At 39.6% G+C, this 144,179-nt stretch overlaps 2 protein-coding genes across 2 annotated transcripts; both read left to right on the forward strand.

The window, feature by feature from the left end:
• The first annotated feature begins 4,407 nt into the window (after positions 1-4,407).
• MYO9B (myosin IXB) lies at positions 4,408-114,715 on the forward strand. The gene is made up of 40 exons (XM_044671653.1): positions 4,408-5,256; positions 39,978-40,072; positions 52,485-52,547; positions 52,968-53,067; positions 53,340-53,440; positions 54,272-54,401; positions 56,079-56,168; positions 56,782-56,898; positions 57,194-57,328; positions 57,887-58,008; positions 59,758-59,899; positions 60,616-60,820; positions 64,041-64,116; positions 67,785-67,898; positions 71,879-71,918; positions 73,391-73,513; positions 78,240-78,320; positions 79,221-79,331; positions 80,873-80,995; positions 81,742-81,891; positions 81,995-82,161; positions 82,517-83,464; positions 86,005-86,071; positions 86,310-86,437; positions 88,922-89,055; positions 89,738-89,937; positions 91,145-91,243; positions 91,983-92,156; positions 95,914-95,955; positions 96,284-96,395; positions 98,728-98,798; positions 105,455-105,647; positions 105,940-106,068; positions 106,164-106,269; positions 108,251-108,382; positions 110,068-110,191; positions 111,454-111,501; positions 111,900-112,036; positions 112,529-112,656; positions 112,797-114,715. Exons 1-40 carry the CDS (start codon positions 4,420-4,422, stop codon positions 113,234-113,236), a joined length of 6,534 nt encoding a protein of 2,177 aa, XP_044527588.1. The 5' UTR covers positions 4,408-4,419; the 3' UTR covers positions 113,237-114,715.
• An 11,180-nt stretch (positions 114,716-125,895) lies between these two features.
• Positions 125,896-140,712, forward strand: USE1 (unconventional SNARE in the ER 1). The gene is made up of 8 exons (XM_044658580.1): positions 125,896-126,499; positions 128,784-128,833; positions 130,166-130,244; positions 134,963-135,115; positions 136,909-136,927; positions 138,928-138,958; positions 139,676-139,838; positions 140,365-140,712. Exons 1-8 carry the CDS (start codon positions 126,323-126,325, stop codon positions 140,545-140,547), a joined length of 855 nt encoding a protein of 284 aa, XP_044514515.1. The 5' UTR covers positions 125,896-126,322; the 3' UTR covers positions 140,548-140,712.
• The last annotated feature ends 3,467 nt before the right edge of the window (positions 140,713-144,179 follow it).

A 144,179-nucleotide genomic window follows, 5' to 3' on the forward strand; every position in this document is an offset into this window, starting at 1 on the left:
TTCAGTGGTTCCCCTATTAGTTACAGAATAAAGGTTGACTTTCTTAGCATAGCATACAAAGTGTCTTACTATATGGCATCAGCCTAATCCCTACAATCATTCTTGTTACTCTTTCCAATAGTCAGTTTATTATTCCTTGAAAGCCTTTCATAAAACCACTTCCATGTTTTTATTTATACTGTTCCCTCCACCTTTCATTCTTTTTCTCTACTCAGACTTTTGAAATTCTACCCAATATCTTTTAAGCTAAGTTGCCCGTATTGCTTAAAAAAAAACCTTCCAAGTTCCATTAGCCAGAAATCATCTTTCCCTTTTCTTCTTTCATTTTCTTCTTCTCCTAAACCACTTTCATTCTGCCTTGCACTACAGTTATTTGTGCCCATGTCTTATCTCCTCTGCTAAATTGTAAACTCACTAAGGTTATATACATCTTGGTATTTCTCTATCCCCTACACAGAGCCTGACATGGTGCCTTTTTCATAATAACCTAGCAGGTTTTTGTTGACTACTAAATGGCCTTGCTTTATTACTTGCCTGAGAGAGTTCTATCAGGAATAATTCTATTGAAGCAAGTGCCTGGAAGGGTAGAAGAGACATAGGAATAAATCATCTTGATGCCTTCCTTTAATTTGTGCAGGTTGGAAATAGCTAGATTTAGATGGTTTTCTGACAAGTGACACTTGGTATTGGTAAACACTGCCAGTCTTTGGAGTTGGAATATAGATAGTCTTGTAAATCTAAGTGTAAGAAACAGTAGGAATTAGATTTCATGAAGCTTAGATTTGGCCAAAGGCTATACAGAATCTCTGGCCAGGTCTCTGTATTCAACATCAGTGATAATTGAAGTACCCTGAGACACTGTACATAGCATCCTAAAGTGACTTCTGAGTCATCAGAATTCAGATATAGTTAGTGTTGTTTTAGAGTTAAGTGCGCTTTATAGTATGTTCTTTCTAAAATTTATAATCTGTATTATATACTGTAACTGTACTAACCAGCATATTTTATTGCTAATAGTGTCTTTCCCAAGAATAGCTTATAATATTTGGTGTATTGTATGCGACTGTTAAAACAGTACTCATGAGACATGAATAGGGGTATGGTAGAAAGACCACAAGGGCTTGGAAACTTTAAGTTTAAATCCTAAGTCTTTAAATTTTTTAGCTTTGGACTGTGAGCAAATCCTATAATCTCTCCGAGCTTCAACTACATCACTTGTAGAATGCAGATAATAGTATTTGCCCTGCCTATATCATAAAGTCATTGTAGATTAAATGCTTTTTAACCTCTATATGGAGAGAGAGAGAGAGAGAGAGAGAGAGAGAAAGAGAGAGAGAGAGAGAGAGAGAACGAGAACACGTATACATGTATACAAGACTGGGTTTAAGCCAGAGATGGGACTTCCCTTACTAACTGACATTGATCTTCTATCTACTATCCCAGTCTGACTCTCATTTATTATGCTTTAGGAAACATGTTTGCTGGGTTTTTATTTTTAAGAAAATATTTCTATTTTCTGTCAATGTTACCTCTTGGTGGAGGGGAGTATTATCACGGATACCTTGATACTTTTGTGGATCAGTGGTCTCATTGGGGGACATCTTCCACCAGGATGACTCACAACCCTTCCATGTCTACTCATCCATGTTCTCTTATATACCCTTCATAGGATGTCTATTGCCAAGCATTCCAGAAACCTTTGTCAAAAACTATTAAAATCTCTAGGTTACCAGTGTAGCCCTTGGCCTCTGTATATGTCATGTTTTGTTCCTACTGGGTGCTTGATCCACCTTCTTTTCCAATTATATGTGTCTTTAATTCTGTCTTTCACCATTCTTGAGTGCATATGACTAATGACAACGTATAATCACCTACACCTACCATGCATCTCTCTATTTTCCTTTGCATCACCTGTAATTTTGATTCTTCTGAGATCATGTTGTTTGATGACTTTTAACCATATAGCATCATTGGGAGAATTACCCTACTACATAAAAACAACTTACATTTTTTCAGTGCTTTACATACAGTTCACTAACACTATTTAGAAAACATTTTTCTATTCCCTGATTCAGTCAACAAGCATTTAATTAACATACTTACGATAATAGCTATCATTTACGGAGTGCTTTACAAATGCTTTATTGTCACAGCAACCCTGGGAAGTAGGTGCTACTGTTAAACCGCCATTTTGTAGAAAAGGAAATAGGCTGAGAAGTGGAATGATTTGCTCAGTTACACCCACTAAAGGTCTGAAGATGGATTTGAACTTGGATACAACACTCTTTCCACTGCACAATCTGACTCTTTTTGTGCTTTCTATGTGCCAAGCCTGGTGCTATGTGCTAGAAATAAAAATAAAAGCAAAAATAGTTCCTGCCCTCAAGTTGCTTGTTATAGTCTAATGGGGGAGATGACATGCAAATAACTATATATAAACAAAATCTGTATCTATAATATGATAACTGTAGATAATCTCAGGAAAAGCACTAAGATTAAGGAGGACCAGAAAATACTTTTTACAAGAAGATGAAACTTAACTGAGGCTTGAAGAAAGTAAAGAGGTGGAGAAGGGGAAGGAAAAAGTTCCAGACATGAATGAAAATGCTTGGAGATGGGGTGTCTTGTTAGTTCCAAGGCCAGTGTCACTGGATTGTAAAGTTTGTGAAGGGTAAGATGTAAGAATATGGGAAAGATAAGGAGGAGCCAGGTTATTATGCAGGGTTAAAAGCCAAATAGAGGATTTTCTGTTTGATCCTAGAGGTTCTCAGCCTCCAGAGTTTATTGATTAGTAGGGAGAGTTGCAAGGTCAAAGTTGCACTTTGGGAATGTTCTTTATTAGCCATTGTCAAAGAGGTCAGAGTGTAAGAGAAGATGTAAGGCATCTTCTGATGATGTGAGGAGAGAAGAAAAGGATCTGTTTGGTGAGTGACTTCCTTTTTTTTTTTTTTTCCCAGCGAAATGTGGGGCATAGTTCTCACCCAAAAAAGTGAGAGGAATCAAAAAATTTGGAAAGGTCTGGTGAATGGAATAGTAAACTAAGGAGAAGTAAAAAGATTGCCTTGCCCCAGTGAGGACCCCATTGAGATTATATAACAAATTTGTGGTGGACCTCATTAGCAATGGTTTTATAATTTATCTAGCTTTATTAAGCATGTGGCCCAGGAACAAAAAGCAGAAGTAATGATAGGAATAATTCAAGGCCGAACTTGAAGGGCAAAACTGTCAATATAAAAGGAAAAGAGACTCAAAGAGTTGAACTGGCTTGTTAGGGAGTCAGGATGGGGAAGGGAGAAGAATGTAGCCAATATGTGGATTGATGACCTGGGAAAACTAAGAGGTGGAGGAATTGTATGGTGCGATGAGGTAGATGTCATAAGGCAGAAGGAAAGAGAGTGATTAAACATGAAAGAATTTCAGATTTCATGAACATAATATTTGAGAATGATAACAAAATCAAGAGTTTGACTATATCTAGAGTAAGGTAGAGGAATATGTCCTGGGAAGTGTGTAAGTTAAGGAAGTGGGAAGTTAATGTTTCAGGGAGTATGTTGAAGTCTCCTGGTATGAGGACAAGAATTGGGAAGGGGAGAAACAAAGAAAGAGACATTAAATTCTTTGAGAAAGGAAGAGATGTCCTGAGTCAGGAGTGGGGAGAGGAGGGGAGTGTGTTGGTGGTAGATAATGTCTACCAGAACTTTGATAGGGTGAATGAACCTTTAAAGAAGAGTTTGCTAAGTGATTTACAGAGAGTTAACCTGGAAGTGCCAGGGGGAGCAAGAAATATTCCAGCTGTTCTACTATAGCAGGCTTAGTAGGGTGGGAGTCAAGGGACATAGAAGTCTAGCAGCCAGTACTAGAAAAGGTGGAATGAGAAGCTATGTCATGAGGAGTCAGGTCTCATTGAATGCCAAAAGATGAAGTAGGAAAAGAAAAATTTTAAGATGAAAGCAAGTTTTGTCTGTGTAAGGAAAACATTCCATCTGTTTCACAGGTAAAGAACCTGAAGTATAAAGAAGCAGGACTAGGATTTGCATCCTAGACTCATGACTTGAAGCATTTTGCTACCATGATTTGTCTCTTTATGAATGAATGTTCAAATTTAAATCTGCATAGTGAATCTGATCTGTCATTAATTGGGGATGCCATGGTGAATTTAACTTTGTAGAAATTAGACTGTTCCTTGAGAGGTTTATTGTCTTTGGTCTTGTGCCCAATGCTTTGTTTTCCAAAATAGAGTTTGTAGTTAGCTCAGGTTGTTACTCAGATTGTTAATTTTAGTGACTTGGGCCAAAGTCAAAACTTGCTGTGATATATATACATCCTGCTCTTTTTAAGTTGTAACTTTTGAAATTTTTTTAGATACACAACACCATACACCAAGCCAGGGAGGCATGCTGAAGTCTGGCATTGGGCAGAATGAGTTTAAAAGATGCTGGCGGTGCTGTTTGCCAAGAGAAGGCAGCCTACCATCTTCATATATATCCTCAGCTGACTACAGAAAGTGCAGCTTTCTGCAGAGTAACAGCCACTAAAGATACCACCACTTCGGATGTCATCAAGGATGTGATAACAAACTTGAACTTAGATGTTACTAAGTGTTATGTTCTTGTGGAAGTAAAAGAAACAGGAGGTGAAGAATGGGTACTAGATGCAAATGATTCACCTGTACATCGAGTATTACTCTGGCCTCGGAGGGCCCAAGATGAGCATCCTCAAAAGGATGGGTATTATTTCCTTTTGCAAGAGAGAAACACAGATGGGACCATAAAATATGTTCACATGCAGCTGATCTCTAAAGTGAAGGAAGCTCGAAGTCTGGTTGAAAGGGGCTTTCTTCCTTGGCAACAGGAAGACTTTGATGATCTTTGTAATCTTCCTAATTTAACAGAGACAAATCTTTTGAAGAATCTAAAGCATCGTTTTTTACAACAGAAAATATATACATATGCAGGGAGTATCCTTGTTGCAATTAACCCCTTTAAATTCCTGCCAATTTACAACCCTAAATATGTCAAGATGTATGAAAATCAGCAGCTTGGAAAGTTGGAACCCCATATCTTTGCCATTGCGGATGTGGCCTACTATACCATGCTCAAGAAACATATCAACCAATGTATAGTTATTTCAGGTGAAAGTGGTTCTGGGAAAACACAAAGTACAAACTTTTTAATTCACTGTCTCACTGCATTGAGTCAGAAAGGGTACGCAAGTGGAGTAGAGAGGACGATTCTGGGTGCTGGCCCTGTATTAGAGGTACGTTTTTTTTTCTTTTTAATACTGTGGTTTTTATGTATGTCTTACACTTTAGAATTCAAACTTTAATACCTTTTGGGCTTTCAGTTATGATGCATTTGTAATTCTTATTAAAAAAAAAAGACTAATACTTTTCTGGAAATAGCAAAAACAAGTATTAAGCCCCATTTTTGTGTGTGTAACACTAGGATAATCCTTAGATCATGTTTTTCTTTTTCTACACCACCAGAGTAAATATTGGTCTATACCATTTTCTATTGAGGATTTCCTGTATACCACATGTTTGAAATATACAATTTAAATGGACTCTATGATGGGTTAATAATCTTTCCCAGGCAAATCAGTCATTCTTCATTAAAACTGGTTTCATCTTCAAGAGGTATGGTATTCAGACAGAGTAAGACCAAATATTGGGTCGTTAGCTATTGAAATTAGTTAATATAGATAGCCAGTGAGTATTTCAAGCACAGAGTTTCACAGCCCATATAGTTTTGGCTCACTATCATCAGTCTCTTGACTAGTTTTTAGAAACTCGGCCACAGCATTGCCTCTGTGGTGTTAAATGTACAAGATGTAACATTAAGTAATGTGACTTTTTTTTTTTAACATACCTATACTTAGATGTCCAAATGAGTGTTGTCCCTATCCCAGTAGTCAATCTTCAAGACTATAGATAATGATGCCATTTCTCAAAACTTTTTTTGTTTTCTCTTTTGGTATTGCCTTTAAAGGCTGCAAATATGTCCTCAGTGGTAAAAAACAAATAAACTTTATCCTTTGGGGACAAATTTGATTTTGGGGAACAGCTTTGGAAACATCTGGTAAATAAACTGGGTTTTTTGGGTTATGCCACTTTTAGTCTCATATTAGGTAGAATGATGATACATTTTCTTTCTTACTTTGTAAACAGGCTTAAGTCAATTCCAAACATGTTTTGAGTTAGGGCATCATTGTTGAAATAAGTGGACAGCTTCCCAAGATGACTGCTGTGAAAGACAGTGTTAATGTGCATGTATTAGTTCTGCTCAACTTGTTTAAAAACTTTCATTATTTTAATAACCTGATGTATAATCCTTCAACAACGAATATTTATTGCCTTTTATTAGTACACCTCAAAAATGTTTGTTTTTAACTTAGCAACAAAATAGTTATAAATTTTGGATCATTTGATGATTTGTTCAAAGGATTCTCTTGAAGAATGAAAAGATACATAAAACAGGAAAGATTTTTTGATTTTTTTTCAACTTGTTTTCTGCTCCTTGAAAGGAGAAGTTGACTTGTTTTGAGGTTTGCTTGATAGCTGGATCTTACAGAGCTTCTTGCAGTTTAACTGTGCAATTTTCACCAAAAAACAGGAAGGGGTCACTGTGGAAAGCTTGGTTCAATCAGCTGATCCTGCCAGGTTTGAGCAAGTTAACTGTTTACTGTCCCTGGGCAGTAGGCAGGGATGCAGCAGAATCAAATGATTGGCCTCATCTTGGGCCATAAGGGAAAAATGAAACTAATACAATTTACATTTCAACAATTTGTTCTTTAGACTATGTAGTATAAATTAAAACAATTTGTTCAAATAGTGCTTTAATTAATATTTAACTTATTTTATGATGCATGTTTAGACAACAGAATTAATTTATATCTGTTCTGTGTATTTTTGGAAATGTTACCCTTCACAAACACAATTTAATAAAAGTTAGTTTTTTTTACTCTGGGATGTTACTATCAGCCCTAGTGGCTAGGTTATGAAGACTGTGTAGACTAGTTCTACAATCTCTATGATAGGAATGGCTAATCTTGTTTTGGGGGAGTTTTTTGGTTTTGTTTTGTTTTGTATTATAAACCACTGTGGCAGATAGTATAATGAAGCCTCTGAACTCCTTCTCAGAGTATTATGTTAAATGAATAAAATAGCACATGTAGGCTTACAAAGGACACCAATTACACTGAAATACAATGGTCAAAATATTTTTTAAAAACCAAATTCATGGATCTCAGGTTAGGAACCCCTGCTCTCCAGTTAGCTAGCTTCTAGCATTCTTTTTCCTCCTTTAAAGTTAAAGAATGTGAGTTATGTTCAATTCAGCAAACATTTATTAAGCTCCTTTTATACTCATTGTCCAGTGCGAGCTGCTATCTTCAGTCTTTTCCCTACTATATTATAGTTTGCAGGGGGAGAGGGGCAAGGAGGCTGATTTTTCTCTCACTTTTTTGATATTCTTTTATAAAGGTGTTTCCCTGTGAGGGGATAGGAAATGGATATTGGGAGAAATTTAGGCAGTGTAAAAAAAAGATAATAAATGTATTTTTTTCAAATAACATATAAAAAGAAAGTTAAAGGAGAGATCTTATTTTAAGTGGAGAAAAATCAGGAAAGAGGTTATGACCCTTATAAAGGAGGTAGCACTATGAAGAAAGAGAATTTCAACAGAGATGTAATGGGAATGTATGTTAGGGAGACCAGTTAGAAAGCTGTTAGAATAGAAGAAGTGATGGTAACCTGAAATAAGTTAGTAGCAAAGGGAACAAATAGAAATGGGGAGGTGGAAGTAGGAAATGGTAGAATTTTCAGGACTTGTCAAATGACTACATGTCAAGATTGAATGGGGGGGAATAGTCAAAGATGACTAGAAGGATAATGATGACAACTAAAGTTTGAGTACAGGCCAAGTTTTGGAAAGAAGATTCTTAAATTCAGTTTTAGCCATGTTGAGTTTGAGTTGTTGATCAGATATACTGTTGGAGATGACCAACAAGAAGAATGCACCCTGCTGTTCTAAGTACCTGAAGATACTAATACAAAAGCATAATGGGTTTGAAGTTTACTGTGGCCTTACAAGTAGAAATGGGCAAATCAGAGGAGAGGTGATAAGGAAAGGGAGGTACTAAAAGTTGATGGGTTTGTCAGAACTCATTATCTTTCCACCAGAGTAGTACTAGTTTCTCAGGCTCCAACTTATGTGTTGTCCTTGACTTTTCAGTATATTTCCCCCTCCATCTCCAGTCAGTTGCCAAGGCCCATAAATTTCACTTTTGCAACATCCCTCCAATACAACTGCCTTCTCACATAACAGTTCTACCACCCTGGTGCAGGCCTTCATAACCTTATTGTAGTACTTTTTCAGTAGCCCTGCCTCAAATCTCTCCTTCACTTTGTCCTCCATTTAGACCTTAGAATGATTTTCCTAAAACACAAGTCCATTTATGTCACCTCCCTACTCACTAACTCCAGGATCTCCCTATAGCCTCTAGGATCAGATACAAAATCTTCTATTTGGCTTTTGGAATCCTTCATAATGTAGGCTCTCCCCCACCTCCAGCCTTTTCAGTCTTCTTACACCTTACTCCCCACCATCCATACTATCCAGATATTCCTCAGGGCAGTGACACTGGGTACTTTGCTGTTCCTTAAACTCTTTCCCTCCTCATCTCTGTCTGCTGGGTTCCCTGGCTTCCTCAAAATCACAAGTAAAATCTCATCTTCTATAGAAAACTTTTCCCATTTAACCCCCCCTTAATTCCAGTGACTTCCTTTTAATTCTTTTTCTCATTTATCCTATATCTAACTCGTTTGTATATATTTGTTTGCTTCTTTTACTTTCTCCATTAGATTATGAGCTACTTGAGCATAAGGACTATATTTTATTTTGTTTCTTTTTTTAGTTCCAAATTCTCTCTCCTCTCTTCTACCCATTAAGAAGGCAAAAAATAGAAAATTCATTATAATATAAAGTAAGGTAAAGTAAATTGCTGATCAGTTATGTTCCAAAAATAAAGCAAGAAAGAGAAAGAAAAATGCAGTTCAGTCTATCAGATCTGTATCTGGAGATGGATAGCATATTTTATGAGTCCTTTGGAATTGTGGCAGGCCATTTTTGTTGACCAGAGCTACTAAATCTTTCACAGTTGATTGTTTTTACTGTTGCTGTAACTATGCAAATTCTTTTCTTGGTTCTGCTCACTTCATGTAAATCTTCCCAGGTTTTTCTGAAACCATCCCCATCATCATTCTTACAGCCCAGTAGTGTTTCATCACATTCACATGCCAAATTTTGTTCACCCATTTCCCATTTGATGGACTCTGTTTCCAATTTTTTGCCACCACAAAAGGAATGATTATAATTATTTTTTTACATATAAATTCTTTTCCTCTTTCTTTGATCTCTTTGGAGTATAATACACCTAGTAAAACCTAGTATGGTATTGCTGGATCAAAAGATATGTATGTACCATTTAATATCTTTCTGTGCATGGTTCCAAATTGCTTTTCAGAATGATTAGACCAGTTCCCAATTCCATGAAGAATTCACTAAAAAAACGTGTTTTCCTACATCACTTATAGTATTTGTCATTTTTCTTTTCTACTCTTATCCAGTCTGATAGGTATAAGTTTCAATTCTCTAATAATGTAGCATTTTTTCATATGACTATTGATGGATAGCTTTGACCATTTATCAACTGGGGACTGGCTCTTATAAATTTGCATGGTTCCCTATCTGTTTCAAAAATAAGTCTTTTATCTGAGAAACTTACAAAATTTCTCCCCAGTTTTGTACTTTTTAAAAATTTCAGCTGCATTGATTTTTTTATGCAAAACCATTTTGATTTTATGTATTCAAAATGATCTATTTTGCCTCATTTGATCATGAACCTCCTTGTCACTTATCCATAAATCTTAACAGGTCATTTCTTCCATGCTCAGCTAATTTGCTTATGATATCATCTTTTATGTCTAAACCCATTTGGAGCTTATTTTGGCATACAGTGTGAGATGTTGGTCCTTACCTAGTTCTGTCAGACTACTTTCCAGTTTTCCCAACAGTTTTTGTTAAAAAGTGAGATTTTACTATGGTAAAATTGAATGTAATGGACCTCTGTACCAGCAGCAATACAATGACCCAGGACAATTCTGAGGGATTTATGGTAAAGAACGCTACCCACATTCAGAGGAAGGACTGCAGGAGAGGAAACATATAAGAAAAACAACTGCTTGAACACATGGGTCGGGGTGGACATGATTGAGGGTGTGGACTCGAAACTACCACACCAACGCAACTACCAACAATTTGGAAATTGGTCTTGATCAAGGACACGTGACAAAACTAGTGGAAATGTGCATCGGCCATGGGTGGGGGGAGTGTGGGGGGCGAAGGGGAAAGGAGGAGCATGAATCATGTAACCATGTTAAAAATGAATATTAATAAATGTTTAAAAAAAAAGTGAGATTTTAGAGAAGGGACTATCTTTTGCCTTTTTATATCTCCAGCATTTAGTTCAGTATCTGGCACATAATATGCACTTAATAATTGTTTGTTGCCTAACTGATTAACCCTTTCAGTTTTCTTTTGTTCTCCTGTATTTCTGATTCCTATAGTTTTTCCAGTGGCACCTCTTTCTCTTCTTACTCCATTCCTATGTATTGCCCAAGATTCAGTTTCAGGTCTCTTTATTTTCTTTCTAATACTGTGACTAACACAAAGTAAGAGGTTGGCCCAGTACTGTTTAACATTTTTATCAATGACTTGGGTAGAGGCAAATATGATTTGTTCATCAATTTTGCAGATAACCTCAATCTGGTAGGGTTAATAAACACAGGGCATTACATAGTCAAGATCCAAAAGGATCTCAACCTTTTAGAGCCTTGAGCTAAATATAATACAATGAAATCCAATAGGGATAAATGTAAACTTTTTACACTTGCTTACTAAAAATCAGTTTTGAAGGTTTGGGATATAGAGAAAGCATGTTTAGAAAACATTTATTCTGAAAAAGTCCTGGGATTTTTACTGAGCTGCAGACTCATTATGAGTCAGCAATGTGACTACCAACCAAAAGAAACTATTGCAGTCTGACTGCATTACTATGGGCATAGCTTCCAGAAATATTAAAAGGATAATCCTATTGTATTCTGCCTTTATAAGACCTTATTTGGAATATTATGTTCAATATTCCATGGATATTGAGAAGCTAGAGAGTCTCTGAAAGAAGGCTATCAGGTTGGGGAGGGACTTTGAGTTCATGACGTAATAGAATTGGTTGAAGGAACTGGACATAGTTTTTTTAGTCTGGAGAAAAAGGATTATTGGGTGGGCTAATATTTACCAGTATTTAAAGGATTTTCATATGAAGGAAGGATTAGACTTGTTCTGTTTGACTCGAGAAGACCAAATCAAGAACCGTGGGTAGAAGTTGTAAGAATGCACATTTAGGCATACTTTAAGGAAAAAATCCTAACAATTCAAGCTAGCCAAAAATGGAATGGTCTGCTTTAGGAAGTGGTGGATTGGCCTCCTTCAAGGTCTTCAGACAGAAGCCAGATGACATTTCTCTGGTATGTTATAGTGAGGATTCCTTTAGTATATGGGATGGACTACATGGACTCTGAAATCCTTTCCAACTTTGAAATCATGTAGTTCTTTGAACCATTCTTAGCATCCCATCTATCCAAATCAAGAGCCTAGCTTTTAGTTATCTTTTGACCCCATCATAGTATAAAAAGTCCCTTCTTTGTTTGCCTTAGCATTGATAGTTAACCTCAGCATATTCTAGACTTTAGTCTTCCTAACATTCTTGGAGAGTTGTGCTATTTTTTTGGTATTTATCCTCAATTACCTTCTAATCTAAAATCTAAATTGTTCTGTCTAATCCCTATGCTCCAACATTGGTAGTTTTAGACCATTCTCTCTCCCTTTTTTTTTTTTTTGCCCCACTGGGATAATTTCTTTTCCTTTCCATAATTTAATTCACAAGGATTCTTCCATACCTATTGAATTGACTTTTCTTATAGAATCTTGAGCCACAGAATCATATCTATCCTTTCTCTGAAATCTTGAATTTCTTGAAATCTCTACATTTAAACTACACATCATCTCTATGTGTGTGCCTATTATTCCTTTCCTTACCTTTCATAAACTCTTATGATGGTATGATTACTTACTCCTAAGATTCCTATCTTTTCTATTTACTCTACTTACTCTTTATGGATCAGAATCTAGATCAAAAACAAATTTCCCTCATTGCTTCCTCTCTCATCTTCTAAAGAATAAAATTAACATTCAGGCAGGAAGAAAGTCAGCAGAGAATTGAATTCTCCCACCACTACCATATTTCTATCTGCAGAGAGTTGAATTCTCCCACCACTACTATATTTCTAGCTGTCAGTTCCATCATCTACTTTAGAACTCCTGGTTCATTTCTTTCTTCTGACTGAAAATAAATTCTGTAATTTATTTTCACTTTAGTATTACTTCTCTTTCTCTCCCCTTTTATTTCATTCAAATAGTCTCTACATTATTTCCCTCTCTTCTTCTCTATCTTCTTGATAGTAGTATTCTAACATTTTGAAGGCTCTGTTCCTTTTTAATATACTCATCCATTGTTTTATTCATCATGACATAAAATTCCAACAAGTTTCACTGCTAGCTTTAAGATTGCATTTGCTTCCTTGCAATAAGAATTCTTATAATACAAAAAAAAACACATTTTAAGTGCTTCCTGTGTGAGGTGCACTACTAGGTACTGAAAGAGATAAAAAGCTTATTTTAAGACACTCATCTATTCTCAATGAGATTAGGGTGATAAAACATCAACAAAGATAGCTATAGTATATAATATTACGTAAATGCATTGAAGAGTTGTGAAATGAAGTAATATGTAACGAAGAAATGTACCAAAAGGTTGGAGCAGCTTTTGAGTGAATTGGGCTTTTAAGAATGGTAAAAATGGATGGGAATTCAGACAGAGGGAAATCATTTAGGTTTTTGGAACAATTTGTTAAAAGGAAACTACAACGTAGAATGAATAGAAAGCAGAACTGAGAAAATAAAATGGCACAGGCAGAGGGATTTGAGCCTTGCTAGGTAAGCAATAATAGGAAGCTACTTTTAACAGATGAGCCCCATGAACAAGTTTGTGTGTAAGAATTTATTTCAGAAGTGATCCAAAAATAAGATGATAGCCATGAGAATAGAAGATAGGACAGATTCAAAAAAATGTTTTGGGGATAAAATTGATAGGACCTTGTAACTAATTAGAAATAAAAGGGTGATCCTAGATTCAAACCCGGCCTCAGCCACTTCCCAGCTGTGTGACCCTGGGCAAGTCACTTGACCCCCATTGCCCACCCTCACCACTCTTCCACCTATGAGACAATACACCAAAGTACAAGGGTTAAAAAAAAAAAAAGAAATAAAAGGGTGAAAGGAAAAATTACCTTGAAGTTAAAAACATAGGAGACCATGTGAATCATGGTATCACAGATAGAAAGGAGGAATAGGTGTAACAATAAAAAATGAGGAACTTGGTTTTGGACATGTTGAGTCCGAAGTGATAGTGGAATATCCAAGTAGAAATGTGGGTCTAGAACTCAAGAGGAAAGTCGGGGATATTAATTTAGATTCGGAAGCCATCTACAAAACAAGTATCAACTGGTACCTTAGATGTGATTTTTATCACCTATACACTTGTGTATTTGTATAAAGACTGTTTGAGGCTATGAAATATTCATGCTAACATCTTCTTGGTTATATTTTATGAAGTGCAGTGAACCTCTGTAAATGTTAGTCTTCCATTTCATACATGCAATTTATTATAGTAACTAGCTTAGTAGGGTTTTTTTCTTCCTCCATTTTTATCTCTTGATTTTAAAAGATTTTCTAGCCCTTATTTGCATGCATTCCATCCCTGACCTAGAGTTCTTTATTCTTATCTCTCAAATATTTGTCTGGAAATTGATATCATTCTCTAAAAGTTGGAAGGACTCAGTTCAGCATGTATACGATTATGAAGTCCTAGGCAAGAAATAAAAGATTTTAGGAGCATGGCCAGTTAAGAATCTGGAGTCTGAAAGTGGGATTTGGATTTCTGGGCTGCAGTTCAAAATATAAAAATGACATTGAGTTAAGGAACAGGGCTAGTAAGAATATATTTAGAGTCTTGCAAATAAAATTAAAAAGACTTTAAAATGAAAAAAGAGTGAGAGAAAAAGGCCTATTTATATTTACCAAATTAAGGTACCATGTAGAGGTGCTGCAGAAGGATTAGTAGAAAGTAGCCTTAGTTTAGTAGATTAGTAGAAGTTCACAGAATACAAAATCCAAGAAAGTAGTTATCAGTAAAATCAGTGGCCTCAAGTATCTCCAGTACAAGGAATCTGGCCTTAAACCCTGAGATTGAACAGGACCCATGTTCTAATATTGGTTGAAGTTTTTTATTCAAGAGCAAAAACTCTGGATAAAAGGGGAGACTCAAGAGTCACATTAAGAATATGCATGAATGTGAAGAAATCTAGGAACTATAGTAGAGGTAGTATGATAAAGGGCATTTTGGTGAAAACCAATAAAGGCCATAAACAGAAGCAATATTGTTACTAGATTATTCCATATAGAACCTGGACAGAAGGAGGAATTCAGATGTATTGGAAACAGATCGCAAGCCTAGCAAGGAAGCAAGATAAATTTAATAATTGGGAATTATAGCTCCATAGATATGATAGAACTCTCTCAATCCAGAGGAGTGAAGTTTATCATTTTTTGACTTGCTTTAGAATGGTTTCATCTTTCAAAGATGGAAGAAGCAGTGAGGAAAACCTTTCTCCTGAATCTGATTCTTAATAGCCCAGAGCCAGCATAACTTCATTAGGATCAGATCTTGCCAGAATGAGAAATGATTGAATGACCATACCTAAAAAGCTTAATAACAGCTTAAAAGGAGGTCTTTTGTTCTGAGACTTATCTCCAGTTTTATCAGTGACTGAGATAAAAGGTCTATAGATGAGATGCTTCTAAAATTTACAAATGATACAGATCTGGAAGGTGACAGCTTCAAAAATATCTCTGATTGAAACATTGGGCTGATTTAACAAAATTAAATGTTACAGGAATAAATATACAGTCTGATCCTTAAATTTTTAAAAATCAGTTTTATAAGCGTGTGATATATAATGTAGTATAGCTGTTTAGTGATTTGTCAAAATATCTATGATTTTTTGTGAAATCCTAGCTAGATATGGCTCACCAACAATAAATGGCAGCACCCAAAAAAAAAATGCACTTTTAGGCTGCATTAAAAAGGCATAGTGAGAGCAACTAAGTAGCACCAGGCTTGGAGTTGAGAGGCCCTGGGTTCAAATCTAGCCTGAGACACTTCCCTCTTCATATTAGTACATTATATTAATTCAGCATGTTTATTAAAAGTGATTCAAAGAAATTGAGGTCGTTCACTTAATAATTTCTTCATCTCCCACCTCACCTCATGTCATATCACTTAAATGCCTTTTCTCACTATCTCTTACCACACTCTCATTTCAGACAAACAGGTTGCCCATTTTCTTGTCAAGGACCCCCCTCCCCTATTCATCTTTTACATTTTGTCACCACTAACATCCCCACTCTCTTCTAATCTTCAGTCTCTCTATTAATTAGTTCCTTTTGTGCTTTCTACAAAGATATCCATATTTCCCCCTTAAAAGTTATCTCAATTAAATCAACAATTCTTGCTAACTGTATTCCTCTTTCACTCCATTTCTTGACTAAACTCTTTGAGAATGTTGTCTACTTTAAATAGTTTCTCTCATTCACTTTTTTTTTTTTTTTTTTAATTTTAAACCCTTAACTTCTGTGTATTGACTTATAGGTGGAAGAGTGGTAAGGGTAGGCAATGGGGGTCAAGTGACTTGCCCAGGGTCACACAGCTGGGAAGTGGCTGAGGCCGAGTTTGAACCTAGGACCTCCTGTCTCTAGGCCTGACTCTCACTCCACTGAGCTACCCAGCTGCCCCTTCTCATTCACTTTTAAACCTTTTGGAGTCTAGTTTCAGACCTCATCACTTAACTGAAAATGTCCTCTCCAGTTACCATTGATATTTTAGTTTCCATATCTAATGGTTTTTTCTCAGTCTTTATCCTTCTTGATTTCTCTACTATTGATCACCCACTCCTCAGGAATACATGCCTAAGTTTTTGTCTCACCATTATCTTCCAGTTCTCCTATCTGTCCAACTGAAGAATCTTTGCTTGTTCTTCATCCTTGTCATTCCTGCTAACAATGGATATCCTCCTAAGGTTCTGTTGTGAGGTCTCTTTCTCTTTTTACTCTATAGTATCTTGCTTTGTGATCTTATTCAACTCCCAAGGACTTGATTATCTTTTTCTACAGATGATTCACAGATAAATGTGTCCAACCCTAGGCTTCCTTCTGAGTTTTTCATTACCAACTATCTCTATGACTAAATATCCTATAAACACTTCAAACTTAACACGTCCTCCAAAATCCTCCCCTCTTTTCACCTTCCTATTACTATTGATGGTAAATCATCTTTCTAGCCACATAGGCTCACAACCTTGTTGTCATTTTTAATTACTCTCACCCCAACCAGTGGCCAAATCTTGTCTTTTCTACCTTCCCACTTACTTTCCTATATGTATCCTTTTCTCTGCTCATACAGCAGCCAACCATATTCGACCTTCTCACTAACATATTCATCACCTCTCACTGACATTATTGTAATAACCTTCTGATTGTTCTCCCTGTCTCTTTTCCCTCTCCTCTACAATCCATCCCCTCTACTCAACTACCAAAGTAAACTTCCTAAAGTACAGATCTTAACTATGTAACCTCCAACTTAATAAAGTCTTCTGGATCCCTGTTACCTCTAGAACCAAACATAAAGTAATTTTGGCATTTAAAGCCCTTTTGGTTCCTTCCTACCTTTCTAGCTGCCCCCCCCCCCTTAAACTCTTACCTTTTGTCTCAATATCTACTCTTAAAAGAGAAGAATGACAATCAGGATGACTTGCCCAGGGTCACAAAGCCAGGAAGTATTTGAGGCTAAGTTTTGAATCCAGGTCCTCCTAACTCTAGGCCTGGCACTCTGTCCACTGTGCTATCTTGCTGCCTCTCCTTTGTAGCATTTTTATGATTTACTCTTCCTCCACATATTGTGTGACCCGGTGACACTGGCTTCCTTGTAGTTCCTTGGACAAGACTTGCCATCTCTAGTCTTTCAGTTTGTATCGGCAGTCTGCCATATTGGAATGTTTTTCCTCCTCACTTCTATGTCCTAGTTTCTCTGGTTTCCTTCAACACTCAGTTCAAATCCACCTTTTCTTCAGGAAGCTTTTCTTGGTCTACTTCTCCCTTCCCTCTCACCTCACAGTTGTTCTCAGATTACCTTCTTATCTTCTCTATGTGTGTACATGTACCTGCATACACACACCTCTTATATACATAATTATTTACATGTTGTCTTCTCCATTAGAATGTGTACTACTAAAGGGCATGGTGTTTTTACCTTTGGATCCTCAATGCTTATTAGCAAAGTACCTGGAATATAGACATTAATAAATGTATGTGAACTATGTATACTTTACTGTGAAGAGGTACAAATAAGGTGAAGGAGGTAGTCCTGATGAACTTATAATGAGAATATTACAGCCTAATTGAAAATATACACCCAAAAGGGGCAACTGGGGGGCTCATGGATTGAGAGCCAGGCCTAGAGATGGGAGGTCCTAGGTTAAAATCTGACCTCAGACACTTCCTAGCTGTGTGACCCTGGGCAAGTCACTTGACCCCCATTGCCTAGCCCTCACCACTCTTCTGCCTTGGAGCTAATACACAGTATTGACTACAAGACAGAAGGTAAGGTTTTAAAAACACACACACACACACACACACACACACACACACACACACACACACACACAAAAAGACAGTTATAGTATATAATCAGTTGTGTGCAATATTACAACAGAAATAGTGAAGTTGAGAATGTCTAAGAAGAATTCACTCTAACCTAGTCATCTAAAATATTTTTTCCCTTCAAAGAACTATACTATCCTAAAATAGAATATTAAGTAGCCCCCATGATCAATGTTGACAGTGCTTGGTGTGGAAAATTGTGTGAAACAATTTTCCCCTTCTTTCTTCCAGCTAGCAGATAAGTTAGAGCTGAAATTTTAGGATGAATTTAGTCGCTCAAATAAGGAAGTATTTTTGGTCAGAAAATTCCCCTGTAGGTGGCTAGGATGAAAGTCATCTGCTGTTTCTGCTTATTCCACAAAAACATAGTCTTGTAATTTGTGACAAATGATTTGGGACTTTTTTTAGTCAATGAAAAATAATCATATTTTGGGGAAATAACATTGAAGAGAAGGGTGAAATTATAGTATTTTTTTAAGGATTAAAAATATCTCTGTGTAGTTTTGAAGTAGTTGATTAAAAGCTACACACAGACTTAGAATGATAGACTTTTACAGATATAAGAGACCTCTGAAATAGTCTAGTCCATCCATCCTCCTTATTTTTCCAGTGAATAGACTGGTGTCCGAAGTGAGCTTCCCCACAGTCCTACATGCTAGAATGCAAGTCTCCTAGCTCCCAATCCAGGGTTCTTTCCATTACACCAAACTGCCAAACTCCTCATGATATTTTATATTAGAAAACTAGATGATTAACTGCTGGCCTTTTTAGAATATTCTAGGCATTTACATTCCACAAAAGCCACTTTCTGTGTCCATTTTTGAGAGTAGAGGTAGCCTTAAAGGGAAAGAATAGTAATGACATTAGAATCATTCATATAGTTAAAACTTAAAAGACCTTTTGGAACATGTAAGCCATTTATTTTGTTGATGGTGTAATATGGATGAGAAAACTGCAAAGACTGCTTTTTTTTCTTAGCAGAATTCATTCTTGGTTAACTGTTTACACAATGTTAGTTTAGAGGTTCTCTCTGAAATTTACTTTTGGATGACTCAACAGCTAAACCAAAGCCAGCTCCCCAAATCAGACCTCAACCATCTGAAATCTAAACTCACAAGATGGTTTAATAGAAGCAGCTATAAAGGTTTATACTTGGTTTCCAAAAGTCAGCAATACATTTATAGAATGTTGAAGCTCTGATTTATTATAGCATTTCGTTTAAAGAAGACCCAGTAGTTTTAGTTAGCTTATGAATCAGTAGATGTCAAGACAGCCAATCTTGAGCTGCATAAATGTCTCTAATGAAAGCGATGATACTCCCATTGTCCTCTGCTCTGGTCAGACTGCCATATTGTAGAGTTTCTAGATGAGACAATCATAAGACAGTCATAAAGCATACAGGGCAAAGATTTCTTCAAGCCCTTTGAACATGCCAGATGGCTTAATAAATAGTTGATATAGTTGAATAAATGAATGACTATTAACATTCAAAAAATGCTGTCTTAAGTAAAAACCTGACCACACTAATAAATTTTATTGTGATGAACTGTATTTTGCAGTACTTGACTATAAATAATTATCTGTGTTAAGCACTTACTCTTCAATAAATTGTCATGTCTTTTTCTTGCTTGTATCCATAATTCTAGCAATGAGCTCAGAGGAAGAAGGGGAAAAGGAGAGACACTGTCGGTTGCCAGTCCTTCCTTTTCTTTCTTATATACCAGCCGTCCTTGTGGTCTGAGTTGAAGCTCTTGGCATAGATTTAATGATACCTCATCTCTGGTTTCCATTCACCATGTTACCAATCACACATAATATACTTAGTGGGCGTTAGCAGCAGTCTATTTCAAGTAGAAAGTTACTTTGGTACACTTTCCAAACAAGCCTGGAAAAAAAATAAATTCCATGCCAGAAAGTAGAATTGGCGTTCCAATTTTAGTTAAGTTCTCAGAGGTGCCTAAATTATGAATGCTTGTTAGCAACTTTTACTCATCTTATGCTGTTTTCCCAATCCCCTTTCACACAGCTGTATACCCTAGAGAATGTTGTTTCAAGTCTGAAAATGATATGATACTCCAGAATTATGAAAAATGCTTTCTAATATGACTGGCTCATATTTTTAAATAACTTTTCTCATAGCAGCCTCATGAAGTGGGGAGTACAAGTATTTTGTTTACTTTACACATAAGTAAACTGAACTTTAGATAGTTAAGGGACTCCACTGTAGTCAGTGGCTTATCGAGGGTATATGACAGAATCCAAACCAGACCTTCAAGCATTAAGATCCAGACTATTATACCATGTTTATAGTGCTTCTGGTCATCTTCATTCCTTTTTTCCTCTTCCCTTCATAAAAGTATTTTAACACCCTGAAATGTTTATGGTAGTTATTTCACTAATCTTAAAAGAATTGTGAGCAAAAGTAAATCAAGACTGTGAAATTCTTAAAGCTATTTTGATTTATTACTATGTCATCTTTATAGTAAAAGGTACTACATTATCTAGAAGTATAACAAAGCAGTAAAAAGTCTTTGTTTTCATAAAAGCAACCTTTGCATTAGTAAAGCTGAGAAGTAATTTTATTGACAAATCAAGGAATTTCTATAAGAACTTATAAGGAGAAGGAACCATTTATTCTGCATGGAATGATGAAGTACCTGGGCTATTATTGGGCAAGAGATAAGCCAGTCAGGGTCAGAGGAAGAAGAAACAAATGGTAAGAACTGGTAATTCCCTGTGGAAAGTTAATAAGGCAGATTTTTTTGTCCATTTGATAATAATAGAGGTGATCTATGTCTTTCTGAAACGTGTATCCAGGACTTGATAAAGAATCTCCCAAGATTCCTTAAACCAGATAATTTCTACCTACTTGTGCATCACATTGGCTCAAATGATACTGCTAGCAGGACTCAAGATTATAGAGTGTTGGGGGGGGAGGGGCAGAAGATCTTAGAGGTCATGGATGGTATTTTCATAATTTCTGCCATTTTTTCATCACTTCAAATAGTTTTTGAGAATTTAATTTAAATTTTTGGTAGGTGGCAAACTCTTGGCCTGGTACTAACTGTTCCTAACAGTAAGAGCTACAAAGAATGCTGTGGCCTGGATTCTTACAAATCTAATCAAAAGTGCTTTAAACTAAAAATGGAAGGAAGGGAAGGGGAAAATATTGCTTCGTAAACTAGATACCACAGAGAAAACTAAAATGTAGAATGAGAAGCAGAGATAGCTCAATGTTCACAGGAGACAAAATCCAAGAAAGGAATAAAATTCATGAACTCAGAAATGCACAGAGTCCTAATGAGTCATTGATGGGATGGATGGAAGAATGGATGAATGAATGAATTTTTTAAAGCATTTATTATATGTTTGCCAGGTATCAAGCACTGTATTAAATACTGGGCACACAAATAAAATAAATTTAAAAAGTAAGACAGTCTCTACCCTTAAGGAAATTACATTCTCATAGAGAAAGAAAACATATGTAGGAGGATTGTGGGAGAGGTATTTTGGTCTGGGAAGTCATAGAGATGGTGAGTAGAGCCCTAGGAAGGTATTGATTTAATTACTGTATCTAGAGCAAGGGGTAGAAAGTGTATATGTTGGGGAGGTGGGACTGAGGGTGGATTATGAGCCATCATATCCCCAGAAGATGGCCAAGTGACAGCATTTAGTTCTGGAACGGGTTAAATGTAATCCACTAATCTGGAGCGCTCTGGACCCTCATCTCCCCAAATAGAAACCTTTTTTTTTTTTTAAACGCTTACCTTCTTTCTTAGAATTAATACTAAGTATCAATTCCAAGGCAGAAGAGCAGTTGGGATTAAAGTGACTTGCCCTGGATCACACCAGTGTCTGAGGTCCAATTTGAACCCAGGACTTCCTGTCTCTAGGTCAGGCTCTATCTGCTGCCTCTGTAGAAGCTTTTAAAAGTCTAAGAAGCATTAATGGTAGGAAGATATCTGGGTAAGAGCATTGTTGAGCCTGGGATTGGCTAAATATGAGGTCCTATAATTGTGAACCCCATGCCAGGAATATGGCTCCAGAAAGGGATAACTTATTCAAAATAAAGGTTAGGAGGGGTAGTTAAGCAGTAAACACACGTATTAAACACCAACTGTGTGTCAGTTACTGAGCCTTAGCACTGAGGATACAGAAAAATCCCCTGATCCCAAGGAGTTCACATTCTGATGAGAGAGATAATATTCAAAACAACTATTAACCAATAAGATATCTACAAGATATGTTGGAGATAATCTTAAGGGAGAAGACACTAGCATTAAGGAGAACAAAGAAAAAAGCTGCTTGCAGAAGGTAGGACTTTAGTTGAGGCTTTAAGCCAGGTGGCAGAAGTGAGGAGAAAGAATATTCTAAGCAGGAGGAAATGCCCAAAGTCAGGAGATAAAGGGTCTTGTGCAAGATGCATCGGGAAAGTCAGTATCACTGGATTTTAGAGTATGTGAAGGGAAGTAAAATGTTAAGAAGACTGCTGAGATAGGGAGGGACCAGTTTAAGAAAGGTTTCAAAAATCATTTTGGTTGCTGTGTGGAAGATGGACTAGAGTGGGGGAAATTTGAGGCAGAGAGCCTGATCACCAGCCTGTGGCAGTATTCCAGGAGTGAGGAATGAGGGCCTGTACTAGGGGGATATTAATGACTGGGAGAGGAGATGTATATGCAAAGTGTTACAAAGATAGAAGTGACAGGACTTGACAACAAATTCATTATTGGCAGGGGAGGGAGGCGAGTCAGAGGGAAGAATGAAGAATAGCACTTAGATTGCCAACCTGGGTGACTGGAGCCCGGTAGTACCTTCAACAATAATAGAGAATTTTGGAAGCTCTTAGGAGAAAAAATGAAGAGTTCCGTTTTAGACATGTTGAATTTTGGAGATCTGCGAGACATCCATTTTGAGCTATGGAAGAGTTACGTTTTCAGAAGCTATATTTGTATGAATTTTTTATAAGAATGGATAAGCATATAGCTATAGATATAATTTTTATGAAAATACACACATAGAGAAACAACATGGTTTAACAGAAAGATTGTTGACTTCAGAATCAGAAAAAGCTAAATCCTGAAGAATGTCACTTTCAGTGACTCAGGCAGCTGACTCTGTGACTATTAGGCACAAGTTTACTTTTTTTCATGTTTTTACTTATTTTTTATTTTATTGTCATGCAAAACACACTTCCATATTGGTCATTGTTGTAAGAGCACACTCATATATAACCAAAACCCCCAAATAAAACCATAAATATACTGCTATGAAAGACAACTCCAACAGTTCTTTCTCTGGAGGTAGATGGCATTCCCCATCATAAGTCTTTCAGGATTGTCCCATATCATTACATTGCTGAGAGTAACCAAGTTTTCACAAATAATCTTCAGATGATATTGCTGTTACTATGTACAATGTTCTCTCAATTTTGCTTATTTCACTCTGCATCAATTCCTGCAGCTATTTCTAGCTTTTTCTAAATCATCTTGCTTCTCATTTCTTATCAATTTATTTTGAATAGAACAAATTTCTTATATAGAACTCCAGAAATCCAAAGTTCAGTTTGATACACATACATAGACTCTCCATGACATCCTTGATACAGGCATAGGAAGGGGCAGGCCTTTGCAAGCATTGTTCCCTAATAGACCACATCTTTGCCATCATTCAGTTGACTTAAAGATATAGAGCAGGGGTTGGCAACGTATGGCTCTCGAGCCACATCTGGCTCTTTCTGCAGGAGCCATAAAGTCAATTTTTTTTTCAGGCGCTGTTACAGGAGCCACACTGTGAGCACTGTACGGCTCTCATGAAATTACATTTAAAAAAATGTGCCGTTTATGGCTCTCACGGCCAAAAAGGTTGCCGACCCCTGATGTAGAGCATATAAGATCTCATTGTAGTTATACGTTAATCTTATAGCACCATAAGATCTTTGAAAGCAGGGATTCTTTTCAGGTTTTCTTTTGTGTCCCCACAAGTTAGCATAGCATCTGGCACATAGAAATAAAATGAATTATTGAATCAGTGAATGAAAAGGCATTTATTAAGCACTTACTATGTGCCTACAAATACAGAGAAGGAAACTAAGATAGCTCTTGCTCTCAAGAAGCTTACGTTCTAAGAAGAAAACTGCACACACAAGGTAGTGATGATCAGAGAGGAGCACTTTGTTTCCAAAGTTAAAGGGACCGTGATAAATGTTTTTTGATTTCTTTAAAAAAGCACTTAGTTTGGTAGAGCACAGTGCTGTCTTAAAGGCTTTCCTCCAACAAGGTATTTTTTATTTGTAAAAGTTACACAAGATCCCTTTAGTCACTAAGTGTTTACCAAGCTCCTGCTACATGCTAAAAATTTGTATGAGAAGACAAATCACCCCCCATCCCTAACAAGTTTACATTCTTTTGAGACAAAGTAACCAGTACACAGATCAGTAAATACAAAATACTTAACAGGTGAATTAAAAGTTCCTTCTGTCAGAGAGTACTCTAACAAATGGGGGGAGGGGAGATTTTTGGCACTTGAACTAGACTTAAAACCAGGAATCCCAGAAGGTTATGATGAGAAGAGTATGGATTGGATTCCATTTGCTGAAGAAACAACCCATATAAAGGCATAAAGATAGGAGATGGAATGTCAGATCTACCAAATAAACAGGCTAATTTGATTGTAATGCAGAGTACCAGAAGGAGATTAAGGTGTGATGATCCTAGAAAGATAGCCAAGAGCCAGATTATCAAGAGTTCTCAGTAACTAGAAGATGAGTTTGTATTTTGTCTGAGGCGAGTTGAAGTCTCTGAAGCCTCTTGAGTTTAAGAGTGACATGGGCCTGTATTTAGAAATATCTCTCTGACATCCGTGTGAAGGATAATCTAGAGAGGAAAAGGTCTAGAGGCAAGGAAACCAACAAGGAAACTCTTGCAATAGTGTAGACAAAAGATGATGAGGGCAAGAACTGAGGTTGTGGCCTTATGAGTTGAGAGGAAAGGAGGGATCTGAGAGATACGGAGGTAAAATTGATAGGAATTACCAACTAACTGTATTTGGGTCTGATGAGAAAAAGGGAAAAGTTTACTAGGATTTGGAACCTGAGTGACTAAAAAGTTTAGTGGTGCTTTCAACAGAAATAGGGAAGTCTGAAAGGGGGGAGGGTGTGGAAGTGTAATAGGTTCTGCTTTTGACATTGCAACTTTGAAATATCTAATCAATAACTAATCCAGTTGGAAATGTCTGATAGGTAATTGTTGAATGACATATGGGAGCTTAGAAGAGACACCAAAGCTGGATATTTAGGCCTGAGAATTATCTATGTAGAGACTATAGTTGAATCCATGGGTGCCAGTAAGATTATCAAGAGAGCATAAAAAGAAAAAGAGGGAAGTCCCAGGACAGAGCTTCACCCATACATGGGAGCAGGTCATGGAGAATAACAGATGAAAAGATACTGAGAAGGAATCAGTAGACAGGAATGAAGGGAGGTGTTTTCCATTGATGTCAAATGCTAGAGAGATCAAAATGGATGAGAACTAAGAGAAAAGACTATCTGCTTCAGCTGTTAAATAGCCCATTAACCAACCACCCTAGAATACAATTTGAAATTAAGCTTTTTTAAAAGTACATATTGGGGCAGCTACTTAGCTCAGTGGATTGAGAGTCAGGTCTAGAGACAGAAAGTCCTGGGTTCAGATGTGTCCTCAAGATACTTCCTAGCTGTGTGACCTTGGGCAAGTCCCTTAACCCCCTATCCCTAGTCCTTATTCTTCTGCCTTGGAACCATATATAGTATTGATTCCCAGATGGAAGGTAAGGAGTTTTGTTTTTGTTTTTTTGTTTTTAAGCATATAAAATGTCCTTATATCTTTTGACCCAGAGAACCTACTACTAGTCATACCCAAGGAGGTCAAAGTCAGAAATGTTCTATGTTTGTTGAACTATACAAAGCAACAATTTTTCTCTAGGAAGGAACTGTGGGTACCCACTAATTAGAGAATATCTAATCAACTTTTAGTACATGAATTATAGAATATTACTATATCATAAAAATGACAAATAAGAGTGATTCAGAGAAGTATGGGAAGATTTAACCTGTACTAATAGCCAGTGAAGTGAGCAGATCCAGGAAAACAATATACATGGTGGCTATAAGAAAGAACAATAGATAAAACTGAACACTGTAATTATAATGACAAGGTTTGACCTTGGAAAAGAGTTGAGGAAATATACTACCACTCTTTTCAAAGGTAGGGAGCTATGAGTGTGGAATATTGAATATAGTATTAGATATAATGTAATACTAGTTGATTTTTCTGAACTGCCTCCCCTTTTTTTCCTTTTATAATCTTTATTATAAGAGATAGATAGCTTTGGGGGGCACAGTTTAAGGAGACATATATTTGGAAACAAATGTGATGGAGAAGTAAAAGGCAAACAGTTTTTTAAAAAGAAAGTTTAAAAATCATTTTTAGCAGTTTGTTTAGCAATGAAACTGGAAGACAGGTTGCAAGAGGAATGTGTGGGAATTGAGAAAGCAGAGGCAACAAATGTGGACATTTTCCCCCTAGGAATTTTTCTGTGAGAGGGAGACATATAAAATAGTAGCTTGACGGTAAAAACAAATCAACGTTTTATTTCATTTTTTAAAGATAGTTTGCTTGAGCATATTTGTTGGCAGCTAAGAAGGATTTAGAAAATCTTATTCAGTAACCCTCTTATCACTCAGTATACATCTAAAAATACATATAGATGTAGATATCTCTCCAAGATGTTTATAGGTATTTCCATGAAAGACATTTAATACAGAGTTCAATTCAAGTAGGAATTTCTTGTATATGACAAAGACCACTAGATGCTCCTATTTGTGCTTGACATTGTGATGATTGCATCAAGTCCCAGACATTACAGAACCTCTTTATTGAGCTCCATAATCACTCAAGAATTTTACCAAACTATCCACACAGGGAAAATCAGATGGATTAAAAGTGTTTATTGTCCAGACTGTAATATTTAGTTAAATAGTCAGATAGTGCAAATAAATGATCATTTGGGACCAGAATTATAGGAAGAGAGAGAACTTGGCTTTGAAAATCGCAAAGTTCCTTTAGTGATTCCAGATTATACCCTGAATCAAACACAACTTTTATAGTTCTTCTTCCTATAATTTATAACTTTGAATCATGACATATTAGAATCTCCAAAGAACTAAAATTGGGGATTACTCAAAGGACAGAAGCATGTGATGAGCTTGAGCAGGTTGCAACATATTAACAACAAGGAATTATAGACAGGAAACCATGTAAAAGATGTCTCAAAGAAATATGTGAAAGGAATGAGGATAAGCTTGACACATGGCAGAACTGACAGATTAGTGAACAGCCTACATATTCCATTGAGATCCTTGAAGTATCAGAAGAACTCAAAAAAAGACCCCCTAGATGTGACAAAGTTGGGAGCCTAATGCATTGCTGGTGGAGTTGTTATTTGATCTGGCCATTCTGGAGGGCAATTTGGAATCATGCCAAAAGAGCCTTAAAAGAATACATGCCCTTTGATCCAGCAATACTACCACTGGGCTTATATCCCAAAGAGATAAAAAAAAATCTGGGCAAGGATCTGTTTGTACAAAAATATTTATAAATGCACTTTTCATGGTAGCAAAAAATTGGAAAATGAAGGGATATCCCTCAATTGGGGAATGGCTGAACAAATTATAGTATATATCAGCGATGGAATATTATTGTGCTATGAGGAATGATAAGTTGATGGATTTCTATAAAAACTGGAAAGACCTACATGATCTGATGCAGAATGAAATAAGCAGAACCAGGAGATCATTATACACAGAAACTGTAACATTGTGGGACGATCAAAGGTAATTGATTTCATTCCTAATAACAATGCAATGATCCAGGACAATTCTGTGAACTTATGAGAAAGAATGCTATCCACATCTAGAAAAAGAACTGTGGGAGTAGAAATCCAGAAGAAAACTTATGATTTATCACTCGTTTATTTGGGTATGTGATTTGGAGTTTTGATTTTAAAGGATTTCTCTTTTACAAAAATGAATAATATGGAAATGGGTTTGAATGATAATATATGTATGTATAACCCAGCAGAATTGCTTGTCAACTCCAAGAAGGGGATGAAAGGATGAGGGGAGAGAAAACATGAATCATGGAATCTTTCATAAAATGAAAATTTTAATAGGAAAAAAAAAGGCCCCCTAGGACATTGGGTGAGCCACCTGTAATGAAATTCTGAAAGAACATTGACAAGAGACATACACTATGGATGGACATCATGAATGGGTTGCAGTCTTCATCACTGGAGGGAGTGTGCACATCAGTGAGGGTATAGATCCATTTGAATACTCCACACACATTGACCAACATATAGTAAATGTGAATTAAATGTTTGCTGATTGATGAGTTTATTCAGGTAAGGAAATTGAGGGTCCAGAGGTAAGAAGACATTTAGATAGAGTTGTGATGAGAGGAAGAGGCAAGAAATAGAAGCAATAACATTTGATTATACTATAGAATACTTGGATAGAAAGAGGAAATGGATGAGTTTGGGAAACATAAAATAAGCCTAGCATGGAGACATGATAGTAACTGATAGAGAACTTTCAGTTAAAGGAGTACAATCTCTGCCAAAACTACAGTGGCTAAAAATTTCTTGATGTGCTTTAATGATAATTTCATCATCCTTCAAAGGGTATGAGGAGGCAGTACCAAGATGGCAGAGTGGTAGGAAGCAATATGGCTGAGCTCCCTTCCACAAAACTCCTCCAAACAGATCTATAAAATAGAACTAAATCCTGCTGGAGGAATTCAGAAAAAGTCACAAGGATTTGTTTGTCCAGCCCAACTCAGCATAAGGAGACAGAGAGAAAGGTCTTCAGATATTGGGTAGCATGTCAGGTGCAATCTTGCATTCCAGCACCCAGGGAGAGCTATGGACCAGGGCAAAAGAAGATCCAAGACCTTTAGCAGGGCATTATGAGGAAGGCAATGTACCAAGAAAAGAGCAAGTCCAGAAGCAGAGCAGCAGTTTAGCTCAGACACCAAGTACAAAGCAAAGTCAAGAAGTAGACTGGAAGAATGAGCAATCAAAAGAGAATTCCCTTTGCCCCACAGAGAACCATTACAGTATCAGGGGCACTCAAGATAAATCTAGAAGGTAATTGACTCCAAACATGCACAAGCAAAGAAAGCCTCAAAGAAAAACACAGCTTGGGCAAAATATTCAACTAGAATTCCTAGAAGTGATGGAGCAAGACTTTTAAACTTTTTTTAATAAATGAAATGAGAATGCTGTGGGAGGTTTTTCTAAAAGAAATGAGTGTCACGGAAGAAAGAATTGGAAAGGGAATTAACAGCTTAGCAGAAGAGATACAGAGGGCAAGGTAGGTGGTACAGTGGATAGAGGATCAGGCCTACACTCAGGAAGACTTAAGTTCAAATGTGGCCTCAGATACTAGCTGTATGATCCTGGGCAAGTCACTTAATCTCTTGTCTGCTCTCAATTTCCTTATCTGTAAAAAATGAGATCATAATAGCACCTGCCTGCCAGGGTCATTGTGAGGATAATATAAGTGCTTTGCAAATCTTGTTACTGTTCTTCATTTTTGAAGACTGATGACATCATAGAGCAATGTCTTGACTTGTTGGGAAATTGGATTTAAGTGAAATGGAGTTGCACAAAGCCCTTGTCCTTACTCTCTCTTCCAAAATCATCAAAGTCTAGTGGCATGACAATGATTTGCAAACTTTGAAGTGCTACCTAATTAACTATTAATTAATACTGTTATTATTAGTAGGGGCAGATATTTTAAAAGCACATACAGATTATAGAAGCAAAGATACAAGATGGATAATATAAAATTATGGTAAAGTCTTTTAAATAGCATGGAATGCCTAAAGCTTAAAGTAAGTTATCGTTAGTGAGAAAAGTGAAAACAATACTATGGCTAATTTTTTTTTCTTAGCTACCTTCAGGGAGAAGGGATCAATTAAGGAATAAAACAACCTTCAGAGTGGATAGGATGATGGATGACCAATGAGGGAAGAGAGGACAACGCCTATTTTGCTTATATTTTCTCTGCCAAAGAGAATAATGTTTGGATTGAAAAAGAGAGAACAAAATTGAAGATACTTTAAGAAAGCACCTAGCTGCTCTTGATGAATTTTTTAGCAGGCTCTGATGAATTAGATGCTATCATACTTAATTGTCATATGTGACCAAGCCATTGTCAGTGAGCTTTAAAAGATCCTGAGAAATTGAACAGGGCCCACAGTGTTGGAGGGGAACAGATATCCTAGTTTCAAAAAGAAGAGAATAAAGGCTGAAAACTCCACCAAAGTAATCTTGACTTTGTTGCCTGGTAAACTGAAAAGTATTATTAAAGGGACCATTAGTGTATATCTAGAAAAGTAACAGAAAATCAAAAATAGTCAACAGGACCCCATCAGGCACAGGGCATAGCAGATTAACTTTGAGACTTGGGGTTCATGGGCTAGTAGTACAGAATATTTCTTGCTCTTATTGTGGACAGGAAAGGAACTGGCTTGATAACAGTACAATTGGATGGATTCAGAAGTGATTGGGTGGTTGGGTCCAAAAAGAATCATTAATGATTCCAAGCTTGGAAGAAGATCTCTAGAGCAGTGATGGACAAACTACAGCCCAAGGGCCAGAAGTGGCCCCCTGAATGTTCTATCAGGCTGAGGGACATTATTCCTAATCTGACAAATACAATGAGTAGGATACAATACAATGAAACTTTGAAAGAGTTGCCTTAGAAGCAGAATGACAGATGAGCATTTCCTTTCCTTTGGCCCCCTCTTTAAAAAGGGGGTATTGTAATAATTAGATTAAGTCTACACTGCCCATCTTTAGATTTAATCACCAAAGGTAAGAACACCTCTGATTCTGGGAGGTTCGTAACCCACATGTGCTAGAGTAAGGGACGAATCAGAATCAACTGGCCTACCCCCCCCCAGGTGGTCTATGAGAATTGTCTATTGTGATTGGACATGCAAATTAGGAGGGAGGAACAGGAAGTGACGCATAAGTGACCCCTTTAAAAGGAGAAGGTCCTCAGTCAGCTGAGGTCTTCAGTAGAAGACAGCATCTGGTGAGGACCTCTTCTAGTTCATGGAGGAGTGTTGGAATGCTGAGACTCTTGTGGGACCTCTGACTGCTTCTTTGAATTGTTACGTGGGCAAGTTAGGCTGACTCTCTCTCTTCCCTTGGCATTTCTGGAGGCTCTACCCTCAGGAAGGCCTCTCTTGTCTCTCTAATTGTAAAAGGCCTTGTGGCTAGAAGCCTTGTTTAATTACTTCTTTGCCCCTCTGCTGGGCCTCTAAATTCTTACCTGGTCTGGGCCAGAGTTTCTCTCTCTCAATTTCCCTACCTTCAACCTTTCTAATTGTAAATAAACTTCCACAAAAGTCAATTTTGACTTGAGATTATTCTTAATTGAGGATTGATAATAGTTCAATCCTCTGGCGACCATCTTTTAATATACTAAACCCATAAAACCCTTTTTTCCCCCCTTACACTAGGTGGCTTGGTGGATTGAAAGTCAGGCCTGGAGAAAGGAAGGTTCAAATCTGGCCTGATACACTTCCTAGCTGTATGACCCTGGGCAAGTCACTTAACCCCCATTCCCCCTAATCCTTACTGTTCTTTTGCCTTGGAACAGTTTGGGTTCTATGATGAAAAGTTAGGGTTTTTTAAAAAATCATCTTAGAATCAGAGTACAGTATTGATTTAGAGTTGAATGCACTTCTTAGAAGTCCTTAATGGTAGGAATTGTTTCATTCTTTGTATTGGAATCTCTAGCTGCTAGCATAGTGCCTTACCGAACTTATGCAAGTCAATCTCCTTTTACATACAAGAGATCTGTAGTGCATGGAAAGGTGATATAGGTGCCCAAGGTTACATTACCTATCTGTATTAGTAGCAAAGCTGAGTTTTGAACCCATTTCCCTGGACTTCAAAGTGTCTTCAGCCACTTTTTCCCCTACCACATAGCCTCTCAAGTTTAACCAAAAAAGTTTTTCAAGTTTGCATAAACATAAAATATATGTTATAACAAACTTTAATGGCATGTTCTAAATGTCTAAGTATAAGCAACAAAGAAGGCAAAAACAACCCACTGGCTGAAATCACAAGAGATCAGTGAAATATTAGAAGTAACCATAGTCTTCTATGTGACTTGATTTATAACTTATTTCCCCTTCTGGGGACCCAAGTTTCCTATTCATTAAAATGAGGGATTTAAACTAGACGATGTCTAAGGTCCCTTTCAGGACAAAGATATAATTTATGACATTTTCCTTTAAGGTGAAATAAACTCTGCAAGAATTAATTATGAATATCAAACTAAGAGGTATCACTCTAATTTAGCATTTTGTTGGATCAATGTCAATTTTATAGGCATTTGGGGAGCATTTTGCTTTTTTTCTAATCAGCTTGTCATTATTATTATTGCTTAAACCCCTTGGATTTCTTCCTACCATCACTCCATTCCATAACATCCATGCTATTCAAAACTCTTTAGCTTAAGCATATTTGTGTTTTGATCCTTCTTTTTTTTCCTTCAATTTTGATGTGGACCTCTCTTGGAACTCCAGCAATGAATATTAATTGTCCCACTCCATATAAGCACTAAACACATTTCCCACTTTGAAATATAGAAATATAAACCGGATATTTTTAGAATGGCTTTTGAAAAGTTGCTCTGTGCTGAGACTGCATACCAGACATGTGAGATCATTAGAGCTTTGGGGCAGGTTAAAGCCATACACATCTCCTACAAGAATAATTGCTAAATAAAACATCTTAGTATCTAGAAGTCAGAAAAACCTGTGTTTTCTTCTCAATAGCTGCTTATCTGTAAATTTACCATTTTCTGTGTAGTTTAGGTTTTTTGTTATTTTTTGTGTTGGTTAAGTAGTCGAGGCCATCATTTATTAGGTGTTTACTATGTGCCAGTCATAATACTAACTGCTTTTTAAAAAAAGAAAAGAAAAATTTCTGTCCTCAACAAGCTCACAATCTAATGGAGGGGACAACATGGAAATAACTATGTCCAAACAAGAGATATAGAGAATAAATTGAAGATTATCTAAGGGAAGGCACTGAGATTAAGTAGGAATGAGAAAGACTTCTTGTAGAAGGAGAGATTTTAGTTGAGACTTGAAAGGAGCCAGGGAAAGTAAGAGGGGGAGAGAAAGAACATGAGAATTCCAAGCATGGGAAATAGCAAATTAAAATACTTGGAGTGCAAGGAACAGCCAGAGGTCAGTATCTTGGAATTGAGAGAGTATAGTCAGGGGCAGCTGGGTAGCTCAGTGGTTTGAGAGCCAAGCCTAGAGATGGGAGGTTCTGGGTTCAAATCTGGCCTCGGACACTTCCTACCTGTGTGACCCTGGGCGAGTCACTTAACCCCCATTGCCTAGTCCTTAACCACTCTTCTGCCTTGGAACTGTAAGAGTTTAAATTTAGGTTTTTATGTTAATATGAAAGTTATAAAGTAATATTGTGGTCACTGATTTAAAATACTATCCCTTAAGTCAAAATGACTGTAGCAGCTTTATTTTACAACAACTAGGTAGGAAAGAACGAAAGTGGGAAGTATAAGAAAGAGACAGAAAGTCCTGCCTAGCTACAAATACCCTAAGTTTAATCCTAATGCCTCCAGACCACAAATGCAAATCCAAAAGCAAATTTCACCAGAATCCAAAATCCTAATTAGGAAGCTGAAATCTGAAGAGCCAGGAGACACTGAAGAATCCGCCAAGAACCTTCAGTGCACAAGAGACTAAGACCACCAAGAATCACACCAGAACTCACACTAAAGGGAGTGTCCCACTGAAGCACCAATGAGCAGAGAGGGTCTCCTCACTGAAGAACCAAGGAAGGAATCATTCCACTCACCACAGAGTTTATAAATGGAAGTGGTGGAGGGGGATTAACATGAATCAGATCTTTGTTTTAAGAGAATCTCTGACGACTGAGTGCAGGATGGACCAGAGTAAAGAGACAATTATTAGTGAAACTAATTCATTAATAAGCTGAGCTTTTTGAAGCATAAAATGAAATTTCTGTTTGAACAAAATATATCAGTCTTCTTTATTTCGTTGGGAAGAATTACTGAACTGTAGTGGAAAGAGCAGTAAACCCGAATTTAGAGTACTTTGGGTTTAGTTTCTCTACCTTTGATATATTCTTTGTCTTTATGGTCACTCTAGCATTAATAACCTTGAATTAAGTGTCTACTCTGTGCAAGGAATTCTAGTAGGCTCTGGGGATAAAAAAAAAGTAAAGGATAATAGATTATCTCCCCTCAAAGAGCCTACGTTCTACTAGAGAGCAGGGGTAGAGGAGTATTTACAAAAGTAAGTTTGGGGAGTGTTGATCCCAAGGGCTGTTCTTCCCTACTTCTCTGTGTCTCCATCTGTAAAATAAGGGAGTTGGATGAAATGGTTTCTAATCCTGTCTTTATGCATCAGTGGTGTCTCTCCAGAATAAAGTTTAGCAGCAACAGTCTCTTCGGTTTACATGGATAGCGTGCCCTTATAGAGACCTTATTTGTATCTCTTGCTTCTGTAGCAACATATTATTATTAATGTTAATAATTAACATTATTGAGGTAGTAATTTCACATAACTACATTTATTGATGGTTGAGACAGATGAGACCTGTCCATGAATTGCCAGTTGATGGGGATTTGAGGTACATGAATTCTTCCAAAGATTCAGAAATATGTTAACTTGAGGGTCTTGTCAAGTTGTCCAAAATTAATAGCTGGTTGTTACATTAGATAATTCATCTTGATAAACTATAAGATTGTAAATTTGGGAAAAATTTATAAAAATTGTAAAGAGAATTATTAGAATATTATGTCATATGTGCACGCTTTGATGTACCCCCAAATTGTCCTGGGTCATTGTCCCATTTATGTGACTCTTTGTTATGTTGTTCTTGTCTGTACAATATATAAACATCTTCATTGCTTGCCTCTCCTTCCTCCATGAGGAATTTGTTCTGCCATTGATGACTGTCTCCTTAACAATATGAAATTTCTTTGAAGAGAGTGACCCCTGGTACAAATTCTGGTCAATCATAGGGACGTCCTACTAGGAAGGAGAAGAGGGAGGAAAGGGAAACAAATAAACATTTATATAGTGCCTACTATGTGCCAAGTACTAATAAGTACTTTACAAATATGATCTCATTTGATCTTCACAGCCACCCTGGTAGGTAGGTGCTATTGTTATTCACATTTTACAGGTGAGGAAACTGAGGCATACCTAGGTTAAATTATTTGCCCAAGGCCATGCACCTAGTGTTTTGAGAGTAGATTTGAACTTGTGTCTTTCCTGACTCCTGGCCCAGCACTCTATACACTGCATTGCCAGCTGCCTCCTTAAGTATCTCCTTTGATTTTTTCCCCCACCCAAGGCTTGGAGTCAGGTAGACCAGAATTCAGATCCAGCCCCAGGTCTGGGCAAATCATTTAACCTAGGTCTACCTCAGTTTCCTTAGCTATAAAATAAGGATAATGTTATAATAGCAGCTATCTCCTGTGGTGGTTGTGAGGATAAAATGTAGTAATATTTGTGAAGTGCTTAGCATGCCTGGCATATTATGGGAACTGAATACTTGTTTCCTTCCCCCTTCCCTCCACAAAAAAAGGTAGAGTCATTCTTCTACCAGCCTTTTATTTTATACCATTTTGAGGCTCATGTGCTTCTTTGGGATCTGTTGGGATTTTGTCCAATGAGCCACCTAGCTGCCCCATATGGTACTTGAAGGTTTGCAAAGCCCTAGATATTGCATCTTATCCTCACAGATTTCTGAGGTTAGTGCTACAGGTTATTATCATGATTTTACAGAGGAAGAAACAAGAGCTGTGAAAAGTAAGTGACTTCTCCATAGTCACACAACTTGTGTGAATCTGAGCCAGGTTTCAAGCCCAGACCTTCCTGAGCCCTGCCCTCCATTGCAGTCTTCTATGCATCATTGGAGTAAGAAAAATCCAGAGCAATACTTTTGCATTTGCTTGAAAAACAGACCATCACATCTTAGAGAGGGAAGAGGTTCTTCATCTTTTTTTTGTGTCATGGTTGCCTTCTCAGAATAAAGTTTTAAAATACATAAAACAAAAGACGAAAAATTATAAACCAAACCAATTCTACTTTTTAAAATGTTTTTTTAAAAAGTTTAGGGACTTAAGTTAACCCCTATTAAAAAGACTAGAATAATTGAAATTAAGATACATTATTTCAATTCATTTAAAGATCCCAAGAATATCAGAAAAAAATCAAATCTGAGCGAGGTCTTCAAGGTCATCCACATCAGCATTTAAAGGTGAGAAAAGTAAAACTCAAAATGGGGAATAGCCTTAATGGAGAGAGTCATTGGGGGCCAGCAGAGTGAGAAGAGCTTGGAACCAGAAGCCCTAAGAGCTCTTGTGCTAAGACTGGCATTCAGCTCTTCTCTGAGCCTTGTTTTTTTGTTTATTTTTTTTTTTCTATTATAAAGTGGGGTGGTTGGGCGGAGAACCTTGGGTATTGAGAAATAAGGCTGTAGCTTTCTCTCCAAGAGTTAACTCCAATTCATGAAGCAGGCTTTGTATATAAGATGACTCCAACATTACAGTCATCACTTCCTCAAAACAGAAAGGAACCTACTAAAGAAAACAGTGAAAATAGGAAGAGGAGAGGGAATACAATTCCCACAAGGAAAATTGTATAAGAAAAATCAAGGATCACATTGCAGGTTTCCCATCCTACACTTAGTATTAAAACCATGTGCCTAGCTCAAACTAGATTTTTGGAGTCAGAAGACCTGAGTTTAAATAGCTACCTCTCTGATTCAGGACATATCATCTCTTTGAGCTTCAACTTCTTTGTCTTATAAATAAGGAGAATCTGGGGGCATCTAGGTGGCTCAGTGGATTGAGAGACAGGCTCAGAGACAGAGGTCTTGGGTTCAAATTTGGCCTCAGATGCTTTCTCACTATGTGACCCTGGGCAAGTCACTTAACCCCCATCGCCTACCCCTTACCTCTCTTCTGCCTTGAAACTGATATTCAGTATCAATTCTAAGACATAAGGAAGAGTTTTTTTTTTTAAAAAAAAAGAAGAGGAAGAAGTGTTTTGCAAGGATTTCACATGACAAATACCAGAAGAATCTGTCTAGGTATTCTCCCTCCATTGCATACTCCACCCCCACCCTCAATAAATACTTTCCCTAGGGCAGGGGCTCTTAACCTGGAGTCTGTGAGCTAGGGTTTTTTTAAGTAGGTTAATAAATTTGTTTCAGTATAACTGTTTCATTTTTGCAATCTTGTGATTTTATTGTATGTGTTTAAAAACCTTATTCTGAGAAGGGGTCTATAGGCTTTATCAAAAAGGTTAAGATCTCCTGCCTTAAGCAGAGACTTAAAGAAGGCAAATTCAGTATTGAATTGGGCTCTTTATTGTGAACGGAAAATAAATATTTTTTCTTCTCACTTTTTTACTTGTACACACTGCCTTTTGGCAGAAAAGCTGAGTCCCTTAATACCTTTCCAAAAGGCAAAAAATATTGGGCAAACTGGGGTTATGTTGACAGCTTTAAGAAAGATCCAGGAATACCTACCACGCAGAAACTATTTCAGTGTAGTCCATAAGATGTAAAATTATATTCTATAACTCTTCCTTCATTTTTACTTTCAGCTCTAACATGGTTGACTCTCATAATTTAAATTAAAAGCCAGTTTCATACGGAGGTTCATTTTATTTCTGTCTACTTGGATATTGCTTAGACTGTGGTTTTAAGTGTTCTTGTGCAGACATAGCACTTATTTTTGGAACAGGAAGTTGATCCGTCTTGTGACCCTGATAAAAGTCACTTCATGATGACTGAAGAAGACTTCCTATTATGAAGATGCTTCTAGACAGTGATCTGCTCTCTGATGCTTCCTGCTTTGCCTTCAGGGGAAGCTTCTCTGCACAATGTAGTCATTCTTGTTGACCTAGTTAGGTATTCTAGAACATTTGGGAAGTTGTCACATTTTATCCCCTCAGCCTCTCTCGCAGCTCCTCTGTTTCCTTTTACATTTAAAAAAACAAAATAAATATAGACAAACCCCATTTAGTATAACAACTAATATCATTTTACTATACTTTGGTAATTTATCAGTAAGGCATTTAAGCAGTGTTCGAAAACCCTAAAATGGTTTGACCTTTGGCCTTGAGCAAAACAGCTCTGCTGAAAGCTGCCTCTTGAGCCTTGTGGTGCCCTAACTTCCATTCTTCCATTTGACTTACAAATATGTTTCCAAATGATATTATCCATATCACAGCCTTTAATTATAAGTCAACCCCAAGACAGCCTTGGTCCTTTTTTTTTTTTTTTTTAATACTCTATTTGGTGGCCATATCAGCTATTCTGAGTTCCATACTTTATTCTGATAACTCCTACCTCTACAGAGTCTCTAGTCTCTAGCCTGAGTTCCAAACCCCCATCGCCAACAGCCTTTTAGATATTTCAAACTGAATGTCCTATAAAATTTTCAAATTGAGCATATCCAAGACAGAACTTCTCTTCATTCTCTCCCCCCCGAGCTTCCCAGGTTCGCAACCTCAACATTATCCTCAATTCTGTACTCTCTCCTTACCCCATATATTGGATTTGTTCCCAAATCCTACCATTTCCACTTTCTTCATCTGATTCTTTACTCACACAGGCTCCAGACCTTATTCCAGACCTGTATCACCTATTGTTGGACTATTACAGTGATCTCCCAATTGGTCTCCTTGCCTCAAGTTTCTCCCCATTCCACTCCATCCTCCACACAACTGTTAATTTTCCTAAAGCACAGGCCTGACCATATCAGTCCCTTACTCAGTAAACTTCAGCTGCTGCCTATTGACTCTTAAGTTCAAATAAATGTCTCTCTTTTCATTTCTAAAGCCCTTCATAATCTAGTTTCACATTATCTTTGTAATCCTTTCCACATTCTACTGTCTATCCATGCTGTGGTCCTCTCTGTTCCTCAAACACAAACTGCCATCTCCTAACTCCATGCCTTTGTACTGAGTTGTCTCCCATTCATGACATACCCTCCTCTGCTTTATTTAATCTCCCAATTCCTTCACAACAGCTCTTCTACACAAAGCCTTTCCTGAGTACCCACACATACTTTAGTGCTTTCTGTATCTTCTATCTAGGATAATTCTGAGGAACTTATGAAAAAGAATGCTATCTACCTCCAGAAAAAGAATGTTGGAATAGAAATGCAGATGAAAATATATGATTTATCACTTATTAATTTGGGTATGTGTTTTGGGTTTTGGGTTCTGTAAGATTATTCACATAAAAATGAACAATATGGAAGTATGTTTGGCATGATAAGACATGTGTAATCCAGATTGAATTGCCTATCAGCTCTGGGAAGGGGGAAGGAAGAAGGGAAGGAAACAATATATGTCATAAGTTTAGAAAACTTATGTGGAAATTTGTTACTAAAAAATAGAAAATAAATAAATGAAAATAAGGATTGTTTCATTTCTTGTCATTATTTCCTCTGGTGCCTAGCACAGAACTAGTAAATGTTGATTGATAGTTCACAATAATATGATTATTCCTATTGTCATTAGGGCCTCTTAAAATCTGTCGTGAGAGACATTATAAAGAATTCTAGTAGGCATTAGAATGCTGTTCTTTATTTTACACAATTCTTGTTTAGTCATGACCAGAGTCTTGAATTCTAGTCCCAATTCTATGACTTAATTGAGCATTGTGACCTTAGATACATCATTTAATCTTTCTAAGACTGAGTTTCCTTGTTTGAAAAATTATAGAGCTTTGATGTTTTTGAATGGCAATATTCCACAAGATTATATTTTCATTATGTATTTCACAAATATGCTTTAAGTCTCAAGTTTCACATGATGAATAATATGTCTTTAAACATGTAATATTTGGATTTCACTATCTGAACACTTCCCCTTATTTTTATTGTAGGCATTTGGAAATGCCAAAACAGCCCACAACAACAATTCAAGCCGTTTTGGGAAATTTATTCAAGTCAACTATTTGGAGAATGGCATTGTCCGTGGGTATGTATAATAATTTATTTAATCTCAATTTAACAAACATTTTTAAATGCCTACTCTCTGCAAGAGACTTGTATATGAACTAGGTATTAGATATATGGAAAGGAGCATGAAAACTGCTTATTATATTCCACCTAAAAGATAGTACTTCACAGGAGGAGGCATTGAGGGAGAGAGTAGAAAGGAATTAAGTATTTTAGGTGTGGAGATGAAGAAGGAGAATACATTCCATGGATTGTAAATGTGCCATGTATGATTACATGAGTGTTGGGCAGAAGATGCCAGCATGAGTCAGGAAATTGGAGCTAGGAAGTCTAGTTTTGCTGAAAAGTAGTTGTGTATGAGGGAAAGTGATAAAAAATATATCTGAGAAGGTGGTTTAGGACCCAGGTCCTAATTAGACTTTTTTTTTTTAAAACTCTTACCTTCTGTCTTAGAATTAATACAAGTATCAGTTCCATTCCAAGGCAAAAGAGCAATAAGGGATAAACAATTAGAGTTAAGTGACTTGCCCAGAGTTACACACTTGGAAAATACTTATAGCTAGATTTGAACCCAGGACCTCGTCTCATGCTACCTAGCTGCCCTCACCAAATAGACCTTGAATTCCTAGTTTAGACAAGAATTTATGAGGGCTTGAACTAGAACATAAGCAAAATCACTGGGAAGGAGAGAGTAGATAGAAGAGATTCTAGGGACTTGGAAATTGAGTGTATGTGGGAGGTAAGAGGAAAGTAAAGTTATGAATCTGGGTGGCTTAGGTTATGAAGATGATTGGCAAAAAAAAAACAGGAGAATTTAGAGGAGAATAAATGGTTTGAAGAAAGTTCCATTAAAATTTTAGAATTTGAAAGCACACATACATAGCAAATGCATAACAGGAAGTATACATAGCTTACTTGAGCTAACGGATGGAGAACATAACGAACCATGCTAGCTTTTTGGATTGATTTTCTCTGATCAGTGGATGATGTTTCAAGGAAGAATTGCTTGACAGGAATTCACTCTGAAATGTTAAACCAGATGACTGGGTGAAATAAGTCAAAAGCTCTTATCACAAACTGGATCTCACCATTACTCAGAAATGTTCCATTTGTCTCATTAAAAACTTAGTTAATTCCTGTTTGTTCATAACCTTCTCTCATTCCATTTCTCCCCATGCTTCATATCTCCTGAAAGAGACCTCTAGTCTTTTCAGACTTCTCAGGGTTTCATCAGGCCATGATACCTGCCTGCCTTTTCTCCCTCTCCCTCTGTATCATTTATTTCATCTCTCAACTGAAACAGCCTTCTCCAGAGTTAACAATGATCTCTTTTATTGCCAAATTTGATATCTTTTCTGATACTTCTTGATGTCTCCCTGATACATTTGGTACTGTTAAAAACCCTCTTTATGGATACTCTGTTCCCTCCAAGATTTTGTGACACTATTCTCTCCTGATTCTTCTACCTGTTTTTACAACTCCTTAATCTGCTTTTCTGGTTCATCATCTAGATCAGTGATTCCCAAAGTGGGCGCCACTGCCCCCTGGTGGGTGCTGCAGCAATCCAGGGGGATGGTGATGGCTACAGGTGCATTTGAGGGTGGTGAATAACTGTAAGGGGCAGTGATAGTATGTGACAGGGGGCGCCAAGTAATATTTTTTCTGGAAAGGGGGCGGTAGGCCAAAAAAGTTTGGGAATCACTGATCTAGATCATGCCCCCTAATTGAAGGTGTTCCCCAAGGCTTTATCCCAGGCTCCCTAATCTTCTCTCTCTACACTAACTCTGACTTCATCACTTCCCCAAGGAGTTATGTCATCTCTTTGCCAGTGACTTTCCAGATCTATATGTTCATCTCCAGTCTTTTCTATATCACATTCTGCCTGTTGGACACTAAACTAGATGTCTGACATCATAGACATCTGAGATCGTCTCAATGCATCCAAAACAGAACTTAGCTTTCTACCAAACCCACTTCTCTTCCAAACTTCTCTATCTCTCTATTTCTGTCATGCATCATTCTTCTTCCAGTCTCCTAAGATGGAAACCTTGACTCTTCACTCACTCTCCCCAAAATCCATTCAGTTACCAAATCTTGCCAGTTCTACTTCTATAACGCCTCTTACATCCAGCCCTTCTCTCAACTCACACAGCCATCACCTCCTTCATCCCCTCTCCCCAGAGATTGGTCTCTTTGCCTTGAGTTTCTTCCCACTTCATTCCTCATTGCTGCAGAACTGATTTTCCTTAAGGACCATGTGACACCTCTATTCAACTCTTGTGGCTTCCTATTGACCCTAGGGTAAAATATAAACTCCTCTGTTTATCTTTTAAGGCCATTTACCTCAAGCTATCTCTCCAGCCTCACTAGGCATTATTCATTCTCTTACCCTTTGATCAAGCCACATTGGCCTCTACAAATAAGTTTATAGAAAAGAGTTTCAGTTAAGGTAAAAAATGAAGGTAACCAGTATCTTTAAAACCTGCTAGGCTAGGTGACCTTAAAAGAAACAAAAGAATTTGAAAGGGTTGACTTAGGAAGAAAAGGATCTTGAAATGAGATTTGTGAGGAGGATCAAAGTCCATGCAAGTCTTTTCATCTTGAGCAGTTTACTATGTTCTACCAAAAAGGAAAACGGGGATCAGAAAGGAGGAGAGCCCTCACCAGCTACTACTGCAGTGCTATGGAGTGCCTACTACAGCCACAGGGAGATCTGGAGAGCAGGATATGAGTATGGGGAAGATGGGAAGTTTTCTTACCTATGTGCTGTACTCCTACTTTATTCTACCCTTGAAGGACTGACACCCTGTTATCACAGGGAAGAGGGGACGGCAGCGTAGCCATAGAAAGCCAGTTACTTAAGGGCTAAAGGGGTTAAGAGTTGGAGTGGGTACTGAAGACAAGCTTTGTTATAACTTATAGTAGGGAGAACAAGGATGCCAGTCATCTCATCCTCTAATTGAATACCTTTTGGGTCATGCCATGGCCCAAGGGAGTGCCACCTCCCACTTTGGAGTTTCAGAGTCTTCTAGCCTGTCAGATTATTTGGATCATTACTGCCCTCCATTGTAAGGTACAGCTTCCCATTACCTGCACATTTAGTAAACATACTATCTATGCCTTATCCAAATCATTGATAAAAGTGCTAAGTAGCACAGATCCCAGGGGCATTCCACATTTCAGGCTGAAATCTAACCAGTAATGACCACTCTTTAAATCAGGCCATTCAACCAGTTCCAAATCCATCTAATTTTACTGTCATCTAGCCTACATCTTACTGCTTCTCATAAGAGTAGCATGAGAGATTTTGTGAAAGGTGCTATTAAAATGTAGTGAAACTCTGCAGCTTTCTCTTAATGTACTAGTTTAGTAATATTGTTTTTTTTTAAAGGCAAATAAGTTTGTTGAATATGGCCTATTCTTTTAATAAACTAATATGCTTATCAATGCCTTTTATTTTTATATTACTGTCATTTCTATATCTCCCCTGATCCCTGAACTGAACTGTCCATTGTAACAAAGAAAGATTGAATCCGTGGCTGTGTATGATAATGGATGCAACATTCTGCTCTTCAAAGGAGATTTATTTCATTATCTGTTCCCAGGGGCCATTATTGGCATTGTTGTTGTTGTTGTTGTTTTAAACTCTTCATTTCAGCTTTTTCCAGAGATCTTTATTTAAATTGTTGTAGTAATTGTATGATAGCTTTTCTGGTTCTGCTGTTGCTCTGCATAAGTTCTTACAAATCTTCTGTGTTTCTGAGTTCCTTGCAGTTGTAATTTGCTTAGCCATTCCCCAACCAATAGATATTCATTTTTCTCCTGATTCTTTGCTACCACAAAAAAAGCATGAAAATTTTAGTATATAATAGAACTCAGTTTCTGAGTTTTTACTTCCTTGTGGTTAATGCCATTAGTAGAATTGTCGGAACAAAAAGTTTGAACAACTTAGTCACTTTTGTTAAATGATTATCAATTGTTATTAAGTATGGTTGGGTCGGGGCAGCTAGGTGGCTCAGGGGTTAGAGCCAGGCCTACATACAAGAGGTCTGGGTTCAAATCCTGGCTGGGCAAGTCAACTTAGCCCCAATTGCTGAGCCTTTACCACTCTTCTGCCTTGGAACCAATACTTAGTATTGATTTTAAGACAGGAAGTAGGGGTTTAAGAAAAAAAAGAATGGTCATCTTAAGAGCAGCTATTAGCACAGTAGATAAAGTGACAGGCCTGTAGTCAGGAGGACCTGGGCTCAAATCTGGCCTCAGACAATTAGCTGTGTGTCCATGGGCAAGTCATTTAACCACAGTTGCCTAGCCCTTGCTGTTCTTCTATCTTAAACACTTTCTTTGTACAAAGCACTGTGCTACTAAGTGCTAGGGATACTAGGAAGGCAAAAACATTTCCTACTCTCAAGAAGCTCACAGTCTAATCAAGGAGGCAACATGCAAATCACTATATATAAACAAATTATATAGGGTAAATTGGAAATAATCTCAGATGGAAAGTGCTAACATTAAGGAGGACTTGGGAAAGCTTATTAGAGAAAATGGGACTTCAGCCGAGACTTGAAGAAGACCAGGAAAGCCAGGAGGTAAAGATGAGAAGGAAAAGGTTTCCGGGTATGGGGGACAGCCAGTGAAAATAACCACAGTCAGGAGATTGGAGTTTCTTATACAAGGAAAAGTATAGAGGGCAGTGTCACTGGATCATAGAATACTCAGAAGGGAATAAGTTGTAAGAAACTGGGAAAACAGGGTAAGAGGTCATATTTTATCATCTTTGCCAATTTTCAAGATTTGAGATAAATTATTTTAATCTTCATTTCTTATTATTAGTGATTTAGAACTTACTCTACATGGTCTTCAATAGCTTCCAGTTCTTTTGAAAATTATACTCTGTATTCTTAACTTTATTTTATGATTTCTCTTATTCTACCTCCATTGATTTTCCTTGTGCAAAAACTATACAAATTTAATTCCAGTAATAAAAATGAAAGCAACAATAAATGGCAGCTGAACTATTTAATGGCTTTTCCTTGTCTTGTAGAAAGGTAGGACAACAGATTTGATAAGTTGTATCCACTGCCAAAAGATGTCCCTTTGTCTCTTAGACTTTGTATAGATTTCCAGGTTTACCATTTGTAATTTATTTGATTATGCCTTGTGAAATCCAAGAAAATTGAAATAAAAATTTTCTCCTTTAATTATCCGTTTATTTGATTGTTGACTATTAAGTTTATAATAATTGATTTTCAGAATGTTGGCTCTAGGGATAAAAGGGGACCTGTTTAATAAGTTAGTAAGAATCCACGTACAGGCTGCCTACCACATTCTAACTTATATATCTTTTAAAACTTTAAAGATTTTCACTCTATAGAGTCTTTGCATTCATGTGATTTTTCTGTGTTATAAAGTTTACTGATAATGCTTTTATGTGATTTTTTTTATATTCATAAAGTAAATAGCAATTGGTTTCTAGCAAGTTTCTATTAAGTCCAGAGTGTTAATGTGGCAAGGAGCACACAAGGGTCAATTAACATACCCCTTAAGGACAGGAACTGTCATTTTTTATCTTGTATGCCCTGTTTATCATGGCACCTTGCACATAGTAAATGTGTAATAAGCATTTCTTAAATTGAATGTATAGTCATCAAACCATGTAAGGATCATACAGGTAACTAAGTGGGGTGGCTTATGATCCAGATTCTTTTTTTTATACCAGAGACTTCTTTGACAGGTTGTCTGGTGAAGTTCATGAATCCCTACTCAGAATGTTTTAAAATTTATCAATAAAATACATATGGCTACAAAGAAAACCAATTATTCTAAAGTTATCAAAATGTTTTTAAAACAAGTTAAGAGGAGGCAGATAGGTAGCTCAGTGGATTGAGCACCAAGCCCAGAGATAGGAGGTCCAGGATTCATATCTGACCTCAGATACTTCCTAGCTATATTACCCTGGACAAGTCACTTAATGCCAAATGCCTTGCCCTATGTTCCTCTAGCTTAGAATTGATATTAAGACAGAAGGTAAGGATTATAAAAACAAAAACAAGTTTAAAACTCTGTTGGTCTCTACAGGGAGAAGTAGAGACAGTGAATATTGCCAGGCCCCTAAGTAGAATGAACAAGAGAGCCTAGGCATTAGTGATGTTCATGCTTCCCAGGAAGATACCCTGCAAATAAAATTAGAGGAATGACCAAGATTGGACTAGTTGGTTATTCTATATTTGTTTCCTCTGACTCAAACAAACCACAGCCTGCACCAAGGAATGTGAATTTCCACCTCCCAATTTTTCTAGTACTTAGATTCGCCCTGCTAGGGAAATGTTCCCTATTTCTGTGTCTGGCCAGTTCATGCCCATGACCTCCTTAAAGACTTGCTTCAAAACTCTTGTCATAAAGCCATAAATTTCTAGAGCTGGAGGGCCCAAATCATCTAATCGAGCCCCTTCATTTTATAGATGAGAAAATTGAGGACTGTAGAGATTAGGTTACTGAGCAGAGGTTACCAACAAGGTAATGATAGCATTTTCACTAGAACCCTTGTCTCCTCCTACCTTGTCCAAGGTTCTTTCAAGCAAGCAAGCATTTCTGAAGCATCTGCTATGTGCCAAGTCCTAGAGATACAAAAACAGAAATTGAAAAGCCCCTGCCTCTGAGGAGCTTATAATGAGAGAAGTATGCCAGTAAAGGAATACGTAAAATAGATATGAGGTAATAGGAGTAGAGGCCCACTAGGATTGGGGATCTGGAGAACTGTACCTGGAAGGAGGAGGAATAGGTTTCTTTAAAGGCTGCCTTTCAGAATTGCACTCCGTGTTACTGTAATTGGCTCAGGCCCTTGTGTTCCTCCAGAACAGAAGAGAATGTGATTCAGTGGAAGGAGTGTTAGTTTGGAAGTCAGGGAACCAGGGTTAAAATTCCAACTTGGGGCGGGGAGGGGGCAGCTGGGTAGCTCAGTGGATTGAGAGCCAGGCCTAGAGATGGGAGGTCCTAGGTGCAAATCCAGCCTCAGACACTTCCCAGCTGTGTGACCCTGGGCAAGTCACTTGACCCCCATTGCCTACCCTTACCACTCTTCTGCCTTGGAGCCAATACACAGTATTGACTCCAAGATGGAAGGTAAGGGTCTTTAAAAAAAAAAAAAATTCCAACCAGGCCACAACTACCGTTATGACATATACATTTCATTGCTTCTGNGCTGGGCAAGTCACTTGACCCCCATTGCCTACCCTTACCACTCTTCTGCCTTGGAGCCAATACACAGTATTGACTCCAAGATGGAAGGTAAGGGTCTTTAAAAAAAAAAAAAATTCCAACCAGGCCACAACTACCGTTATGACATATACATTTCATTGCTTCTGCCTCCCAGTTTCCTCATCTGTAGCATACAAGAGTTGACATAGATGGTTTTTGAGTTCCCTTCCACATTAAAGTCTGTGATCCTTTTATAACAAAACAAAGACATGAGATATAAAATTATCTCATAACATGTTAGGGAGAGCAGCATATTAATGTATAAATGACATGGTAGTGCCAAGACTATTCTGAGAAAGATCCAGGTTATATGGATTGTCTACAACAACCTTGTTGTAGGGAAAAGTATGTTTTAAGCCCAGTTATGATAGTGTCACAGACTTGCTGCCAGCACAAGGACATGGACGCTGAACAAGTTGTTTTCAGGGAACAATAAAGAGACCATCTTAACTGAGCAGAGGAACTATATTAGAGAATAAATAGAAGAGGCAGGTACATGGATGGTAGGAGAGCCTTCAGTTCTCAATAGAAGTTTGGTCATAGTGTTAGACACAGAGCCTGGAGTGGTGGAGCTGAGCCCAACTCTTCCTTCTAGCTTCTGTGTCCCTGTGTCTATCTCTATAAATGAACATAATGATCATGGTGCAAAGAAAGCCAGAATTAGAGGTGGAGATATGGGCTTAAATCCTATCGCAGACCTTTCTTAGCTTTAAGTCACTTAACAAACCCTAAGCTTTTATTTCTATATCTGTAAAAATGGGGATAGTAAATCTTGCAATAGGATTTAATTGACCAGATTGTTGTGAAAAAATGTCTTTAGAATCTTTAGTGCTTTGTAAATGTCAGCCATTACTATTATCATTATTACTTATGTCACAGACTTGTTCAGACTCCAAAAATGAGAAATTTTAAAATGTTTTAAAATTGGGGGGCAGCTGGGTAGCTCAGTGGATTAAGAGCCAGGCCTAAGACAGGACGTCCTAGGTTCAAATCTGACCTCAGCCACTTCCCAGCTGTGACCCTGGGCAAGTCACTTGACCCCCATTGCCTACCCTTACCACTCTTCTGCCTTGGAGCCAATACACAGTATTGATTCCAAGATGGAAGGTAGGGGTTTTAAGAAAAAAAATAAAAATAAATTTTTTAAAATTAGATGCTATGCAAATTCAAAGTGGTATTGTTGTTTTTTCTAAAGGCAAGAGGGTTCCCTTGTACCAGAGCAGAGTTATAACATGAAAATAGAAGGAGCTCAGGTTCAGTGAATAGAGCACTGGGCTTGGAGTCAAGCAGACCAAAGTTCAAATGTGACCTCAGACACTTAGTAGCAGTGTGACCCTGGGCAAGTCACTTAAACCAGTTTGCCTTGGTTCCTCCTCTGTAAAATAAGCTGGAGAAGGAAATTGCAAACGATTCCATTATCTTTGCCTAGAAAATGCTATGGACAGCATTGACATGCTGTGATCCACAGGGTCATGAAGTCAGACACAACTGAAAAACTAAACACAACAATGTAGCATGAAAATGGTATTAGTGAGGTTAGGTAGTGGCTTAGCAGATTGGGAGCCAGGCCCAGACACAGGAAATCCTGGGTTCAAATCTGGCCTCAGATACTTCCTAGCTGCATGACACTGGGCAAGTCATTTAACCCCCATTGCCTAGCCCTTACTGCTCTTCTGTCTTGGAATCAATATGGAGTATTGATTCCAAGACAGAAGGTAAGGGAAGAAAGGAAGGAAGGATGGATTAGCAGAAGCTGCATTATGATATATAATGTATCTACTTTATATATAATTTATATAATGAACTACAACAGACTAGAGGTTCAGACACCTACTGTCATCTAGACCAATGGTGTCAAACTCAGACAGAAAGAAGGACCACTAAACCTTACAGGCTGCACATTGACTTTGTTTTAAAATCTAATGTTATCTGTGTTTTATTGTATTTTTATTTATTTTGTTAAATATTTTCCAATTACTTTTTTTAAAAATCAATACTAAGTATTAGTTCCAAGCCAGAAGAGTGGTACGAGTTAGGCAGACTTGCCCAAGGTCACACAGCTAGAAAGTGTCTGAGGCCAAATTTGAACCCAGGACCTCCTGACTCTGGGCCTGGCTCTCTTTCCATTGAGCCACCCACTTGCCCTTCCCAGTTAGATTTTAATCTGATTCGGATAGCACTTAGTGAAATATGGAGAAGGCTGCATGTTTAACAAAATCTCTGATCTAGGCCAACCTCTGCATTGATTTAGGTCTGAAATAGTGGTTGAATTAGATTGGTTTTTGTGGAAATGGAGAGGAAAGGAAGAGTCTTAGAAACGAGTTTGAAGAAAAAATAACAGGACTCACTGGCAAAGCATAGGGTGATGAAGGTAAAAAAGGAGTCAAATGCAAATTTTCCAGTTGCCAGCCTAGGAAGGTAGTGGTCTGTTGACAGAGTAGAAAAAGGGAAACTTTAGAAGGACTATTGGTTTGTAAGGTGACAGTTTTAGGAGTTGGTGGCAATATCTAGTAATTTCAGGGTCATGTAGGCAACTAGGAAAGGGAGAATTAGAAGTTCTTAGTTAGAGATCCATCAAATCCATAAAAAGTAAATTAGATGCCTGAGAAAGTGATCATAAAGCATAGATTCTTAACCTTGTGTCTTGAAGCCCTTTAGCAATCTGGTAAAGCCTGTGGATCCCTTCTCAGAACATTGTTTTTAAATAAATAAAATACATTTTTATAAGGAAGCCAAATATATTGAAATAGTTATCAAAATATTTTTGAAAAAACATGTTCACAGATCATAGGTTAAGAATTCTTGACTAAAAGGAGGAAAAAAACAGACCAGCCTCTGATTTGTGAGGTGGATGAGGGCGTTAGACAAAATGCTCAAAAAAAAAAAAAAAAAAAAAAACAGAAGAGGAAGCAAACAGATCCAAAGGGATGAAAGTGGAGTAAAGATCACAGGGCATAGTCAAGAAGAGATCGTCGTTAACCATGAGGGAACTTTAATGAAATAGCATCAGGTTTAAAATAATTTCATGAGGCAGCTAGGTGACTCCATGGATAGAGTCAGGCCTAGAGATAGAACTCCTCAAATTTGGCCTCAAACACTTCCTAGCTGGGTGACCCTGGGCAAATCACTTAACCCCACTCGTCTAGCCCTTTCTGGCTCTTCTGCCTTGGAACCAATACTTAGTATTGATTCTAAGCCAGAAGGTAAGGATTTTTTTTTTTTTTTGGTTTTTTTGTTTTAAACCCTTGTACTTCGGTGTATTGTCTCATAGGTGGAAGATTGGTAAGGGTGGGCAATGGGGGTCAAGTGACTTGCCCAGGGTCACACAGCTGGGAAGTGGCTGAGGCCGGGTTTGAACCTAGGACCTCCTGTCTCTAGGCCTGACTCTCACTCCACTGAGCTACCCAGCTGCCCTAAGGTAAGGATTTTTAAAATAAAAATAAAGTGATTTAAGAAAGGCGTGTTAAAAAAAAAAATAGGTGGTAAGATTAGATTTAGGTGCTATAAAGATTAGCCATAAAGTCAAAAAAGCAATATGGTGATCAGAATCATGTAAAAGATGAGAGCCTTCTGAGAAAAGAGTCTGAGAAAAGTAACATTCTACGAACTGAATATAAAAGTGCCAAGAATATTTACTGAATAAAATCTCATTAAGACCCCATATTTTCTTTTGAGGATCTCCCCATGAACTAGAAATGAGTAAGTCACCACAAATTGACTTTCAGTTTGCATAGCAGATAACTATTACTCACCCCCTCCAACTCAGTAAACTCTAATGATTCCCTTTTATCTGCAGGATCAGTTCTTTGTAGTTCTTCATAACCTGGCTCCTTCCTACTTTCCCAGTCTTTTTGTAGGTTGTAGGATCCAGCCCATACTGTCTTCCTTGTTGTTCCTCACATGTGACCCTCCATCTTTTATCTCCATACCTTTTACATTGGTGGCTCTCCATGCCTAGATTGCTCTCTCTCTCTCTCTCTGTCTTTTCACCTCTACTTCTTAAAATTCCTGGCTTCTTTGCAAGTACTGCCCACTGAATAGTGCCACCTTTCCCTTTCCTCTCAGCTGCTGGGACCTTCCCCTCTGTGGATACCTTCCATCTACCCTGTACACCTTGTAAGTCACCCCCCACTGCAAAGAGGACAGGTACTTTGGGCCTTTCATTGGATCCCTAGTGCCTGCCAATGCAGTAAAAGCTTAATAAGTGTTTGTCATTTGATTGATCTTTTAGGACCGTACTGGGTGAAGCAGCTGAATTGCATTTTTTAAGGGGCAACCTTAATGAGAATTGATGTTTTACTATTATTAAATCTTTGCTTTAATGACAACCCTGAGTAATGACTATGTTCAAGTCAATTGGTGGGTACTGTAGAGATTTTAATAACATGTCTAAGACTAATTAATCTTTGCAAATTCTACATATCTGAAAGACTGAGTCTTCTTTGCCAGGAATCTTATGATTTCTCACTCAAAACAATTTTATATCATAGCTGAAGAGTGTGGTTGGTTTCTGCCTTTTTTGAATATAGAGTCCTACTTTTAGCTACCAGAGAATATCTTTTTATATCCAGCATCAAGTATAGGCTAAATGATGGGGGGAAATTCAAATATTATTCCCCAACTTTTCCCAATTTGCTATACTGGCATCTTCTTTAAACTTAAACAAGGATTTGGGTTCAGATGTGGCCTCAAGATACTTCCTAGCTGTGTGACTCTAGGCAAATCACTTAACCCCAATTACCTAGCTCTTATTGCTCTTCTGTCTTGGAACTGGTACTTATATTGATTGTATGATGAAAGGTAAGGGTTTAAAAATAAAAACAAGGACTTGATCAGAGTGAGAGAGGCAGCCTTGGCTAGTGGGTCAGGGTCCAGCTTTGGAGTCAGAAAGACCTTAGTTCAAATTCTGTCATTAATACACACTAGTTTCTCAACAATAGGAAAATCACTTTAACTCTTGGAATTCCAGGCAATTCTCTAAAATTAAAAGTTGCGGAGTTGCCAGTTAATAAAGAAACTTCCATTCCAGGGAGTCCCCCCCCCCAAACTCTTCCAAAAAAAAATTATTGTATGAAAAAAATTTAAATGATTAAGCTCATTTGTAGCTCTACCATAGTTACAAGTTATCCTGTTTTACTATGGAAAATGTTTATCAATATTTCTTTTTATATCAGGGCTGTTGTTGAAAAATATCTGCTTGAAAAATCTCGCCTGGTCTCTCAAGAAAAGGATGAAAGGTAAGACTGTCATCCTTAATTAATAAATGAACAGAGTTCATATCTATAGAGTTGATATGCTAATACCTATAACAGGAAAAAGCAAATGTTTTAGAATTTAGCAGAATATGCCTTCATATAGAGCTCTTTGCAAATCTTCTGTATTCTGTTACAGATATAGTGAGCTAGAACTATCTCTCTCCTTATTAGGAAAGCTTGCTGAAGTAAGGCTTTTGTGGGAAAGGAAAAAACTTCCAAACATCATGCTTGCTAAACTCAGCTCTGAAAACACATTTTTTTAAATTTGTATTTTCCCCACCCACTTAGGAGGTTTTTGAAGCATAACTGACATTCTCATAGTTGGTTTACATGAAAAGTCTAAAAGAATACTGTTTTTTTTTTTAAACTATAAAAATATTTTTTCCCTATTTTGACTCATAGAAACTACCATGTGTTCTATTATTTGTTACTTGGAGTCAGTGAGGAAGAGCGCAAAGAATTTAAGCTCAAACAACCTGAAGACTACTTCTACCTCAACCAGGTAAACAGCTTAGAACTGGGACAGTCAAGGTAATTTCTGTTCTGTTCTGTGGTGGCTGTTTGTGAACTGTTGGAAGGTCAAAGGCTTCTAGGCCTTTTTCCTCTTCTCTTCTGAAACAAGTTTCAAGGAGAGCCAAGGGAAATGACATAAAGGAGCCCATTGATTCCTAGTTGCTTGGAGAGTCACCCTGTTATAGTTCCAGCAGAAATTATTCTCATATGCCAGCCCTACAGCTCCAAAAATGGTAAGTAGTTGGTATCCTTCTTTTACAGCATAACTTGAAGATTGAAGATGGAGAAGATCTGAAACATGACTTTGAAAGATTGAAACAGGCCATGGAAATGGTTGGCTTTCTTCCAGCAACCAAGAAACAGTAAGTCAGATGGCCTTTGTATGTAACTCAGATAAATTGGCACAAGGTCCCCAATTTTGTTTTATTATATTAATGTTCTAGAAGTTGTATGGTGTCAAAGAGGAAGTTTCGGCTTTGGATGGAGTCAGAAGGTCCAGGTGCAGGTTCCAACTCTGCAACCAGAGACCAGGAATGTAATCTCTCCAAAGCACATGTTCCTCTCTGTAAAATGAAATAAACTTTATATGCCAGTTACTTCCCAAGGTCATTGAGAGGATCAAGTAAGATCATGGATGTCAAGTATTGTGTAGTTTTATGGTGCCATCTACACATGAAAGATTCTTTGTTCTATGCCAGGCCTACAATTTAAATAGTGTCTGGAGCTTACCCGTGAGGAAATTCCCTCCTCCAATATATATATTGCAGCTTCTCTCTCTGCAGTGTTGTGGTAAGGAGAGGGGGAAGCACCTTGCCTGGGATCAGATAGCAGCTCATTTGTGAAACTTGCATCTTTCTGACTTGTAGGCTTAGCTCTCTATTATACCATACCTCTTATTTATTAAATATTAAGAGTCATATTATCACATTGTTACATATAGATTCTTAATATTAAGTGTTCATAATAGTCATTGTGACTAGTTATTTAAGCATTAACTTTGTTTCTAGTCACATTATAAGAAAAAAAGCATTGAATGTTATTAACTATTTGCCTCATGCCTAGTTGCAATTCACTCATTAAAAATTTCAATAAAAGTTACTGGGGATTTTTAATATAGAGTTCTATTAGAAACATTTTCTTGGAGCTCGATTTTAAAATGTTCAAAATAAGGACTTTTCTCCTTTATGTCCAAGGATTTTTTCAGTTCTGTCAGCTATCTTATACCTGGGCAACGTCACTTACAAAAAGAGAGCTACAGGTCGTGATGAAGGTTTGGAAGTGGGACCCCCAGAGGTACTAGATACACTCTCACAGCTTCTGAAGGTACTGCTTTCATTTTTTCATTGCTTTTGTGCTCTAAATCTTGGATTCAGTGATGCTCATTACTCTCTGTGTATAGCCATTCAGAATATGCCAATAGATGCCTTCTTTTACTTATTTAACCCTTACCTTGTATCAGTTCTAAGACAGAAGAGTAGCAAAAGCTAGACAGAGTTAAGTGACTGCTCAGGATCACATAGCTAGGAAGTGTCTGAGTCCAGATTTGAACCCATATCCTCCTGACACCAGGCCTGGCTCTCTATCTACTGTGTAACTTAGCTGCACCCTATAGATATAGATGCCTTTTTGAAAAGTGGTGTAGAATTGAATCTTTGTATAAAGAATTCCATTTTCTTGTTGAAAGTTATTGTTTTAGAGATGCATTTGACAATGGCTCTTGATACTTGAGCTTTACACACACACACACATCTCTTAAGCACACAAAGAGAATCTTTTATAAAGCTGGAGTCCTTTTCTTTTCTTTCTTTCTTTCTCTTTTTTTTTAAAACCCTTACCTTCTGTCTTAGAACCAATAGTGTATATTGGGGGTTAAGTGACTTGCCCAGGGTCACACAGCTAGGAAGTGTCTGAGGCCAGATTTGAACCCAGGACCTCTAGGCCTGGCTCTCAATCCACTGAGCCACCCAGCTGCCCCCTGGTGTCCTTTTCTAATATAAATTCATTACCTTCTTACCATTTTTGGATGTTTTTATATTAGGTGTTTGTATACATACTCATATATCAAAATGAGGCTTCTGTATAGGAAGTGTTACAATTTAGGATGTAGTTTTATTTATATTTTTTCATACACAGATATGTGTGTAAATATGTGTGTGTATACAATCACTTAGAATGCCATCTTCCCTATCTTTTACTAAAATCCTACCTTTTTTTTCCCCAGATTCAGCTAAAATGCAACCTTCTTTCATGATTCCTTCCCAACCATTTCACCTGTCTTTCCTCCAGAGCTCAATAGCACTTGATTTATACTTCATTTTTGGTACTTAGAATATTCTGCCTTGTACTGTAGACATTTGTATATTTAGACTATTAGGTGGCATAGCCTGCTGGACTTGGAGTCAGAAAAATGATGAGTTCAAATCTAGCCTTAGATACTTAATAGCCATGTGACCCTAAGCAAGTCATTTTACCTCTATCTGCTTCAGGTTTCTCGTCCATAAAACAGAAATAAAAAAGCACCTGTCTCCCAGAGTTTTTGAGAATAAGATATTTATAAAGCGTTTTGCAAACCTATAGATGCTATTATTAGTAATTAAGCCTCTTTGAGGTCTGTAATTGGACTTTATTCAACTTTTCTAAAATGCCTTTCTTAGGGGAGGTTTTCAATAAATCCTTCAGTTTAAATGAATAAGATAGTATATGTAAAAGCACTTAGAAAACTGTAAAGCACTCTAACCCTAGTCAGAGATATGGTTCCATGAAAATTAATATGTTTACTTTTTGGCAAAACTGGGAAGTATTCTTCATAGGAACCCAATACCAGATTCCCTTATGCCAGGAGTTAGCATGTTCTTCTCATAGATGTTTGGGATACCATCTTTTGGTCACTTCATGCACCCAGGCTTTCCCACTTCGGAGCCAAAGTGTAGCTTTAAGTTTTAAAGAGGGAACAAGATTTGAAAGACTTTATCTTTTTCTATCTTTTTTTCTACCATATAGGTAAAGCGAGAAATTTTAGTGGAAGTTCTGACCAAGAGAAAAACTGTGACAGTCAATGACAAACTTATTCTTCCCTACAGTCTCAGTGAGGTAAGTACGCTATCTTCCTTAATGAGAGGGTTCTTGAAACATATTCTTCTATAGTGAAAGGGTTAGGGTCAGAGCCACGATGGCAGCTTAGTAGCAGCAAAAGCTGAAACTGCTCTGACTATCCTTCCAAACCAATCTATAGTGAAAGGGTTAGACTCAATATCTAAGGTCCTTTCTCATTTTAAAGTTCTTACCATTTTTTTTACCATAAAACAAAGTCCTATATTAAAGCATTAGTTGTTAGTCTTATGCTTCTAATTTAATTAGTGGAGCTTATACATTGCCTCTTATTGCTTGACTACAATTGTTCCCCAAAATATAACATAGCTACATGTAATGGCATATTATAATTGTTTGCCACAATGGCATATTATAATTGTTATAACATGATGTCTATAAAGTATGTTAGTTGGTATTGTTTTGTAATATTGTTTTGTAATAAAGGATGTCTGCTGTCATTGTCCTTTTTCCCAGACAATATTTTAATTGATTAAGTGCCTGTTTTGTTTTCCTTTTGTTTTTAAACCTCAAGTGCCAGTGTGTTTGCAGGAAGGGAATCACTTTTCCTTTCCTTTTGTTTGACTCACTGAAAGAATTGTGCTTTTGTCAACAGGCAATCACAGCTCGGGACTCAATGGCAAAATCATTGTATAGTGCTCTCTTTGATTGGATTGTTCTCCGTATCAATCATGCTCTCCTTAATAAAAAGGACATGGAAGAATCAGTTACGGTGAGTTGTTTTCTACTGATAATTTTTACTTCTTTCCCCAAGTGCTGAACTGATTTGTGCTGACACCATTTATTATGCTCAGTTCATTTTGTAAGTGCTGAAAGCAATCAAAATATCTCCATTGAATCAGAAATTTTGAAATATTTACTTGGTATATAAGATAAGAAGTTCATTGCTTGGCTTATTCAGGGCTAGACACAGTTTGGCTCTGAGGCTTGTTTAGCTAACAGAGGCTTTGTTTTCTCTAATACTTTATAAGTTACTGTTTAAAAACAGATATTTCTTTACCTGATAGTGCTTGTCCATTGGGGTACTAGACATCTTTGGGTTTGAAGACTTTGAGAGAAACAGTTTTGAACAATTCTGCATAAATTATGCAAATGAACAACTTCAGTATTACTTCATTCAACACATTTTCAAACTAGAACAGGTAAGAAATTGAATTCTCTTTACTTTATCATTTCTGGGAGAAGAGAGACAGTTAAACTCTCTGAGATACTGCTTTGTGTCAGAGCTTCGAAATTGAAATTCTCCTTTACCACAGAATTACCCTTGGGCTATGATGCTTTGTGATCTCAACCCAGAGGAATATTTGGCAAAATCCCATTCAGCTTTATTGGGGAAAAACATCAGGTGCCTTTTTGGCACACACATCATTTTAAGAGTCTTTTGTTAGCTCAGATTTGTGAGTAACTGAGTTCTCAGTGGAGACAGATGACTTTTTCAAAACATAGATAACACCTTTCTAAGGATTTATTTTGAAGGAAGATAAAAGTATCTTCTTAAATATTTAATTTCTTTTTGCCTTTTGTTCTCTCCACTAATGAGACTATCTAAGTGAGGAACTGGTACATTTATGCAACTATGTAGAAATTCTTTTGTTATATTAGATTGTATAAAGATTGACTGTCTCTTCATCTTATGTTACCATAATAGTTAATGGAGCCCTTCTAGTTTTTTGCTAATAAAGCACTTTTTAATTCTATAGGAAGAATATCAGAGTGAAGGCATTACTTGGCACAATATTGATTATACAGATAATGTGGGATGTATTCACTTGATCAGCAAGAAACCTACTGGCCTTTTCTATCTGCTGGATGAAGAAAGCAAGTATGTATTCATATTTTTTGTTCTGCATTGACTGATTGATTGTCTGGTCATCAGAAGTCAAGAAAAATGCAGAAGTTGATTGGCTGTTAATAGTTCCAAGAAATGTAGACTGGATTGGTTTTATTTTGACTGTACTCTGAAGCTAAGTGAGGGTTACTCTTTAAGAAAGCATTTGAACACAGAGAAGATTTAATACTTGTAAGCCCAGAAACTTCATGCCTCTTTTTAAGCTGCATTTCAGAGATTTTTATCATTCTCTATCTTCCTCAGCCAGTGCAGATTATAAATTATCCATGCTTTAGCACAGATGGTCTTCATGAAAAATTCTTCTCCTGGTGATGATTCCCTCCTCACTCAGCTGAGTTTGGTTCTTATTCAGCCAGAACCTTCCTCTCAAATTCTCATAAAGTTTCCAAGAAACCAATTTACCTGCAGAATTCAGATCATAATGACTTTTGTGCCTTACAGCATATCACATTAATAGGATTTGCAGTTCTGTTGGTGGCATGTTTAGAATAGAAAAGAAAAGACCAAGAAGGGTCCTGATAGCCATCTCCTAAGAGAGCAGAACTTGGAAGGACAAGTAGAAATGGGAGAGATAAGTTTTCAGCATAATATTAAGGGAAATCTCCCATAAGATTAATCCAGAAGTAAAATGGAATGCCTTAGAAGTGTTTCTGTGATTTGTTCTTTAGCCCACCTGTTTTGAAAATCAGATTATTTAGTTTCCAATTAATTTTTAATTTGCTTTTCCATGTACATTCATTTATTCCATGAATATTGATTATAATTTTTATTACATTATGATCTGGAAAAGTCGCATTTATCATTTCTGCTTTTTGGCATTTGGTTGTGAAGTTTATAAGCCCTCGTACAGGATTGACAAACTTTTTCCCAGTTTGAGTGCCCGGAGGGAAAATTCAAGCTGTCTGTGGGGCCTGGGATTACTGGGGAGATCTGAGGGAGAAAGTGCTTGCTTTGGGCGGCTGGACAGAGGGATAGGGTATGCAGAAAATGTCCTTAGACCGGGAAGAGGGGGAACAGAGCAGATTCCTGAGTGCTGGCTCTGCACACACATACTGCAGCTTTGCCAATGCAGCCCTACTATGTGGTCAGTTTTTGTGTATGTACTATGTGCTGCTGAAAAGAAGGTATTGGAATAACTTAGGGAAATGATGGACTCCTCTTCATTAGAGGGTACCAAGCTGAGATTGGAGGACCCCAATAGGGAGATTGGTCAGGTGCAACTTGACTTCAATGGACTTTTAAGTCCTTTCCAACTTCTTAGATTCTATCATTTGGGGAAGTTGCAAGGGAGCTAAAGGCTTGTTTTCACTAGTACCTATGAATGCTTTCAGAATTGGTCTCCAAAAACATGTCAGCCCTTTGGTCCTAAATAATAATAATAATAATAATAATAATAATAAATTGCTGTTACCAGTTATTGTTTTTAGTTTTCTTAGTGACAGATCTTTAATTAAAAGTCCTCCCAAATGGTATTCTGCCTATTGAATACTATGAATCTTTTGTTTGGGGTATACTGTCTAGAAATTTATTGTCAGTCTTTTTGAATGATTTAGTGCCTGCTTAACTGCTCTACTTTCAGTCCAAAACACCATTTTTTTCTTTCTGATCACTCTGATTAGATTTAGAAGTGTCTCAGAAAGATCCAGAACATGTAGCATTGATCAGATTTCCTCCATTGTGCTCACTCTTCTCAAACTCAGCATATTTCAATTTCCATCATAGTTTTCCACATGCCACCAGCCAGACCTTGCTGGCCAAGTTCAAACAGCAGCATGAAGAGAACAGATTCTTTGTTGGGACCCCAGTATTGGAGCCTGCATTTGTCATCCAGCACTTTGCAGGGAAAGTTAAATATCAAATAAAGGTATGCAATCTGTGTGTGTCTATTTGGGCCTCAATGTATGATTTCATTGGTCAAGAAATTCCCCTAGAGGACAGCACAGATCAGTCATTGTTCTGCATCTTATGAGTGTTAGCTGCTGGGGCTACTGAAAGAATAAGTGAAGTGACAAGACATCCAGCTCATCTGTGTCAAAGGCAGAATTTGTACCCAAATTGACCTCACTTTAAAAGTTGTTACTGCCTCTTTTAAAGTTGTTGGTTAATGACTGCCCAGGAAAAAAGGACTGGTTAGACTTTTAAGCAGTGGATAATTTTGTGACCTAGCAATCTTCTTATTGTAAATAGGAGCCATTTTTCTTATAGTCATTTGCTCTATGTATGTGTATATATAAGTATACATAGAGCTATACCCAAATGTATGCATGTATGTGTAGTAGCCATTTTTCTTGCCATCTTGATAGGGCATTATTGATGCCAGAAAACATCTTGGTTATTTTCTTCCAATAGTGCAGATCTGGAGGCCAAAGATGTTTCAGGGCCCAGTTCTTTTATTTACTATATGAATCAATAAGTCATTTCTCCCTGAGCCTGTTTGCTCATCATTACATTGGAGGAATTGAACTACAAGGCTGATCCCTAAATTACTCTGGATCTATGGACCTATGAATCCCTTTCTATTCTGATTTAAGGACAGAAATGGATATGGAAGATGACGATTTTCTGACTATATTTCCCTAGGATTTCCGAGAGAAGAATATGGATTACATGCGACCTGACATTGTGGCTTTGCTCAGAAGCAGTGAGAGTGACTACATTCGGGAATTAATTGGGATGGATCCTGTGGCTGTGTTCCGCTGGGCCATTCTTCGAGCAGCCATTCGAGCAATGGCTGTTTTCCGGGAGGCAGGACGACTACGAGCTGAGAGAGCTGAGAAAACTATAGGTACTGAGGAAAGCATAAACTATATCTGATGTCTTCAAATATCTGTACCAGATGTGAAACAAGCATTTGTTCCCTTGTAGAGTGTTGATTTCCTAAGCAAAGTCACCAACCTGATATGAGTTCTAGGGGTAGCAACACTTCCTTTGCATTTAGTAAATGCTCTGCCAGATTTCAGAGATGGGTAAATGGAATCTCCCCTTTTTGTGGTTTCAGCCTTTTTTTTAAGTCTCATGTCAGTGCTAAAAACTAGTTTAGAATGGGGAGTGAAGGCATGATGGCAAATTAAAGCAGTAGAGTGATTAGAATGAAGAGTGAAGTGCTTACTATACATGAAATTTTCCTTCCCCAGTAGTATATTTCCCTGATCTTGACCTCGTCCAGCAGACTCTATGGCAAGAGTGGTAGGCTTGAGTTTGAGTTCTGATTCTGACACTTAGTATCTGTCACCCTTGGGCAAGTCATTTAATACTTTTGAGACTTAAATGGAAATAATTATATTATCTACCTCCTGGAGTTAGTGAAAGGGAAAGTGCTTTGTTCTCCAAAGTATTGTATTCATATGAATTACTATTTTCTTCACATTTCAGAATAAAGAAAAGTTAGAAGATATCTGTCTAAGCTTTCAAATCCTTAATTCAGCAAATGTGAGGAGGGCAGCTCTGTGGCATAGTGGATAGAGCACCAGGCCTAGAATTGGGAGAACCTGGGTTCAAATCTGGCCTCAGACACTTCCTGGCTGTGTGACCCTGGACAACTGCTGTTGCCTAGCCCTTGCTTTTCTGTCTTAGGGTTGTTACTAAGACAAAAAGTAATGTTTTTAAAAATTTGAAACTGAATAACACGACTAGACAAAAATGGTCACTATATTGGTTTTGCTTAAATGTTTTTCTTTTTTTTTTTTTAAAGGAGAGTTCAATGCAGAGTCAGAGTTGGGGTTCAGGGGAAATTATTGTGATATAAATCAAAAAACATTAATAAAACTTAAAGTAAAAATAGAAGTCAAAGATAACATACATAATCCTATACTAGGACAATACTTTTTGGCTAGGTCAAAGTGCTACCCAGATGACTCCCAAGGATCATTTCTTCTGGAAGTCTGACAGAATAACAGTCCTCCAGTGTTTCTGTAACTAGTGACTCTCAGTTATCTTTCTAAATCAAATCTATTCAAACTGACCAAAGGGGAGGAGTGAGAATCATAAGTAGCATCTACAAGAGGGAGCAGTGTGGTACCTTGATTTGGGGGTCAGAAAGCCCTTTGTTCCAGGCAGGGCTGGGGCAGTTTACTAGCTACATGACCTAGAGCAAACTTCCATTTTGCTCAGCCGGTTTTGTCAATTTAGCAAGCATTTTTTCAAGTACTTGCTATGTACCAGATACATGCTAAATGTTAGAGATATAAAGAAAGGTAAGACAGTACCTGTTCTCAAGGAGCTCACAACCTAAACAATTGGAAATAATTCGTATTAAAGGGGGTCAGGAAAGACTTTTTTTTCCAAGCAGAAGAATGCTGACTGAGATTTGGAAGGAAGTCAGCAGGGCTGATGAAAATCTATAGTGTCAAGAGGTGGGAGTCTCTTGTGAAAGAAACAATAAGGAGGGCAGTGTCACTAGATTGCAAAGTACAAGGAGGGGAGTAAGGTTAAGAAGACTGAAAAGAAAAGAAGGGACTTTTTAAAGAGAGTGAGGAATCAAAGTTGACATCTACATTTTGAGCCTTTGTGACTGGGAGGATACTGTTGCTTTCAATAGTAATAAGGGAAGTTAGGAAAAAGGAGATAGAAAGATAATGAGCTCAGTATTGGACATGTTAAGTTCCAGATGACTAAAGGACATCCAGTTCAGGTTGTGATAGGCAATTAGAAATATAAGACTGAGGTCTAGAGAGTTCTGGATAAATAGATCTGAGAGTTGTATAGAGGTAATTGAGTCTGTGGGAATGGATGAGATCATCAGACAAAACAGTTTAGAAGGAGAAGAGGGCTCAGGAGCAGAGCCTCAAGGGATACTTAGGGTATTGGGTCAACCCCCAATTTGATGAATTGGATGAAGCTTTAGGAAAGGAGGCTGAGATGGAGTGATCCCATAGGTAGGAGAACCAGGAGAGGACAGTTTTATAAAAACCTAGAGAGAAAAGAACATCAAGTAGAGAAAGGTGATCAACAGGGGTTGTTGGCTGTCTAGAGGTCAGCAGTGATAAGGATTAAAAAGAAGCCTCTAGGGGCAGCAAGGTAGCTCAGTGCATTGAGAGTCAAGCCCAGAGATGGGAGGTCCTGGGTTCAAATTTGGCCTTGGACACTTCCTAGCTGTGTGACCCTGGGCAAGTCACTTAACCCCCATTGCCTAGCCCTTACCACACTTCTGCCTTGAAACCAATACACAGTATCGATGCCAAGGCAGAAGGTAAGGGTTTTATAAAGAAAAGGAGGCCTCTGGATTTTGTATATAAAAGATCATTAGTAACTTTCCATAACTGTAAAGTAAAGATAAAAATGTTTCCATTATCTGCCTTACTAGGGTATTGTGAAGCTCAATCAAGATAATATAAGTAAAATATTTTGTAACTAGAAAGGCCCATAAATGTCAACTCTTGCTATAATTTATAATAAAGCTTGTTTTCAAATTTTTAAGCAATTTTATAATGTTTTATTTTCCCGAATGAAACTGGACAATATAGGTTTTCCATTAAATTATGTGTTAAATCTTTTTGGCCTTTTTAGTGAACAAAGTTTTCTTTTATTGGCAAATTTGCCTTTTTTTTTTCCAGCCTTTTAAGGGCTGACATGAGCCCCTCAGGAACTACATCCCTGACCCTAAACACCAGTCTTGAGAAATCATGAACTCACACAAAAACTGAGCTACAATATTGGTGTCAGATTTGATGACTATTTAATAAGCCTTTTGAGATTTAAAGCTTCCAAGTATACACGTTTAAACAATGAATTAAAAGTTCATCTTCCATCTTAAGTACCATTTTTAGCGAATGCAGTTTATTCAACTCGGATTCGTGGAGATTATTTTATATTTATTTTGTCAATGTGTACAATTATGTAATTTGTTTTGTTAGTGAGGGAAATAACATGAAACCCTTATGAGAAGTAAGAAATAATTCTTATTGGCAATCCATTAAACATTATAAATTCAGGATTTCAAAATCTCGTTGTTTCATCATGACTCTTAATACTTTCCAATTATATTTATCCCTCTTCTTTCATAGCAGACATGGCATCCCCTTCAATCAGAAGTCTCCCAGGAGAGCTTCAGAAAACCAATACTCCATCTGAAAAAGTTTACCGGTAAGAGGAACTTTTAGTTTCTTTAAGTCAAAGACATTTGAATATGTCATATAAATCACCCCAAATGTTTTAAGTGAGGAATTATATGAGAGAATAACTTTAGTTCTCATTTAACAACAACAAAAACGTGGAAATGAATGAGATTGGGTTGCTTTTTAATCTGAGATGAAATAAGGCTATCACTATGTCATCTGCTCTTTTGAAATCCATTTCATCTCAGTTTACAGTAGATTCTTTTCAAAGTTAGTTTGTAGATATTTGTTTTGGGCCAAATGATCTTTTGCGCATGCAAAGTGATATGTTTGATTCAATTGATTTAATCTTATTTGATTAAACAAAATTATCAAGAGCATAGATGCTTCTTGAATTAACTTGCTTCTGCTAGTTCTCAATTAATATCTTCAGATTTTTATTTGATACACAAAATATTGTGAGGACCTATGGCAGAGTTTGGAAAGGCATTTGATGCAGTCTAAGCAAGTTGGAAAATTTTCCCCCTACACATTCCCCAGAGAAGGTATGGATATAACTTTACCTCTGGTTTTAATTTCAAGGTGCAACCATGGTTGTGCAGAGCGGGAAGGAATGCCTTGTTACTTAAGTATTAGATACAGTTTCAGTATTTATGGGATTCTGAAATTTTCGTGTCTCTTCATTTGTATTAGCCCATAATGTTCAGTAGACAAAAAATTCTTGATAAAGCTTGTTTTTCTTCATAATTGTATACCTACAAATGTTTTGCTATGTATTTTGAGGCTTTGCATCTTCTCTACAATATTTGGCTTGACATATCACAAAATAAATACCAGGGTGCTTTGCAAAATGGAGTTTTCTGATGTTAAAATGCATACATATATTGAAAGTCATATTAAAAACTATTCCTTGTATGCCACCCCTCTCTATTCCTTCTTCGGTGGAAGTAGTAACAACTAACAGTTAAACCTGAACTGTCCCTCCCACCAGCATTGCATCATCAGTGGTTCAGGACATGCCAAAGGAAAATCAAACTATTTCCAAATTATATCAGAAAATTTATTTAAATTATTTAAATAAATTATATCAGAAGATTTCTTCACAGAAAGTATCAGGCAAATAATGATAAGCTGAAAATTAAACTGTAGTCAAGTCATCTATCTCAGTTTCACCCTCTATTTGTAGAATTTTCTCTTTCTATATATTTCAGTGAATGTGTGGTGGTATTCCTACCAGTGAAGCATTTCATAACCCATTAATGCCTTTTCAATCTATAGGCCTCTTTTCTATATTTTAAATTCTACTCACTAATAAAGGAGAGGTGTGATGGTTGCCAAAGCTATGTGTGTGCCTCTAGAAGAATGAAACTGGCCATTAACAGCAGTTTGCTATGAAAAGGAAATGGGTTGCATTTTAGGATCGAGCCCAAGTGATGCTCTCCATGTACAGAATCACCTTTTCATAACATATTTAGGTGATATAAATTTTCCCTTTGCAGCCGTTCAGTGCTTGATTTCTCATTTGATTGCTCTGAGGAATTCGATTTTAACGCTTTTGAGGACATCATTGCTTTTTATGAAAGCAAGAAGTAAGTAGGCTTTGTTAAACAGAGACCAGGGAGGCACATTCATGGGAAACTCATGTTCCTGAACGGGCTCAGTGCAGAATTCAAGCCAGGAAAAACGTGATCTCAATTGTTCCGAAGAAAATGTAATGAATTACAGATTACAGATCTGTGAGATGCTAGAGACTCAGATGTGGTGACCTTGACATATTGGGCCCTAAAAAAGGCAAAAAAGATTTTTTTTTTAAGAGTTGGGGGACAAACAAATCTTGTTTTATTTTGGAAAGTGGCTGTTGCACTGAGAAGCTCAGGAGTATAATAACATTTTATTCTTAGAAGTGAAACTTACACTTCTGTTATGTTTGGTTTGTGCCTCTCTGGAGAATGAGTGAAAGAAGGTAGGTACTTACTTTTGAACCAATTAGCATGGTGCATGGATCAAACTGAGTGAACTACTAATTAGGGCTTCTCCCAGGCTAACTTTTTAAGAGCTTAAACATGTATTTAAAATAATCTGACCCCAAAGAAGTGAAATTTGACTGTTATAGTTTCAAATACTTCATTTCCAAAAATACTGATGACATATTTGAAAAGGACCTCAGAGGTTGAATCTAAAACCCTAACAAAAGTAACAAATTTAAATTAATATTTTGAAACACTAAATTTGAATCTCTTCAACTATTTCAGAGAATGACCCATAAATACTTTAATTTTAAAAACAAAATCAGATGATTAAAATAAGTAGTATTTTACTTGTCTTCATATTACAAAAGAAATAACTAAAACAAGGATGCTGCTTTCTCTTCTGTCAATATAAATCCTAACTCCCTGATTCCTTATAAACATTCTTCATGGACAGCCTCTGGCTAGCCTTCTTCTCATGAGCCTCACAATTTTAGCCAGGCTGTACTTTGAACAGACAACAAACACATGACCCATTGCCCAATGTGTACTCCTCAGGTTGAGCAGGACCTGCCTAAGCTTGTATTCTGCTGGCATAACTTTTGAGAAATCAGCATCACCTGTTCACCACTGGGAGATGTCATGGGGGATCTTCAGAGGAGGAAATAGCATTTTGACAAGTAAAATATCACTAGACCAAAATGCTAAATTGGTGAAACCAATAGAAAATTTTCAATTATGATTTTTTTAAAAGAAGACCCTATTAGATTATTTTGCATATGTAATTGCTACATATTACTTTAACAGGTGGTTAAAAGAGCCATAAACTCAGACATTTCTTTTATCCTTTAAGGAAGTTGGTATGATACCAGAAAATAGAAGAAAATGAAGTTTGCTTCTTCTCAAATAAGACACTTTCCAATTCTGAATCCCATGACCCTGAGTAAAACATTATTCTTTGACATATTAAAAAGGGTTTTTTGGCACTTTTTAACAAGTCCAGTGAAGGTCATAAAATTGCTCCTATGTAGAATTAGTTTTGTTTTTTTTTTCTGAATTCTAATAGTGGGAAGCCATACCACAAAGAATTCATCTTTAGAGTAATAACTCAGTATTTGCAAAATTGCTTCCAAGAATCTTAAGTAGAAGATGTGTCAGACATCATCTAGCCCAACAGCTTCCTGTAGCATGAATCCCTCTCTATAATTTTCCTGACAGATATTCATGCAGATTTTGTTGGAAGACCCTAAAAGTTCAGTCCACTTTTGGACAGCTCTAATTGTTAGATAGAAGGTTCTTCCTTCTAGAAAGCTAACATCTTTTCTTTAACTTCCACTTGTTGGTCATAATTTTGTTCCCTTGGGCCAAGCAAAATAAGTTTAATCTTTTTAACATGATAACCCTTCAGGTATTTTAAGGCAAAATCTTATTTGTACTTCCCTCAACCCCTCAAGTCTTCTGTTCAGACAGGCTAAACAAAATTCTCCTTATCCCTGTCCATATCTTAAAGTAAAAGAGTCTTCACTTCCCAAAGATGGATTGAGCATTGTTGGAGTACATGTTTATGATCACATAGCCTGAGAAAGTACCCTAATTTTAACTTTGGGGCACATTGGGTAATAGAACTTCCTGTTTCAGCTCCTGTGGTGATGGGTCTTTCTTTTTTAACGCCTTGTTTTCTCTATCTGGGACATCTTCCTTTCTCTGCCTTTCCCTCTGGACCTCTTAGGGATTTGCATGACCAAATCATCAAGACTATAAAAGGATTGCCCTGGCAGGGTGAAGACCCTCGTAGGCTTCTTCAGTCCCTCAGTCGGCTTCAGCAGCCCCGGGCCCACTTCCTGTGAGTTCCTGGTGCTATGGGTAATATTTCTTTGCAAGTGCAACAATAACCATGCTATTCCTTCAATGCAGAAGGAGAGGTTGTATCTGCAGAAGCGCATTGGCTCTGATAGAAAATAACAGGCCCAAGTAGATTACTTTCTAGTCAGTATGGTGGCTGCTGAAAAAAAATTTTTTTTTTTAAGCACTAACCATTGCTAAGGTTTCTTTGAGCACAGTGAATGACATATATAGAATGCTAACTGGCTTCTTAGACCCCAAAGTGCCTTGAAACCCCCCTATAGTTTACAAAACCTTTCTCCTCTTCTATTAGAATAGTCTTCTAATTTGTCTCTCTGCCTCTGGTTATTCTCTTCTCCAATTCATCCTTCACACTACAGCCAAAGTAATCTTCCAGCCCTGTTTCCCTGATGACAAACATCAGCAATATACCCTTTCTCCTCAAGGTGAAAATACAGATGACATCATTTGATGTTAAAGGCCCGTCAGCCTCCAAACAACCATTTACTCCTCTTGGCCCCCTTCCTGCTCTCTCTACAAGCAATTACCAGATCTCTCACTCTCACCTCTCTTCCTTTGCAGAGGTTCATTCACCAAGCATTTTGTCATCTGTTCTATAGGTACTGGGAACAGATAGACAAAAGCAGTCTTAGACTTTGTAGAACTTACATTCTGTTAGAGAATGTACATAGTAAAGTCAACATAAAATATTTGCAAAGTAGATACAAGTAATTTCAGAAAAAGCAGGAGATCTCTTGTAATTGAAGAGATTAGTATAAACTCCTTGTTCATAACACTTGTGCTAATCTTTGAAAGAAGCTTAGGATTCCGTGAATTGGAGAAGAGGGAGTGTATAAGGAAGAGCCTTACTAAGGCTCAAGCAGGCCAGATTCACAGAACTATATAGTGCCCAAAGGAGACTTGTATTCAATAAGCCTGTAAACGTAAGTTGGAGCTAGAATTTGAAGGTTTTCCAAGCCAAACAAAGGAGATTGTCTTTTATCCCAAAGGAGGAAATGACTAGAGCTTTTTTAGCAGGAAAGTGGCATGACCAGACCTGTCTTTTGGGATTATAAATTTGGCAGCTTTGTAAGGGATGAATTGGAGAGAGTGACTAGAGACAAGGAGACCAATTAGGAGATTATTGATAATTAGGCTGAACTAGGTTAGTGGTCTTGTGAGTGAAGAATAGCAAATAGATGTGAGAGAGAGTGTAGAGGCAGGATTTTCAAGTCAGCAATTAATTAGCTCTAAGGAAGTAGTAAGAGAAGGGGAAGAGTAGAAGATGACTCAGGTTGGAAACCTGGATGACTGGAAGGATTGTGGAGCCTCAACAGAAGTAGGAAAGTTGGGGAATAGAAGTGAAAGGTAATGAATTTGAGGTGCTGCCTGTATATCCAATTGGCCAGTATACAGCTGATGAAATAGGAGATGGACTAGGCCTGAATTTTTAGATCTTGACATTAACTACATAGAGATGATCATTGAATTTACTGGCACTGATAAAATCACTTAGAAAGTGTAGGCAGGGGGCAGCTAGGTGGCTCAGTGTATAGAGAGCCAGGCCTAGGGATGGAAAGTCCTGGGTTCAAATCTGACCTCAGGCACTTCCTAGCTGTGTCCCTGAGCAAGTCACTTAACTCCAGTTGCCTAGCCCTTACTGCTTTTCTGCCTTGGAACTGATTCTAAGACAGAAGGTAAGGACTTAAAAAAATTAAAAAGTATAGACAAGTCCTAAAACAAAGTCCTACCATATACCCATGCACAGAAGGTAGAACATGGATAGTAAGACTGGGGACCAAGAGAGAACAGTATCACAAAAAAACTCAGAAGAGAAAGTATCTAGGAAGGATGGGATGGTGAGCAGCATTAAATGCAGCAGAAGGGACAAAAAGGATGAAGACTGAGAAAAGACTATTGCAACTAAATGACTCAGTAACTTTGGGGGAAAAGCTGTATAAGGCGAAAAATAAAGTAAGAGCCTGACTAGAAAGGGTTGACAAATAAGGGGACAGGGTGTGAAAGTAAATTGTTGAGTATAGTTGGCTTTTTTTTCCAGGAATTTGGTTATGAAAAGCAGTATGCAGGATGATCGCATTCATTTGAGGATCAAATGAGTTTCTGAAGGATGGGTTTCATCTAGGCATGTTTTAGTAGAGGCAGTGTCAATAGATAAGGAGAGAGAGAACATTATAGGGAGAAAACAGCTTGAAGGAGTGAGTTGCCAAAGGAGATGGAAGAGCATGGGGATGAAGAACACAAGCAGAAAGGTTGAATTTGGCATCTTTTTTCTCAGATTGGAGCAAAGGAGGAGAAAATAGGGAATGTTGTTAAGGTATGCAATGTATAGAATAGGAAAGAAGAGGTTGTTCACAATAGATGGCCTCAGATTTTTCACGGTCAGGTCAGGTGAGGGCTTCTGCTGAGAGGGTGGAAGCATGCTGTATGTGGCTTACAAAAACAGATTTGGAACAAAAACTATGGAGGATAGACAGTCAATCTGGGAAGAGTAATTAAAAGTCAGCATGTTTACACCAGTGAGGGCCTAGTTGATATTGCATGTTTGTAGTAGGCCCGATCATCAGAGATCCTTCCTGTTCTTTTAGGCTCAACTCAGTAGAATTTTGTTCCATGATATTCACCTTGCTCCTCTTCAAGGAGATGAGACCCCACCTTCCTTGAATCCCTCAAGGGACTCTTTATTTGACCTTTTTCCCCCTGACATTAGTTATTCATGCATAGCTCATTCCCCAACTAGATTGTAAACTCCTTGAGAGTAAAGGACATGTGTTGCTTTTGTTTTTACACTTCTAATGCTAATCACAGGACCTTTTACAGTTTAATATGTTTGTTGCCATTATATTACATATGTATTTTAAGAGGTTTTTAATTTCTTGGCCCTGTACTCCCAACCACCCCTCAAAAAAAAAAAAAATCCTGAACGCTTAATCTAAATCTTAGCATGCAAAGGGAGCTTCCCTTTTTTTGTTTCCCATTATTGACTCCAAAGAAGCAAATTTAAAATATATGTGGAAATCTGGGGGTTTCAAGGACTTTGTAATTCTTCCCCACTTGTGGTCCTCATTTTAATGTTATTCCTTGCTACTTAGAAGCTGATTTCCACCTTAAACTAGTTTTAAAAAAAGTTAGCTCCTGCCTTAGTAAAATGAAGATTAGCAACCACAAATTTCAAAATTAACACTAAGGTCAGAGCTTCATTTTCCAGCAAACCCCATGCAGTAGCTTAGGAAAGCCTAGACATTTAAACTAATAAAGTTTTTCCTGGAAATGTTACTGGAGTATCTGGTACACTGAAAAATATAATCATTGTCTTAATCAACTTATGCTGTTATCTAGAAATGTAATCATGAATTTGGAAATCTCCCCTCTTCCAGCTGAAAGTTCTCTCCTTCCTCCTGTTATCCTAGAATATGTGGCTTTTGCCTCTTCTTTATCCTCATCACAGCATACCTCACATTGTATTCCTCTAGGTCAGATATTCTTTCTGTGACCTTTTCTTCTGTGAATTCCCAGTGTCTAACCAGTGTTGCCTTGCACATAGTAGGCATTTCATGTTTGTTGAATTCTTTTGTGATCCCTCAGTAGAATCTTCAGCAGTCCACTGTTTTTATAGGTTAGAAAACTATGCTGTTAGTCATTGGAAGATATGAATGATCACAGACCAGATTCCCTTCACTTTACTAGTAGCTCTGCTCTCAAAATAAGAAGTCAAATTTTACCTTTGATCACCAAAGTATGTGCTCTTTAGCTTGATTAGCTAAATCATATATTCACACATTCCTTTTTTCCCCTCCAATAATTTTTAAAGAATTTCTAAAGTGAGTTGTTGCACTTGCTCTCTTTTTCTCTGGCTTCTTAGCTTGATCTAGCTAACCTGCAAGGCATGGCTTGCTGAACTAACCCAAATAAAAAAATCGTGTGCATTCTATTTCATAAAAACAATTTTTAATATTTTAACAGGAAAAGTAAAGGTATCAAACAAAAGCAGATCATTCCAAAGGTAAACATGTTCAACACATTTAAAGATGTCTTATTTTTCAAGTCGTGAAAATGCATCTCAACAGATGGACATATCTAAAACAATACTACATAATATAATAAATTATTTTCTTCTAAGTAATCTAGCCCATTCCCTTTACTATCACCACCCCAAGAGAGAAAATATATGTGTTTATTGTGTACATATGTAAAATATTGTGAAATCTCTGTGATAGAAGGGTTAACATTGTATCTTTTAAAAAAACAGCAACATTACCTTCCATCTTAGAATCAGTATTGTGTATTGGTTCCATAGTGAAAGAGTGGTAAGAGCTAGGCAGTGGAGGTTAAGTTACTTTTCATAGGGTCACACAGCAAACAACAACAACAAAAATAACATTGAATTTATTGAGGAAGCACCCACACTGATGAAACCACAGATTCTTGAAGTATTAGGTTGAAATTCCTAAAAATGTGACCAGATTGAGTCTTTTGACCTCTGGACACTCACTTAACTTCCCAGGGCCTCAGTTTCCTCATTTGTAAAATGAGAATGATAATATGCTACAACATTACAAGGTTGTTAGCGAAGTGTTTTCTAAACATTAAAGCATTTTATTTTTCTTTTTGTTATAACAGTAGGTTCAAATAACATAACTTTGTAATCATCAAGTTCTATGTGAATTATTAGTCAAGAAACATGAAAATTGTTAACATTTCTGGTCAGCCAATTTAACAGAAAGATGATCACTAGTAGAACAGAATATATGACCAGAATAATTCAGTTCTCCCCATGAGTAAAATTTAATCAGATAAATTACCATAAAAGAGAAAAAGCTTTGTTATTTCTTGGAATGGACTACTATATTCTAGAAACTATGTAATTATCAGTCTGAATAGCAGAATATCTTGGCGTAGAAGTAACTGCTTATTTTTCTGCATAGTCTAAATCGAAGGCTCTCAAACTTCTTGGTCTCAGGCCCCCTTTACACTTTAAAAATTAGAAGACCTTTCGTTAGGTTCTATCTTAATATTTTTATGAAAATAGTTTGACTCACAGACCCCTTAAAAAGATCTCAAGAACCCCTATACATCCACTGACTCCACTTTGAATACTGTTGTTCTAAAAGGAAAGGAAAAGAATCATTTCTGCCCCTTTAAACTAAAGAAGGGGATTGAAATACAAGTCCCAGCGGTTTTTTTAAAAGGTCTCCAAAAGCCATGACTCCATTCAGAATGGAATCTAGGTTAAGATTCATTATAACAGACAGTTGTCAGTTTATAAGCTTTCATGATACTCTATAACTTAAAGTCAAACTCTAACCTTACCAAAGAACTCAGACCTTAACGTTCATTGTAATGAGTTCTTGATTTGTCTGTGAAAGTGCTGTTTCATTTGTTTTTGCATACTTTTTCAATTTTAATGATGACATTTTTCTGTTCAAGTGTCTACAGGGTGATAAGAGCACCTCAGTCTCCATATTTCTGTTTCAGAATTTGCTGGATTCCAAGTCTCTGAAGCTTATTGTCAGCATGACACTCCATGACCGTACGACCAAGTCCCTTTTGCATTTGCATAAAAAGAAAAAGCCTCCTAGTATCAGTGCACAATTCCAGGTAAGTAAAAAGGTGTAATAGAAAAGTCAGGCTTTTGGACTGATAGTATTTTTGTGCATTTTGGACACCTGGGGTTTCATTGAAATATCTGCTATCACTTGGAAGAAAACAGAGCCCCAAAGAAATAGGACAAAAGTGACTCATCTGTTGGAAGACTTAAATAGATCATAGATGCCCAGAGCCAGAAGGGTCTGTAGTTGGCAGAAAAGAAATGATCAAACCATTCAGAATTGAAAGTAGCCATTAAAGCTCTCTAGATTAGTTATAAAGACTTTGTTCCCATTTTTCATTAACTCCCATCCTATATCAGGACCTTAACACCTTTCTCCTGGACTATTGCATTACCTTTCTCATTGATGTCCCTGCCTCCAGTCTTCTTTCTTCCATCCACATAGCAACCAAAACTTAGATCCAGCTTCTAGCATTTAGCAGCTATGTGACCGTGAGAAAGTTACTTATTAACCTTTTTGCATGTTTCCTCTGTTGTAAAATGGGAATAATAACAGCATCTACCTGAGAGAGTTGTTTTGTGGATCATATGAGATAGTATCTGTAAAGTACTTTTCACTGTATCCAATTCATAATAGATGCTATATAAATGTTAATCCTCTCCTCCTTTTCCCTTTCCTAAAGCATAGATATCTTTGAGTCCCCTGTGTGGCACATGATAGGTGCTTTTGATCGATCAATCTAAAGCCAAGAAATGCACTAAAAATCTCTTATTCAGTTTATAACCATTTCTTACTTGATGGTTGAGTACTGATAGCTTCATGAAACATTATATATGATGTCACCATAACAGATATTATAATAATAATGAAAAAGTTTAAAATATTTCAAGAATTAATGAAATATAGGGGCAGCTGGGTAGCTCATTGGATTGAGAGTCAGGCCTAGAGACGGGAGGTCCAAGGTTCAAATCCGGCCTCAGACACTTCCCAGCTGTGTGACCCTGGGCAAGTCACTTGACCCCCATTGCCCACCCTTACCACTCTTCTGCCTAGGAGCCAATACACAGAAGTTAAAGGTTTAAAAAATAAAAAGAATTAATAAAATATGACCAATACACAGTGACACAGTGGCACAAACCTTTGATTTGTTTTTTAAAAACTCACCTGTGGGGCACAATAAGATGACATGCCTATAATAATAATAATAGTAGTAGTAGTAGTAGTTAGTATTTATAAAGTGTCACTCCTTTTATAAATATTAAAAATGATAAAGGCTAATATAATAATATAAATTAGTATTTTAATTAAAGCCATGCTGATAAATAAAATCATTAGACCACGCGCTTGTAAGCATTCAAAACTGCCGCCTCCATTACTGTCTCCTGTTTCCTGGAAGCGCCTACTCGAAAAAGAGCCCACTCCCTCCTAACCCAGGAGATTTAAGCTCTTCCCTGCGTCAAGACGTCAGCCTCCTCAAGCCCAAAGACCCGGAAACGGAAACAGCTGGATCACGGGAAATGTAGTTTTGATACATTTCCCATGTCCATAGAAATATATACACTTCTAGATGGCTTTTCCCAATTTTCATTTTTACACTTTAATGTGATCTTTTTTTTTTTTTTTTAACCCTTCCATCTTAGAATCAATACTGAGTATTGGTTCTAAGGCAGAAAGAGTGGTAAGGGCTAGATAATGGGGGTTAAGTGACTTGCCCCTGGTAATGCAAAAGACCTGCTAGGAATTGTCTGAGGCCAGATTTGAATAATGTGATCTTTTTAAAAAGGAAAAAAATGACATAGACATACTTGTTTCAGGGTTTTCTGTTTTCTTCTCTTTGAGTATTCTTCCCACTGATAGTGATATTGGTGGTGACTAGCATTTAGATAGTGCTTTTTAAGGTTTGACAAGCTCTTCGCAAATATTTAATTTTATTCTTGTAACAACCCTGGGAGATAGATGCTGTTATCTCCATCTTACAAATGAGGGAACTGAGGCAGACAGAGGTTATGTGACTAACCCAAGGTCACACAGTATCTGAGGTGGGATTTTACTTCAGATCTTCCTTTCTGTAGACACAGCACTCTATCTACTGAGCCACCTAGTCACTCTTCCATGTTTAATGTTAATGAGTTAAATGCTTAATGAGATCCTGTGACCAAAAAACAACAACATTTAGTTGGTTTCTTGCAAACCTAGCTACTTTGTGATCAACAAATATAGTCTGTTGCTGGACATCATCTGAATCCCATTTTAATGATAGAATTCTGAAACTCAAACACTGTTCCTTATTGCCTGCAATTCAATGCCACTCCCCTGACCCCTATCCCACTTTCAGGTCCTACCTGAACCAGATTAACATGTAATTGGGAAACCTTTACCAAAATAAATAAAAACACAGTTGAATAGATAATGTTAATATGTGGTTGTTAAAGTCAGTATGTGGCTGGAGATCTTTCCATATAGGTTAGTGGCCCCTATGAATTTGACATCACTGGTCTACATTGTACTGATGCATTAGAAAAGGAATTTAGTGGAGCCTGGAGACTATAAATATACACGGAAAAGTAATTAGAAGGGTGGGAGAGTTGTTTGATCTCTGCAAGTTGCAGCCTCCTACTTCTCAGCTGTCTTAAGAATCATGTACCTGCCACATGAGAACCCCTGCCCTTCACCTGCAGCTCATTTGTGATGGGTGAGCTTCTGGGCCCCAATGGCCTCCGGGCATTCTCTGCCGTGATAAAATTAAATTATGAATTTGACTCTGGGAAGTTTTATGCACTCCATGGCTTTGGTGAGATTTTAAGTTGTGGCCTCACACATTGCTAACTCAGTATCCCTGCATTCAGTGAAATGCAGACTGCATGTAGACCCTTAGAAATACTGAAGCATCTTTAATGGCTTCTTTGTCACAGTTAAAGAAAGAAAATTGTAATTGTGAGCTGGCTGAAGGTTATATACTACTGACTACTCTGCTGCAGAGATTCTGCTGATTCTTAATGAGCAGCATGATTAGAGATGAAAAGTTATCTCCTTATGTCCCTTTACATGACTTCCTCTGCCAGTACAGAATATCTCTGGCTTTTGCAAAGTTAGAATTCAAACCCAATCATTCATGCTAGCATTCAGAAGAAAGCTGCTCTAAAAATATTTTTTAAAGCAAATCTAAATGCATACTTCAAAGAAGTCACTCATGGTTGGGACAGATACCATCGAGCATGGTAAAATTGGCCTGCTTTAAACTTACTGTCAAAGTACTTTACAAGAGGACAATGTTCCCAAACCTGCAATTGACAACATTTGTGGCAGGCTGTGTAGCTGCTCTCTCTGTTACTGTCTCTCCCTGCTGACCCTGTGACCTCTGTTTGGGATGGGGGGAGGGGCAGCCCTGCTACCTTCACACCATGCACCACCTGCAGCCCCAACCTTCTTCTCCAATGTCGTTGTCTAGTCCTGGTCTTTGGCCTATTTCACTTCTTTGCAGCCATCTCCATGACATACTGCCTACAGTTCCATGCTCTAGTGTAACTATCCCCTCCTGAGCCCCAACTTTCCAGCTGTAGATAACTAGATGGGATGTCTTTTCCCCAGCAGAATGTAAGTTCCTCAAAGGTAGGAACTATCTTTCTTGCTTATATTTACATACCTGCACTTGACCCAGTACCTGACCACTGAGTTAGCATTTAATAAACCCTTCATTCTTTCCCGAGGCTTGGTTTCAAAGGTGTGTGGAAGAGGTTTGTCATCCAGATCAGCATGTTTAGTATCCCAAATTCATTAGGGTGGTTCAGCTGGGACTCTGTAAGACTTTTCCATCCTCTTCCACCTAAGGTGCCAGTGTCTCTGAAGAAGTTCAGATTGACTCAGTTCTAGAGAAATTAAAATAAACCGTGGACTGAATCTCCCTTTATAGTTCTCAATGCAGAGTAAAATAAAAAAGAAACTTTTGTTATATTTTTGACAGCTAGACTATTTCTCTTTTTGACATAATCAGTTGGCTCCTTGCCTGATGTAAAGATTTCCAAATTTGAATTATTGTAATAACCAACTTTGTGGTATGATTAAAAAAAAAGAAATTTTGTGAAATTAATATGTAAAAAGAAATTATAGTGAAAGGACTTTTTGAGTATTCTAAGTGGCTTGCTCATTTTTATCATAATAGCTAATAGCATTTATATAGTGCCTACTATACTCCAGGCACTGCTAAATGCTTTACAAATATCATTTCATTTGGCCCTCACAACAGTCCTGGGAATTAGGTGCTGTTATTATCCCCATTTTACAGTTGAAGAAATTGGGGAAAACAGAAGTTGTTACTTGCTGAGGATCATACAGCTACTAAGTGTTTGAGGCCAGACTTAAAACTTGATTCTTCCTGACACCAGATCCAACAATACTTTGTTCGCTGCACCACCTCTTCACTGTCTTCTTCATCACTTTCATTGTCATCCTTTTCTTTCTGTTCTTCCCACTAACACAGAATTATAGGTTGCATTTAGGTTTTATACAAGCCAAATTTAGGAGCAAAGCATGGCCTATATTCAGACTAGTGTGGGTATTTGAAGTCAGTAATCAAGTCAAGAGGTTATAGCAATGCTTAGAGACTGAAGTGGAGTTCCAAGAAAGGGGCATAAGGGATGGGAAATAACTTGTCTGTCTCTCTTTCCTCCTTCTCTTGCCTGATATCTGAAATGACACCAGAAATCTCTTGAATTATTATCTCATTATACTTTTCTAAAAAATTTTCTAATTGGTGGATGTTGACTTTTTCCCCCTAGGCCTCCCTTAATAAACTTTTGGAGACTTTGAGTAAAGCTGAGCCATTCTTCATTAGATGCATTCGATCTAATGCAGAGAAGGTAGGTAAACACTCTCCAAAGTTCATGTAGGGATATCCCTGATTGGAAATACTTAGCCACCTGTCAATACAAGGTAATGTTGCTAATAAAAGTAAAGTTTTTATACCCCTGTTACAAGAAATTATGGGGAAATTGCCAGTGTTCTTCTCAGGGTACAGTAATGGACTCTTAATCAAATCAGGAAATATTTAATGAAAACCCATATCCGGGGTACTTGCTTATAAAATTACATTGCCAGAAGAAACTCAAGGCTAACTGGTCATGCCCTCTCCTTTCTAGGATAATCAAAGTCAAAATCATCTAACCTGTTTTTAAAGATTTCCACATAATATGAAAATTATATAACTTGCTTCAGTAACTTATTTCAAGATTCAATATTTTCATATATTCCTATTATACTCCTTTCTTCTTGCGTTTTTTGCTCACTTTGGAATGAAGAATTGGTTAGGACTTTGTTAATACATTAATCACTTTTTTCCAAGTGAAAGGAATATTTTTCAGATTTTACTCCTGGGACATTCATTCTAGGCTTCTCTCCACCATTTTGTTGCCTTCTTCCCTAAAACCCTTGCTGCTTAAATAATCTTACAAGTAAATAATTTAATTGAATAATGAAGATGGCCATTCCTCTCAGCAAGACCTGGAGAATGAACAGAATATTTATATATTCTGATAGATATACACACACGTACATACATACATACATACATACATACATACCAATATACCTAACACCAAAATTAGGCATGTTTGTATAGTATGTACCTCTTTTTTTCTATCAGATCTAAAAATAGTGTCAGGAGTGAAAAGAAACTATTGTAGGAAACATGCTTTTAACTCGATTGGTCCAGTCAAATCAGGAGGCCTGAATCCTTTTGGGTTGTGTTGTGTTCTTTCCAGAAAGAGCTGTGCTTTGATGAAGAACTGGTTTTACAGCAGTTAAGGTACACCGGGATGTTGGAAACTGTACGAATCCGGAGATCAGGTTACAGCGCCAAGTACACCTTTCAGGTATTTACAGCTTCCATGCTAAGCATTTGGAAATTTAGTTCACTTTACAAATCGAAGGATATTCACTGTTTTCAAATGTTATGCATACTTTAAGGTTAAGGAGTCTTACCTAACCTTTACTTGTCTTAGCTTTGATGCCGCACAAATCAAAGTATTTCTATAGCAAACTTTCATAGAATCAAAGACTTTTGTAGGTAGAGGGAGCTTGGTCTAGGTCATTTAATCCCTAACTGTCTTTTTACAGAGGCAGAATATGAGGCCTAGAGAGGTGACATAACTTACTCAAGGTTTCACAAGTTAGTGGCAGAACCAAGACTGGAGCCCAGCTCTTCTGATTCTTAGTCTTCTTGTGCACATATTATTATACTCTTCCAATTTCCTTTGTTTCACAGTAAGAAGTATTACCTTTAAAAATGTATCCTGCTAAGCAGTTAGCACAGCAAATATAGCACCAGGCCTGGAGTCAAGAGATCCTAGGTTCAAATATAGCCTCAGATGTTATGTAGTCCTGGCAAATCACTTAACTCTGTTTGCCTGCCCCTTACTGCTCTTTTGTCTTAGAATTGACACTAGAACTGAAGGTAAAGGGTTTTAAAAAATTGTATCTTGGCACTTATGCAGTAGTTTTATTTCATTATTTATTACTTATTCATGAAAACAGAAACTACTCATTTCAGCCCCCTGAATGATTAGTTCTAAGGTCTCTGTCATTAAACAACATTAGAATCTCAGAGATTCAGTGCTGAGATCATCTGCTCCAACCCTCTTTAAAGATAAAGAAACCTAGACCAAGAGAAGCTAAATTACTTGTCCAGGGTCACCTGGGAGTACCCACTACCTCTAACTCCAGAGTTACACACCCCCTGTACTACACTGCCAGATTTCCTAAAACAACAACTTGTATTCAAATTTGTGTATAATAGGACAGTGGCTTAGAAGTGTGAGTCAGAGATCAGGAAGCAGATGCATCTTTCTCTTTCAGGTTGATAGCTCAGTACATTGCATTTCTGATAAGCATGTGCATGATCTTTGTACTGAAGGAATGAGGAATCAGTGGATGTGCATTCTCATACTGGCTCCATTGCTATTAGTCTGATCTTGGAAATTCACTTAATCATTTTGTGCCTTACCCCCTTGGCTCTAAAAAGAGAATAAATGCTACCAAGCCATGTCACACAACTCTGAAGGTGAATTCGTCTAATAAATGGAAAAGGCTTTGGAAAATGCTGTAAGGTTCATGTGTAATTAGTAAGGAAGAAATACATTGCCATAAAGTACTTATTCAAATGATACCTAGTTCTAATATAATCTTAAGATAGACCTGTTGTATGTTAAAACATTTCAATGCTGTGCCTAATCTTGTATCTTCTGCATACCTCAGACAATAACCCCTCAAATTGGGATTTTTCTTCTTATAGAGCAAAATGACAGTATCTATGACCTTAAGTTGCATATAAAGCTAAAGGAATGATTTACTTGTACACTTTTCCAGTGATGTAAAAAGTCAAGTAATTATCTTTTCTGGATCTTAATTTATTTAGGATTTCACAGATCAGTTCCAAGTACTACTACCCAAAAATGCTGAGCCTTCAAAGGAGATGATATCTGCTTTACTAGAGAAGATGGGCATGGACAAGAAAAACTACCAAATTGGAAAAACCAAGGTCTGTCCAGTATTTTATGACTTTTTGAAATCAAGGACCTTCTCTTTTTTACTTTAAATTTATGAACTCTTTTTTAGGAGGCTAGAGTACATTTATTCCCAGAAATGTCAGGAGTCATGTCAAAAGTACAAATTTATATAAAATTAAGTTTTTAGTTAGGGACTTAGTTCCCTAGGATGAAAACATTTTTACTTTTTCCTTAAAAACTATCTTTGACTTGTGATTTTATCTTTGTTTATTTGTTTGGGGATTTCTTTGGAAGACAGGAATATTTTGAATGTTTTCTCAGTATTCATCTTTTTTGTGGTCTTTTTTTTTCTGAAACAAAATACCATTTTAGTTTATTTCTTTATTTAATTTGGAATGTTTTTCCATGGTTACATGATTCGTATTCTTTCCCTCCCCCCTCCCGTAACCAACAAGCAATTCAACTGGGTTTTACATGTTGCAGTCTTATTTTTAATACAGATAAACTGATGCTATCCTCAAATTGCCATTGGGCTTTATCTGAAGCCCTGCTAATCACTTTTTGTATACCTGCCCTGTCAGGATACAGTTTTTTTTTGGATAGTTTGTTGACATTAGGGTGGCAGTTTGGTTTCCAATTTCTCTCCAGTTGAACTTAGATAAAGATAGTGCCTTCTAACCCTAGGGCTTACCTATATGAGAAAATGCCCCTGTAAGTTTAAGGATGGGTAGACTTTTCCCAAGGAAAAGCTTAAATTAAGCCTTCTCTTCTGGATTAGGTTTTCATGAAGGAAACTGAGCGACAGATCCTACAAGAAACACTTCACAAAGAAGTAATACGGAAAATCATCCTTCTTCAAAGCTGGACCCGAATGGTCTTAGAAAGAAGACATTTCCTCCAAGTGAAGCAAGCAGCCATCACCATTCAGGTCTGTTACTTTCAGGATAAGCAGCAGGTATTCTTGTTACAGGTTTAAGCCAAGGCAAGCCAATGGTTGCTCTCACTACTTAAATTTTTTAAATATTTTTTAGGCTTTTTGGCGTTCTTACCAAGTGAGAAGAACTCTAGCAAAGACTGAGGCAGCTGTTTATATTCAGGCAGTTTGGAGAGGATACCAGCAACAGAAGGCCTACCAGCGGCTAAGGAGAAGTATTCTTCTCCTCCAGACCCTTAGCAGAGGATACCTACAAAGACAACGGTGAATGCAATTGAAAGAGTGTTTGTTTTATTATTGTTCTTGCTGTTAACATCATTAACCTTTTTATGAGTGGGGAGGTTTCCTTATTCTTGTTCTTCTGATCTGGGGACTTGGGGACTTAAAGTTGGACAGGTCAGATTGATTGGCCATGGTTCAGTGAAAATTGTTTGAAAGGAGGGAATCTCAGCTTTTATGTCTACATAAGCACCTTATCTTAAATAACCAGGAGTTGTACAGTATTCATTTATGTGGCTTAAAGACTTTGGTTTGAACACCAGTAAGTCAAATCTTTGGAGTCCTATGTCTTCATATGTTTTTCTGAATCTCTTGGGTTTTTTTGTCTTTTTGTTAACAGCTTTGGCCAAATGGTTTTAGAAAAGAAGAGGATAGAAGAAAAGAAAAGAGAAATACAGCAAGCCCTGGAAAAAGAAAAAGAAGAGGCTGGATCCCCTGAGGCAGAGAAGAGGGAGCCAGTGCCCAAGGAGGCAACTGTCATGTCAGAGATGACAACCACTCCTGTTTCTGTTCCAGAGTATCAGCTACATGAGACACATGCCACAGAAAATGAAAAATCTAATTTACAAAGAGAAAAAGAAAACCAGAATGCTGAAAAGCCTCTTTCTTCCCAGAGAAATCTCATAGAAAGTCATGAAAAGAGTACTAGTAGCCGAGAAAAGCGTGAATCACGACGACAAAGGGGACTTGAACATGTAAAACTGCAAAATAAACACATACTGTCCTGCAAAGATGATGGTAACATCCCAGAACCTCCAGGAAAGGCAGCCCAGGGACAGAATGAATGTTGGCAAGAAGTTATTTTGCAAAATAAAAAAGAAGAGAAAGTCCCTTCAGACATAGACTCTCTTGATGAAATAATGGGCAAGGAAAATTTACTGGGGAAAAAATCAGCAGAATTAAAGCAGGAATTGTTAGGTAACCAGACCATCGAGTCTAAGAAAATGGAAGAAAATCAGAAGTTGCAGCAAAAAGGAAGTCAGAGTTACAGCACTCCCGAACGGCCATCCACCCTCCCCCTAAATGACAAAGTTACCAAAGGTGCTGCTGAGCATCACCAAGAGAAAGACAAACCAAGAACTGGCCAGAAAATAAATGAAGGCCCAGAGAGTCCTACTGCTTCCCAGATACAGAGATACAGAGAAAATGATACTGAGAGATTATCTAATGTAGTTGAATTATGGAGAGGAAAGAAAATGATGGCTGCTGGTGCCAGCACTGTGCTGAGCCATTCCCTGGACCTGAGTGAGAAATACAGGACTGTTGGGTTGCCCCTAACACCAGGAGAGTAAGGATGCTTTTCTTACATATTTCATTAATAGTCACCACCATCAGTTGATTTGTTTAAATTGATAAAGATGTTTAGGTATTCAAACCAAAAGCTTTGACATGTTCAGTTCAATTTGAAAACCATTTATTAAGCAACTACTTGTATAAAGAGTATATAGTTGTGTATATATTTACTTGTGTAAAGAGTATCATTCCTGGTGCTGGAGGAGTTAGAAGAAATAAGGCAGAATCTCTGTCCTTGCAGAATTTGCAGTCACCCTAAGGACTCCCAGGTAGACCTTGCCTTTTACCCTATTGCTGAACCCTGAAGATTTGTAAGACCTGGCACTTTCATTCTCTTTGTATCCCTAGTGCTTAGCCCATAATTGGGCCTTTTTTCATTAATTCACTAGAGGATGTGGCACATGTATAAACAGCTGTAATACACAAGATTATATGAGAGGTTCAGACAAAATACTCATAAATTCCAAGACTAGCAGGGAAAATTGGAAAGCTCCATGAAAGTAGGAACTTTTGATCTGGGTTTTTTATAGCTGAGATTGTTTCAGTAGGCCAAGATGGAAGGAGAGAGCACTCAGGCCTCAGGATCATGAGAGAGACCTTAGAGGTCATCTGGTCCAACTTCTCATTTTTACAGATGAGGAAATGTAAGGCCCCAAATGATGGTGTTATCTCCCCTAGGCTACATAGACAGTAAATGGAAAAACTAGAACCCAGACCTAACCCCCTCAGCCACTTCTTGAATATTCTTTCCTCAGTATAAGTAAAAGGCCAGTAGCCAGGGGCAGCAAGTAGTCCCTTTTGGCCAGAATGTATACCATTTTCAATAAGATTCAAAAGAGTGGTGAGGAATTACCGAGGGTCTGGAATACTAGGCAAAGGAGCGTGAAGTCTGACTTTAAGCCAAGGTCAGAGTCAGTAAGGCTAGGAGAAGGAAGGATGCACCATGATACAGAATCAGAAGGCTGAAATGGGCCAGCTGCCAGGGCACATCATCTCCCAGGAGAAAGACAAGTACCTCCAAACCTTAAATAGTACTTCCTCAAAGCAACTTCTCTTCCATCTGACTGTCACTCAGGTGAACTTCCTGGGTCCCTACCTCTCTTCCCAAGGTACACACTTAGATACTACTTAGCTATAGTGAGGATCGAGATCAGAATCCATTTAAATCTCTGCTGCTTCATGGTCACCTAGTGATAGCTTTGAGTTCTCAAAGACCAAATCAGAAGAAAGCAAGTGCTGGCATTTCTGACTGGTCAGAAGAGGCTTCATGTACAGGCCCCACCAGCAATGGTGTGTGTCTTATCAACCTAAACTGTAAGGAGGGAATAGGGGTTTTATGGGTTCAATATATTAAAAGGTGGTCGCTGGGGGAAATTTCCCCAATTAAGGAATAATCTCAAGTTAAAATTGACTTTATGGTGATTTATTTACAATTAGGAAGGTTGAAGGTAGGGAAATTGAGAGAATTTAGAGGCCCAGCAGAGGGGCACAGAAGTAATTAAACAAGGCTTCTAGCCACAAGGCCTTTTACAATTAGAGAGACGAGAGGCCTCCCTGAGGGTAGAGCCTCCAGGCCAAGGGAAGAGAGAGATTCAGCCTAACTTACCCACGTGACAATTCAAAGGGAAGCCGTCTGAGGTCCCACCAGAGTCTCAGCATTCCAACACTCCTCCATGATCCAGAAGAGGTCCTCACCAGATGCTGTCTTCCATTGAAGACCTTTGCTGACTGAGGATCTTCTCCTTTTAAAGGGGTCGCTTCCTGTTCCTCCCTCCTAATTTCCCTGTCCAATCACAATAGACGATTCTCATAGTACTGCCTAGGGGGCAGTCAGTTGACTCTAGCACACTTGGGTTATGGACCTCCCAGAATTAGAGGTGTTCTCACCTTTGGTGATTATATCTAAAGATGGGCAGTGTAGACTTAATTTAATTATCACAAAACCCAGCCTGCCTGAGTGTACGGAGGCTCAACAGGTTGACACCCTGTGAGGAACTCATGAAAAGGTCTGCTGAGGCACAGTGAGATTGTAATTAACCTCAAAGGAACAAGTATCCACACAGATGAGATCACAATACAGGAGTATTTCAAACCATGGACTAGTGATAAGCACCTGCTATATCCCAAGCACTTGTGCGAACCACTGTGGGGGGTAGAAGAAAAGCTAAAAACAGCCCCTACTCTACAGGGGCTCCCAGAAAGACTAATTATTTATATTTAGATAGAACACTGATTTACAGAGTACTTTATATACATGATCTCATTGGATTCTCATAGCCTCTCTGAGGTAGAGAGCCCAACTGTTCTCATCCGCACGTCAAAAATAAGAAAATCAAGGGTCAGAGAGATCACACAGCCAAGAAGTAGCAGAACCAGGCCAAATTCAAACTCAGTCCTCCTAACTTGACATGCAGTGTTCTTTCCACTATATATCTCACTGCAAAAGGATTTCTCATCCTTGGAAAGAATATGTGGATTTTCTTCTAGAATAGATTAGTACTTGTAAGTCTATTTCATAGAGTTATCCTTTTGCAGGGATCGAGGATTTTCTTTATCACTGAGTGATGTTGACAAACTAGTTCCTTCATCTGCCAAGAACCAGGTGAGCTCTTCATTCATATCATTCAAAAATGTCATAATTCTGTTCTCCAGCCATTTCTTGGCTACACTGCAATTGTTTCATTAATCCTGGTCTTTACAAATCTATAGGGACTGTCATCTTGTCCCCACAAAAAAAAAAATGACTAAAGATAACATTGTCTTTCAAGTAAGTAATGATTCCTCAGAGGCTAGAGCAATTTGGTGAAAATGGCTTATGCATTCCTGTTTATCTGCTGCAGATATCTTCAGAAGTGGTAGATGGCAACAAGATCAGCAAGAAACAGACCACTCAGAGGAAGAAGCCTGGAGAGCCATATGGCGATGGTGCAGTTTCTGGCCTGTCCCCAAGTCAGCAGGCTGACTACAAGTATGTACTTGTGTTCCGCAAAGGAGAGGGCAGACGGCGTGGCTGTGGAGCCTGACATCTCTCTCCACTCAGCCTGCTGCTGGGCTAAACATTCTTGTCATGGAACTTGCTCTCCTTTGAGTTAAAACTCCTGTTAAAATGGACATTGAGCTAGATAACTCATTGGACAGAGAGCTAAGCCTGGAGATGAGGCCCTGAGTTCAAATTTGGCCCCAGACACTTTCTAGTTGCCTGACCTTGGGCACGTCACTTAATGCCCCCTTGCCTAGCCCTTACCATTCTTCTGCCTTGGAACCAATACACAGTATTGATTCTGAGACAGGTGGTAAAGATTTTTTTTTAATGGACATGTTAACCTATTCAAGTTGATAGATATTCTGTGAGAATATGTGTCTATAAGGAATGCAGAGCATTTCACAAAGCTTATATTACTTGGTTCTCAGGGTAATCCTATGAAATGGGCTTATCTATGACTATAGTACAAATAGATGAAAAGATAAACAGGAGATAGAAGTCAAAGGGGAATTGACAGGGTTGGTACAAGGAATATCACAGGGATAGAATGACAAAATTTGTCAACCAGTTGGATATGGTGAATGAAGCAAAGATTTCAGGCTTAACTAATATGGATAATGATAGTGCCTTCAACAGAAACAGGAATGATAAGAGGAGGAGCAAGTTTTATTGGACACAGAGTGAGTTCCTTTTTACACATATTAAATTTGATTGTAGTACATGGGCCATCTAGGTAAGGTTTGGTAAACCATTTATGAAAAAAATGAGTTTGGCATTATGGATTTGGGGAAGACTGGAGGAGGAAGTAAAGATTTGGTCATCAGCAATATGGAGGTGATCATTGAAATTGATAAGATTATTGATTGAGAGCTTCTATAGTAGAAAGAGAAATGAAGAGAACCAACAAAGCACTGGGGATTCCCACATTTACTAAGTAGGAGGAGGAAGAGAAACCAGCAGAGGAAATGAAGAAGGAGTGGTCAGAGAGAGGAGGAGAATAAGGAAAGAAGTGAGGAACATGCTGAGGGAGATGAGTGGAGTCACTAGTGTCAAAGGATACAAATATTTCAGGAGGAGAATAAGAAAATCCATTGGTTTGTCAATTACAGAAAAGTGATGGATTGCAAAAGATTGCTAAAGCTTGAGAACATGTAGCTGGTGAGAAGTAGAGTCAGCTAGTATATACTTTTCTTCTTAGAATTTTGATAGTGAGAGGATAATGACCAAAGATGTTAACTTAGGGAGTTCGAAGCATCAAGAATAGATACTGTTAGAAAAGAAGAGACAGAATATAGAGGAGCAAGTGGAGAGAGAGAGGCTGAAGAGGAAATCGTGAATAATAGTATCATCTTGGAAAGAGTGGAAAAGAGGGTATAAGAAAGTTGACCTTATTCTCTGAGACCAAAGGGAAAGAGGAAAGAGAAATGGTAGGTTTTCAGCTAGCAAAGGAGATGAGTGAGCCTCAATCTCATCTTTGAAGTTCAGAGGCTAGTTCTGCTAATAAGAGAGCTCTTTTGGTCAAGTTAAATTAAAGAACCACCAGAATCTAAGCTAATGGGATATGAGACAGACAAATTTTGAGGAAGGGATTGAAATAAAAAGTTAGGAAAGGTTTGAAAGCATCAGGCTCTCTTGGGATGGTGAGCAAGCTTGATTGGGGGCAATCTAGTGAGAATCCTCAGGCCAGCTGAAGGCAGCAAAGGGCTGCCATCTATCAAATAACTTAAACAGTTCACATTCATTTAGTACTTTTACAGTTTTTTAAAAATCCACCCCATAAGGTGGGTAGTACAAGAATTATATTAGCACCATTTGACAAAGGAAGAAACAGGCTCAGAAGGATTAATTGAATTGTCCAAAGTCACACAGGTAGTAAAATATCAAGCCAGGACTTCATTCTTAATCGAATACTTTTACATTGTTATTTCATAAGCTAGCATGATTTCATGCTATATTTACCAACCCCACTAGAATATGAAAAATATATCCTCTTAGGTGGAAGATTATTAGCAAAAAGGAAATTTATACAAGAACGGGCAATTTTCCTTTTTTTTTTTTTAATAAAAAATTTTACATCTAGATTTTCTGAAATTATGTGATCCAAATTGTCTCCCTCTCTTTTTCCCTCCCCCCTCCTGGAGCTGGCAAGCAATTCGATCTGGGTTATACACAAATTATCATACAATTTTTCTTTTTTTTTTTAAGACTTCTTTCTAACACTACTTTGTTCAAAAGGTCCCAGAACTCCTTACACAATCATAGAGAAGTTCATTCCTAAAAGGATCAGCTTCTTATATGATAGATTAGTGGGGACATGAGAAGTCTGTATATTTTAAGATATTACTATATTAACAGTAAAATAGCAGAGGTCCTCTTCTCATTTTATACCTTCTTATTAAGGCCTAAAAAGTCTAAACATTACTTACATTCCACACAATTAAGCAGATTTACTTATATTTCTTCCCTTAGATCCACACTTAAATGGCTTTTCATGCCTAAAAATAAAGATAAGAAGTACAATATAGAGGGAACAGAGGAAATAGAGACAGCTGCACCTGTACCTGCAGTGTTGGAAGCTGTAGCATCCAAGAAGATCTCAGAAGGTGAGTTGTCTACATTATGATTGCTCTTGAGAATAGAAATACAGCTCCACTGTCAAATTAGGTAGCAAAATCACTGTGCCTGGGGAACAACCGAGTGAATGTAAGAGAATATTATCAGACAAAAAATGACAAGTAAAGAAATCGAGAGAAGGAAAGATTTCTGTGAACTGATGATGAACAAAGTCAAACTAAAAAGTGACACAAATGGAAATGGAATTGCAAAGAATGGGGAAAAGCATCAGAGGCTTTCCTCATGGCACAGAGATGGGAGATTGAGGACAGAATACATTGTTGGGAGGATCACATGAGTTAAGAGATTGGAATGTTTTAAAAATCAAAAAATACTATATAGTTGTTAGCTCTTAATGTCAGATGGAGTTACTATTATCAGATGTGTAATAGGGTCAGTTATTTTTCTTTGTCACGAGGGAGGTTTCAGACAGGAACAAGGATTGAAATGATAGAACTAAAGACAAGAAGCATGTACAGAATCTGTTTGTTTTTTATGTCAATAATTTCAGGACCAGTGTCCTTGTTTACACCATAAAATTATCTGGCATATTTTAAAAGCCTGATGGATTCCAGTTTACACTTATACTTCATAAATGGCTTCTTCTCCCTAGCTCCCTGTAATGCTGCATTGTCCCATACACTTAATGCTATAGAATTGTTCCTTTTCTAGCATCATCTGGACATCAGAACCGCCCACACACAGGGGAGCGAGACCGCCCCGTGAAAGAGCCAGCCAGCAAGGCAAAGAAGAATCGTAACATCAAGATTGGTAAAATCACAACAGTGTCTGAGAAGTGGAGAGAATCTGTGTTCCGAAAAATAACAAATGCCAATGAACTAAAATACCTTGATGAGTTCCTTTTGAACAAGGTGAGATGATCAAGCAAAGGGTTTTAGTAATAGCTGTGAAGGGTTCTAGTACAACTCTGTCCAGTAAGGATAAAATGACCTTTTTCCTGGCCATGTACAAAGTCCTGAAGTCTTTGAAAACTACCTGCAGAACCAAAGTTCTTTTTTTGTTTTGTTTTGTGTTGTTTTGTTTTTTAAGTCTGTTTATTTAATTAATTAATTTTGAGTATTTCCCCATAGTTACATGCATCATGTTCTTCCCCTCCCCTCCTCCCACCCTGTCCCATAGCCAGTGAGCAATTCCACTGCGTTTTACATGTGTCATTGATCAAGACCTATTTCCATATTATTAATATTTGCACTAGGGTGATCGTTTAGAGTCTACATCCCTAATCATATCCCTGTTGATCCATGTGATCAAGCAGTTGTTTTTCTTCTGGGTTTCTGCTCCCACAGTTCTTTCTCTGGATGTCGATAGTGTTCTTTCTCATAAGCCTCTCAGAATTGTCCTGGATCATTGCATTGCTGCTAGTAGAGAAGTCTAATTATATTCAATTGTGCCACAGTTTATCTGTCTCTGTGTATAATGTTCTCCTGGCAGAACCAAAGTTCAATGATGCTAGAAAGATTTCAGGCCTGGTGTGTTTGTCCTTCTCCCGGGTCAGACTCAGCTCAGTTGACCACAGCAATTCATTAAACTGCCCACTAAGATTGTCAGGTTGTTAGGATCCACATGAGTACAGAAAGACATACATAGATGAAATCACAGATATGTATAGTATTTGTGAAGTCATGTGGTCTTTTCCCCTCTACCTGGAAAAGGAAGCATGGGGAATTTTGAGAAACGGGGAGAAAACTGGCTGAGGAGGTGGAGAATCCTCCCTCTAATGTCTAGGAGACTTTCCATACCAGGGACCTCTTATTTTCATAACTATTCATTGCAAAGTCAAAGGCTCAGAAACTGGAAAAACTGAGGCAAGAGCTCACCACGTTGCAAATCATAGGACTTAAGAGAGGTGAATGGGTAGAAGAAAACCATCGACCCATTACTAGAGAGAAATGACAGAGCACAATTGATGGCCTCACTTGAGGTTGAACCAATAAATCCTTAAAACAGCCATTTAACTTGCTTTGTAGCCTATTATCTCTAGGAAGTTACGAATTCTCCATAATCCAAATATGTTATTGTCTTAAAAGAAAAATTATTTTATACATTTTTGCCTGTCAGATAAATGACTTGCGCTCTCAGAAGACTCCCATTGAAAGTTTATTTATTGAAGCTACAGAAAAGTTTAGAAGCAATATAAAGACTATGTATTCTGCTCCAGTAAGTAATATTTTTTTCTTATAAATTTGGGCTTTAACGTGATATAGGAGAGTGCTATTCATAAAGGGGGAGGGGGAGCGTTAGAAGAGGAGAATACTGATGTGAAGACCCAATCCTCCCCTTGTGGAGTTTTCAGTCTTATAGAGAGGATCTGAGATATACAAATAATCATGAAGCCAAATACAATATAAGAAAGGTACAAAGTATGACAGAAGGGAAGATCATTTCCCACAGAGGACCTGGATTGGCTTCCCCAGGGAATGGCATTTGAGCTGTGTCCCTATAGGTGAATAACAAGCAGAGGTTGAGGAACAGCATGATATCATGGAAAAAACACTGGGCTTAAGTTAAAATCCTTGGGTTCGAGGCCCCGCTCTGCCTGGGGGTCAAACACCTAACCTCTCTGAACCTATATATGTCATTTGTCAAATGAAGGCATTGGACCAAATGATCTCTAAGGGCCTTTCTAGCTCTAAATGCTGGGTTCCTGGGGAGATAAAGAGAAGGGGCAGGGAGAGGATTGTAAGAGTAAAGAAAGTATGAGCAGAAGAATGGAGTTGGGGAAACACCATCTCCATGGGGAAGTTTCTAAGTATCTCTAATGCCCAATGACTTAAAAAGTTATTTCCTGAATGCTACTCCATGACCTTAAGTTTAACTGGTTAACTTTTGTAGAATAATAGACAACATGGGACATCTTAATGTACATATACTTTAAATTTTACTTTTTGAACACTAGAATGGAAAAATTCATGTTGGCTATAAGGATCTGATGGAAAACTATCAGATTGTGGTAAACAACCTGGCAATGGAAAGAGGAGAAAAAGATACAAACTTGGTCCTGAATCTATTCCAATCCCTTCTTGATGAGTTCACCAGAGGATACACAAAAAATGATTTTGAACCACCAAAGGTATTGTGACCAAACTAAGCTAACATTCTTATCTTATTTATTCATAAATCTAAGTACTTAAAAAGTCTAACATATCTCTGCTAATTCTAACCTCTACTCAAATGCAATTGGTTATAAGGGCCTCACATGGGAACTCTGTGATGTTTGCAAATTTAAAATGTCAAAACTATTCAAAGACTAAATTGGTGAAGCTGGCTTTTGGCACTGGCCAGTCTTCCCCTACAGATTGAAAAGAATGAATTTTCAGTGGGCCTGTCGGGGCACAGAGGCAGAGAAATTCAGTTGAATAAAATGTATTAAGTACTTATATGCAAGGCATTGTGCTTGGCCCAGGGCTGTCAGTGATGAAGAACGTAGTTCCTACCCTGAAAAGGCCTATAGTCTACTAAGGGAGATATGTCTGAGTATAATATAGTGGAGGGGGCAGCTGGGTGGCTCAGTGGATTGAGAGCCAGGCCTAGAGACTGGAGGTCCTAGGTTCAAGTCCGGCCTCGGACACTTCCAGCTGTGTGACCTTGGAGTCACTTGACCCCTATCGCCCACCCTTACCACTCCTGGGCTAAGGACAGTCCCTAGCCCTGATGAAAAAGGAGGAGGGTTGGGTGTGAGGCTAGCAACCCCACCCTGTAAAAACTACATCTGCTAAAGAAACTGCAACCTAAAGTAGGGGCAGCTGGGCTAGCTCAGTGGATTGAGAGCCAGGCCTAGAGACGAAAGGTCCTAGGTTCAAATCCGGGCTCAGACACTTTCCAGCTGGGTGACCCTGAGCAACCCATTGCCTACTGGTTGTGGCCCTATGCTCCTAGAATGGAGTCCCAGGATAAAAAAATACATAAATAAATAAATGAATAATATAGTGGTATTAAGCATGATTTAGGAAGAGGGAGAGAATAGTTTTGCAAAGAGAATAAAACAATTTCACCACAATATGCAAAGTGTGCAGTATTTGTGTTTCTGCTAAGTAAGTGACTATTACCAACACTCAAAGTGCATGCTGGTCTCCAAAAAAGAAGCTTAAAGAATGATTCTCTACTCTCCACATTAACCAAGTTCCTTTTTTAAAGAAAGTATTTAGTTTTAAAAAAAATCAAAGCTTCAATGTAAAAACAAAACAAAAGAGATCAGAATAAATAAATGGGACTTCTGACCTATGTCAAGAGTTTATGTGGTTGGAGGAATGTCAGACAATGGAGAAAAGGAAGGTCAAGCCATGGAACTAAGTAATAGTTCTTATGATGGGTCTTCCCATAGAGGAGGGGACTGTACCCTCCAAGAAGAAACAACTACTTGTTCTCCCAGGAACAATGATGTAAACCCAGAGGTGTGGCAGGCCAGAGAAGTTATCCAGTTAAGCAGCAAAGACCTGTGGTGACTCTTTGCCAAGGAATGCTGACACAGCTGTTTGTGACCTCATAATAAAAGTGGAGAATTCTCCTGCTTTGTTTACTCTGATGAGCATCTTCAGTACACTAGAGAAACTCCAGAGACTTGTCAAACTGTTGTCACTTACATGTGGGCATAGATCTTACAGCCAAAAGGAATCCAAAAAGTGTTTCTGAAGGTGACAGTCTTTAACAAGAGACTGAAATTCTTAAGGGCACATATGGTATGTTCATCAACATTGCCAGTCAGCAAAAAGAACTTCAGGAGTGAAACCAATTTGGGAATTGAACAGCTGGTAAAGAAACTGGCGTCTAAGTACAAGATTTAGATTTCTAGACCATACCTTAAAAAAGAAGAATTGACAGGCAAGGAATATACCTGAAGAGGGCTCATAAGAATGTGTTTGCCCAGAGTCTTGTAAATCTAATCTAAAGGATTAATGAAGGAAGAAGGATAAAACTGGTTGCATATATGGCTCAAGCTAAAGACCATAGAGACTTAGCTAGAAGGTAGAAAGAAGAATAGCTTTAGAAGCAACCTGAAATGCAGAGAAGACAGAATCCAAGAAAGGAGCAAGTGAGAAAATCCATGGCCTCACATATCTATACTCAGATGTCCCAAGTGTGGATAACAAGCAAGGTAAATTTTAAAACTTTATACAAGGAAGCAAATTTGACTTAATAGCTCTCACCAGCTGCCTTTGATGAGTGCTCACCTGGTCCAAATCACCTACATCCCATAGTACTAACAGAATTGACTGGTGTGATTGCTGAGCCATTCACTGAGCTCTGAAAGATCTTGGAAAATAGAAAAGGTTCCACAGGATTGTAGAAAGGGCAGAAATTTTTCTAATTTCCAATAAAGAAAGATGCTAGAATCAGCTGTAGCTTTAGGCCACTCCAGTGGGAACTCATAGGTTCCCAAATATTGTGATTCTAGGAAGAGATAGTGCATCTTTAGGAAAGGAAATAGTCATAACTTTGTCAAGAGCTGGTCATGCCAGACTAATCTTGTTTCTTTCTTTCTTCCTTCCTTCCTTTTTTTCTTTCTTTCTTTCTTTTTTTTTTTTTTTTGACAGATTTGTTCGTCTGGTACAGGGATCAGCAACGTATGGCTCTCGAGCCATATCTGGCTCTTTTGAGGGCCAGATATGGCTCTTTCTGCAGGAGCCATAAAGTCAATTTTTTTTCAGGCACTGTTACAGGAGCGTGTACTGTGAGCACTGTACAGCTTTCACGAAATTACATTTTAAAAAATGTGGCATTTATGGCTCTCACGGCCAAAAAGGTTGCTGACCCCTGGTCTGGTACATCAGAAGAGTGATAAAGATAAGGTTTACCTAGATTTCAGCAAAGTATTTGAAATCTTTCGTGCTGTTCTATGGAAAAGAGAAAGAGAGAGAGAATGTCATCTAGACGGTATCATGGTTAGGTAGAAGCAGAGCTGCATGAATGGTTAGACCCAAGATTGACTTGGCTTGAAAGAAGCTCCTCAAGCATCTGTGCTTGTCCTTTAGCATTGTCTGTGTATCATACTTACACACAACAAAGCTGAGATTCTGAACTAGAGAGGCTAGAGCATTGGTCCATATCTGAGAAGAAAAATAATCCTGATAATGTGCTTACACTTGAGTTTTAAAAAAATAACTTTACAAATATAAAATGGAAAGAGAAGTATCTAGACAGCAGGTGGTCTGAAAAAAATTTGAAAGTTTTAGGAAATCACAAGCTAGTGTAATATGGCTGCCTTACAAAACTAATGAAATCTTAGGTTTTGTTAAAAGAGGCATATTGCCCTAGACCATAGAAGCTAGTCCTGGTCACAGCACATCTAAAATAATGTGTACATCTCCAGGTATCACATCTTAAGCATAAGCAGGATGTTCATAAACTAAAGAAGGTGCAGAGGAGGGCAGCCATGATGGTGAAAAGGTCCCCAAGATAATGCTATCTCAGGAGCATTTGAAAGAACTGGGAATGTTTAGCCTAGAGAAGAGACACCTTTGAGGGGAACATGATAGCTGTTTTCAAATATTTAAAGAACTATAATCAGAAGGGAGGTTGGACTTATTTTCCATGTAGGGGCAGGGTTGTAAGAGGGCAGAACCAGGAACACTGAGCAGAAATCACAAAAGAGGCAGTTTTAAGCCTATATAGAATAGATTACCCTTAACTGAAGGCCTTCAAGCAAATATAGGATGTATTTGTCAGATACATTGCTATAAGGATTCTTGTTCCAATATGAGTTGGACCAGTGATCTCCAAGATTTCTTCCAATTTTGAGATTTTGCAGATATTTTTAGATACTCAGATAGTATAAATAGTAAAATTATTAAAAACTCAAAAATAGCTGTGTCCTTTTTCTTCCCTCACAGCAAAGCAAATCTCAGAAGAAAAAGCGAAAACAAGATCGTGCAGTGAGTATATTTTTTAATTTTCAAATTAAGCAACGTGTGTTTTTATAAATGACCCAGTCTCTCTGAAGTTGCCCAAAGGCAATCTGAACAGCTCACAGCTACAAATAATAATTGTATTTTAAAGTTGGGTTTGGTTATTCTGTGAGCTCAGTGAAAATAGTTTCTTGAATTCTGGAAATTCTCCTTTTTATTTCTCTTAGGAAGACTTGGATAGAAGGAAGTCATGGTGTTTGGAAAGCCATTTTCTTCAGTTAACTTTTTTCCCTAACATTGGGGGGTAAAAGGGGTGGGCAGGGTTGCCTTTTGACCTGACTTGCTGCTGTTTCAGATCCAGGAGCACAATGGGCATGTATTTGCAAGCTACCAAGTAAGCATCCCCCAGTCCTGCGAGCACTGTCTGTCCTTCATCTGGCCCATGGATAAAGCGCTTCTTTGCAATGGTGAGTTACAGGCAGCTCAGCCATCAAGAAGCAAGGTTGAAACTGCTTTGTATTGGTGAGTCCCACCAAGTCCCACCAAGCACAGACTTCTACAGGAGCTTCACAAACAATGTTTCTAATTATTTTGATTTATTACTGCCCAGACTGCTGGACAGTAATACTAAATGAGTGCCTTGTGCCTCCTACTAGAGATCTGTGCCAGATAAAAAGATAAACAAAGCACCCCGCTCTCAGGGAACTCACAAGTCTAATAAGGAACATAAGGCATAGCCAAATAAATGGAAAACAGATTAGAATGTGAGTATATAAAGTAATGTGAGATGAGGGTCTTTCAATATTAGCTGGGGAACTGAGAGGACTTCATATAGGAAGTAGGCCTTGAAAATGGGTAGGATGACAAGAGGTAGAGAAGAGGAGAGCTTTATCAGCAAATTTATGGAGTTGGGAAAATGCAGGATGTGTGTGAGAGATGGTGAGTAATCCAGTTTGGCTAGAACCCAGAACACATGAGATTAGACTGGAAAGAGAGCTTGTCTTTGTAAAGTATTTAATGCTTTCCAAAGCACTTTTCTATATAGGACTTTGAGGAACAGAGAGATTGAGTGATTTGTCTAGATCGTCCGCCAATTAGTGATGGTTGAGAGCTCAAGATATCTGAGACTAGAGTTTTTCTGTTCTATTATCCTGCTTCCCATATGAATATTCAAAAAGATACATGATGTCAGCAGTGTGAGAATTCTCTTCACTAACCCTGACTTAGTAAATGGATCCCACCAAAGAACTATTAATAAAGATAAATGAAATCAATAACTTGAAGGTTTTATATCACAATAGCAAACTGGCAAAGATGACAAATAGTGGAATATATTCGAGGGGTTGTGGGTAGACAAGTACACTAATAATAAATATATGGGAGACAGATAGTTAGTGCAATGGATAGAGCTCCAGGCCTGGAGATGGAAGGACCTGGGTTCAAATGTGACCTCAAACACTTCCTAACTATGTGACCTTGGGCAAGTCACTTAACCCCAGTCACTTAGCCATGGCTGCTCTTCTTTCTTAGAATTGATACTAAGACAGAAAGTAAGGATTTTTTTAAAAATATAATAATAATAAACACTATTGTTGAAGCTGTAAATTGGTCCAACCATCTAGAGAGCCATTTGGAATTATAACAAGAAAGTGATTAAAATCTAAAGATGTCACAAAGTTGTTTTATGTATCTCAGGAAGGTCAAAGGCAGACAGAGCCTTGTTACCTGCAAAGGTTTCATATATACCAAAATATTCATAGCTGTTTTTTATGGCAACAAAAAGTATTTAATACCCATTGGTTAGGGAATAACAATAAATTGTGATATGTGGCTATAATGAAATATTGGCACTATAAGAAATAGTGAATGTGACAAGTGGAAAAACACATTCATGATACAGTGAAGTAGGCTACACTAAAAAAACTACAGACAATGAGTACAGCTGTGTAAATGAAAAAGAAGAAATAAAAACTGGTTGCTGTGATTACAATGACCAAACAGCCCCAAAGAGATAAGATAATACACCTTTCTCAGTTCTTTGCAGAGATGGGAGGAGTCTTATGGGTGGGGAACATTAAATGTATTATCAGACTCGAATCATTCATTAGTCAATTTTGCTGAAATACTTTTTTTCTCCTTTTTTGTTATTTCTTACCAGGGCTACTTTGGGTTGTGGGGGAAGTAGCTCTAATTGGAAATGAAGATTTAAAAAAATGAAAACTACTTGTTGAAAACAAAGCTGCTACCATAGTTGAATGGCACAGTGCCAGTATGTCATCCTGAATCACAGAAAATCCCTGAGTTTATAGCAAACTTCAGCATACTTCCCCTGGAATTGGAGGACTCTTATATATGGCACATTGGCTTCTGGCTAGCAAAACAATTGTTTTTTGTTGTACTAGAACAACTTTAATAATCCTAAAACCAATAAAAGTGTTCTTTCTCTTTCCTATGGGAATAGGGGGAGACCTACCATTTTGCTTATTTTATGAGTGTCATCAGCATTTTTTATTATTAGCTCTTGAAGATACAATAGAAATCATCCAGATTATACCATTGTTTTCCAGTAGACATAGATGTGAAGTTATGTTACCACATGTAATGAGTCATTAGCAATGCTGAGACTCTACTTGCTAGATTCTAAGGTTTTGGAATGCATCTGATTATACAAATCGGCTTAATAAAACTTGTAGTCATTTAAAGGATTATCAGAAGACCTACTTTGTCCTAAAAGGAAAGCTTGACCTAAGTCTGAAGGATTGTAACCACTCTTCACTCTTACTCCCTGTTTTTTTCTAGTTTGCAAGATGACCTGCCACAAGAAATGTGTGCACAAAATTCAGAGTAGTTGTTCCTCTTTTGGAAGGAAGGTAAGTGTTATTAGTTACCAAAGTGAGGGGTGAGGAAAGATCTGTGTCCCCACTGCAGCTCTGTAGTCTCTACGAACTCTAGGCCATGTCCAAGAGGCCATTCTCATTACTGTAGCCTATGTTCTTATGACTCTTGGCTGTTAGACCACATTTTTTGTGGCTTTCTTGTCATCTGAGCTTTACAACAACTCCATGAGATATATAATAATGATAATAGCAGTTATGTAGTGCTTTAAGGCTTACAATGCCCCAAAATATTATCTCATTTGTTCCTCACATAGCCATAGGAAGCAGATGCTATTACTATCCCCATTTTACAGATGAAACTGAGAGAGATTAATGACATGCACAGGGTCACATAGCTAGTAATTGTCTGAAGCTGTATTTGAACCCAGATCTGCTTAATTCCAAAGTAGAGCTCTATCCTCTATGCCATCTGTTTGTATATTGTGAGAACTATCCCCATTTATGTAGATAAGGAAACTGACTCGGAGGTAAATCCATTTGACTTGCATTAGAGCATAAGTGGAATTTGAGCCCAAGTCTTTTTTCTTACCACCAAGTGTACCATCATCTTCACTAAACACTGAGTGCTTTCTGTGTGTAGGGCCTGGCTTTAAACACCAGAAATACAAAGTATGAGGCAAAGTTCCTAGCTTCATCAGAATTATTGAAGTAGAGAATCACACAAAAAAGATGCCAATCCTTGGCAGAATGTCCTTAGGTGCCAGGTGACAAATGTAAAGACTATCCCACATTCCTATGGCATTTTATGTTTTACAGAGTGTCTTACATATATTATCTCGTTATCACAAAATTACATTTGTGCACTGTAGGCCTTATCCCCATTTCACAAATGAGGGACTGAGGCTCAGAAGTAAAGTGACTTATCTTTAGGTTACCAGTTGGGAAGGGTCATGAGTAAGGCATGTTCTTAGAATTCTGGTATTGTCCCAGTAAGTGCTCTACAGTATCAAAGGAGGTAGAGATGACAGAAGTCTGAGGTGACTGGCAGAAGCTTCCCCCAAGAGGTGACTGTGGAACTGAACCTTAAAAAAAACCTAAAGAAGTAGAAAGGCGATAGAGAAGATGTTCAGGGGGGGAAGTGGAAGATATGTTCAGGGAAGGAATCTGCTTCATCTTTCTAAATGAAGCCAAGACCTTGTTGAAGGTTAGCAAAAAATTTAAGTTGGGAGGTAAATGGAAGAGGAGGAAGGGGACCTAGGAAAAAGTAGTTGGATCAGTGACTTAATGACTGCTTAGCTATAAGGCCAGAGCTTAAGGAGAGCACTATGGCCCAAAGGGAATTTTGGTAGAAAGTCAGCTTGTTAGGCCAAGAATGCCAAAGAGCCTACAAAGTCAGGTATATCCCATATTTGGGACATTGTATAGAAGCAACCAGAATCCCTAACTCTAGTGATAAGATAATAAGCTCTCAGCTCACAGGTTCTGCCTCTTGTAGAATCTAGAACCTCCCAAAGTCCCAGTAAGAGGATAGTTCTATCTCTTAAGAAATCTAATTAAGAAATAGGGGCAGCTGGTTAGCTTAGTGGATTGAGAGTCAGGCCTAGAGACGGGAGGTCCAAGGTTCAAATCCGGCCTCAGACACTTCCCAGCTGTGTGACCCTGGGCAAGTCACTTGACCCCCATTGCCCACCCTTACCACTCTTCCACCAAGGAGCCAATACATAGAAGTTAAGGGTTTAAAAAAAAAAAAAGAGTATAAAAAAAAAAATCTACCAAGCCACAAAGACACACTCAACAGGATGTAGGAGAAAGTGCCCAAAAGAGTATGGGGGCCTCCTGGAGAGACATTTTGCTAGAGTAACCAAGAAAGTGTAGGATATGCTGGCACCCCTGCTAGGAAAAATAGGCAATCTTCCCCAAATGTTCCTTAAACCAATTAGAATTTTAGCTACACCATACTGAATACTTAAGTATATAACGGCATTGCAGGTTGAGGATCTGAATCCATAAGCTCAGGGAATGGAATAACTAGAATACTGTATCTGTCACTTACCAAAGGACTAACTTGCCAATCTCTGGGGAGGTTAACATGGTCAGATTTCTGCCTGTCAATCACAGAGGAATGTATGTAAGGGCTCTAACCCTCCCACAAATTACCTGGGACCAGAAGCAGGTACTGATTAGTACAACAGCATTCTAGGCTTGAGTGAGCCATCTAGTAGTTATGGGCCATGCTAGACTTGGTCAACAAGCATTAATTAAATAATTGCCTGCTAAGATCCAGGGACAGACAAAATTGAAAAAATCCTTGCCCTTGACAGGCTTACTTCCTAACAGAGGAGGCAACATGTGTATAAACACATAACGAATACTACATAAATGTTGGGGGCAGTAAGGGACTTAGTAATAACCAAATGGATCAGGGAAAGTTTCATACGCTTCATTGAGAACAGTTTTCAAGGAAACATAGGGTTCTGCGAGACAGAAGGGATGTGGGAAAGTGTTCTAAGCATGGGTGATGACAAATGCAAAAGTATAGAGACTGAATACATAGGGTGCCATGACTGAAGGCTAGCAGCAAGTCCAGGAATATACAATAGTACTGAAAGGGCAGCTGGAGGCCAAACTATAAAGCACTTTAAAAACCTCTATTCTATCCTTAAGGCAGTAGGAGCCTCTGTCAGAATGTAGCAAGTTAAAAGAATGGGATGGTCAGAGATTTGATTTAGGAAAATCACTTTAGGGTAGATCAAGGTGAATAACTGACCTTCAGGAGAGAGGCTAGAGCTGAATAGATTTAGGAGACATCAAAATAAAGGGAATGATTAATCCCATGAGGACTAAGGTCAACAAGAGAGAAAATATGGTGAAAAAAAAGAGGCACCAAAGGCAGAGCTTTGGTATATGCATGATATAGCTGATTAAAAAAAAAAAAAAAAAAAAAAGCCAAGAAAGAACAGGGTTCAGATGAGTAGGAATTATGGAGAGAGAAAGTCCTGTCATGAAAGCCCAGAAAAGAGAGAGTATTTGGAGAAAAGTATGGGAAGTGTCCTGCTTCTGAGAGGTTAGGAAGGATGAGGACTGAACAAAAACCATCAAATTTGCCAGTATACAAGTCTTGTGAGACTTGGGGGGAGAGGGGAGGGAAAGAGATCGTTTAGGAATTTGGCTGTGAAAGAGAAAAGAAAGAGAAAAAATAGATTGATAACTTGAGAGGAAGTGAGGAACTGAAGATGAGAGAACCATGGAGAGATTTTGAGAGCATCCTACCTTGGGAGCATGGGAGGCCGTGGGTGTCTCAGTGAGGAGAAGAGTCTCCTCATCAGGGACTAAAGTGAAGGAGAAAAGAATAAGGAATGATGTGAGATTGCTTTGAGACAAAGAGGGAAGAAGAGGAAACTGTCAGTGAATGGTCTGTTTTCTTAGTGTGAGGTGAACTCAGCTGGATAGATAGATAGGGGAAAGTCATGGAAGGTCAGGAATAATGGAGACAGAAAAATCTATTGGATTTGATGATTTTAAAGTCATCATTGACTTTGAGCAAGCAGCTTAATCTCTCAAGGTCTCTTCTCATCAGACAGCCCCTCGGATCCCTGCCAGCTCTAGATCCAGGAGCCTATGAGGCTGTGGTTCTATTACATGGTACATATACTGAAATAGGGGCTAAAAAGACAATTGAATGGTGAGGAGATGAAAAGGAGTAAGTAGAAGCTGTTCCTTTGAAAAGTTTGTTGTAAATGAAAAGGGAAATAATATGGAATCTATAGATTGGGAAATTCAAGGGAAAGAGGGTTTTTTTAGATTAGGAAAAACCTTAGCATATTTGTAGACCTAGGTCCTAGGAGAAGGCTCCAGTGGAGAGAGAAGGATTAAAGAGTATATCTGATGGGCAAACATCCCAAAGGAGCTGGGAGACAATAAGGCAATAGCAACAAGAGTGTAGACAGAGAAGTTAGGAGTTAGAGATACCTCTTTCCTCTGACATAGGTAGAAAAAAGTGAGATGGTTGACGATGGGGAAAAGAGAAGAAACATGCTGTGAACTAAAGCAGATGGAAGAAGTTATCCTGGATTGCCGAATCATCAAGCAGTTATTAAGAATATGTTCTGTACCAGGCCCTGTGGTAGTCACAGAGATGAAATTGAGGAGACAGTATGCATATATAATTAAATATAAAATAAATACAGAAGAGCTGTGGGGGGATCAAAGCAGCTGAGAGGGATTAGTGAGGCTTCATGTAGATATTGCTTAAGCTAAGCCTCCAAAGACATCTTTAGAGGAAAAACCACTTTCCAGACATCGACATACAGAACATCCCATGTGAAGAACAGAGAGAATGCTGGTTTGACTGGGCTGTAGAGTACGGGAAGGGATGTCATGAATAAGTCTGGAAGTATACACTGGGGTGAGCAGAGGAAAGGCTTTTAAATCCAAACAAAAGAGTGTTTATTTGATCGTTGGGGTAATGGAAGCCAATAGTGTTTACTGAGTTATGGAAATGGTATGGTCAGGGGTATGCTTCTGGAAAATCCTTTGGCAACAGTGGAGAAAGGGTTGTAGGGAAGAAAGGCTTATGGCAGGGATTAAAAATGAGATTGTTCCAATAGTTCAAGTGAGATGGGACAAAGACCTGAACCACGATGGTGGCTGAACCAGAAAGGAAGCAAGAGATGCTTAGAAGTTTAGATTACAGTATTTGGCAACTGGTTAGGTGTGTAGGGTGATCAAAAGTGAGAGATTAAAGAGTTTTTTTTTTATTTTAATAACAAATTTCCACATAAGTTTTCCAAAGTGATATAATCTATATTGTGTCTCTCCCTTCTTTCCTCCCCCCTCCCAGAGCTGACAAGCAATTCTATCTGGGTTATACTTGTATTAGCATACAAAACTTATTTCCATATTATTCACTTTTGTAAGCGAATAATCTTATAAAACCAAAACCCCAAAACATATACCCAAATAAACAAGTGAAAAATCATCTGTTCTCATCTACATTCCTACTCCAACAGTTCTTTTTCTGGAGGTAGATAGCATTCTTTTTCATAAGTCTGATGGATTAAAGATAAATGCCCATTATAGTTCTGGGCCATTGAAAGGATGGGCACTACTTTCAACAAGAATAGGAAAGTTTGGACTAGAGATGAAGACATCCTATTCAAAATGTCCAGCAGGCAGGAGCTCAGGAGAGAGACTTAGAGGTACCACAGTTAAAAGAAATCTTTATTCAGCTTTGGCTCTGATTATAGAGGCAAACTCAGAAAGTTAAAAGGATTTTATTCTGAACACCAAGGCAGTAAACACTGGGTGGGCCCAAGATGGTAGGAAGCTGCTTTTTATAGACAGCAGTAAACCTCTCCCATATAAGGGAAAGACAGTCCAGAATCTTTCACATTTCAGTGAGGAGTTGGGGTTAGAGCCACCTCAGCTCCTCTCTGAGGGCTTTGATGAGTACAAGTTTCTTATGAAAAGAGTTCAGGCATACTCATTCTGAGGAGTGTGTGCAGACTTCAGGACTTACTCAAGCCTAGACATGGGCCTAATAAGGACAGTCCTGAAGTGACTGTCACCCCTGGGTGGCTTGGCTAGGGAAGAAAATAAAGCCAGAAAAAGATGCTTTGATTAATATTATCATCAAACATTTATATAGTGCTTTAAAATTTACAAAGCCTTTTACAGGTATGATCTCTATTTGAACCTCACAACCCCCACATTGAGGTAGGCACTATTATGATCCCAATTTTTCAGATAAGAAAATTGAGGGTGAAAAAAACTAAGCAACTTGCCTGAGGTCACAAAGCTGGTAAAGTGTCTAAAGCAGAATTCAAACTCAGGTCTTCTACCACTCTTATCTAGCTTGCCACCTACCAGCCAATTAAGTGAAGTGAGAGAAGAGAAAGTATTATTCATCATGAGCACCAAAATTATGCCCCCAAGAAGGGGGATGGAGGGGGGGGGGAGAGAAAGAGATGAGAAGTCAGATGCTTCTAGCTGTAGAGCGGAGAGGTTCTTCAGTTTCAAGTGGTGAAAAGACACAAAGATTAGCTGGGATGGATTGGAGGGGAAGATTTTTGGAGCTGATGGGACTATTAAAGGATGAAAGCAAGGGTACAGTGTAAAAGGGGGAACTTAAGGTGCCATATCTATAGGATTGGGTCTTAAAAGCCAGGAGATCGGGGGCAGCTGGGTAGCTCGGTGGATTGAGAGTCAGGCCTAGAGACAGGAGGTCCAAGGTTCAAATCCGGCCTCAGACACTTCCCAGCTGTGTGACCCTGGGCAAGTCACTTGACCTCCATTGCCCACCCTTACCACTCTTCCACCAAGGAGCCAATACACAGAAGTTAAGGGTTTAAAAAAAAAAAAAAGCCAGGAGGTGACAGTGTAGAGTAGAGTTGCAGGACCCCAAAAGGACAGTGAGCTGTGGCAGTGACAGCCTTGTCTGGAAGTGATAGTGGGAAGCAAGGCATAAGAGGATTGAGGGAGAGTGACGGGAGGGAGAGTGACAGGAGGGAGAGAGGGGAGTGAACATGCGAGTCCTGGAGTGTCTGCCCACTGCAGGCTGGAGAAGCAGCTGGAAAGGAGACAACATCCCACTTTTTAACAGTGACGGTATGTGTGCCATTGGTTTCTAATGTACAATTGAGTACTACATGAACATCTCTTTGAGATCTGATCTTCTGCTTCAATCACAGAGTGAGCCTGGAGCTGAAACACGGCACTTTGGGGTATGTGTGGGCAATCTGACCAATGACAAGATCTCAGTGCCTGTGGTCCTGGAGAAGTTACTGGAACATGTGGAGATGCATGGCTTATACACCGAAGGAATTTATCGAAAGTCAGGAGCAGCCAATCGAATGCGAGAACTCAAACAGTCCCTACAAGCAGGTACCAGAGCTAAGAATCCTGATCTAGTCTGTCCAGCATATTTGACTCCTTGATTTCCTCTCTGCTTCTGAGAGACATTGAGTCATGATGAGTCACTCCTGGCCTCCATTCCTCCCCTGATCCAGAAAAGGCTCATTTTCCCCCAAAACAACCTTCTCAGTGACTTCCTTTAGCTTCTAAAGATGAAGTATCAGAGGAAGCTGTGCCTCATCTCACTCTGCATACTGATTCCTCATTCTCTTCCCAAAGTTAAACATTTGACTTATATAGTAAATTTTTTTTTCCTCTTCAGATCCCAATTCTGTGAAACTGGAAAATTACCCCATTCATGCCATCACTGGGGTTTTGAAGCTGTGGTTGAGAGAACTGCCAGAACCTCTTATGACATTTGCTCAGTACAATGACTTTCTCCGAGCTGTGGGTAAGTGCTCCAAGGAAGGCTTTCATCTGATGACTATGAGAGGTGTGAGATTTGATGTATTCATGGTTTGCTTTCTCTTCTTCCTGCTTGCAAAGAGTTACCAGAGAAACAAGAACAGCTTGCTGCTATCTATGCTGTCCTTGAGCATCTTCCCCAGGCCAACCACAACACCCTGGAGCGGCTCATCTTTCATCTTGTCAAGTAAGTGAACTCTGTATTCCCTTGCTTGATTTTATGTGTGAACTAACTCTGCCTCCTGTGGACATTGTTCCCCTTTCTTGGAAAGTTCAAAACTGGGAGCAACTTTCACATTTCATTAGAGAGCTGATTGTCCCCTTCAAGAATGCCCTGACTGAAGGGATATGAATAGGCTGTTTTCAAATGAAGAAGTCAAACTTATCAATAATCACATGAAAAAGTGTTCTAAATCCCTCCTCCTGATTAGAGAAATGCAAATCAAAACAACTCTGAGGTACCACCTCAAGCTTAGCAGATTGGCCAATATGACAGTAAAGGAAAACAATAAATGTTGGAGGGGGTGTGTCAAAATTGGGACACTGGTGCATTGCTGGTAGAATTGTGAATTGATCCAACCATTCTGGAAGACAATTTGGAATTATGACCAAAGGGAAAGCCCAGAATGCATGCCCAGAATTCAGCAATACTACTATTATGTTTGTACCCCCAAAGAGATAAAAAAAAATGGGGATGGACCTGTTTGTACAAAAATATTTTTAGTTGCACTTTTTGGGGTGGCAAAAAATTGGAAAATGAGGGGGTGTCCCTCACTTGGGGAATAGCTGAACAAATTGTGGTATCTGTTGGTGATAGAATACTATTGTACTATAAAAGAATGATGAAATGATTGATTTCTGTAAGAACAGGAAAGACCTCTGTGAACTGATGTGGATTGAAATGAGCAGAACCAGGAGAATATTGTACACAGTAATTACAAAAATGAACAATATGGAAATGGGTTTTGAGTAATAATACATGTATAACCCAGTGGGAAAAAATGCTTGTCAGCTCCAGGAGCAGGGGAGGGAAGAGAGCAGGGAGACAACATAAATCATGTAACCATGGAAAAATATTTTTAAAATAAATAAAATTATATTTAAAAAGAATATCCTGACCAGGAAGTCCAGCAGTCACTGTAGCCCTTGCAGGAGAAAAGTAGAGAGGGGATGAGGGCACACACTCTACCACTGGCTATGGCAGAGTTAAGGGCAGCCCACACTGCTGGGCTGGAGTGAATCAACCTGGGCACAGAGAGCCCACAAAGCAGTGGTATACCTGTTTTTATGATGCACCAGGAAAAGGGCAGAAGACAGTCCAAAAACACTATGGGAGCAAATAGCCCATAGAGAGAGGATAGGGAAGAAACTGAGGGGAAAAAGATGAAAAGACCTGACTGGAGTAGAGGAGAGGGGCATATGCCCAGCTGAAAGGCAGCTGTTCAGATGATGTTGGCTTGGAAGTTGGCTTAATATGATCCCTGTTTAACTGGTGCACTCAGACTAGTACTTTTCCCATATTGAACGTGGAATGCTAAAGCAGTTTCCAAGTGTTCCTCTGAGAAGTTGGAAGATTTGCTTAGAGTCAAACATGAGTTCCTCATGAACTTTTTTTTTTTTTAAACCCTTAACTTCTGTGTATTGTCTCATAGGTGGAAGAGTGGTAAGGGTGGGCAATGGGGGTCAAGTGACTTGCCCAGGGTCACACAGCTGGGAAGTGGCTGAGGCCGGGTTTGAACCTAGGACCTCCCGTCTCTAGGCCTGACTCTCACTCCACTGAGCTACTCAGCTGCCCCCCCTCATGAACTTTTTATGTACGGCATATAGTTGACAAGCAGCTCTCTGAACTTAAGCTGTTCCTGAGATAGTAGATTCATAGTCAGTCTACAAGGTATTTCTGTAAAGCCTTTGCAGAGCTGAGCAGGAGCACCTGCCAGCAGCCTGGGCAGAGCCCTTGAAAGCTCTGGGGACTCCCTACAAGGGTAGCCACTACACCCCTCAAAAACCCTGCCAGGTAGAGTTGTAGTTGCTTTGGTGAAGGAAGCCCTCACAGCAGCCAACCATGAAAATCACATCCTGAGAAAGGATTGAAGTCTAAGTATGTGCTTTTAAACAAAATGCAAGATGGCACATTACTTCAATAATCAGTTTACAATTTTGCTCTGCAGAGTAGCACTCATCGAAGAAGTGAACAGGATGTCACCCAGTGCCCTGGCAATTGTCTTTGCCCCATGCCTGCTGCGCTGTCCTGATCATTCTGATCCCCTCACCAGTATGAAGGATGTCTTGAAAACAACCACGTGAGTCTTAGGAGTCTGTTGTGAATCAAACTTTTGTCACATAAATGATGTGACTAATATATGTGAAGGATCTTATCCACACCTTTCCCAGAGACTCCTGGGAAGCAGCTTGGGCTCATCACAGCTACCAAGCTTTGTGGTAGGATTCATTCTCTCTTCCCTGAAGGGGTGCTTTTCTTCCATGGCAGTGGCAGAAGCATTTTACTTTTCACATCATTTGAATATTAAGTTACTTTTATGACAAACCTGGAACATAAAATTCAGATGTGAATGAAAATGTTTGCATTATTGTCTCTTTCAAAGTGCCATCAACATTACTGAAGGGCAAAACACGAAAGGAGGAGAAATTGGGAATTTTGTATAAGAAGCCCAAAAGTAGGTCCTTGAATACCCATGCTTTCATGGAAATGTTTATTCTTTCCCATGGAACTCATCAGAGATACAGATAAAAGGGAGTGATTCTTTCTACGACACTTAATAAGTCTTCAGAACTTACTGCTCTAAAAAGCTGCCAAAGTTCAAAGCATAAAGAAATTAAAGGAGAGTTTGGAAGAAGTTATTAGATATTAGGGTCACCCAGAATAGCCTCTTAAGGCCCTGCTGTGGTCTTCTATATGAGTATCATGAAATGTCTCCATCAGACACAGACAGCTAGCTGTCCCAGATGGGTATTCAAACTAGCCTAGGATAACTTTTTAATGTTGTTTTCTGGTTTTGAACCCTGCAATAACATTTGCAACAACACAAAAATATTGGCAGCTCTCTTCTGGTTAGCTAGACAGATTGCCTCTTCTGCGTTCTTCTCTTCGTCAGCAAACACAGCAAACACAGAGCTCATCTTTAAGTGAAGCATTTTCTCATAAGCCAGCTGCATAAACTGTTGTAAGTCCCTAGCATTGCACTTAAAAGCAGCTGAGAAGTAGTTCTCATCCTATAAGATAGAATAAATTCATTTATCACTGCTGGTTGGGGGCATCATTTCTTTAAAGAGAACATAGTAAAATAAAATATCTTTACAAAAATATAAATGAGTGAAGAGAACATAGCCAATACCTTCAGACCACTGCTCATTAGCCAGCCAAGAGCAGGGCCACAAAACTTCCCTGTGTAAATCTCCAGCTTGTGTCCTCCTTCCCTTGGACCTGATCTCCCTCATCTTGTTCTGATACTTGACACATCTGTATCCAACTCTATTAACATGATCATCTTACATATACCTGTTCCCATTACTGATTCCTTGGAGTATCTTCACCTTCCCCAGTAGGAGGTAATGGGAATAGCACTAGAGTAACAGTTATGAGACTTGGGTGCATATTCTATATTTACTACAGATGTCATTTAACAAGCCTAATCTTCAAATGTGTTTGTTGATAAAAATAGAAGTGATAAAACTCCCACCCCACACTGAGGCTTGTTAGGAGGATTAAAGGAGATATGATGTATGTAAGGCACTTTGCAAACCTTATAGTGCCCTATAAATGTTTATTATTACTGATAATAAACACTGGCTTTCTTGTTTGAGAGTAGTTTGGAGTGACTACAGTATGCATCCCTCCTCAGGTCTCTGAGTAAATGCTTCTGGATCTCTCTTTACTCTTGCAGCCCTCTCCCCTACCCCCTCCAAATGCCCACCACCCAAGCCCCAATCTTTAGGATCTAGATTTGACAAGTTGTCTTTGCCACAGATGTGTAGAGATGTTAATCAAGGAACAAATGAGAAAATACAAGATGAAAATGGAAGAAATTAACCAGTTGGAAGCAGCAGAAACAATTGCTTTTCGAAGATTGTCACTTCTCCGACAAAACACAGTAAGCGTCCAATGATATGACAATGACCAATGAGAGTTTCTTGTAGGGGGATGGGGGGGCAACCAGACTTGGTCCTGGAGCATTTGAGTCTTCATGCCCCTTGAACAGGAATAAGGATCCCGTTGTGGCAACAGTGGGCAACAGAGGTTCCTTGTCTTCCCTAACCAGCTCTGTCCTGTGGCCTTTCTCTTGCTTCAAGCCTTAGATTGCTGCTATTGGTTTGGGAAGACCCAGAAGCTACAAATGAGACCATGATTCAAGGAAGTGGATAAGGAGGCCAAGGGAATTATGACTCATAACCAGGCTGGGTGAGGCACAAGAAAATGTAATGAACTTTGAGGGCTGAGACTTAATGAAATGCAGAAGATTCATTCAATTGGAGCATGAAATGATAGTCTCCCAGGCCAGACTAACCTTTCCATCAAAGTCTCACTGACCAGATTTTCACTGGCAAATTGAAGTTCAGAGAAAAAGAAATTCCCCCTCTAATTCTCATATCACTTTGCCAGAGTATATGTCCATGCCAAAACAAAAAGAAAGCAGGTTATATTTGTGCCCTTATACAGGAAAGACTGTCTCATTAAGCTAATGTTTGTGGTTCAGTAGGCATTAGAGAAGTGTATATAAGGTATGTTAAAGGTAGGTATGGGAATTTTTTACTCATGTAAATACCTACATGTACAGATTATCTTCTCTTTTTCTCATCCAGCCTGTTGGGAGGCAGAATACCCTTGGCCTCCTCACCTTTTTTCCTCTTCAGCCTTCCCCTAGTCACATTCTCATTTGTAGCTTTTGAGTCTTCTTAGCCAACAGCAAGAGCTGTTGAGCCAGAGAAGGAAGGTTGTTCTGTATGTAGCTGGGCTTCTGTCCTAAAAACCAGAAGGCCCTCCTGCCACAAAGTCTCTGCATCCACAGGGAAATCTTTGCCTCTGCTTTGCTTTGATCGTATTTAGTTTAAGACACGTTATTTGTTCATGCAGATTCTTAGCTGCATCTCTCAGCAGTCTTAAATGGTGCTGCAGAGCCTGACTTGATTCATTGTGTTACTTTAGCTACAACAAGACATCAAGCCATGTACTTTTTGTCCCCTATTTGTACATAGCTAGGAAAAATGAAGGTGGAAAGAAGAGGGTGGTGTATATGGGTAACTGAATGAAGCAGACCCATTTCCTCTGACCCCCAGGAGAGCAATTGTTGTCTAAGCTTTTTTTAAGTGACTGTGTATATTTGATGTAGTCAACCTGGTCTTCGTCTCTCTCTAGCTGTGGCCTCTAAAACTGGGGTTTTCTTCTCCCTATGAGGGGGTTATGGTATGTACAAAACTTGGTGGTCTCCTTATGCATGACTCTGGCACAATGGCATGACCTGGGTTTTCACAGCTTCTTAGAAATTCTTTTAGCATGAACTCAACTACATCATTAAATATACTCAAATGCATGAAACTCTATGGTAGTCATTTGGTTTTGTTCTCATGGAGTTGGTAAACTGCAACAATTGCTAGAAGTAATCAATTTATAGCTAAGAAGATATGCTATTAATGAGTTGAGCAAGCAAATCTTGATAGATTACCCATTATCTGTCTTCTAAATGTTTCCTCCATGTGTGAATTAACAGCTTGTCAGCTTCTTCAGCTTGTCTGTTGTCACAGCTAGTACTAACTCTTGTTGTTGAAGAGAGAATGCCTCTTAGACTTCCTTCTGTGTTCTAGAACAAAAGCCCCAAGTCTAAGCTCAGTGACAACAATTTCGATGGACTGGGCGTCCTACAAGAGGAACAAGCAGAAGGAGACGATGATCGGGAGAAGGAAATTCTGATTGAACGCATCCAGTCAATAAAGGAAGAAAAGTAAATTCTGCAGTTTGCTCTCTCCCCCCATTTCTCTTCTCCCTTGCCCAGGGTCACACAGCTAGGAAGTTTCTGAACCTAGATCTAAATACAGGACCTCTCCAGATCTAGTGCTCTATCCACTGTGCCACCTTGCTGCCCCTGTATATTCCTCAGGGTATTTCTTGCCTTTCCCTACCATCTCTGAGCCCAAATATAAGACAGACCAGAAGAAAAGTCACTACCCAGATTAGCCATCATAGATGGGGCAGCAGCAGGACTGTGCTGGCCTACAGAAGAAGTGGATTCCGGTCCTTGTTTTGACACAGCCTTGAGCAAACCCCTTCCTTTCTCTGGACTTCAGCCTCATCATGCATAACATGGGGGAAGTTGGGTCTAGATAATCAGTAAAGTCCCAAGTCATTCCAACAGGGCATGATTTTCATGGTTCTTAGATATATTTTTTTAAACTTTTACAGAGTATCATTTATATTAAATCCTTTCTTCACACAGGGAAGATATAACTTACCGGTTACCTGAATTAGATCAGCGAGGCTCAGATGAGGAAAATCTGGATTCCGAGACATCAGTAAGCACTGAGAGCCTTTTGGAAGACCGATCGGGGCGGGTGGACACGGAAGGTCAGTATTAAGGTAGTGTGTACTTTTCTTACCTTCTCAAATGATTTTTCAGATTTTGGGGTTACCTCTGCAATGACACTCCAGGATCTCACTGCCTTCTCCAAAAGATGCAATAATTTGCCTTATTTCCCTTTTAAAAGGAGCGGTTACATTCGCATTTCCTTGCCACAGTGTGCCTACTTCCAGAACATCCAGCATTTCAGCTCCTTTGACGTCCTCAAACCCTTATCCAGTTTCTTCTCAGATGAGACAAAGACCATCTTCAATGACAGTTAGAATTAAAATCCCTCGGAGGACTCCAATAATGCCAACATCTAATATCAAGCTCCCATATGGCCTGTCAACTCACCTCCAGAGGCGGACTTCATCTTTGAAGGAGGCTGAGGTCCCAGTGAAACGCAGGGAGCAGCCAGCTCGGCGAACAGACCAAATTCAGTCGGTGTATATCACACCAGAGGATGACCCAGCCCAAGCCCAGGAACCTTTGAATGACTATGACCTGGCAATTGCAGCAAAACGGAGACACTCTGACCCTCCAGTTTACCCCTTTATTCCTCGGGCAAACAAATCTGATGGATGAAGTTGGACTCAAAATGGACCAGTCTCAAAGCTGTAACTTTCCTGCAGCTGATGATAGACCCTCTCAAACTGTTCTGGCCTCTGGTTTTATTGCAGAACATACACATGTATGCTCATAAGTGAGATAGGACCAACTGGAACATCACCTCGGTATTCTGGAAAATACTCTTGTGGGAGTTGGGCAGTATTGCTCAAAAATCAATTTTCTGCTCTTTGAGAACGCATTAATTTAAACATCTGCATTGGTATTAAATATGCCCTGGGCACAAGATGAAATACCCTTTCAGATGAGCCTGCTAATTTGCAAGCTATACATGGTGCTGTTTCAGCTCCTCTGCCTTTTGCATTTGCTTACTGTGGGCTGTGTAATAGGACCAAAAGGGAGAGAACAGGCCCCTTTTGCCAATATTTCCCAAGTCTACCTTTTTGTATGTTTTTATGGTAACTATTTCTTTGTATGCTGTTTACAGAATTTTAAAACTGTAACAACTGCCTTAATGGAAGACCAAATTATATATATTATATATATATATATAAAAACCTTTTATATTAACACTGTGCAGCTTTCCTTTAATGTGTTTAAGTCAATGAAGAATTGGGGCCATTAATTTGACCACAGCATACGTATAAAATCTCTTTTCAGGTTGGTAAAGAATATATCATTCTGAACACCCAAAAGCAAAATGTTTTCACTTGAAAATATGGAAAGAGCATTTACAGTTGGGTCTTCCCTGATCTCATAAAAGTAGACCTTGGATAAAGTATCTGGAGAAGCAGGTGACTTCTCCCCACAGACATTGGGATCAAGGACATGACATGGCTGTACTTATGATGTTCTCTTCCTGGATGTGAAATCTGTACCTTGAGAGTGAGGGGGTGAACTTCTGTGAGCCGGGGACCCATTACCATGAAGAAGAGGGATTTTTTACTTAAATGACCTGTTAATCTGTTGCCTTTGTTGCCTTGTTTTGTCTTTGTGTTTCCTTTGTGATTGATCGTAAAAAAAGAAAACCTGAGTCATGCCTGCAACAAGGAGGAACTACAAGGTGGAAATAGAGCACTGGGGATTTTGCTTTCAATAGATGATAGCAAGAAGAGGAGAGGCAAAGGGTCCCAAGTCATCCCAACGAAAGCAGAAAAGGACATCTCCTCTTCATCATCTTTCTCTTCTTTCCCGTAGTAGAAGAAAAACTTCAGCTCCATGCTGTCCAGCTCAGAAATGAACCCAGAATGGCCGAAGTCTAGGGCAGGGCCTCAGCTCTATTTCCTTGTATCCTTAATAATAAAGTTGAAACATTCCTAAACATTCATTAGAGCAGAGGTGTCTGGTGCCCAGCCTACGCTCTGGTCGTTTCCCAGGCTGCCTGTTCTCCCCGGCACCTCTGCAGCCAACGTGTCCGGGCCTGGCAATATTGCCCTTCTATCAAAAAAAGTGCCTGCACAGTTGACTTGTAATAAATGATGTCTTAGTTTTCACCTATCTCTGAATGCTGTTCGTTTATTATTGTCATGCTAAAATAAAGCTTCTGATTGATCCTTCAAAAAGTTTAAAGTCGAAGGGGGAGAAGTTGGGGAGTTCATCTGGAGAGAAATTGGGGTGGGGAGGAGGGCACCTCTACCCTCTAGGTACTGATGGAAAGGCCAAGTAAGTGAGAAAAGGACTACTACTATTCTCCTAGGCCCCAGCAGTGGTGGGAAGGGACAGGTGAGTCATGGCCTGATGGAGGCAAAAATCTTCCCCATAGTCAGGGCTGTTCAAGAATATTATTGGGTACCTATAACTGAAACTCAAGAACCACTTGCTGGAGATGAGATACAGAAAGGTTATCAAGTTAAATGGGCAACCCCATTAATGTGACTACCAACAAGGGGACACAGTTTTGCAAAGTGGAAAAAGCTCTGGCCTTGGAGGCAGAAGAGACACAGGTCCCCAGCCCATTCCTGCACCCGCTGGCACTTACTAGCTTGACTGCAGGCAAGTCACTACTAAGTCTATCTCTTAATCTACAAAACAGAAATAATATCTGTAGGATCTCAAAGTGTGGTCATGTGAATCAACTCTAATATAATGGATGTTTTCACATTTGATCCTCAAAACCCAGTTAGAGAGCTTGTGGCACAAGTATTATTCCCACAGATGAGGAAATCTCCAAAGGGCAAGTAATTTTACACATCTTACCATGTCAACCCCCTGCTCCAGAATCTGTGACAGTTCCAAGAGGATATGCAAATACCTTACCTTTGACATTTAAAGGCCTTCAGACTCGCTCTAGCCCTTTGGCAGCCTACACTTCCAGGCTCCCCCTTCTTATGCTTTCTGTTCTAGCCACACTGGTAAACATTGTTCCCTAAGCTCCACTGCTTATCTCTTGCCTCCTCATTTTTGCCCAAGATATTTCCTCTTCCTCAAATGTACTCCCTTCCCTGGAAGCCTTTCCAGATCCCTCTAGAACTCTCTAACTTGTCTTCAAATTAAATTCAAATTTTTTTCCCATTGAAATTCATGAACTCTAAGAGCCCCTACTCCAGAGGCAGTGTGACAGTGGATAATTAGTCATCAAGTATTAAGCACATATAGAATGCTAGGTACTTCTGGACAATGGGGAATGTATCAATCCAAAGAAGAAAACTATTTGCAATGAACTCACATTCTGAAGAAAATTAAAGTACATATAAAAAACCACATAAAGTGAATAATTACCCATATGTGTTCATATACACACACATTAAATGCAGGGTAACTTGGGAGAAAGAGCAATAGGAGCTGGGGCTCTTTGTGTGGAAGATGTCACCTAAGCTGCATCTTAGAGATGGAGATAAGGAGAGAGCTTTCCAGGAATAAGGAATGGTATATGACTAGAGGAGGCCAGCTTGGCTGAATTGCCCAATTCAAGAAGGTCTTAACCTCTCTGTCCCAGCCAACTCATCCTAGGAGCCTATCTGCATTAATAGAGGAAGTTTTCTTGTTACCAAAGAATTCAAATGTTAGTCATCAATCACAATCACCATGCCTCCTCCTTTGAAAAAAATGGAAACTCAAAAGCAGGGAGCTTTTTGCACTTAACACTCTTTTGCCTTGGAACCCATACTTAATATTAATTCTGTAAAAATAAAAGGCAACTGTAAAACTAATTAGGCAATGAATTATTATAAACTGATTTTGAGATACTCTGCTTTCTGTGCTTGCAAAGTATCTTCAGTTTATATCAGTGAAGTGAAGCTCATAAGTGAACTTCTCTTCAGGGCCAGGCATAAGGATGCTAAAGAGACTCTTGTTATGAAAAATAAACTTTATTGAAAATATATAAGGATAAAAGGGATTTCTAACTCTAAGGGATTCTAACTCCACCCAAATAAAACTCCGTTTCCACAAGGAACTACTGCTCCTGTTTTCACAGACTACACTAAATAAACTAACAGTATTATCCTTATAATTCTTAACTTTGCCTCCAAGTTATAAAAATAACAAAGGCTAGCTGGTTGAGTCTCAACAAGAATCAAGTTAGGACTTTGAGCCTTAGCAGATTCAGAGTCCAAACCAAAGACCAGGTCTTTCTTTGGTCTTCTCAATTAAAACAATCTATAAAAATAACAATAGATAGTCACTAGTGTTTCCCAAGTTGGGAAAGAAAAACACTAAGCTCCTTCAGGTCTTTCCCTCCTTTCCTTCTACCTCAGACAGGAGAGAGAGACTCTGTATGTGACTGCCAACTGCCAGAGACCAACTCCCACTGCCACACCCAGAAAAAGTTATTGTCAGAGAAAAACTATTACAACTGTCAACATTTAAAATTGACACTCTCTTTCAGCTCTGCTTCAAACTCCAATTCTTTCTCAAGCCAGCTTCTCTACTTCTTATCTCTAAACTAATAAAATAATACTTATTTTCTAATATCATCTTTATAATTCAAAGACAAAAGATAAGAGTTTTTTTTAAAAAAATGAATACTAAGATGATCATACTCCAAGAAAGGTTTGCATGAGGACCTTTTCCAACTCAAGTCATTACCCTCAACAATATGTGACCTTTAAGTGGATGTGGACAAAATATTACAAAATTCATCTCCTGGTGGCCAGACCTCTAGTAAAGGGCACCTCCACACTTAGCTAGTAATAGATGACATTTATATAGCACTATGTAGAGAATGTATCATTTGATAAAACCACCTTTTCCAGAGGAAGAAATTAAGTGAGGTTATGTGACTTGCCCAATGGTTGCAGAGCTAGTAAGCATTAGCAATGGTTTTAAACCAAGATCCTTCTGTTGTCCTATGCCATACTACCCCAGTTAGGCTGCCTAATTCAATGGAATAAATGCTTATTAAACACTGACTACATGCAACACTCTATGTACACTGCTCGATTGACTTCTCTAGAGGAAAATAGCTTTTGGTTTTGGCTATATGTTAGTACCTCGATTTTTTCTGACTGGCCTTTGATTTCACAGCTGTATAGAGCTCTAGATGAGAAACTTCCTTCACAAATGCAAATTAACAGTTACTGTGCAATTTATATTCTGAGAGGTTCCTGGGCACACTTACTGAGAAGTGAGGACTGACCCACAACTACTAAGCCAACGTAATAAAAGTGTCAGGAGTGGAACCCAGGACTTCAAGGCCAGCTTTCTGTTCACTGCATCACACTGCCTCTTAGGTTTTGTCAATAAGAAACCTTGATTAGAAATATTTGTACAGGGGGCAACTGTGTAGCTCAGTGTATTGAAAGCCAGGCCTAGAGACAGGAGGTCCTAGGTTCAAATCTGGCCTCAGACACTTCCCAGCTGTGTGACCCTGGGCAAGTCACTTGACCCCCATTGCCTACCCTTACCACTCTTCTGCCTTGGAGCCAATACACAGTATTGACTCCAAGACAGAGGGTAAGAGTTTTTTAAAAAGAAAGAAATATTTGTACAGACTTTTATGTCCCAACTAATCTTTCTCTTGGTTAGACTGATTTATTTGTGCTATAGATTTTAAATTTCATGGAATTGGAATTGCATTTTATCTTTTGTACTAGGCAATGATGGAGCACCAGGCCTGGAGTCAAGAAGTCTTGAGTTCGAATCCAGTCTCAGACACTTTCTAACTGTATGTCCCTGAGCAAGTAATTTAACCCTGTTTGTCTTAGTTTCTTCATCTGTAAATTGTTGAGGGTTGTGATTTGAGTTGAAGAGAACCCTCACACAAACATCTCCAGCTTGTGTCAACCATATCTGAGCACCAGAATCCAAAGGAGAAGAAACTGGAAGAGTGGTTTGGTAAGCTTATTGATCCATTTTGTTGTGACACAGTGAACAGTTCCCAATAAATTCCCTTAGGAACCCTGAAACAGCCTAGCAATTGTTATCTTTGAAAGGACTATGTTCTTTTACTCTGACCATATGGCACCAGCATTGACTACTGAATTTGACTTGGAGTTTGTTGAATTGTTACATATTATTCAATCAATAATTCAATCAGTCTTCAGTTCAGTCATTTATTTACTGTAGTACCTAGATGGCACAGTGGATAGAGCACTGGACCTGGAATCAGGAAACCCCAAGTTCAAATCCTGCTTCAGTCACTGGCTATGTGACTCCAAGAAAGTCACTTAACCCTGTTTGCCTCAATTTTCTCATCTGTAAAATGAGCCAGAGAAGGAAATGGCAAACCACTCCAGTATCATTACCAAGAAAACCTCCAAATGGGGTAAGGTTGCAAAGATTTGGACACAACTGAAATGTCTGAACAATAAACAGTGCCAGGCACCTTGCTAAGGACCAGAGATACAAGGGGACAAAAGACAGTCCCTGCCCTTGAGGAGCTCACAATCTAATGGGAGACACAACAGACAAATTGAACACAAGCTGTATACAGGATAAACAGGAAATCATTTACAGAGGGAAGGCGCTAGGATGAAGAGGGTATGAGTAATATATATTACCATTGTATATTTTGTTCTTTGGGTCTTGCTTTCCTCGCTGTATCACATGGCTTCTCACATTTCTGGAGTTTTTCATAGTCATCTTCCTCAGGAGAAAATAATATTCCATGACATTCCTATAACATAATTTATCCAGCTGCTTAATCACTGGATACGTGTTTGTAATCACAAATATTGCTGTGGACATATCTCTACATTTCCATCTTTTCTCACTATCAATAATGCCCTTATGAATTGGAGGAAAAGGTTGTATCAGCAGTTCAGTAACTTTGATCTCTCAGTTCTAAATTGTTTTTGAAATGTACCAGCACCAGGTATTTTTTATATCCCCTCCAACACTTTCCCGTTCTTTTTGAATCTTTGCTAGTTCTATAAGCACTGATGTTTGTCCCTAGGGAAAACAAATACTAAGAGCTAACATTTATATAGCATGTACTATATGCAAGGCATTATGCCAAGAGCTTTTTACAAATTATCTCATTTAATCCTCAAAACAACCCCAGGAGGGACAGCTAGGTGGTTCAGTAGATAGAGAGCCTGGCCTGGAGTCCTGAAGACCTGGGCTCAAATCTGACATCAGATACTTCCTTGCTGTATGATCCTTGGCAAGTCTTTTAACCCCAATTGCTTAGCCCTTACTGTTCTGCTTTGGAACCAGAACTGATTCTTGAATCAATTCTAAGACAGAAGGTAAGAGTTTAAAAAACACACACACATAACCCTGGGAGACAGGTACTATTATTGTCCCCATTTTACAGATGAGGAAGCTGAAGTAGGCAGAGAGTAGCTGAACCAAGATCAGACAACTAGTATCTGAGACTAGGTTTGAATTCTGGTCTTCCTGATTCCAGACCCAGCTACCAGCTACTAGCTGCCTCTAGGAAGGAAGAGACTGGTTGGTCTTATGGATTGAGAGTCAGAAGGGCTAGGTTGTCCTTGGGCACATCACTTCCCTTCAGTGGGCTTTAATTTTCTCTGTAAAATGAAGGAGTTACCCAAGTTGATCTTTAGATTCTTTCCAATTCCCCGTTCTTTGAAAGATTTTGGAAAATATACAGTAAAAGAAGGAAGTATAACAATTTTAATTCTTTACAGTTTTTTTAATTCTAAAATTATTTATTAATTAACTAGTCAAAATATCAATTAACCTGGTCAGTTGATTGTCCACCATCCACCAGGTACAAGAAAGAGTGCAAAAAAGGATTACCCTCCTCTGGTAAGGTTTATATACCACTTGAGAGCTCACCTCCCTTCCCTCAATATCCCAAGACATCTCTGACTGGTAAATAATACTGAAGAGGTGGACTTAGAGCCCTCAACTACTCCCTCATCACAGAAGGGGCTGATCTTTTTCTATATAAGGAAAACACCAGCACAGCCTTTCCTCCCCTCCATCTGGCCCAGTCAATTTAAGTCAGTCCAACATGGATACTAGAACTTGCTGAGCAGAAGATGGGTTTAGCTGGAACAGAGATGAAGCAAGAGATGAAGACTATTCTAATAGTCCAGGGAAGCAGTGTCTGTATGAATGAAGAGAATGGAACACAGAAGAGAGATGTGAAAGCAGAAAGGACAAGGTTGGATATTAAAGGGTGAGGAGCCATGAGAAGTCAAGAATGACACCAATCTTGAAATCATAGTGCCCTCTAGGGATATTCAGAAAAGTTGAGCCTTTTGGGGTTCAAGAAATGTGTTCAGTTTTTTGACAAGTTGAGTTAGAATTATATATGGGGCAACCTATTAAAATTGTCCAAAAAGCAGTGCTGATTTGAAACTAGATTTAAGAAGAGAGAGAAAACCAAAGGAATGTTTTTTAAGCACTTACTATTGTAAATATTAAAAATGATTAAGGCTAGTATAAATATATAAATTAGTATTTTAATTAAAGCCATGTTGATAGATAAAATCATTAGACCACGCGCTTGTAAGCATTCAAAACTGCCGCCACCTCCATTTTGTTTCCTGTTTTCTCGCCATCGCCTACTCGCCAAAGAGACCACTCCCTCCTAACCCGGGAGATTTAAGCGCTCCCCTGCGTCAAGACGTCGGAAACGGAAACCAGTTGGACCATGTTGGATCACGGGAAATGTAGTTTTATACATTTCCCAAATTACTTTTTACAATTCCCCGTGAGGTCCGGCAAAAAAAAAGGTTAGTCCTTTTTTCTTCGCTGGACCTGTAAAAATAGCAACTTCTAAATTTTTCAGGAATTTTGGGGATAAAAGAAATAGATGAACAAATGGTTAAAATTAGACGCATTGACAAAAAACCAATTTGGGGGGCTGTCCCCCACTGGCACAACAGTGTACAATTTAAAACAATACATACAACTCAATTTCAACTCCCCATAGTTCAATCAACTGCACCCCAAAGTTCAAAGTTTGGTCTTCATGGTACAGTGAAGGCTTTTCAGACATCTTCATGGTGTCTTCACCAAACAAATTCGTCATCTGGATTCTGGGGAGATGGCAAGATCCTTATCCTGAAATTATTCTCAAAAGAATTTAAACTTTACATTATAGATTACAAAACATACATTTTCTTCTAAGATTTTATATAATTCCCTGTGAAATTACTCCTAAAAGAGTTAAATAAATATATATTTTCACATTATCGAATTTTAAAAAACTTAACAGATATCCCCGTGAGGTAATTCTTAAACACACCTTTTTTCTAAAAAAGGGTATCTCAGGTCAGGTAAGGATGACAAAATACAAAGAATAGAATTCAAGAAAAAAGATGAAAAATTAACTTGTGAAATGAAATGTAAAATGTGCAAAAAAATCTGGGGAAAATAAACTTAGACCTTTGAATGAAGGTCTAATTAAAGTGAATTCAACAGTGTGCAATTACCCATTCAGGGCCAGGACATAAGGAAAATGTCTCTCTCTGATCTGACTTATCATCAGCTTTTTAGGGAAGTGAGCCAAGTAAATAACCAATCTTAGGTGCTTTCTAGGAATCTAAGTCGAGGGGACCCATGTCCTCTAAAGTTTTAGAAAAGACTGGGACTCCAGGACTCAAACCCAATTTCAAGCCCTAATGTATTGGCATAGAACTGCTATTATGCAGATCTTAGTCAGTCAAGTCTCTGACCATGTGCTTTCTTTAGCACTATTAATGGCTTTCATATTCCCTTCTGGAATCAAAGAGGTAAATCACAGTCCTATAGGCTCAGGTATTTGCTGTAGAATCAGAAAAAGGATAAATAATGATTATATATGTACTTCCAGTACAAGATGAGAAAAAAGGAAAATCAATTGCTCATTAGAAAAATGTTTTAAAAATCAAAAAAAATATATATATAGCTTAGAACTAGAAGGGTTATGTTACCCAAAAATGAGGTTTTCATTTTGTGAGTGTAAATGGATCTTACAAAAAGCAGATTCACAATGCACATTCAAATAGAGTACCATTATTTCCAGTAGCACATTTTAAAACAATAAACAGTGATGTTCAAAATCATATACTTGTTACAACTTTTAACCCTTGGCAAATGCTGTTATTGCTTCCATAGAAAAATGTGATATTTAAAAAAGAAACCTTCTGGTACAATCATCCTCAGATAAGAATATACAGGAGCTCCTTGGCTTCCTGTTTTTAAAAAAATCCTGGATAGGAATGCTTCTACCCATTTAAGGCAATAATATCTCTTATAATAAAATATCTAAAAGCTTCATCCTTTAAGACAACAATTCTTAAGGATTTAAAGTAAAAGTTAAAAAAGATCTCTTGTAAAATTACAAGGTAATATTTAAAGCATGGAAACCTTCAAGGTTCTTTACAATTACCAAGACAGAATAAATTTCAAAGACATGTGCTCTATAAGATGTTCATAGGTGATACATATAACTGCATTTTTTCTCATACAGTAAGCTTTAAGTAAATTAGGAAATATAATAACATCATAAGCAGAAACTTCATTAGCGTAAAATGGTTCAGTGCAACAGGAAAACCAACGAAATAAACAAGATTAATTAACAAAAGTAATTAGCAATATACAGTAAGATACAGTCTCTTAAAAAACAGAAATAAAGCTCATTCAGTTCCGAGGTTTTAAAAGTTCACCCCTGGTTTCAATTTAAGGTTCTTTTGATTGAATTCTGCTGAGTTTAAGGGTGTTTTTTTTTTAAGTTTAAAGTTCTGAGCAGTTATGGGGGTGAATATTTCTCCCCTGAGTTCAGTTTTTAATCACAAGCAAGTCTGAATAGGCCATTCGGCCGATTAAAGGTAAACGCTAGGTCCACGTGGTGTCAGGTCATTGTAGAAAATCCCACATGTAGAGCTTGTGTGGGTGGCTAAATTAGGTCTTTAGAGAAACACGTGGAAGGCTAGAAATAGGGAGAAAGGGGAATATACCCAAATCGTTTGCAGCAGAGCTGAAGCAGTCTCTGGAGGTCGAGATCTCAGCAAAGGCAGCAGGACTGGGTTCCTTCCCGGAAATCTCAGGTTCTGGAGCTCAGGGTTGAAGTGGAAGCGGCAGCCTCAGCAGCATCAGCGAGTCAAGAATGGAGATCAGCGGCAGAGACAGTCTGGCTGGGCTCCGGGATTTTAGTTTAAAGCCAAAAGCCCGAATCGGCTGGCCTGACCTCCCTCCCAAGGTGGCTTGGGCTGGACTGGCCGGCTGAGTCCCACTGGAGGCAAAAACGTGCTCTTGCTTTTAGCAAAAGCATGGCAAGGAAAGTCACTTTCCTTTTTTAAAAAGGTGCTCAAAAGAGCTGAGCCAGACAGCCAAAAAGCAGGCATGGCTATCGTTAGGCTATCAGAAGATTGAGGGTTCGAGTCCCTTCGTGGTCGCCAAATTGTAAATATTAAAAATGATTAAGGCTAGTATAAATATATAAATTAGTATTTTAATTAAAGCCATGTTGATAGATAAAATCATTAGACCACGCGCTTGTAAGCATTCAAAACTGCCGCCACCTCCATTTTGTTTCCTGTTTTCTCGCCATCGCCTACTCGCCAAAGAGACCACTCCCTCCTAACCCGGGAGATTTAAGCGCTCCCCTGCGTCAAGACGTCGGAAACGGAAACCAGTTGGACCATGTTGGATCACGGGAAATGTAGTTTTATACATTTCCCAAATTACTTTTTACACTATGTACCATTGTTCTAATTTGGTGAACCTATGGCATGTGTGTCAGAGGGAGCTGCTCCCTTCCCCCTCTCTACCACACCTGAGGACATTTCTCACATGACCAGCCCCTCTGCCCAGCAGCCCAATGGGAGCCCTTCCTCCCTCCCCTGTCTGGGGTAAGAGAGCAGCTCACATACAGTGTGAAGATGAAGTTTGGGCACTCAGTCTCTAAAAGGTTCATCATCAATATTCTTGGTGCTTTACAAATATCTCCTTTGATTCTAACTACAACAGGTGAGTGCAGCTATTTATCCCCATTTTATAGTTGAAGAAATTGAGGTAGACAGGTAAAATGAGTTGCCCAGATCAGTCAAAAAGCATTTAAGTAGGGGACAGCTGGGTAGCTCAGTGGATTGAGAGCCAGGCCTAGAGACAGGAGGTCCTAGGTTCAAATCTGGCCTCAGACACTTCCCAGCTGTGTGACCCTGGGCAAGTCACTTGACCCCCATTGCCTACCCTTACCACTCTTCTGCCTTGGAACCAATACACATTATTGACTCCAAGATGGAAGGTAAGGGTTTAAAAAAAAAAAACATTTAAGTAACTACTGTGTGCCAAGAACTGTGCTAGGCATTGGAGAATACAAAGAAAGACAAAAGACAATTCCTGTGCTCAGAGAGCTCAAATTTAGTGGATCAATAAGGCTTGCAAGTATCTGAGGGAGGATATAAACTAAGTTCTTTCCAGAGTCCAGACCCAACCCTCTATATGATGTGGGCAGTGAGATCAGGCTCTTGTCCAAAGAATTGACAACTTGGGCAATCTCCATGTAGAACAAGCTTTACTATTTTTAGGAATGGATAGGGTTGATGAAAAGGTCCCAAGGAGGTTTCAAGAGTGCTTTTTATCTAGACTGGTCATCAAGGAAGGAGTTAATTGTTTGGGTGGTTAGGGCAAGCCAAGGGACCATTGTAACTAAATGACAGTCATTTTTACCCAGAATTCATTCACCTTGTTTCCCTTGGGGAAAAGGAAGTATAAGTGGTTGCTAATAATATGTTAAACACCCTAGGGTAACTCTAGGGCACTTCTTTGTTAGTTCAGCAAATGCCCCAAAAGGGGAAAGTCCCTTGACCACAGCATCCATGCTAATTCGCCAGGGATGGCCACATTCTCACATCATATACACTACTCCTCCTAGCGGTTTCTTTTAAAACTAGAGCTGGAGAGGTCAGGGCTGGATATACAAGTCATAATGCAGTTTTAAACAAAAAAAAAAAAAATTAAGCTTTAGGGGGCAGCTAGGTGTCTCAATGGATTGGGAGCCAGGCCCAGACAAAGGAAGTCCTGGGTTCAAATATGGATTCAGACTCTTCCTAGCTGGGTGACCCTGGGCAAGTCACTTAATGCCCACTGCCTAGCCCTTTCAGTACTTGTGTCTTTGAACCAATACACAGAATTGATTCTAAGGTGAAAGGTAAGAGTTTTATTTTAAAGCAAAACAAGAAACTGCACTAAGACTTTTGGAACAGTTGGTAGAATCCTGGGAATCATCTGTACAGAGATGACAAGTGAACCCTTAGGAGTTGATAAGAGCTCCAAGTGGAACAGAATGGGAGGAGCTGAGCGGGAGGAGGAGGCCAAGACAGGACCCCACCCCCACCCCCAAGTTTAGCAAGTGTGAAAGGGCCTTAGGTTTCGAAAAGAAAGCTGACGTTTATTTGGGAATACCACAAAGTAGAATATAATGGGTAAAATGAGGCCTAAGAATACTTCCTGCAGCCCTCAGTTTACGTGGCGACCGGGACGCTTCCTCCTGCCAGTACTAGATATGCCGCCAAAAACGTTCTTGTCAGCCCCAATCTGCGGTTAACATGATCCAGCACCATCAACTTCCGCCCACAACCAAATGGTGCATAGCAGCATGGGTAACCGGAAGATCTGTGACTCCTGCCCATACCGAGTATGGCAACAAAACAGCTTCTTCCGCCCGTAAACATGGTAGGGAGCTTTTTTTACCGCTTAAAGTCAAGGCGCCTTCCGCTGTAACTTTGGTGATAACGACGAATCCTTCCGCCCACCGTGAATATGGCGGCGGGTGTGCCTTCTTCCGCCCGTAGTTGGTTGGACCGCAGCAGAGTTGGCAGTGGTGTGAGAGCGGTGATGGCGGTTCCGCGGCTGGAGTTGAACCTGGTGCGGCTGCTGTGCCGCTGCGAGGCGCTGGCGGCCGAGAAACGAGACCCGAGCGAGTGGCGCCTGGAGAAGGTGGGAGGCTCCGCGGGGGCTCCCTGAGCCCGGGGCAGATGGGGCAGATGCGGCGGTGACCACCGCCCCGCCCCCACCTGAGTTCAGGCCCCGCCCTCCTCGCCCCTCTTTGGCCCTTGCCCAAGGCAATTGAATAGCGCTTAAACGCTATTAGGGGCAGCGAGGTGACTCAGTAGATAGAACCCGGCCTTGGAGGTGGGAGGTTCTGGGTTCTAACGTGACTTCAGAGGCTTCCTATCCGCGCGACTCTTGGGCAGGTCACTTGACCCCCATTGCTTAGCCCTTACCACTCTTCTGCCGAGGAGCCAATACATAGTATTGATTCTAAGACGGAAGGTAAATGTTTAAAAAAAAAAGTATAGCTACTATTCCACCGGAGAAGAGAGGATGCCCTGTTGTTTAGAATAGAAAGGAAGTGATGGGAAGTTGTTACGGTTCTTTACCACTTAAATGGGAAGCTTGAGCGCCCGATCAAAATCCATGGACGTCCAGAGAGAAGCTGTCTACACTCATTGCTTCTCCTTTGTCCCTTCTCATTCAGTTGTCAACAACCTTTTGCAGTCTGGTTTCCGTCTCCAGCCACCCCTTGACTGAAGCTGTTCTCTGCAGGGTTCCCGCGGTCCTTGACTGCCAGTTCGCCTTTTCTTTGTAGCCATCCTCTGCCTCTGGACATTTGAGCCTGTTGGCCACTCCACCTTCCTGGAAAGCCTCTCTTCCCCGGGGGTCCTCTATCATGACTCGGTAGTGGTTCTCTTCCCGTCTGGTCGGTCATTCCTTTTCAGTCTTCCTTCTTGGTTCATCACTAGTGCCCCAACCCATAGGCATGAGTGTATGCCATAGGCTTTGTCCTAGGCCTTCTCCTCCTTTTGATGATATCATCAGCTCCCCTGGGTCTACCAGATAGCACTATGCAAATGAATAGCTGAGTGAATAGAGCAACTGGTCCTGGAGTCAGGAAGAGCTGAGTTCAAGTCCAGCCTCATAAACTTACTAGCTCTGGGCAAGTCACATAAGTAAGCTGTTTTCCTCATTTCCTCAACTGTAAAATGAGGCTAGCACCTGCCTCCCATTGTTGTGAGGGTATAAGATAATATTTGTTTGCACTTTGTTTAGTGCCTGACACATAATAGGCCCTTAATAAATGCTAATTCCAGGGGTGGCTGGGTATCTCAGTGGATTGAGAGCCAGGCCTAGAGATGGAAGGTCCTGGGTTCAAAGCTGGCCTCAGACACTTCCTAGCTGTGTGACTCTGGGCAGGTGACCCATTGCCTTGCCCTTACCGATCTTCTGCCTTATACACAGTATTGGTTCCAAGGCAGAAGATCAGGGTTTAATTAATAAATAAATACATAAATAAATAAATAAATAAGGATGCTTATTCCCTTCCCTCCTAACTTATGACCACCACCCCACCCCCTGCATTTATATATCGAGGCCTTATCTAGTTCCTGAGTTCTCATCTCATATTTTCACTGTCCCTTAGACCTCTCTCCCTGGAGGTCCTATAAGCATCTCAAATTCAGAATTCCCAAGACAGAAGAAAGATGCTCTGCTGGAAGAATCAGTGGCCATGAAGTCAGAAGACCCAAGTTTAAATCTCCAGTTCTTATGATTTCTGTGACCTCAGGCTAGATAACTGGGCCCCTGTGGACCTCAGGCTCCTTGTTCTATAAAATAAAGGGGTTGGATGAAAAGCTATGATAAGCTCCCATTATCTTTTCCCCCACTTCCCAGTCCCTGCTTCTTTATTTCTCTTCTTAGATGAAGAGACAGCTGGGTAGGGAAGTGGAAAAAAGTTTGGATGTGGAGTCAGGGAAACCTGAGTTCAAATTTGACCTGAGACACTTATTAGCTGTGTGACCTTGGGCAAGTCACTTAACCTTATTTGCTTCAGGAAAAGGAAATGACAAACCACTCCATTTCTTGGCAAATCTTTGCAAATCCCCCAATTGAAGTCATGAAAAGTCAGACATGATTGAAAAATGACTGAATGACAAATATGACCGGGTACCACTTAAGCCCTGGGGACACAAAGAAATGCAAAAACAGCCTCTAATGTCAAGGAGCTTACACTCTAATAGGGGAAACAGCATACAAACACCCACATACAGTCAGACTATAGAGAAACAGGTGAAATGATTGATAATCTACAGAGGGAAGGCCCAGTCATTTAGGGACCTCAGGAAAGGCTTGTTGTTTAAGGTGGAAGATTAGCTGGGGCTTGAAAGAAGGAAAGTAGACCCCATTTTCACCAAATCCATAACACATTGTCCTTCCTTTTCAGTATGTAGCTGCCCTGGAAGAAATGCTCCAAGCCTTAAAGGAACAGTCAAGGTAAGAGTATAGTTACAAGTTTGAGGGCTGAGAAGCAGCTTGGTATAATGGATAGGGAAGCAGGCTTAGATTCAGGAGAACCTCAATTCAAATCTTACCTTTGACAGGTATCAGCTCTGTGACATTAGGCTGATCACACAATTCTCTAATATTCTAAGGCAGGATATATCCTGGATCCCTTTGGTCATTCTGCTGAAGCCTATGGACCTCTTTTCAGAATGATGTTGTTAAATATACAAATATTTAATTTAAGTTCAATTTAATTAAATATATTAATAGAAAAAAGATTAAATACATACATATATGATAGATTGGATTACAAAGGAAACCAATTCTATCAAAATCCGATTATTAAAATATTTTTTATAAAACAAGTACACTGGATCCCATAGAGTTAAGAACCCCTGTCTAAGTTATATAATACATATGATCTGTTTTGCTAGAGGAAGTACTGAAATTCATTCATAGCTCCAGACCAAAAAACAAACAAACAAAACCCAGCATTACTGATCCAAATCAGCTAATCAGGAAAGACTCTTGCCACTTGGGGGGGGGGGCCAGGAAGATCTGGAGACAGCAGGAGGTCTTTGAGGGTCATTATTCCCCTTCTGCCTTCCATAGCAATGTGCACAAGGTGATATAACTGGTTATTGGTATTCGTTTATAGCATGTCAAAGCTGGGAGGGAGCTTAGAACATAGAATGTCAGAGCTGGGAGGGAGCTTAGAACAGAGAATATCAGAGCTGGGAGAGTCCTTAGAACAGAGAATGTCAGGGCTGGGAGGGAGCTTAGAACACAGAATGTCAGAGCTGGGAGGGAGCTTAGAACAGAGAATATCAGAGCTGGGAGAGTCCTTAGAACAGAGAATGTCAGGACTGGGGAGACCCTTAGAAAAGGAAATGTCAGAGCTGGAAGGATCCTTAGAACAGAGAATGTCAGAGCTGGGAGGGTCCTTAGAACAGAGGATGTCAGAGCTGGGAGGGAGCTTAGAACAGAGAATGTCAGAGCTGGGAGGGTCCTTAGAACAGAGAATGTCAGAGTTGGGAAGCCCCATTAAAGATCATCTAGCTTAAGGATTTGCCTGAAGTCACCTGATTTATTCATGGAAGTACAAAAACTCAAACCCAAGCCTTATTATCCTGGATTCTTTTACTCTAATGTACATCCCTTGAGAGTAGGAGAGTGAGGTCACTACAAGCCCAAGAGAGGAGAGGAGAGGGCTACTTACAAATCTGCTGTGGGAGTTCTGCCAGCATGATTCTCAACGAGTTATCTGTGCTAAGTGGATAGAAACTGGGCAGACTCTTGGTGACTGTTTTTTTTTCTCTTCAGTAAACCTGCCCCTGAAATGCTTAATGAGTATTCTAGAAAAGTGGACTTTTTAAAAGGAATGTTAGAGGCTGAAAAACTGGTAAGTAAAAAAAACTGGCCTGTTACTAATGCTTCTATAATCACAGAATTTAGAGCTAGCAGGGACTGGCTTCAGAGATCATCCAGAATCATGGTGTAGCCCATATGCCTTGAAGGAGGTTGGGGAGAGTAGAATCGACTTACACCAGGCAGCTAGGTAGTTCAATGGATGGAGAGTCAGGCCCAGAGACAGGAGGTTTGGGGTTCAACTCTGTCCTGAGACACTTCCTAGATGTGTGACTCTGGGCAAGTCAGTTAACCCCCACTGCATAGCTTTCACTGCTCTTCTGCCTTGGGACCAATACACAATATTGATTCTAGGTGTCATAATCAGACTCTGGGAGCTGAGAGCCTCACCTTGATTGACAGGTGAAGACAGTTGGAGACATCAGAATGGAGGCCGTGAGGACAGGAGGAAAGGCAGTTGTCCAGAAAGGATATAAATACCCTGGGCAGCCCCTGACAGAGTCCCTTGGACTCCCTGGACTTTTGGGGACCCTTTCAGCTTTTGGCTTTGCTTTGGCTGAGCTTTGCCTAAACTCTTGCCTTGGACATTTGATCTTGAACATTGATTGACCTGTAGATCCTCTGATTTTCTCTGAATCCCCTCTAGATATTTAGGCACCTAAACCTTCTCTAGATAGTTAGGTATCCCGGGCTGGGGGGAGGAGGAGGGGGATCCTGGAAGTGGGTAGGAGAAGAAGAGGGTGGTAAAGGGTGGCATTTCCTGAAGGCTGTAGGGCTGGCAAACAACGAGCAGTAAGAAGCTGAGAGAGACCATCATCAGTATTTGCATCATCCAAACAGTTTGCTTACTCTGGTTTGGCTGTGGCCAGGCTGAGCCAGAGGAGGTGAAGAACAAGCCCAGCATTACTGAACAGCCTACAGTCCTGAGGGATTATTGTCATAGATTTAGTGACAGGGTCACCTATTCCCCAACCCCTTCCTGATCATTCCTTTCCCTTGTTAAACAACAGATAAAGTTATTAAGTACCTTCCTGGAATAGTTATTCCATCACCACTCTGGGGAGGGAGCAACGCAGTCAGATGAACATTATCCAAGGCTGATAGAGCCCAAAACCCATAATCAATCAACCCCAGGTGGGACCTGAAAGGGTTACCCATTCACTGACCTGTAGGGATCCTGCCTGGGCACTGTTATAAAGAAGGGCAGGACTCGGGTGTCCCTGCACCAGCCATTAGGGAACCAAACCAAAGCTTCCTCAGATTATATACAGAGTAATAACAACTATAATAACTAGCCTTAGTAATTTTGGTAGCAGTATAGAGATTATCTTCCTCTTTATTTTTATAACCTAGGACAGAAGGCAAGGGTTTAATTTAATTTTTTTTCCTTTTTTTTTTTAAACCTTTAACTTCTGTGTATTGGCTCCAAGGCAGAAGAGAGGTAAGGGTAGGCAATGGGGGTCAAGTGGCTTGCCCAGGGTCACACAGCTGGGAAGTGTCTGAGGCCGGATTTGAACCTAGGACCTCCTGTCTCTAGGCCTGACTCTCAATCCACTGAGCTACCTGCTGCCCCAGCAAGGGTTTTAATTAAAAAAAAAAAAAAAAAAAAAAAAAAAAAAGTGGCTTCTCTGTTGCCCACAGCTAGGAAGTATCTACATTAGGATTTGAACTCTGGGTCTTCCTAACTCCAAGCCTAGCATTCTATCCACTGCGTTATCAGCTGCCCATATTCACATTTAAAACAAGAGCATTTTATAGCAGATAGATCATTGTCAGGAGACCTGAATTCAAGTTTGAGTCTTCCCTCATCTCCTAGTTGATAGTGCTTGCTTTCTCCATCTTCAGATTACTATATATTTACTTCTCTGGCCATATGGCCCATTCCCCAGGAAGACAAATGCTTCCTGAGGACAGAGATTTCTTTTTCTGCTGTGGCCACCAAATGTCACAATGGATAGAAAGCCGGCCTTGGAATCAGGAAGACCTGAGTTCTGTTCTTGCCTCAGACCCTTGTCAGCTGTGTAACGCTATACGAATCACTTTATCTTTGCCCCAGTTTTCTCATCTGCAAAATGGATTAATCATAATGTCTACCATAGAGTTGTTGTGAGGATCAAAGGAATACATAGTAATACCACCACCAGCAGCAACAGGAATAACAACAGCAATAATAAATAAAAGAGTACTGCACTTACAGCTGGCATTTTATCACACTTTAAAATCTTTAAAGCATTTTATAGATATAGTCTCATTTGATCCTCACAAAGCCTGTGACCTCAGGGTTATGATTATCCCCGTTTTGCAGATGAGAAAGTTGAGGCTCACAGGGTTTAAGTGACTTGCCCAGGATCTCCCACTGGGTACATAAACTCATGCCTTTCTGACTCCAAATCCAGTCCTCCAGTCCCGGTGTCACCTAGTTATAATAGAGGTGAATGATTCTTTTTCTCTGAGACTCGGGCACTTGGCATAGAATATCCTAAATGGAGGGGGCCTCAGTGGCTAACCAGTCTAACTCATGCCTGAAAAGAAACTCTTTTCCCAACTGGGCCCCAGAGGCACACGCAGCACCATTCTTTAGGATGTGTGCTCAAGGAATTTTGTTTCTTTTGTTATTTTTTCACCTTCACCTTCTGCCTTAGAATCAATACTACATATTGGCTCCAAGGCAGAAGAGTAGTAAAGGCTAGGCAATTAGGGTTAAGTGACTTACCCAGGGTCACATGGCTGAGAAGTGTCTGAAGTCAGATTTGATCCCAGGATCTCCCATCTCCAGGCCTGGCTCTAACCACTGAACCACCTACCTCTCCTTTAAAAAAAAAAAAAAGTTAAACATTTATTGATACCTAATTATAAAAGATTTTCTTTTTATTCATCAAGCTAAAGAAACTAAAATTATTTTTTTAAACTAATGACCACTTCTAAAGGCCTCCCTTGATCCAAACCTTCCCCTTCTCTAGAATATAGAACAGTTTTCCAATTTACCTTCTTGGCCTCTTTGTGAGGGGACTCAGCTTGCCCAAACCATCCTTAGCCGTGCAGGTTAGGGGTGGATGACCCTAACGAGGGGGAGGGAAAGCCTTTCAGATTTGACATTTAGCTTATTTGCCTTCCTGTGCCAACTGGAGCCCGGGGGCCACGTTCCCTGGGCTGAGCCAAGGAAAACAAAGTGGTCAGAGGAGTGAAAAGGGAAAGACATCTTGCTGATTTTTCCCTAACTGGCTGCAGCTACCTGGAGGCCCCAGACGGGCTGAGAAGGCCTGGAGAGGAGGCCCTGGACCCAGTGGAGAGGGAACTGGCCTCAGGGAAGGAAGAAGAAAGGCAGGCGGCCCTCCTGACCCATATAGGGACTGGGCCCTGGGCAAATACAAGCCCCTCTGCTGGAGGGGGGACTTGGCTGCAGAGAGCCCCAAACAGGCCCATTAAGGGGCCCCATATTGAAGGCTTACTCAGTCTCTAGCCTCAGTCCCTGCTACTGACTGGCCCCAGAGCCTGGGGAAGCTGTGGAGGAGGAGGACGTGGGAGGCAAAGAAAAAAACAGAAGCCAACCCGGCAGGGACTGTCAAAATCGGGGTGCTAAGAGCCCAGACCAGCCAGCCCTCCTCCAGGCCCCTCCCCACCCCAGCTGCCCACCCTGGTGAGGGAACCTGTGTGGGAAGAACTCATCCCACCTTCCTCCTGGGCCTGTCCCTAGTGGGCAATTGTCAGCATTTGCTGAACTGAAATTTAGTTTTTAAATTAAAATGACAAAGGCTCATCTCCGGCTAAGGGGAATGAGAAGAAGGAATTTGGGAATGAAGATGGTATAAAAAGCAAAGGTTTTCAAGAAACCTTTTTGGGGGAAAAAGCCGCTCATGCCAGGGGTCACACATACAATGACTCACTGTCCAATGTGGCAGAATGGCTGCATTTCAGCAGTCTGGGCTTGGGGAGGATTGGCAGGCTTCTCCCTGATGAGGCAAATGAGACTTGGAAATCCTCCTTATGAGTATTTTATTTTCTCTCCTGTTAATGTGGGCAATTTACATTTTTTTAAATATCCATCCATCTATTGGGGGCAGCCAGGTGGCCCAGTGGATTGAGAGCAAGGCCTAGACACAGGTTTGCCTAGTCAGCTGATTGGTTCCTGAGCAGAAGAGCGGTAAAGGCTAGGCAATGGTAAGGGCTAGGTTAAGTGACATGTCCAGGGTGACACAGCTAGGAAGAGTGCGAGGCCAAATATGAACCCAAGACCTCCCATCTCTAAGCCTGGCTCTCAATCCACTGAGCCTCCTAGCTGTACCCCAATACACAGTATTGATTCTAAGATGGAAGGTAAGGGTTGTTGTCGGGGTTTTTCCATCCATCTATTTAACTTAGATTGTCAGATTTCTTGGCATATAATTAGGCAAAATAACTCCTAATAATTGCTTTCATTTCCCCTTCGTTGGTTGTGTATTCACTCTTCATTTTTTATACTAGTAATTGGGGTTTCTTCTTTTTTAAATCAGATTAATTAGTACTATCTACTTTATTGGGCGGGGAGGGGGGTCCATAAAAGCTCCTTATTGTCTTTGTTAGTTCAATGGTTTTCTTACTTTCCATTTGATTGATCTGTCCTTTGATTTGGGGGGAGGAAATCCTCCTTCTGCATGCCGGTTGTCCCTGGTAATGAGGTCCTTGGCAGCAGGGGAAGAGAATTGCCATGGGAACATCCATAGAAAGAGCCAGCCCTGCCCCGGACTTCTCCAACTTCCTCATTTCTGTCCCCAGTCATCTTCCTCAGAGAAGGCCCTCGCCAATCAGTTCTTGGCCCCAGGACGCACGCCCACCACCACCAAAGAGCGGGTGCCAGCCACCAAGACCGTGCACCTGCAGACCAGGGCGCGCTACACTGGGGAGATGAGGAGTGAGCTGCTGGGCACGGTAGGTCACTGGGGCATCCCACCCCCACCCCCGGGCAGAAAGAGACTCCCTGGCCTCTCCCACAGGCCACCTAGCCAGGCCCGAGCATCTTTAGGGACAGGGCGGCCACCCTTCCCGGCACTCAGACCTGCCCGCCTAAGCCGGGCACCCAGCAGAGCTCGTTCCGTCCTCTGGGGCCCAGCAGAACCAGGCTAACCCTTCTCCGTGACAGCCCTGCAGACCCTTGGAGACAGGATCCCCCCCACCCTTTTCCTGGGACTTTCCACCAGGCTCCACCTCCCTCAGCTGATCTTAGATGACGTGGGCTTGAGTCAGTCCCTCCCCTCCAAGGTCCGGAGCCCTCCTAAAACCAGGCAGGATTCTGCAGGGGGAGCCTGGGCTCTGCCCCGAGGCCCAGCATGAGCGCCCGAGTGACCTCGATGCTTAAAGTGAGCCTCCGGTCCAGGCAGCCCGCAAGCAGCTTCTCCTAAGCTAAGCCAGCCCTCGGAATACCAAGAGGAGTAAACAGGACAGGCGCCTCCCCTCAAGGAGCTCACACTAAGCACAGACACAGGCCAGGAGTCCAGAAAGTCAGCCCAGCACAGAGGGGGAGCCCTGCCCAGAATGGAGGCCCTGGAAGGAACTCACCAGGGGATATTCCAAGTGGAGGAGGCCCCAGTGCTGAGGGAGGTGCCAGGGTGAGGAGGCAGAGGCCACTTTGATCTGGAGTGCTCTAAGAAGCCTTCCTGAAGGAGGTGGGAACTGAGCAGGGTCTTGGGTAGGGAGGATTCAGAGAGTACAGAAGAAATGGGGCCTAGAGATAGGGAGAGAGGGATGCTGGGAGTCATCAGGGAGACAGACCAGGCTAGGGCAGAATGTTGGGGGAGATAAGGCAGGTTGTGGAGGGAATTTTAGCCCTGATTCAGTCAGAGGAGCCTTATGGAAAAGGAAAGGAGTCAAGAAGGAAGGTGTGGCTGCTGGTGTAACCCCCGTCTACAGGACGAGGGCCTGGGCATTGGCCACAGAACTGGAGAGCAGACCAGCGAGTCTGAGACACACTTTAAAAGACGCAACTACAGGACTCAGTGACACACTGAAGATAGGGATGAAAAGGCAGTCAAGGCCTCTACAGCAGCTCCTCTTGAACTCCTTCCCTTTTCACACCCTCCATGTACTTCTCTTTCACCCACCCTCGAGGGTTTGGCTCTGGGAGTTTAGGCCTGATGTGAGAGCTGGGTAGACCCTCTGAACCCCTAGATGTCAGCTCCACCACAGACAGGGTATCCTTCACCCCTGGACTGCTTGAGCTCAGTTCAGGGTGACTCGTTATCAAGTTGGCCCCGGGAACATGAACCTTTTTACCCATAACAACCCTAGAGATGGCTCACTAATTTACAGAGGGGCTACAGTCTGCCCCCGGGGGACGAACTGGCCACCCTGAAGAAACCTCAGCTCTTCCATGTGTGGACCCGTTTTGCTTTTCAAAAAGAGCCGACTTTAGGGGTGCCGCCTGTATTTAGAGGAAGTCTCTGTTTGGACCAGTAGGGCAAACTTTTATGGAAGTGGACCCGTTGGGGCTCAGGGCCTGCCCCAATGGAACCCTGCCAGAGTGAAACCCAAGCCTGGGTTGTGTGTGCCTGGGATCGGAATTCCTCCTTCCTGGGGCCTCTGCCAAGCCCCCCACTCGCGCCTCTCCGGAGGCCGGTGCACGGAGGAAGGAGACTTGGTGTTTCTTCTCACCAGCTTCTTAGCTGGGCTCAATGGGGTGTCGGGGGCCCGAGGGGACGTTCTCATGCTGGCTTTTCTCCCTTTAGGAGTCCTCGGCGGCCAGCGGTGAGTACATTCGCTCCTCCAAGCTCTTTGCTCTGCGCCCTGGCAAGGAAGCCCCGGGCAGCTCAGCTTCCCTGCAGAGACGGAAGGTCTCGGGCTCCCCGGAGCCGGCACCAGGCAGGAACGGAAGGCTCCAACCCCAGCCCGCTGCCTACAACCTGGGGGACCCCGAGTCACACCCGTCCTCTCTCCAGGCCTCGGGGTCACCCCTGGCAAAACGAGGAGACGGCCCCGAGGGCTCTCACCCTCGTTCTGGGTCCCGGGCTCCCGGGACCGAGCTCGGGCATAGAAACCAATTCCCATCCGGCTCTCCCCGAGTCGCTGCCTTCCCCTAGGAGAGGGACGAGAAATGACCCCTGGCGGGTCCCCTAAAGGCACGGCACGGGGGGTCGGGGAGGGGGGACCCAGAGCCACTCGTCACTCCCAAAGCCGACGGCAGGGGGAGACCTGATTCTCTCAGGATATTTATGGAGCCTCATTGGAGACGCAGGGAATGAGCCATCCCCGGGGAGGCGAGGTTGGCTTTTCTAGTTCAGCCTTGCTGTGTGACCCAGAATCAGGCGGCCAGACACGAGGGACACAAGTACAAAGAGGGAAGCCATCCCTGCGCTCAGGGAGCCTACGTTCTGAGGAGGGCAGTGTGTGTGTGTGTGTGTACATGTGTGTGTGCATGTGTGCTGTGTGTGCATGTGTGTACATGTGTGTGTACATGTGTGTGCGTGTGCGCTGTGTACATGTGTGTGTGTGCATGTGCGCTGTGTGTGCATGTGTGTGTGTGGTGGCCGAGGCCCAGCCGGCCCAGAGCACAGATGCCTGTGACCGGGTTGCCCCGGCCCGTGACTTTTGGGCCACAGCATCTCTATGTAGCGGGCCCCGAGGGGAGAGACGAGCGTTGGTGGGGCGGCTGCACCCCTGATGGAGTCGCAGGTCCTCGATGCTTTGAAGAAGGGAAGCTCGGGCGGGAGAGCTCGTCCTCTCTGGGGCTTCCTGAGGCCCCTTTCGGTGCCCTGAGCCCAGCCCTCTGGGTAGAATTGCTGTAGGAGATTCGGCCCAGATTCGGCCCTCAGTGCTTTCAGTCTGGTGGATAACAAGGTGAATATACCAGAAAACTCAGAATGTCAGAACTGGGAGGGACCCTAGAGCATAGCTGTAGGGATAGTAGAGGGATGGGAGGCCCTTAGAACCCAGGAGGTCAGGGCTAGGAGGGCACGTCGAACAAAAACTGTCCGCTCTAGGGGGTACTTAGAGACATCTAGGACTCCCCCCTTCTGTGCAGCTGGGGAAATTGACCCAGAAAGGAATCTGCTCACCAAACGTCACCCCACTAGTGATTGGCGGAGGGAGGATGAATACCCAAGTCTGGACCCTCGGCACAGGGTTTCTTCTTCCATATCAAAACAGGAGGTGCCGAGGGCTCTGAGGGGGGCGGATGAGTATCATGGTTGAGCTGAGGGGGCTCCCTGAGAAGGCACTAGACAGAGAGATCGGGGGAATGTCTGCCTAACAGCCAGCATACACAAGTGGTGTAAGCAGAAGCACTAAGTGAGGAAAGAGGATGGCACATTCATGAAGGCAAGAAGCAGACAAACATGGCTCAAGTGGAGGAACTTATTCAGACTATCTTTGGGGCCCAGAATGTGGAAATCCCAGGAATACTTGGGGCCCTTGGAATGGACTTTATCTGGGAGCTTCACAAGGAATAACCCGATCAGTGTATGGGAAGAGTAAAAGCCTGCCCTTTGGTTCTTTTTCTTTTTTCTTTAAACTTGTACCTTCTGTCTTAAAATCAATACTGCATATTGGTTCCAAGGCAGAAGAGTGGTAAGGGCTAGGTAATGGGGGTTAAGTGACTTGCCCAGGGTCACACAGCCAGGAAATGTCTGAGGCTATGTTGGAACTCAGGATCTCCCGTCTCTAGGCCTGGCCCTCAATCCATTGAGCCACCCAACTATCTCCCTTGTGGTTCTTTCTCCAACTGACAAATGTCCCTATTTTGGTTCCAGGTTCTGGGGACCTAAGCTTAAGGAAACGAACGTAAGTGATTCATCTCCTGATGTCATGTTGTAGGGGCCCCCAGAATTCAGAAATGGATGGGGGCTCTGAGACCATCCAGGCCACCTGAAACACAAACCCCACCTTACAACAGATCCACCAAATGAATGGCCCACCCAGCTTTGGGACCTTCTGAGGCAGGAAGCTCTTTCTCTCCCAAATTAGCCCACCCAACTTAGAGATGGCTCTCAGCTCTAGGAAATTGTTCCTCCTATCAATGCCTTTCTTGTGGCTTCTACCCACTGTGTGGCCCTCCATGGCCAAAAAGAATGTTAGGTCCCTCTTGCCCTAGACAGCCCTTCCAATATTTGAAGATGCCTCTCTTTTGGCCCTTTAGGACTGGTCTTCCTAAGGCTAAACATCCCCAGTAACTCTGACTGATGCTTTGCTTAGGACTCCACCTGCCAGCATCCTAGTTAACCCTCCAGAGACCTAGAGAAAGTGAATTCACTGATGCAAATCCCATCATGAGCAGATGCTCGAAATTCTATTGTTGCCCAATATAAAAAGCCTGTGGCTCCTGTGCAAAAGCCTTCTTTTGCTTCCATATGTGAAGTCCAAGCCATAATGTTCACCCTGGAGCTGATACATGTAGCCTAGAACAGCATGATCACCTGTTTCAGGGACAAAAGGGACGCTTAAAAGATGATTGTTCCTTCTTTGCTCTCTCCCCACCCCCCACTCCTTCTGCACACTCAGGGGCCTGGCGACAGATGAGAAGCAGTCAGCTGCTGAGCTGGATGCTGTGTTACAACATCACCACAGCATACAAGAGAAGCTGGCCGAGGAAATGTTGAGTTTGGCCCGGAGTCTGAAGAACAACACTCTGGCGGCACAGAATGTGATTAAACAAGATAATCAGGTGGGGCAACAAGAAACCTGAGATGCCCATCTGGGGTCTCCAGCTGCTAGAGCCATAAAGCAGCAGCACCAAGAGGGTGCTGGGAAAGGAGAATGACAGAATAGAGGGAGTGAGAGAACCCAGGATGTCAGAGCCAGAGGGACCCTTAGAACCCAGAATGTCAGAGCTGGGGGACCCTTAGAACCCAGAATGTCAGGGCTGGGGGACCCTTAGAACCCAGAATGTCAGGGCTGGGGGACCCTTAGAACAGAGAATGTCAGGGCTGGGGGACCCTTTGAACAGAGAATGGCAGAGCTGGGGGGACCCTTAGGACACAGAGTATTAGAACCGAGAGGGCCCCTGGAATCCATTCTCATTTGACCGAAGGACCTGAGGGAAGATGATTTGCCCAAGGACACAGTTTAGCATCAGGACTTAGAGCAGAATTGGGGGTGGGGTGGGGGTGGGGGTGGCACAGCCCTGATGCTTCTCTGGGGCCTCAGGCAGAGCCTCACCCTCACCCTCTGCCCCCTGCCCTTCCCCACAGACACTCTCCCACTCCCTCAAGATGGCAGATCAAAACTTTGAGAAGCTAAAGACGGAGTCAGAGAGGTTGGAACAGCATGCCAAGAAATCAGTCAACTGGCTCCTGTGGATCGTGCTCATCCTAGTCTGCTTCATCTTCATCAGCATGATCCTCTTCATCAGGATCTTCCCCAAGTTAAAGTGAAATGAGGGGCTGGCCAGCTGGCATGTGGTCAGGAGCACAGGGTGGGGAGGACACAGGTCTGGACTAAAACAGTCATTCACCTCCCATGGTTTCCTTCCAGATGCTCGGGAACATAGGACAGGAGGGTCCTTCTCAAAAGGAGGAGAATAAAATGGCATTCCCATATTTTTGATGGTTGGTCTGTCCTTGAGGCTGGCTTGCCTCTTTCTAGCTGTGTGGCCCAGAGCAAGGCACAGCCGTCACTCCTCTGGTTCCCCATCTCCTCTCTGCTAAATGCAGAGGTTGGATGCTCAAGGCCTGCAGCTCTGATCCTTCTCCAGGTTATGGATGACGTCCCAGCTTCAGATCTGTATCTAAGGGAAGATTGGCTCGAGCCTTCTTGGGGCCTTTGCAGAATGCAGTTCAGCAAACAACGATTAAGGGCCTGTCAGGTGTAGGACTCGGGCATGGAAAATGGCACAACCCTTGCCTCCAAGTAGAGGGTAAGAGATGCCCAAGCACAATGGCCTGTACGAGACCAGGGAGACACAAGGTGGATGTCCAGTAAAGCAAGATCAACTGCAGGAGATCAAACAGGGACAAAGGGCTGAGAAGGGAGGGCTCCAGAGGAGGCTTCATGGCCGAGGTGACTGCAGAGCTGTTCAGGGGCTCCAAAGCCCACCACAAAGCAGAGTAATGCAGAGGGTAACTTCTGCCACCCCAGAATCCATTCACAGTCTCCACCCTGGTTCAGGCCTCAACCACCTCTTACCTAGACTGCTGTCATTGGGCTTCTTTACTTTGTCTCTCCCTACGTCAGTCCATCCGATGCCAAGTCGGTCTTCCTAGAGCAGAGCGCTGGCTCGTCCCGGCACTCTAGAACTCCACTGGCCCCTGTCACCCTTTCTTAATGTAGAAAATCATTGTCCTTTATCATTAGCACTTAGGCACAGTCATGGACGGTAACAGTCTGCTGGTTGGACACCCTACAAAATGCATAATCGATAATCGAGAACTAATTTGTGAGGAGTTGGTTGAGGGGAAAATTTTTTTTAAGGCAGAAAAGAAGCCATCCAGAATTCATTTTAAATTACATCAGCTACCAATTTCTCTTTTCAGATTCCTGGGTGGTCTGCCAGTGGTTTGTTTGTCAGGTAAAAATACACCTTCCTTATAGCCTGGTGGGCCTAAGTTGAAAAAAAAATGTTCACAAAAAGGAAGGAAAGAAAATACGAAAGCATAGTTCAATAAATCAACTAGAGAGCAAAACTGTCTGGGAAGTTCAAATATGCAGATATGAATAGCTGCAACATTTCTGTTGGTCCCTCCATTTTTTTTTTTAAACCCTTAACTTCTGTGTATTGGTTCCAAGGCAGAAGAGTGGTAAGGGTAGGCAATGGGGGTCAAGTGACTTGCCCAGGGTCACACAGCTGGGAAGTGTCTGAGACCAGGTTTGAACCTAGGACCTCCCATCTCTAGGCCTGGCTCTCAATCCACTGAGCTACCCAGCTGCCCCCGGTCCCTCCATTTTGAAAGGCCCACATTCTGACATTCTCTGTTCTAAGGGTTCTTCCAGCCATGACAGTCCAAGTTCTAAGGACCCTCCCCGCTCTGACACTCCACTTCTAAGGGCCCTACCACTAAATGAGAAATGTAGGCTAAAGCAGCATAATATACAAACTATTATTTAAAGCCCTTCACAGTCTGGCTCCTGCCTACCTTTCAAACTGATTTAACATTATTTCTGTTCTCACCATCTACTCTCCAGTCCTGAATATTTTTCTCTCTGATATTTATTGTTTTTACATACCTAATTTATCTTTGTTGCTATTTATTTTATTTTTATACATAACATAATATAGTACATAACATAACAATAACACAACACACATGATTTGTTATAAATATTTAATAAGTTATCATAAATCTGCTTATCCCAGAGAAACAAATTCTCACATTATCTGTGTCTAAAAAAATATGTTATTACTTATACCCTTTCAAAGCTATCTATTATGATGATTGTTCGTGCTTCTAAAACCTTGATATTTTGTGCTGAGGATTTGATAAATAAGGTTGAACAACCCGAGTTTTATTCAAAAAACATCCCTACATAATGCATTTGGCTGAATAACATAGGCGATGTGGTAGATTTTGTGGGCTATTGAAAGAATTGTGTCAAAGACCTTCTTATCACCTTTAGGAAGCTCGTGGTTCTTTCCTGCTTGACTACATGAGCATTAACTGAAATGCAGCCCCAAAATGAAAATGATCTACAGGGGTTCAATGTGCTTCCAAATATGCTTAGTTAATCTGATTCCAAAGGGGGAGAGAGAGAGACAGACATACAGACAGATTGAGATGATAGATAGATGTATAGATAGATAGAGAGCTAGACAGAGAGAGATATATGCTCTGGATTCTTCAGGCTGCTGCCGCTGTTTATTCTCCAACACCCATTCCCATTGTAATCCACAGAAACTGGTAGAGCGAATAGCAGCCATTACCTAGCAAATTTCCGTGAATTTAAATTCAATGCCAATAGAAAAAATTGGGCTGTGTCACAGGCCTCAGCACTTTCTAGAGAAAACAGAAATAAGGATTTTCCAAGAATTAAGGATTAATGTATTCTTTATCAAAGACAGATGTATTAGCATCATAGCTTGGTTCCAGAAGGGATCACCAAAGTCCTCTTGTCCAACCACGTTATTTTACAGAGAACTTGCCCAGGATTATACAGTTAAGAAATGGCTAAGCAAAGATTCAAAGTCAGATTCTCTGAATGCAAATCCAGTACTGCGTCCGCTATAACTAGCCTTCAATGGAAGACATTGTAAAGAAAAGAAAGTGGATAGCTTCTTTAGGATAATTTCTTCTTCCTGAAATGGTACTCTGATTGGAGGTATGTATTATTGAAGAGTCAACAGGAGACATTGTCACTCTTTTTTTTTTAAATTAAGTTCATTTAGTTAATTAATTAATTTTGAGTATTTTCCCATGATTACATGATTCATATTCTTTCCCTCCCCTCCTCTCACCCCTCCCATAGCCAATGAGCAATTCCACTGGGTTTTACATGTGCCATTGATCAAGACCCATTTCCATATTAATATTTGCACTAGGGTGATCGCTTAGAGTCTACATCCCTGATCATATCCCCATCTTGCATGCTGTTTCTTGAACACAGCATCCCGTGTCCCATCTCCAAGTCTTTGCCCAAGCTGTTTTCCATGCCTAGAATGTGTTCCCTCACTTGTGTCTTGGAATCCCTAGCTTCCTTTGAGATTCAGCCCAAATGTCACCTCCCATGTACCTGATAGCTCCCATTCTTAGAACCTACATCGCTCTGTATTCGCTAAATTTTCAGTTTACTTCTGGGGAGGGGGGTATTTCCCCCCCAGTAGGATATAAGTTGAGGGCAGGTAATATTTTTTATTTTGTCTATGAATCTAGAGTGCCTGGAATATAGTAGGTGCTTAATAAAATCTTGGCAAATGAATGGAGATGAAATTTAATGAGGAAAAACATAAAAGTCTTATACTTGGTTTAAAAAGATCTAACTCACTTCACAGGTATAATATGGGTAGAGTATGGCCATTGGGCAATTGGTCTGAAAAAAGATACAAGGGTCTTAGTGGTCTGCAAGCTCAACAGAG

This window comes from Gracilinanus agilis, chromosome 1, assembly GCF_016433145.1.
Source record: "Gracilinanus agilis isolate LMUSP501 chromosome 1, AgileGrace, whole genome shotgun sequence".
NCBI lineage: Eukaryota > Metazoa > Chordata > Mammalia > Didelphimorphia > Didelphidae > Gracilinanus > Gracilinanus agilis.

Bases quoted from the DNA above. Each gene is read 5' to 3' on its own strand.
- MYO9B (XM_044671653.1), top strand. From the start codon at position 4,420: ATGAGTTTAAAAGATGCTGGCGGTGCTGTTTGCCAAGAGAAGGCAGCC. The intron at 5,257-39,977 runs GTACGTTTTTTT...TTTTTATTGTAG, and splicing joins GTGCTGGCCCTGTATTAGAG to GCATTTGGAAATGCCAAAAC. The intron at 89,056-89,737 runs GTGAGTTGTCTA...TTCCTTTTCTAG, and splicing joins ATCCAAGAAGATCTCAGAAG to CATCATCTGGACATCAGAAC.
- USE1 (XM_044658580.1), top strand. From the start codon at position 126,323: ATGGCGGCGGGTGTGCCTTCTTCCGCCCGTAGTTGGTTGGACCGCAGC. The intron at 128,834-130,165 runs GTAAGAGTATAG...TTTTCTCTTCAG, and splicing joins GCCTTAAAGGAACAGTCAAG to TAAACCTGCCCCTGAAATGC. The intron at 139,839-140,364 runs GTGGGGCAACAA...CCTTCCCCACAG, and splicing joins TGATTAAACAAGATAATCAG to ACACTCTCCCACTCCCTCAA.